Source organism: Balaenoptera ricei, chromosome 13 (assembly GCF_028023285.1).
Source record: "Balaenoptera ricei isolate mBalRic1 chromosome 13, mBalRic1.hap2, whole genome shotgun sequence".
NCBI classification, from domain to species: domain Eukaryota; kingdom Metazoa; phylum Chordata; class Mammalia; order Artiodactyla; family Balaenopteridae; genus Balaenoptera; species Balaenoptera ricei.
The window spans coordinates 14709457-14853635 of record NC_082651.1 but is presented as its reverse complement, the minus strand read 5'-3'; the positions used below and the strand labels follow the sequence as shown (position 1 = coordinate 14853635).

General features: G+C 42.3%; 2 protein-coding genes across 3 annotated transcripts; one reads left to right on the top strand and one right to left on the bottom strand.

The window, feature by feature from the left end:
• The first annotated feature begins 30736 nt into the window (after nucleotides 1-30736).
• On the top strand, nucleotides 30737-91047 carry RMND5A (required for meiotic nuclear division 5 homolog A). The gene is made up of 9 exons (XM_059942396.1): nucleotides 30737-31381; nucleotides 51646-51788; nucleotides 65267-65401; nucleotides 67098-67198; nucleotides 79028-79194; nucleotides 79888-80053; nucleotides 83039-83141; nucleotides 85141-85295; nucleotides 86564-91047. Exons 1-9 carry the CDS (start codon nucleotides 31240-31242, stop codon nucleotides 86625-86627), a joined length of 1176 nt encoding a protein of 391 aa, XP_059798379.1. The 5' UTR covers nucleotides 30737-31239; the 3' UTR covers nucleotides 86628-91047.
• Nucleotides 91048-99852: 8805 nt separating this feature from the next.
• CD8A (CD8 subunit alpha) lies at nucleotides 99853-105002 on the bottom strand. 2 transcript variants are annotated; one of them, XM_059942732.1, is made up of 6 exons: nucleotides 104939-105002; nucleotides 104478-104843; nucleotides 103792-103902; nucleotides 103494-103608; nucleotides 102176-102202; nucleotides 99853-100007 (listed from the first exon to the last, which is right to left on the bottom strand). In XM_059942732.1, exons 1-6 carry the CDS (start codon nucleotides 104985-104987, stop codon nucleotides 99956-99958), a joined length of 720 nt encoding a protein of 239 aa, XP_059798715.1. In that variant the 5' UTR covers nucleotides 104988-105002; the 3' UTR covers nucleotides 99853-99955. The 2 variants fall into 2 exon arrangements, with proteins under 2 accessions (XP_059798715.1, XP_059798714.1); XM_059942731.1 differs by lacking the exon at nucleotides 103494-103608 and having other exon boundaries at nucleotides 102176-102206; nucleotides 104939-104987.
• Nucleotides 105003-144179: the final 39177 nt, after the last annotated feature.

Here is a 144179-nt window from a genome sequence, read left to right as displayed (position 1 = left end):
ACATTGTAAAACTACGGTAGTCTAGACAATATGGAATTGGTATCAAGATAGACAAACAGGGGCTTCCCTGGTGGCACAGTGGTTAAGAATCCGCCTGCCAATGCAGGGGACAAGGGTTCAAGTCCTGGTCCGGGAAGATCCCACATGCCGCGGAGCAACTAAGCCCATGCACCACAACTACTGAGCCTGCACTCCAGAGCCCGTGAGCCACAACTACTGAAGCCCATGCATCACACCTACTGAAGCCCATGCGCCTAGAGCCTGTGCTCTGCAACAAGAGAAGCCACTGCAATGAGAAGCCCGTGCACCGCAATGAAGAGTAGCCCCCGCTCACTGCAACTAGAGAAAGCCCGCGCGCAGCAACGAAGACCCAATGCAGCCAAAAATAAATAAATAAAATAAATTTTAAAAAATGCTTTTAAAAAAAAGATAGACAAACAGATGAATGGAAAGAACACAGAGGCCAAAAATAGACCCACACATATACAGACAACTGAGTTTTCACAAACATCCAAAGAAATTACATTTCTTTTCAACAAATTCTGCTGGAACAATTGGATATCCATATGCCAAAAAAAGAAAGAAAGAAAGAAAGAAAAGAACTTTGATCCATATCTCACACTACACAGAAAAATTAACTCATGCTAGTTCATAGAACTAAATGCAGAACCTAAAATTATAAATCTTCTAGAAGAATATATGGAAGAAAATCTTATGTTTTGGGGTTAGGCAAAGATTTCATGGAAACAACACCAAAAGCACAATCCATAAAAGAAAAAAAAATTGATTTTACCACAATCAAGAACTTCTGCACTTTGAAAAACAGTGGTAAGAGAGTGAAAAGACAAGGCACAGTCTTGGAGAAGTATTTGTAAGTTACATATCTGATAAAGGACTTGTGTCCAGGATATATAAATACTCTCAAGATTACTAAAAAATTTTTTAAAACCTGACAACCGATAAAAAATGGGCAAAAGAAGATACTTCACTAAAGAAGATACACAGATGGCAAATAAGCATATGAAAAGATGCTTAAAAATCATTAGCATTAGGGAAATGCAAATTTAAAATCACGAGATATCGCTATGCCTCAATTAGAATGTCTAATTTAAAAGACTGTCCATACCAAGTGTTGGCAAGGATGTGGAGGAGCTATAACTCCTACATTCTGCTGGTAGGAAAGAAAAATGGTACTAGCGCTTTGAAAAACAGTTTGTCAGTTTCTTAAAACTTAAGCATACACTTACCATATAACCTAGTCATTCAATTCCTAGGCATTTACCTAAGAGAAATTAAACTGTATGTCCATACAGTGACTGGTGCACAAATATTCGTACCAGCTTTATTTGTAATAGCCTCAAACTGGAAACAACCCAAATGTCCATCAACAGGTGAATGGATAAACAAATTGTGGTATATCCATACAGTAGAAAACTACTGAGCAATAAAAATGAATGAATTGATCATACAAGTTATAACATGGATGAATCTCAAAATAATTATGCTGAGTAAGAGGCCAGGCAAAAAGAGTACATACTGTATAATTCCATCTATATAAAACTCTAGAAAATGTGAAGTAATTTATAGTGACAGAAAGTAGACCATGTGGATGGGCAGGAGGCAGGGAAGTGCAGGAGAGATTGTGGAGGGGCACAAGGAACATTTTGGGGGTGATGGGTGTGCTCATTGTGTGGATTGTGGTGATGTGTTCATGGGTGTATACATATGTCAAAACTTGTCAAATTGTACACTTTAAATACGTGCAGTTTATTGTATGTTAACTATACCTCAATACAGCTAATTTAAAATTCCATTATTATAGTCTGTATTTCTTCTTTTTTCATAAGTTTTTTAAAAAAATTTATTTGTTTTATCTATTTATTTTTGGCTGCATTGGATCTTTGTTGCTGCGTGCGGGCTTTCTCTAGTTGCAGCGAGCGGGGGCTACTCTGTTGCAGCGCACAGGCTTCTCATTTCAGGGGCTTGTCTTGTTGCAGAGCATGGGTTCTAGGCATGCGGGCTCAGCAGTTGTGGCTCACAAGCTCTAGAGCGCAGGCTCGGTAGTTGTGGCACATGGGCTTAGCTGCTCCGCGGCATGTGGGATCTTCCCGGACCAGGGATCGAACCCGTGTCCCCTGCATTGGCAGGCAGATTCTTAACCACTGCGCCACCAGGGAAGTCCCTGTATTTCTTCTTTGAAGAGAACCTTTGTAAAAATAATGTTTTACTATTTTCCCTTATGGTTAGGTACTTAAAAAAATTATTTGAAACTGTGTAAAGTCATTTATAGAATTGATACTCTTTATGCTTATCGTGTAGTTCTTATAAAAGATTCATTTGAATCTTTTCATCTGAAAGGAAGTACATTTATAGATTTTTTTCAATCAGTTACATTTTATTCATTGTATTGTTCAAATCTACTGTACCTTTGTTAAATTTATTATAATCTTTTGAAAATGCAGAGTTCATATCTTTTATTATAATTAGACTTTCATTTATTGCTTAATTTATGATCAATTATTCTTTCAAATATGCTTGACTGGGGGTGGGAGAATGGTGGGAATGAGTTTTTCTTTGATCATTATTCTTTGGAGGCAGCTTGAACTTTCTTGACCTTTAAGTTGTTTGTTTGTTTGATTCAGAAGTTTTTTCTTCAGTTATTTCCTTAAAGTGTGTATTTTGTTTGCCTTTTCTTTATTGTCTCGTATACTTCTATGTCTTGCCAATTAGAGCTTAGACACACAAAGCTACATCATTTTAAGAAGAGATTTCTGGTACCATGATCTTCTAATCTCCTCAATTTATAGTTCAGGAAACAAAGTCACAGGGAAGTAAGTGTCCTACCTAAGGCCAAACAACTGGAAGAACTGGGCTGGAAGGCCAAACTTCTGATCCCATGTTCCATGCCCTTTGTACTTCATCATCTTCCTCTTTCTACTATGGACTGTCAATTTCAATTTAATGGCTCTCTGCTTAATCTGCCCCATGATTTGACACTGATGCTTTCATTAGTCTTTTTTCCCATTTATTAATTATTTGCTATGTTGCTGCATTTCTCTGGGAGGAGCAAACCTGTGCTGTCTGAAAAAGTTTTTATAGCCTTTCTTCTGACCAAGAAACCAGCAGCTGAAAAGAAGCCTGCTAAAAAGAAGCCCACAGAAAAGAAACCCACCACAGAGGAAAAGAAGGCTGCTGCATAAACTTAAATTTGTTTATTTGGTAAAGGTCAAATCATTTTGGACAGCTAATTTTGAATAAAGACCTGATCAAAGAGGCAAAAAAAAAAAAAAAATCAGAAGTTAATTGAAATGACAATGAAACACATGATACATTCTGATTAAATGCAATGTTCATGTAAAATAAAATGTGCTCACTTTTTTGCAATTTTATATATAATTATATAAATTTATAAAAATAGATGACTCATTTATATATAAATATACATATACATATGTATATATAAATGAGTCATCTATTTTTAAGACCCTAAGCTAGAACCACCCAGCTAAGCCACTCCTGGATTCCTGAACCTCAGAAATTAAATGAGGCAATTAATGTTTGTTGTTTTAAGCTCTTAAGTTTTGGGATAATTTGTTATGTAGCAAGAGATAACTAATAGAGCAACTCTATCATGACATTTCCTCTCAACTCCTTCTGGGTCCAGAGGCTGGGTAACAGGAGAAGAAGACCAGCCCAGGAAATTGTTCCAGAATTTTCATTCTTGGGAGTTGTTGGATCAAGGCTTTATCACTTCTTCTCCAACAGTATTGAATCTTGAATTTTGGACGCTCCCTTAATTCTAAAGAGAGAACCAGGACTCTGATCGCAGCGAGAACATGGAGTCTCTTATGGAGAGCACTTTTCACTTGTTGTGTGTGGATAAGGGCAACATGCTGAGAAATTTAGCAGCTTCACTGTTGTAAACTCTCATCAACAAATATTAAATGTAATTTGTTAAATTGCTAATTATTTATTAGTCTTAAAAATTAAAATTTCATTTCCAACAAACGCAATTTATAATACTGTGGTAATATTAATGGTAGGGTAGGAGGTCTAGAACTTTTTGTAGCAGTTAGTGCCCTGACATATTCTAATTTTTGAATTTTAAACAGAATTTTAATTTAGGACTACATACTATACTACTTAAACACTTGCGCTAAGTTGGGAGAGGTGCAGGAAAGAGAAAATTTTTTAAAAAATCTATAGGGACTTCCCTGGTGGCGCAGTGGTTAAGAATCCGCCTGCCAATGCAGGGGACACGGGTTCGAGCCCTGGTCTGGGAAGATCCCACATGCCGCGGAGCAACTAAGCCTGTGAGCCACAACTACTGAGCCCGTGTGCCACAACTACTGAGCCCGTGTGCCACAACTACTGAAGCCCGAGCACCTAGAGCCCGTGCTCCACTACAAGAGAAGCCACAGCAATTAGAAGCCCGTGCACCGCAACAAACAGTAGCCCCCACTCGCAACTACAGAAAAGCCCGTGCGCAGCAACAAAGACCCAACGCAGCCAAAAATATAATAAATAAATTTATTTTTAAAAAAACCTGGGGCTTCCCTGGTGGCGCAGTGGTTGAGAGTCTGCCTGCCAATGCGGGGGACACGGGTTCGAGCCCTGGTCCGGGAAGATCCCACATGCCGCGGAGCCACTAAGCCCGTGAGCCACAACTACTGAGCCTGCGCATCTGGAGCCTGCGCTCCGCAACAAGAGAGGCCGCGACGGTGAGAGGCCCGCGCACCACGATGAAGAGTGGCCCCCGCTCGCTGCAACTGGATAAAGCCCTCGCATGGAAACGAAGACCCAACACAGCCATAAATAAATATAAATAAATAAATAAATTTATTAAAAAAAAAAAAGGCAAACTAAAAAAAAAAAACAAAAAACCTATAATTTAGTTATGGAGTATGATGAAACCAGCTATTTTTCTGTCTCCCAAAAGGGATACTGTCACTTTAAATGTAATATGAAGAAACCACTGAAATCACACACACACACACACACACACACACACACACACACACACTATAATTTGCCAAGGGAAAAAGTTGTTAAATTGGTAACTTAGGTTAGTAAATAAAAAATGCCTAAAGGACTCCCTGCCTGAGATGGCCATGAGAGAGGGTAAAATTAAGATGAATTTTCCTAAGTGGCTGAGTATTATCTTCTGTTTGGTGGAAAATATATAACAATTTTTGGCTGCTGACTATAAAACAGTGTCTTGTGTATTTTGTACTGAGAAATGACTGGAGAGCAAGTGAGAGACAGGTTGGAAAATTCTGTGAGAAGGTACCCAAGAAGGGTGAATAAAACCTGTCACCATTATTACAATTTAGTTCAGAAGTTTGTAGATGTTTTACTTCTGAGCCCAGCAGTAGTCACGATAAAACTCTTGCCAGAAAAGGTAGTAAACTTGACAAACTGCCCACAAAATGACTTAGTTTAAGTAAAAATTCAGGAAAATTTCAAAATTATAGTTTCAGAAATAATTAAGAAACCACGAGGAAAGGAATCCACATGTATCATAGAATACAGACATACAAATGTGTGCACATGCAGATACACCATATAACATTTTTAGTAAGATACTCTAAAGAAATACCAGCTTTACATGTTTAATTTGAAGTTGTTTTAGTTTATTTCTGTACTGTGATTTGGAAGTCTAATTTCAATGTTTCAGGCAGAAACCTACCATTTAATTCAGTCAAGACACATTCTTCTGTTTCTGCACCCGTCAATCTCAAGAATATGCAGCACTGTTCACCACCACCTGGTAGTGTTGTACAGCATCTGCAGGACAAACTCCCACTTTACAACCTATTAATCTCCACAGGTCTTTTTTTTTTTTTTTTTAGTATTTATTTATTTAGGCTGTGCTAGGTGTTAGTTGTGGCATGCGGGATCTTTAGTTGCAGCAATGTGGGATCTTTAGTTGTGGCATGTGGACTCTTAGTTGCGGCATGCATGTGGGATCTAGTTCTCCAACCAGGGATCGAACCCAGGCTCGCTGCATTGGGAGCGTGGAGTCTTACCCACTGGACCACCAGGGAAGTCCCTCCACAGGTCTTTGAAAATTGAAAACAAATATCATGACATGACAGCTTTGTGATGGACACTCACTCATGAAAAGGTTATATGATAACTAAAGAAAGAATATTTGGTTAAGAGCCAAAATAAGCAGTGACAAATTTTATCTGCAAGAGTAATCCACAGGAGGCAGAGATCCAGGAGGGCTCCCATGGTGTGGGGAGGCTTCAAGGAAAAACTGTAATATAAGCTGGGCTCTGAGGGTTAGGATCAGACTTCAGAGGCTTGAGAAAAGGGCATTAGATTAGCAGAGGGGTGTGGACAGAAGCAAGGACAGTGTGAGCAGAGAAAATGAGGAGATTGATTTAGATCAGAACTGAAGGTTCATGCTGGGAAGAAGTTTCGAAAACAAATGGGTCAGTAGCAAGCAGGACAGGAACGTTACTGGATTTAGTAAGTAGGCATTGCTCAGAGATTCCTAGAAGTGCTATTTCAGGAGACTGGCGGTCCACAGACAGAACTATTTACTATTTATAATACACCATTTGATTTTTTATGAATTATAGCCTTCATAGCTTCTCAGGAAAAATAAAACTACTATCCTGAAGATCCCTACAGGTTTTTAGCCCTGATAGATGAAGTAGCTTGAAAATCTCCCTTTATATTGATAATTTAAATCTAAAAACTTAAGTTTGTCTTAAAATCCCAAAGTTTTAAAACAGAAAAAAAAGTTTTCTGGACTGGGAACAAGAAAAATAGATTTTAATTATTGTGCCATCAATACATACCCCTTGAGGAGACCTGTCGGCTTCAAGTTCAACTCCTCTGGTTTGTCTCAAGGCACTGAACTCAGCTCTTCATAAGGAGAAATCCCCTTCCCTCTGCCCTTTCTCCAACACCCTCTCCAACAGCTATTACACATCCAACCAGAGGCTCCATGGCAAAGCAGATGGCTTTTGCTTATGCCTTGGGAAAATATGTCTCATGGATAGAAAGCAAGGTATGTCATATACCTACTCTGTGTCTCTTTCATATCACAGGTGAATGAATGCACCTATAGCTAGAGATTGGAGAAATGCCCTGGAGATGGCTAGATGAGAAGAGTTCTATTTGAATACAATGCTGTGTTTTAGTTGGTTGTACCTTCTTGGACAACCATGATCAGGAGTTGTTTTGGAAAAAGGAGTTTAAATTATCCACATTCCTTGGCATTATGAAACCAACTATAAATAGACGAGATAAATATTACATGGATGAGCTTATTGAAATTTAAGATGTAAAATTAAGTTTTACCTCCTGATCTCTTGGAATATCTTCACACCCAAACCAAACATGGAAATGAAATCAAATGATGAATGTTTAAAATTTGTGTAGTTATTAAATTCTCCAAAAGATTTCAGGGCATCCAAAATAAGTGCTAAGAGTAAATCAAATATACTCCAATAAAATTAAAAAAAAATAACGGCTAAAAAAAATCTTGTTCTTTAATACATTTTTTGTTTATAGAATTTTGTTCACATAGCTTAAGTTTTGGTGACAAGAGGTTCTATACTTTTCCTTCAAAACAAAGAAGAATGTTACTGTTTTCCCTTTGTTCAAACCCATAAGAAAAGGTAGCTGTAGTTACAGTCTCTGCCTATAATGAGATGAGACTTTGGGGGACTTTGGGAGGCAATGAGTGTACTTTGCACGTGGGAGGAGGGAGGCAGCCCCTAAGATGGGTTCTGGGAAGCCCTGCCTCCTCTTATTCTTGCTCTTGTGTAATTCCCTCACCTTGAATGTGGGCTGGACCTGGTAACGTGCTTCTCACAAATAGAATGCAGGAAAGGTGAGGGATGTCACTTCTGAGATTAGGGTATAAAATTAGGGTGACATCTCTTGCTCAGCCTCTCTTGCTTGTTTGTTCAATGGAAGCCAGCTGCCACGTTGTGAGCTGCCCAGTCGAAAGGAACCAGGGGTGGCCAACAGGTAGTGAGGAACTGAGAACTCGGTCCAGCAATCCATGAGGAATTTAATCCTGCCAAAACCCACGTGATCCTCCCCTAGTCGAGCCTTCAGATAACTGCCAACCTAGCCAACACCTTGACTGCAGCCTCGTGAGAAACCCTGCACCAGAGGACCCACCTAAGTGTTCCCAGATTTCTGACCCACAAAACCATGAGATAATGTTTGTTGTTTTAATCGTTAAGTTTTAGAGTAATTTGAATATAGCAATAGATAACTTACACTGCCCTCAAGTAGTTTATGGTCTGATTAAGTGAAATAAATATATACATAAAGACAATAGCTAACACTTAATATAGTGCTTATTACATGCCAGGTACTTTTCTAAGGATTTTATATATATTGATTAATTTCATCTTATAACAACTCTATGAGGTAAATATTATTACTATCACCATTTTATAGATGAGGAAATTGAGGCAACAAGAGGTTAAATAACTTGGTCATGGTCATACAGATAGTGGAACTAAGATTCAAACTCAGTTTGGTGCCGGAGTTCAAGTTCTTAATCACTGTATTGCACTGCTTCTTTCCATTTTATATGTCACAGTATAAGTATGTATTCTTTGTAGGAGTAGTACAGCACATGGAATGATTATATCTGTAGGATAAAGAAAGGGGTCAGAAGGATTCAGACACCTAAGCAGGATTTGAAAGATGGAAGGAAGGCATTCCAGGCAGATGGAATAGCATATGCTGAGGTACGGGGGCATACTTGCCAAGGACATGTTACTATTCCTTTCAAATGTTTGTAATCAGTTATGTGGTCTTCCTTATATCCTGACCTTTATTTCTACTGGTAAACATTACCCTCTTGGAATTCTAGTAAGCTGTTACTCTTTTCCAAAAAGAGTAATGCCTGATTCTCAACCAAGGGTAAAGGCAGGAGCTCAGAATGAGTTGAGCAGAAAACAATCCCCTCACTTGTGTCAACACACAAGATGATTTAGAGGATTAGTAATGGAGGCATTTCTTTGGTAGCAACAGAAACTCACTGTTTACATACTTCTCACGTGCTGTCCACTAGAGAGCACAACACTCTCCTTATTGCCCTTGGGACAGTAAGGAACATCAGTCAAAAGTTTGAGAACTATGATCATAGTTTCTATATTTAAATATAACTTTAAATAATCTTGCATCAGGCCCAAAAAACCTATTGATTATTTGACAGGAAAAATGGAGAAGATAGAAGAAGGGCGATTAAACATAACTCAGAATTAATCACTGGAAAAAAGGAACCAGGTAAACCTAAAAACAAAGAGAAGAGGATGTAGATATAATAAGTAGGAACATAAAGAGTGGTTGCCTTTCCCCTTCATTATCATAATTATTCTCAAAAGGCCAGGTAAAAAAAATTTTTTGAGTTAATTGTAGATTCCTACGCAGTTAGAATAATGCAGAGAGATCCTACATAGGCCTATATCACAACCAGGATACTAACACTGGTACAACCCATCAAATTTATTTATTTTACATGCACGTGTGTGTGTGTGTGTATATGCTGAAGCTTACTTCTATGCAATTTTATCACATAGGTAGAATCGTGTGGCCATCAGAACCAAGATGCAGAAGAGCTCCATCACAAAGATCCCTCGTTACTCTTATGTAGCCACAGCCACCCCTGCCCCTCCTACTTTCCCCAATCCCTGACAAACTCCAATATGTTCTCTATCGCTGTAATTTTGTCACTCAAGAATGCTGCATAAAAATACCTTCTGAGATTGGCTTTTTTTTCACTCAGCATAATTCCCTGAGATTTATCCATGCCGTCATGTGTTATCAACAGTTCACTCCTCTTAACTGCTGAGTAATAGTCCACGGTATGGATGTACCACAGTTTGTTTAACCAGTCACCTGTTGAAGGGCATTTGGGTTGTTTCCTGCTTGGAGCTATCACAAATAAAACTTTTGTAAACAACTGCTGGGTTACATGGTAAGTGCAAGTTTAGTTTTGTAAGAAACTGCCATACTCTTCTCCAGAATGGCTGTATCTTTTTTTTTTTTTATAAATTTACTTATTTATTTATATATATATTTTTTATTTTTGGCTGCGTTGGGTCTTTGTTGCTGCACGCAGGCTTTCTCTAGTTGCGGCGAGCGGGGGCTACTCTTTGTTGTGGTGCGTGGGCTTCTCATTGTGGTGGTTTCTCTTGTTGAGGAGCATGGGCTTTAGGTGCACAGGCTTCAGTAGTTGTGGCTCGCGGGCTTCAGTAGTTGTGGCTCGTGGGCTCTAGAGCGCAGGCTCAGTAGTTGTGGCGCACGGGCTTAGTTGCTCCGTGGCATGTGGGATCTTCCCGGACCAGGGCTCGAACCCATGTCCCCTGAATTGGCAGGCGAATTCTTAACCACTGCACCACCAGGGAAGTCCTGGCTGTATCTTTTTACATTCCCATCTGCAATGTGTGAGTGATCTAGTTTCTCTGCATCCTCACCCTCATTTGGCATATTGCTACATTTTATTTTAGCCATCCTGATAGTGATATAGTGATATCTCATTGTGGTTTAAATTTGCATTTTGCTAATTGCTAATTTTTTTCCTTTTTTTTCCCCTTTTTCTTGTTTTTAAAAAATTTTTATTTTATATTGGAGTACAGTTGATTACTAACAATGTTGTGTTAGTTCCAGGTGTACAGCTAAGTGCTCCATACTCTGTAATAACCTAAATGGGAAAAGAATTTGAAATAGATACATGTATATGTATAATTGCTATTTATTTTTGAACAGCTTTTTTTTTTTTTTTTAATAAATTTATTTATTTATTTATTCTTGGCTGTGTTGGGTCTTCGTTTCTGTGCGAGGGCTCTCTCTAGCTGTGGCAAGTGGGGGCCACTCTTCATCGCGGTGTGCGGGCCTCCCACCGTCGCGGCCTCTCCCGTTGCGGAGCACAGGACCCAGACGCGCAGGCCCAGCAGTTGTGGCCCACGGGCCCAGCCGCTCCGCGGCACGTGGGATCCTCCCGGACCGGGGCACGAACCCGTGTTCCCTGCATTGGCAGGCGGACTCCCAACCACTGTGCCACCAGGGAAGCCCTTGAACAGCTTTTTATGTGCTTATTTGCCATCTGTAAATCCTCTTCAGTGCTACGTATGTTCATGTCCTTCCTCGTTTTCTTTCCTGTGTTTTTTAAAAATAATTTATTTATTTCTGGCTGCATTGGGTCTCTGTTGCTGTGCATGGGCTTTCTCTAGTTGAGATGAGTGGGGGCTGCTCTTCGTTGCGGTGTGCAGGCTTCTTATTGCGATGGCTTCTCTTGTTGTGGAGCATGGGCTCTAGGTGGGCAGGCTTTGGTAGTTGTGGCATGCGGGCTCGGTAGTTGTGGCTCATGGCCTCTAGAGTGCAGGCTCAGTAGTTGTGGCACACAGGCTTAGTTGCTCCTTGGCATGTGGGATCGTCCCGGACCAGGGCTCGAACCCATGTCCCCTGCACTGGCTGGCGGATTAACCACTGCACCACCAGGGAAGTCCCCTTTGCCCGTTTTCTAATTGGACTGTTTTTTTTTAAACTGTTCAGTTTTGAGAGTTCTTTATGTATTCCAGAAATAAGTTCTTTGTCAGATATGTGGTTTGCAATTATACTCTCTCAGTCTATAGTTTGTCTTTTTCATCCTCTTCACAGGATCTTTCACAGAGCAAAAAGGTTTTAATTTTGATGAGGTTCATGAACAAGTTTTTCATTTTATGGATACTGTTTTTGGTGTCATATATAAAAATTCTTTGTTTATCCCTATGCACCAAAGATTTTTGGCCGTTTTTTTTTTTTTAAGTTTTACATGACCTGTTTTACATTTAAGTCCATAATCCATTTTGAGATAATTTTTGTAAAAAGTGTTTGACTTAGGTTGAGGTTCACTTCTGTTTGGCCTATGAATGCCCGATAACTCCAGCCCTATTTGCTGAAAAGGCTATCCTTCTTCTACTGAATTTCTCCTGAACCTTTGCTAAAAATCACTTGGCCATATTTGTGTGGGCCTATTTCTGTGTTCTCTATTCTATTCCATTGATCTATCAGTCTATCACTGTGCCAATACCATACAGTCTTGGTTACTGTAGCTATATATTAAGACTTTCCATTAGATAGAGTGATTCCTCCTATTTCATTCTTTTTTTTTCAAAATTATTATAACTATTCTAGGTCCTGCACCTTCACCTATAAATTTTACAGCAAGCTTGTCTATGTTATAAAATACCTTGCTGAGATATTGACCAGAATTGCATTAAATCTATAGCAATCAGTTTGGGGAGAATTCATATCTTTATTCTACTGAGTAAAGTATGAACACAATGTGTTTATCCATTTGTTTAGGTCTTCTCTTATTTCTTTCATCAGCATTTTGTAATTTTCAGAATACAGATGTTGTATATGTTTTATTAGATTTATATGTAAGTATTTTTCTTTGGAGCAATTGTAAATGGCATTGTGTTTTTAATTTCAGTTTCCACATGTTGTTAATGTCAATACATAGAAATGCAATTGGGTTTTGTGCATCGACCTTGTATCTTGAGATCTTGCTGAACTCACTAAATAGTTCTGGGATTGTGTGTGTGTGTGTGTGTAAATTCTTTGGAATTTTCTATGTAGACACTAACATCATTGGCAATAGGGACAGTATTATTTCCTCCTTTCTAATATGTATGTCATGTCTTTTATTTCTTTTTCTTGCTTTATTGAACGGGCTAGAACTTCTAGCCACTTCACTATAGTGGTGAAAATGGACATCCAAGGACATCTTAGGGGAAAAGCATTCAGCCTTACGCCAGTAACTATGTTAGCTGTAGGTTTTTGTAGATGTTCTTTAACAAGTTGAGAAGGTTCCCCTTTATTCCTAGCTTACTGAGGCCTTTTTTTTTTTTTTTTTTTTTTTTTTTTTTTTGCCACACCACTTGGCCTGCAGGATCTTAGTTTCCCGACCAGGGATTGAACCCATCCTGGCAGTGAAACCACCAAGTCCTAACCACTGGATCACCAGGGAATTCCCATTACTGAGTCTTTTTATCACAAACAGATGTTGGATGTTGTCAAATGCCTTTTCTGCATCAATTGATATGATTATATGCTTTTTCTTCTTTAGCCTGTTGATTTGGTGGATTTATGAGTTGATACTTGAACACTGAACCAGCCTTGTATTCCTTGTACATTATGGTATATAAATCTTTTTACACATTGCTGGAATGAATTTACTATTTCATGGGTATTACTGCAACTAAGTTCATGAGATATATTGGTTTATAGTTTTCTTTTGGCTTACTGTCTTTACCTGGTTTTGGTACCAGGGTAACACTAGCTTCATAGAATGAATTAGGTATTCTCTGTAGAGATTGTATAGAATTGGTGTTAATTCTTCTTTAAAGTTTTGGCAGAATTCTCCAGAGACACCATGTAAGCCTAGAGATTTCTTTTCTGAGAGTTAAAAAATTATGCACTCAATTTCCTTAATAGCTGTAGGGTTATTCAAATGATCTGTTTCAGGGAATTCTCTGGTGGTTCAGTGGTTAGGACTCCACACTTTCACTGCCAAGCCCAGGTTCAATTCCTGATTGGGGAACTAAGATCCCACAAGCCGCACGTGACCAAAAAAACAAAACAAAACAAAAAACAAACAAAAAAACGACAAAAAAATACAAATGATGTTTCATATTGAGCAAGTTGTGGTAGTCTGTGTTTTTGAGTAACTGGCTCATTTCATCTAAGTTGTTAAATTTATATGTATAGAGTTGTAGTATTTCCTTATCTTTTTGATGTCAGCAGAGTCTGTAGTGATATCCCATTTAATTCCTGATATTGATAATTAGTGTCTTCTTTTATTCACTGTCAATCTTGCTGGAGGTTTGTTAATTTTCTTTCACTGATTTTCTCTATTGTTTTCCTATTTTCAATTTTATTCATATCTCTCTTTATATTTATTATTTTCTTCCTTCTCCTTGCTTTCAGTTTATCTTGCACTTCTTTTCCTAGTTTCTTGAGGTGAGACTTTTCTTTGACCCATGTATTATTCAGAAGTGTGTTGTTTAGTTTCCAAGTGTTTGGAGATTTTCCTGTTATCGTTATTATCCTGTTATTTTCCTGTTATTGTTCTGTTATTCATTTTTAGTTTGATTCCATTGTGTTTGGATAACATATGCAGTATGATTTCAAATTCTTTTAAATTTACTGAGAATTGTTTTATGGCCCAGGATATGATCTATCTTGATATATATTCCATGGACACCTCATAAGAATGCATATTTTGGAACTTCCCTGGTGGTCCAGTGGGTAAGACTCCGAGCTCCCAATGCAGAGGGCTCAGGTTTGATCCCTGGTCAGGGAACTAGATCCTGCATGCATGCCTCAACTAAGAGTTCGCATGCTGCAACTAAGAAGCCCGCATGCCGCAACTAAGAAGTTTGCGTGCCGCAACTAAAAAAGATCCCGCATGCCGCAACAAAGATCCTGTGTGCCGCAACTAACCCCAGTGCAGCCAAAATAAATAAATAAATAATAAATTAAAAAAAGAAAAGAATGCATATTTTGCTGTTATTGGGTTGGTATCTATAAATGTCGATCAGATCCTACTGGTTGTTGGTGGTGTTAAGTTCTTTTATATCTTTGTTTATTTTCTGTCTAGCTGTTCTATCAACTATTGAAAGAAGGGTGTTGAAGTCTCCAACTATTATTGTGAATCTGCCTATTTCTTCTAGCTCTGTCAGTTTTTGTTCCACATAATTTGCAGCTCTGTTGTCTGGTGCACACATATTTTTAATTGGTATGTCTTCTTGGTGGATTGACCCTTTCACTATGATATAATGGCCACCTCTATCTCTGGTAGTTTTCTGTGCTCTGAAGTTGTCTTTATGTGATATTAACATAGCTACTCCTACTTTCTTTTGATTAATGTTTGTATGATATCTTTTAAAATTCTTTTACATTCAGTCTACTTATATGATTATATTTGACATGAGCTTACTGTAGACATAATATAGTTAGGTCATGTTTTTTAATCTACTCTGCCAATCTTGTCCTCTAATCGGTGTATTTAGATCATTTACATTTAATGTAATTAATGATATGTTAGAGCTTAAGTCTGCCATTCTATTTTTCGCTTTCTGTGTCTTCTCTTTGTTTTCTGTTTCTCTGGTTTCTTTCTCCCAGACATACTGTGGATTACTTGAACTTTTTTTTATACATTTATTTATTTATTTATTTATGGCTGCATTGGGTCTTTGTTGCTGTGTGCGGGTTTTTCTCCAGTTGTGGCAAGCGGGGGCTACTCTTCGTTGCAGTGAGCGGGCTTCTCATTGCGGTGGCTTCTCTTGTTGTGGAGCATGGGATCTAGGTACGTGGGCTTCAGTAGTTGTGGAATGTGGGCTCAGTAGTTGTGGCTCGCGGGCTCTAGAGCACAGGCTCAGTAGTTGTGGCGCACGGGCTTAGCTGCTCTGCGGCATGTGGGATCTTCCCTGACCAGGGCTCAAACCTGTGTCCGCTGCACTGGCAGGTGGATTGTTAACCACTGTGCCACCAGGGAAGTTCCTACTTGAACATTTTTGAAGAATTACGTTTTGATTTATCTATAGTGTTTTTCCCCAACTTTACAGAGATATAATTGATATATAACATTCTGTAAGTTTAAGATGTACAACATGTTGATTTGATACACTTATATATTGCAAAATGATTACCACTGCTATGTTTTTTTAAATTAACTATTTTAATTACCTATGCTTAAAATTTTGGCAAAATATACATAACATAAAATTTACCATATTTAATCATTTTAAATATGAAACTCAGTACATTCACTGTGTCGTACAGCCATCACCACTATTCATTTCGGTAACTTTTTCATCATCCCAAACAGAAACTCTGTACCCCTTAAACAGTAACTCCCCATTTTCCCCTTATCTATAGTATTTTTAATTTTACTCTGTAAATTTTTTTTTTTAGTGGTTGCTCTAGGTATAACATTATACATACATATCACAGTCTACTAGTGTCCTTTTACCAATTCAAGTTAAGTATAGAAACCTTATCTCCCTTTATGTGTTGCCCTCCCTCTTAATATAATTGTCTTAAATACTTACTCTACATACATTTAGAACCACGTCAAACAGTGTTATAATTTTTGCTTGCGCTGTAAATTTAGAAATTTAGAAAACCCAAGAGGAGAAGGAAAGTCTATAGTACATACCAATATTTTTGCTTATTATGTTCTTTCTTTCTTCCTGATGTTACAATTTTCTTTTTTGTTTTCTTTGTTTGGAAAATATTCTTTTTGGTATGGCTGCGGGTGACAAATTCTCTTCGTTTTCCTTCAACAAGAATGTCAAGATTTCCCTTTCATTACTGAAAAATATTTTCACTGGACATAGAATTCTGGGTTGACAATCCTTTCCTTTTAGTACTTGAAAAATGTTGTGCCGAGATTGGTTCAAGATGGCAGAGTAGAAGGATGTGCGCTCAGTCCCTCTTGTGAGAGCACCGGAATCACAACTAACTGCTGAACAGTCATCGACAGGAAGACACTGGAACTCACCAGAAAAGATACCCCACATCCAAAGACAAAGGAGAAGCCACAGTGAGATGGTAGGAGGTGCGCAATCACAATAAAATCAAATCCCATAACTGCTGGGTGTGTGACTCACAAACTAGAGAACACTTATACCACAGAAGTCCGCCCACTGGAGTGAGGGTTCTGAGCCCCACGTCAGGCTTCCCAACCTGGGGGTCTGGCAATGGGAGGAGGAATTCCTAGAGAATCTGACTTTGAAGTCTAGTGGGATTTGATTGCAAGACTCCAACAGGACTGGGGGAAACAGAGACTCCACTCTTGGAGGGCACACACAAAGTAGTGTTCACATCTGGGCCCAGGGAAAGGAGCAGTGACCCCATAGGAGACTGAACCAGACCTACCTGCTAGTGTTGGAGGGTCTCCTGCAGAGGCAGGGGGTGGCAGTGGCTCAATGTGAGGACAAGGACACTGGCAGCAGAAGTTCTGGGAAGTACTCCTTGGCGGGAGCTCTCCCAGAGTCCGCCATTAGCCCCACCAAAGAGCCGAGTAGGCTCCAGTGTTGGGTCGCCTCAGGCCAAACAACCAACAGGGAGGGAACCCAGCCCCACCCATCAGCAGACAAGTGGATTAAAGTTTTACTGAGCTCTGCCCACCAGAGCAACACCCAGCTCTACCCACCACCAGTCCCTCCCATCAGGAAACTTGCACAAGCCTCTTAGATAGCCTCATCCACCAGAGGGCAGACAGCAGAAGCAAGAAGACTACAATCCTGCCTGTGGAACAAAAAATTCATTCACAGAAAGACACACAAGATGAAAAGGCAGAAGGCTATGTACCAGATGAAGGAACAAGATAAAACCCCAGAAAAACAACTAAATGAAGTAAAGATAGGAAACCTTCCAGAAAAAGAATTCAGAGTAATTATAGTGAAGATGATCCAGGACCGCAGAAAAAGAAAAGAGGCAAAGATTGAGAAGATGCAAGAAATGTTTAACAAAGACCTAGAAGAATTAAAGAAAAAACACCTGGAAGAATTAAAGAACAAACAAACAGAGATGAATAATGAATGAATAATACAATAACTGAAATGAAAAATACACTAGAAGGAATCAATAACAGAATAATTGAGGCAGAAGAACAGATAAGTGACCTGGAAGACAGAATGGTGGAAATCACTGCCACAGAACAGAATAAAGAAAAAAGAATGAAAAGAAATGAAGACAGCCTAAGAGACCTCTGGGACAACATTAAACGCAACAACATTCGCATTATAGGGGTCCCAGAAGGAGAAGAGAGAGAGAAAGGACCCAAGAAAATACTTGAAGAGATTATAGTTGAAAACTTTCCTAACACGGGTAAGGAAACAGCCACCCAAGTCCAGGAAGCACAGAGAGTCCCAGGCAGGATAAACCCAAGGAGAAACACACTGAGACACATAGTAATCAAATTGACAAAAATTAAAGACAAAGAAAAATTATTGAAAGCAGCAAGGGAAAAATGACAAATAACATACAAGGCAACTCCCATAAGGTTAACACCTGATTTCTCAGTAGAAACTCTACAAGCCAGAAGGGAGTGGCATGATATATTTAAAGTGATGAAAGGGAAGAACCTACAACCAAGATTACTCTACCTGGCAAAGCTCTCATTCAGACTCGATGGAGAAAACAAAAGCTTTGCAGACAAGCAAAGGCTAAGAGAATTCAGCACCACCAAACCAGCTCTACAACAAATGCTAAAGGAACTTCTTTAAGTGGGAAACACAAGAGAAGAAAAGGACCTACAAAAACAAACCCATAACAATTAAGAAAATGGTAATAGGAACATACATATCGATAAATACCTTAAACGTGAATGGATTAAATGCTCCAACCAAAAGACACAGGCTCGCTGAATGGATACAAAAATAAGACCCATATGCTGTCTACAAGAGACCCACTTCAGACCTAGGGACACATACAGACTGAAAGTGAGGGGATGGAAAAAGATATTCCATGTAAATGGAAATCAAAAGAAAGCTGGAGTAGCAATACTCATATCAGATAAAATAGACTTTAAAATAAAGAATTTTACAAGAGATAAGGAAGGACACTACAAAATGATCAAGGGATCAATCCAAGAAAAAGATATAACAATTATAAATATATATGCAACCAACACGGGAGCACCTCAATACATAAGGCAACTGTTAACAGCTATAAAAGAGAAAATCAACAGTAACACAATAGTGGGGGACTTAACACCTCACTTACACCAATGGACAGATCATCTAGACAGAAAATTAATAAGGAAACACAAGCTTTAAATGACACAATAGACCAGATAGATTTAATTGATATTGATAGGACATTCCATCCAAAAAGAGCAGCTTACATTTTCTTCTCACATGCACACGGAACATTCTCCAGGATAGATCACATCTTGGGTCACAAATCAAACCTCAGTAAATTTAAGAAAACTGAAATCATATCAAGCATCTTTTCTGACCACAACACTATGAGATTAGAAATCAATGACAGGGGAAAAATTTTAAAAACACAAACCCATGGAGGTTAAACAATACATTACTAAATAACCAAGAGATCACTGAAGAAATCAAAGAGGAAATAAAAAAATACCTTTAGACAAATGACAACGAAAACACGACGATCCAAAACCTATGGGATGCAGCAAAAGCAGTTCTAAGTGGGAAGTTTATAGCAGTAAAAGCCTACCTCAAGAACAAGAAAAATCTCAAAGAAACAATCTAAACTTACACCTAAAGGAACTAGAGAGAGAACAAACAAAACCCAAAGGTAGTAGAAGGAAAGAAATCATAAAGATCAGAGTAGAAATAAATGAAATAGAAACAAAGAAAACAGTAGCAAAGATCCATAAAACTAAAAGCTGGTTCTTTCAGAAGATAAACAAAATTGATAAACCATTAGCCAGACTCATCAAGAGAAAGAAGGAGAGGACTCAAATCAATAAAATTAGAAATGAAAAAGGAGAAGTTACAACAGACACTGCAGAAATACAAAGCATCCTAAGAGACTACTACAAACAACTCTATGCCAATGAAATGGACAACCTGGAAGAAATGGACAAATTCTTAGAAAGGTATAACCTTCTAAGACTGAACCAGGAAGAAATAGAAAATATGAACAGACCAATCACAAGTAATGAAATTGAAACTGTGATTAAAAATCTTCCAACAAAAAAAGTCCAGGACCAGATGGCTTCACAGGTGAATTCTATCAAACATTTAGAGAAGAGCTAACACCCATCCTTCTCAAACTCTTCCAAAAAATTGCAGAGGAAGGAAAACTCCCAAATTCATTCTATGAGGCCACCATCACCCTGATACCAAAACCAGACAAAGACACTACAAAAAAAGAAAATGACAGACCAATATCACTGATGAATATAGATGCAAAAATCCTCAACAAAATACTAGCAAACAGAATCTAACACACATTAGAAGGATCATACACCATGACCAAGTGGGATTTATCCCAGGGATGCAAGACTTCTTCTATATATGCAAATCAATCAATGTGATATACCATATTAACAAACTGAAGAATTAAAACCATATGATCATCTCAACAGATGCAGGAAGAGCTTTTGACAAAATTCAACACCCATTTATGATAAAAACTCTCCAGAAAGTGGGCATAGAGGGAACCTACCTCAACATAATAAAGGCCATATATGACAAACTCACAGCAAACATTATTCTTAATGGTGAAAAACTGAAAGCAGTTCCTCTAAGATCAGGAACAAGATAAGGGTGTCCACTCTTGCCACTATTATTCAACATAGTTTTGGAAGTGCTAGCCACAGTAACCAGAGAAGAAAAAGAAATAAAAGGAATACAAATTGGAAAAGAAGAAGTAAAACTGTCACTGTTTGCAGATGACATGATACTATACATAGAGAATCCTAAAGATGCCACCAGAAAACTACTAGAGCTAATCAATGAATTTGGTAAAGTTGTAGGATACAAAATTAATGCACAGAAATCTCTTGCTTTCCTATACACTAATGATGAAAAATATGAAAGAGAAATTAAGGAAACACTCCCATTTACCACTGCAACAAAAAGAATAAAATACCTAGGAATAAACCTACCTAGGGAGACAAAAGACCTGTATGCAGAAAACTATAAGACACTGATGAAAGAAATTAAAGATGATACAAACAGATGGAGAGATATACCATGTTCTTGGATTGGAAGAATCAATATTGTGAAAATGACTATACTACCCAAAGCAATCTACAGATTCAATGCAATCCCTATCAAATCACCAGTGGCATTCTTTACAGAACTAGAACAAAAAATCTTAAAATCTGTATGGAGACACAAAAGACCCCGAACAGCCAAAGCAATCTTGAGGGAAGGAAACGGAGCTGGAGGAATCAGACTCCTTGACTTCAGACTATACTACAAAGCTACAGTAATCAAGACAATATGGTACTGGCACAAAAACAGAAATATAGATCAATGGAACAGGATAGAAAGCCCAGAGATAAACCCACGCCCCTATGGTCAACTAATCTATGACAAAGGAGGCAAGGATATACAATGGAGAAAAGACAGTCTCTTCAATAAGTGGTGCTGTGAAAACTGGACAGCTACATGTAAAAGTGTGAAATTAGAACACTCCCTAACACCATACACAAAAATGAACTCAAAATGGATTAAAAACCTAAGTGTAAGATTGGACACTATAAAACTCTTAGAGGAAAACATAGGAAGAACACTCTTTGACATAAATCACAGCAAGATCCTTTTTGACCCACCTCCCAGAGTAATGGAAATAAAAACAAAAATAAACAAATGGGACCTAATGAAACTTAAAAGCTTTTGCACAGCAAAGGAAACCATAAACAAGACAAAAAGACAACCCTCAGAATGGGAGAAAACATTTGCAAACGAATCAACAGACAAAGGATTTATCTCCAAAATATATAAACAGCTCATGCAGCTCAATATTAAAAAAACAAACAACCCAATCAAAAAATGGGCTGAAGATCTAAATAGACTTTTCTCCGAAGAAGACATACAGATGGCCAAGAAGCACATGAAAAGCTGCTCAACATCACTAATTATTAGAGAAATGCAAATCAAAACTACAATGAGGTATCACCTCACACCAGTTAGAATGGGCATCATCAGAAAATCTACAAACAACAAATGCTGGAGAGGGTGTGGAGAAAAGGGAACCCTCTTGTACTGTTGGTGGGAATGTAAACTGATACAGCCACTATGGAGAACAGTATGGAGGTTTCTTAAAAACCTAAAAATAGAATTACCATGTGACCCAGCAATCCCACTACTGGGCATATACCCAGGGAAAACCATAATTCAAAAAGACACATGCAACCCAATGTTCATTGCAGCACTATTTACAATAGCCAGGTCATGGAAGCAACCTAAATGCCCATCGACAGACAAATGGATAAAGAAGATGTGGCACATATATACAATGGAATATTACTCAGCAATAAAAAGGAATGAAATCGGGTCATTTGTAGAGGTGTGGATGGATCTATGTCATACAGAGAGAAGTAAGTCAGAAAAACAAATATCATATTAATGCATATATGTGGAACCTAGAAAAATGGTACAGATGAACCTGTTTGCAGGGTAGAAATAGGGACACAGAGGTAGGGAACAAATGTATGGACACCAAGGGGAGAAAGTGGCGGGGGGAGTGGTGGTGGTGGTGTGATGAATTGGGAGATTCGGATTGACATATATACACTAATATGTATAAAATGGATAACTAATAAGAACCTGCTGTATAAAAAAATAAATAAAATTCTAAAATTCAAAATAAAAAAGAAAAATGTTGTGCCACTTCCTTCTGGCCTCTGTGGTTCAGGTGAGAAATCTGCTGCAATTTGTTTTGGTTTTCCCCTACACAAAATGGTGTCATTTCTTTCTGGCTGTTTTCAAGATATTTTCTTTTTCTTATTTTTCAGAAGTTTAATTGTCATATGTCTTGAAGTAGAATTCTTTGGGTTTATCTAACAGTATTTGGTATTTGTTCAACTTGAATTCGTAGGTTTATATCTTTTGCCAAGTTAGGGAAGTTTTCAGCTATTATTTCTTTGAATACTTTTTAAGTCTTCCTCTCATTCTCCTCTCCTTCTGTGACTTTACTTTACTTTACTTTAAAAAACAAAACACCCTACAGTCACTGAGACTCTGTTCATTTTATTCCAGACTATTTTCTCTCTGTTGTTCAGAGTGGGTAAATTCTACTGGTCTGTTCCTCAAGTTCACTGATCCTATCCTCTGCTATCTTCACTCTATTATTGAGTCCAAACAGCAAGTTTTTAATTTTACTTATGTATTTTTCAGTTCTATCATTTCCATTCCATTCTTTTAATAATTTCTATATCTTTGCTGAATTATTTGTCTTTGTTTCAAGAAAGTTTGTAAATGATTGTTTTTTTGATAGCTTTAACATAATTATCAGATAATTCCAACATTTGATTCATCTCATTGTTGGCATCTATTGATTGTCTTTTCTCATTCATGTTGTGATTTTCCTGGTTGTTGGATGAGTAATTTTTTAAAAAATCGGATAGTGGACATTCTTGATAGCATATTAACAAAGCTCTGGATCACATTTCATCTTCGTCTTCTTTTTCCTTTTTCTTTAGCAGGCAGTCCCCTGTTGAGATTTAGCACATGGGCGGCTGGGTATGTATGTTTAGCTTCTAAGCCCTGCCAACACCACCTTGGCAAAAGTGGAGCACTGACTCACGCTGCCTTGTTGCAAATAGGTGGGGTGGAAGTTCAACACTCCCCTTGCTCCACTGACAACTTCCCAGTGAAATCGGGGCACCAACTCCCACTGTCTTGTTGCCTCTTAATGGGGCTGTAAGCTCAGCTCCCTGCTCAACGTGTTTGATACCACTTGCTGGGGGAATTGGAGCACCACCTGCTTTTGCCAGGCAGGAGATGGAAGATCAGCTCCCTGACTCAGCCCTGCCAAAACCATCCTGCAGAGGAATTGGAGTGCTGCCTCCACGTCCATGGATTAAAGGGGGTTGAGTGGAAAATTAAGTCCCTGCTCAGCTCTGCTGATACCATGCTAGGGGGAGAGGATGCAGTTTTTTGTGTGTTTGGCTGGAGTAGGACAGATATTGTCAACAAAGTTTTCATCGTTAGGCCACTCTTTTTTCCATTCGTTGGTTAGGGCTTTTCTTGGAGCTTTTGTCTGTGCCTGTTTGTGGTGCTGGGCTGAAGGTTTCTGCAGTGCCCCATCTGAGATATGAGAGGAAACCTGTGAATTTACCACCATGGCATTTCTCAAGTCCCAAGACCCCTATGCAGCCCAACTTCTTCCTACCTTTCAAAACATTCCTATGTTTGTTCCTATGTATGTTCTTCCTACCTTTCAAAACATTCCTATGTTTGTTTTCTGTGCTATGTCCAGAGTTTTTTAGGAACAGCCTGGAGGAATGGGATTACTTCATGTTTGTGGAACTGGAAGTCTCAAAAGGCCATTTTTAAGCACTTGCTTAGTTTACTATCTGGAGTCTCCCCCAGGTTGTCAAAAGTCATGAAACTTGTACTTCAACAATTTACAACCTAGACTCTGCCCTGAAGAGATGCATAGTAAGATACATAAACAGATGAATCAAATGCATACATAATAAGAGGAAATAACGGCACCCCAAATTTTTATAGGGCTTCATGGTTTACAGAGTACTTTCTATATATCTACATATACATATATATTCTTATACATTTACTAATTATATGTATACATTTACTATTGAAAACATATTTATATTACTTTATAAATAAATATATATAACTCAGTGATGTTGCAAGGTGGGTGAAGTAGATATTGTTATTTAAAAAAAAAAAAAAAGGCTGTTTGGTTAAGATTCTTACCAAAGAATCTTAAGTAGAAGTGTTACAATTTTTGTTAATTTTAGCCCTAGACTCCTATTACCTAACCACACTACTTAGGATAAATGATCTTTTGTTTTATTAGAAACCCCATGTTAACAAGTAATCATGGAGCATAATTTTGCTTTTTTGAGGTACACTGCTTATGGGTTTTGGAGTCAGACAGATTCAAATTCAAATTCCAGCTCCACTGTGTATTAGCTGTGTAATCTTCGAGAAATTACTTAACCCCTCTCTGCCTCAGTTTCTTCATCTGTAAAATACAGATAAAAATAATATTTACTTGAAAAGATTGCTTTGGATAATCACACATTTAAAGCAAAGTGCCTGGCATATTGTAAGCACTCAATAAATGGCAGTTATTATTATTACTAGGATAAATAAACAAAGCCAAGGTGGGGGGAACCCATTGCATTTCCACAATGAGGAAGTAATGATTCAGAATCAAAGCTTTCAAAAGCAGGGAGGGTGCATCTACCCATTCCTGTTCGGCTGTGCAGTACCTCACATGTTGCTTAATAAACACTGACATCTCTGTAGTTCTAGAACTGGAAGGGACTTAAAGGTCATCTATTTCAAGCTTCTCATTTTATATATAAGGAAACTGAGCCTGAGAGGGGCTGAATGAATTACTTGAGGGTTACAGTGCTAGCACCCTTCTGGCTACACCTGACCTGGTAAACCACACAAAAGAGTGAGCAGGAAACAAAGTACAGAAAGACACCAGGATTCCAAAAAGAAAAAGATTCAGACCAATAAAACTTGAGGGAGCAGGTCCAAAAGGTGTAAATACCTCCCTACGGGACGTCATATACGAGGGCAATGTCTACATATCATCCTCGTAGAGATCTATAAAGGGGTATCTAAACTAGAAGGCAACCAGTGAGTGGCTTACAGAAGGGGTGAAGGCTACATTGGGGTGGGCTTTGCCGGTGAGAGAGGCTGTCTTCTACAAACATTAGTGATGCTGAAAGAAGGTGGTAATGGATACAGAAGGAAAGGCATTATTGTCAACACTGCCTGTCCAATCCCTAACAGTAGGTCATTATGGCAGGCAAGTATCATCCATGTCGGCAAACAGGCATGTAAGTGGCAATATACCCCAAACCACAGAGGAGATATAAAAGAAGTGAAAAACATTCAGATCAAAATTTTTTGCTAGTAGTTATGCTTTCACCCATTTCTTTTTTTAAATTTTATTTTTGACTGCGTTGGATGTTCGTTGCTGCTCACGGGCTTTCTCCAGTTGAGGCGAGTTGGGGCTACTCTTCCTTGCGGTGCACGGGCTTCTCATTGCTGTGGCTTCTCTTGTTGCGGTGCATGAGCTATAAGCGCACGGGCTTCAGTAGTTGTGGCTTGCGGGCTCTAGAGCACAGGCTCAGTAGTTGTAGCGCACGGGCTTAGTTGCTCTGGGGCATGTGGGATCTTCCCGGACCAGGGCTCGAACCCGTGTCTCCTGCACTGGCAGGCAGATTCTTAACCACTGCGCTACCAGGGAAGTCCACCCATTTCTTAAATTATTCTTAGTAGCAATTTCCAGATATGTCCGTGTGGAGATTATTTTTTTGGCTTAAAAATGATGAAAATCGATTTTTAAAGAAATGATGAAAAGGAATGTTATTTTTTGTAATCCAGTATTTCATAATAATGCATTTTGTCAATTTAACCTTACTTTCATATTGGCTGTCAGCTAGAACAGTCAGTAAATGAGCAAGGTCTCTTTCACATGGTCTGTTTTTTACAATTATAAACATAGTCTTTCTTACTCATATCTGAAAGTGCATTTTGTATAAAAGCATATTTTTAAAGCAGTTTTTTAATAGATTCTCAAATCTGAAAGATGAAATTTTGACTTTTTCTATCTTGCCTCTGTCTAGTTTCAAGCTAAGAATAAGTCAAAATGAAAAGAATACGTATGAGAATAAGGGTGAATGTTAAGTTATAGTTAACTATTAAACATTTCAAAAAGATGGCACAAGCAGTTCTAGAAACTTCCTTTTGTTAGAGAAATGTTAAGTGGACAGTAAAAGTGGTTTACAAAATAGTTACATATAAAGAGAGCTACCCTTCACATATGGGTCTATGTGTATATGCAGGAAAAACTCTGGAAATTCACCCCAGATGTTAAAACTGATTTTTCTTTTTTTCTGGGTCTTGGGATTTCACGGGTTGATTATTTCTGTTTACCTATTTGTACTTTCTGATTTTCTTACAATGAACATGTATTTTGGTCATAAGACAAAGGGTTTTTCTTTCTCTCGTCTTTCTTTCTTTGGATTGTTTTCTTAAATGTTACAGAGAAAGGAATCTGGAGTGGAGGGGAGGACCAATGCAAAGACCAGAATAATTGCAAATGAAAGGTTCTCTAGATTGAACAAAATATGGGGCAGGACTCCATTTGATACTGGCTGGGGTTTTTGTTTGTTGGCTGGTTGGTGTTCGTGTGTGAGTGAATTATTTTTTGTTGTGTGGTAAAAATACAATCATAGAAAAATAATTTGCAGTTGTTCTGAAAATGGAATTTTTCGGTTGTTGCTTCTAGAGACCCTTCTCTGAGAAATCAAGGTTTAGGCTTAAAGCAATTGTGCACTGGGTAGGAAGGGCCAATACAAAGTAAGGAGAGAACATAAAGATCTCTGCCCTTAAAAGCACTATTTTTCTCTCCTCAGTTAAATTTGAGGCCTCTTCTCCTCTGGTTTATTTTCTTTCCTTTAACAAATACCTAGAGTGCTTTTTCTGTGTTGATTAAATCATGGGAGAGGAAAGAAAAGTCAGCCCTGACCTAGGTGTTAACAATCTAGTTGAGAAAACAAGGTACACATTGGAAAAGTTAACTAAAAATACAGGGGCAGTACGTATTTAAGCATTAAATGACTGAACAGCGAAGTCCTCCAGCAGTTAAAGGAGTGGCTGGTAACTTTACTATGGTCATGGTCTAGATCAGTACTGTTCAACTGAACTTTCTACAGCAATGAAAATGTTCATACTGTGCTGATTAACACAGTAGCTACTAGCCACGTGTGGTTACTGAGTAGTTGAAATGTGGTTAGTACAATTGAGAAAATGAATTTTAAAAATTTTTAATTAAAATTTTAAATAGCTACATATGGCTGATGACTACCATACTGGGGAGTGGTAGACCAAGATCTGGAAGGTATCAATAGTGAAAGGTGTCAATAGTAATAGGATTTGTCCTGTTACTTGAAGAAAGGGGAGGATCTGAGTAGCTGAGAATAAAGAAAAGCATTCTAGAAGAAGAAAAAGCATGAAGGAGCTGTACTCAATTCACCTTGAAAGTGTGCAAGTGCCCAGTGTTTGGATGGGGGACTGTGATGTGTCACTATGCTGGGCAGACCATGCAGCTGAGAATTAGGATTTGAAGCTGTAAGTAATGGGGAGTCGTGACTACTTCTGATCAGTGGATAATAATAGCTCTTACCATGTGCCAGGCATTATATTGAGTGCCTTACATGGATTGTCTGATTTAATTCTTATAACAACCTTTCGAGGGGAATGAAGATTCACCTGGTGGGACTGTAGAGGTAAGAGATATAAAGGCAGGTAAGAGAAGCAACTATAACCTTGGAAACATGTCAAAAGTACTAAGCAAGGTGAAGGATGTAGAAACTAAAAAGCCTCATTTAAGACATTAGGAAGTTAGACTCAATAGAACATGTGGAGGGTGAATGGAAAAGGGAGTGAGACAATCTTTATCCTTAGGGATACTGATGAGGACAAAATCCTGGGAAGCACCAATAATTCTGGGGTGACTGAAAGCAGCTGACTTAGTAAACGGATCTTCAGAAGGATGTAGTTGGCAATGGAAACAGGTTAGTGGAGTCAAGAAATCTGATGGGGAAAAGGTTTTCAAGAATCCTAGAGGTAAGTTAATGATGAGGATGGTGAAGTGGCAGAGGAACATGGGAGAGTTAGGGTAATGCGGACAAAAACTGAGGAGTCAAGAGGAGGAAAGTCTGTTGTAGAAGGGAAATACGGATTCTGTTTCTGACATGTTGACTGGAGGTAATGAGTCCTCTGGATGATGATGTCTTGCTAGTTGGGGGGAATGTGAAGCTGGTTTATGAGACAGATCAAGGCTGGAGAGGGGCAATTTTAATGTGTTCTCACAGTACAGCAGGTAAAGGGAAAAGAAAAGGTTGAGGATAGAACCTGGGACGAATGCTCATCCACATAGGTGACTAAATGAGAAAGAAGAGCCAGCAAGGGAGAAGGGGTGACTGACCCATACCATGGCAATGCCCTGAAGGTGAAGGAAGAATTTTAAAAGTGATGGTGAGTCACAATTTTCATGTGTTGCAGTGAGGTCAAGGAAAAAAAGAGTGAGAAAAGGGTGACTGAGCTTATCAAGGAAATCCTTGGAGAAACAGGAGGAACAAGTGCAGAGGATTTGTTTGGGCAGTTTGGCCATGAAAGGACTGAGAGGAAAAGGGAAACAGCTTGAGAAGGGTTACATGAAGGTTTCCCCCATGTCCCCAGGTCAGCTGGCAGCTTAGGAAGGGAGAAGGGACTCTTCTTCCTTTAGGTATTTGACAACAGTTAACAAAATGGATGGTATAGGTAGACATACTTTGAGAAGAGTGGCAGAGGGTGCTGGAGTTGGATGTTTTTCACTTTCTCAGTGAAGCCGGAATCAGGGCCACCTGCCAAGAAAGGAGAAAGGAAATCGGGTTAGGTGGGGAAGAGAAAGAAGATATGTAACAGCAACAGTTGGGGCTGCCCTTGAGAATTACCAAGAAATATATTAAAGGATTGGGTGCTAGACCAACATGATTCCATGACTTTCAACTGCCATCTCAGATTTACTCCTGGGAACTGACAACAATAGTAACAACCACCATCACTATTTATCATGTGGTTATCATGTGCTTCTGGGTGTTTACATAAATTATCTCACTTAATTTTCCTAACAATGACGTGAAGTATTATTAATTCTGATTATTTCCAAATTATAAAAAAAGGAAATTGAAGCTCAAAGAGGTTTTACCTTAATTAAAAAAAAAAAAAAAAAGATTTCATACTATGTTGCCAGGCACTGTTCCAGGCACAGAAAAGACAGGCAAGGGGGCTGCCTTCGTGGAACTTTATTGAAGAGGTGCAGACAGAAAAGTAAACGAATAATTTAATCCGATCATTTCAGATTTTAATAGGTACAGCGAAAAGAATAAAACTGGTAGTATAATAGGTATTATAATAAATGATATAACAATGGAGGAGGGAGCGCGGGAGGGTAGAAGATACATTAGTGTGGTCAGGGGAGGACCCTCTGTGGGACAAGTGAGCTAATGACAAGGTGGATGACAAGGTGGAAGAGCTTTCCAAGGCCAAAGAAAAGCTAAGTACAGAGGCCCTGAAGCAAGAACCAGCTTGGCTCCTCGTGCAGCTGCAGCTTAGTGAGCAAGTAGGTATAGGCCAAGGTTGGAGGCGCCACGGCAAGTCAAGGAAAGGATTTACGCAAAGGGCGTAACTCCATCCGATTCAAAGGAGTAAGGCGCCGAAGAGGCAGGCGCCAGGCCGTCAGGATGTCCGACGCGAGTTTGCATTCCGCGAAGCTGCCCGTATTAGACGCGGGGTGAGGCAACCGGTCAGGAGAGGCTCCAGGCCCAGGGGCCAAAGGGCCGAGGCCTGCGGGGGTGGTGGTGTGAGGCGTGTGACCTTCCGGTGTCGCAAGAGTCGAGCCAGCGCTGGGGACCGCGCCCGGCCAGCAGGCAGCCCCCCTCTACCGCCTCAGAATCACCCCCGCCTTTCATTCTCGTTAGCGACCCTCGCCTGCAGCACCACCCACCACGCCTGGCCAGGCTTGATTTTTCCTCCGGGGCGGAGAGTCCGTCTTCCAAAACTTCGGAACGACAGTACCCCCAGGAGTGATGGGGAGATGAAATAACTCAGGGCTAGAGCGAAGTCCTACGGAAAATAGACCTTTTTATTTCTGCCTTGTTTTCCCTCTTGGCTTTCTAGAAACGACTTGCTTCCCGGGATGCTCTCCAAGTCACCCCCTCCAACAGCGAGTCTATTGGTTTGGCCCTTAGTCTCGGATTGGCTGAAGGGTTACGCCTCGGCCAGGGATTGGAGGACGTTTGTTCCTTACGTATTCCCGGCGCCCATTGGTTCGTTTTCCCCGTTTCTGGGCGGAGTGGTTCGGAACGGTTTCCACCCTCTTGTTTACGGAGCGCGTAGTTGTAGCGCTCTCGGATCGCTGGGGCTGTCTCCAAAGTTCCCTATTTAGCTCTTCGGACCAATTGGGTCCTTGCTCCACCCTCTCCCGCTCCCTTGCACGCCTCCCGCGTGGTACGGTCCACAGCTTTAGAGCGGCGGCGCGAGCGGGCGCTCTTCGCGTTCCTCCGCCCGCGCTCGCCGGGTTGCCTCCCCCTCGAGGGTGCGATTGGTACGGCCCGCGCCTCCTCCTTCTCTAGCTGGGGTGGTTTCCTCCCCCTCGGGTCGGCGGCGCTTGGTGCCGCCCGGGAGAACCAGGTCATCGGTCGGTTCCCGTGAAAACAAAAACAATCGGCGGCGCCTCGGCTGGCAGCCGAACGCGGGGAGCGGGGGCGCGGGGCCGGGTGGGACTAGCGAGCGGGAGCAGCGGCGACGCGCCGGGGTCGGGGCGCCATGGGGCAGGCGGGCGCGGGCTTCGCCGGGGTTCCCCGGCGCCGGGGCTAGCGCGTCCGCCGCCTCGGCCGCCCGCGCCGCCCGCCTGGGGGACGAGGAGCAGGACGCGGCCTCGGCCGGGCCCGGGCCGAACGGCTGCGGACACCCGGGCGCCGGGGAGCCGAACGCTGCTGCCGCCGCCTCCGGGATGGATCAGTGCGTGACGGTGGAGCGCGAGCTGGAGAAGGTGCTGCACAAGTTCTCAGGCTACGGGCAGCTGTGCGAGCGCGGCCTGGAGGAGCTCATCGACTACACGGGCGGCCTCAAGCACGAGATCCTGCAGAGCCACGGTAGGGCGGCCCGGGTGGGCGCGCGGGGCCGGGCCCACCCGCCCGCGTCCCTCAGGCCCCGGCGGGCTAGGAGGGTGCCCTCATGGGGGCCCGGTCCCGCCTTCCCCGGGGCGCGGAGACCCACCAGGCCCCTGTGACTTTTTCTCCTTCTCTCGCCCGATTTGTCTCGAACCTGCCCCGATCTCGTTGTTTATTACGAGTCAGCGCGAACCCACCCGGAAACCCATTCCGGAGCCACGGGCTCCAGCCCGGGTTAAACGGGGATGGGGGCCGCTCCTTCGCACCTGCAAACTGCCACTCTCCCGTGGTGGGCGCTCCTCGTCAATTGCCTTGGGCCCAAGGATCTGGGCCATAAGAGGGTCAGTGCAGCAAGCCCCCTCCTCCTCCCCTGCTCCGAACACTTAGCCCGGGGACTTACTTTCCTCGCCTTTCTTCTGTTTTTTCTTCTTCTTTTTCTTAAATTAGAAACTCGAGTGTTATTCTTAGCTGTGGATTAACGGAACAGCCGCTCCTGCAAGTCCATAATTTGACTCTGTGTAGAAGTAGCTTTTCTTCAACTGCGCAGCGGCACCGACACGATTCCTAGGAAACTAGCTAAATCAAACTGTTCAGCTCTCCTGAGGTAGCCTGCGAAGAGAGAGGCAACTCTCCGGAAACACATTGTAACATAAGTTGTTAGTTACTTGCGTTACCTGGTCAAGTTTTTACTTGATTTCCTTTCAGCAAACAGCTTTTCTCTGGAAGGTGTTTCCCCTGTATTATTACTGCCCTGGGCCCTGGGGGCAGATACTTTGCCAGAGTTAACTTGTGGAAGCTGGTTGGGAAGGGTTTTGGGTTTTGGTTTTGTTAAAGAACATTAAAGGTCTGGTGTCCTTAGATTAAAATATCCATAGTGTTGATTCCTTCTGAGCAAGAAGTAAAGGACTATTAATGGATTTATTGAAGAGGTTGGGAGGGCCTTCTCAACTCAGAGGCTGAACAGAAGTTTCTGACGAGGGAGGTTTGGTAGCTGGGGTGATGTCGATACTGTGGTAGGGGCGATTGAGGACAGTGGCGGTGGCCGAGCTTCTCTCCATCTCTCCTTCCTTCTTGTACGCCTTCCTTTCCCAGACTGCTTGCAGTTGAGAGTTAGTGCTCATCCATGGTGAGGGATGTCTTAACAGCATCTCATCTTGGACACCGGCAGTCACGTTTGAACTCTGGGGAAGAAGCAAACCAGAGACCGTAGTGGGAGTAGGACTTGGAATGTGAATATGGAAAAATGAGCAGACCTAGACAGCTGCCTGTGATGGGGAAGGAGAGGTGGAGTGGGGTGGGACTCCTGGCAAGGCTCTGGTGAACTTGGTTTTAGACAAAGTTGGCCTTGAAAGGCCAATGAAGATAGCCAAGGGCGTAATGTCTACTGGCGGCTGACAATGTATAGATGGAGTTTGGGAGGAAAGTAAGGTTTAAGATGGTTTCCTGGTGTCATTCCTACAGAGGAGAGTGAAGGAGATTACTTAGGCTGCAGGGAGGAAAGACTCTAGGATCTAACCACAGCCTTGAACTCCTCTTGAAGAGCGGAGGGCCAGGAGGTGCCCCCAGAAACAGAAAGGACAGGCTTAGAAAAAGAGAGGTTGGTCAACTGGTATTTGACTATTGGGAGTCAGTGACCCTCTTTGCTTGCAGTTTCATAGAATTGTTAAACTAAGTGACTGGGAGTTAAGAAAAATAATGCAGATTGAGGGGTGAGGGGCTGCTTAAGTAATGGGGCTGAAGGTGTGCCCCCTCTGCCTTCAACTGGAGAGGAGATCTTTGTTTTGTTAAAGACTGAAAGGGAAGGAGTGGGTGCAGGGTGCAGACTTGGAGCGGTGGAAGGAACATTTCATTTTTAGGGACCAGGTCAGAGATTGAGGGCTTGGATAGGCAGAGCTTGAGAGGCGGAAGATGGAAAGTAAAATCCCTTTCTTCCATGAGAAGACAGAGAGCATATTAAGTGAAGGGGAATGTGATTGTGAGCCTCATTTTGGGGGATTTGGGGCCCATCCCAGATGGATAAAATAATTTTGAGAACTTGCTGAAGCAGGAATGTGTTCTAGCCCTCTTTGCTTGGGAACTTTTCAAGGAACTTACGGTCAGTGGGGTATTAGCCACAGAGTTTGCTGTGCTATTCCAACAGTCTGATGTGATGAATTGTGCGTGTTCCCTCTTCAGCCTCCTATTTTTTACCTTCTTGTCTACCAAATTGCAGTCTTATATTAATAATCTCTTTGATTTTTAAAAAATTCTTTAGTAATAGGATTAAGTGACTAAAGGCAGCTATAAAACATGAAAGAAAAATAAGTACCACAAGTGCCAGGTCTAGTTTTCAAAATAAGGTCTACTTTCTTATGGTGTTCTTATGTATGAAAACAACAAACATCATGCTTTGCTATCTGGGTTATGGTATTTTTCAAAGCAGATAATTTCTAAAGTTCTCTGCAGGGTATTACATTGAATCTTAGATATACCCTTCTCAAAGTTATATCGACTGAAATCTGAATTTGGAACTCCATTTTCAAGTTTAAAGGGACGTTTTCAAGGCTCTGAATGTACCTGTCTGGGCAAGTGATCTGGTGGCCTCTGGTGACCTGAGGGAGGGGCTCCAATTGGGACCCTCCATTAGGGCTTTGGATCTCATTCTCAGGGCTCATTTGTGGTGATATTCTTGTAAGAATGTGGTATGAATAAAGTAGAATCTTGGGGACTTCATAGATCCCCTACTTTGCATCATACTGTTGGTGAGTGACTGCCTGATTTAGAAGTGTCCATTAGCGAGGGTCAGGGGATCAGGTCAGTTTGGGAGGTTGAATTACCCTTTCTTATGTTTAAATTTCTTTTTTCTAAAGTTGTGAGCAGACAGCTATACCAAGTGAGGACAGTTAGGATGGTTTGTGGTAGAAACTGATCAAACATCAGTGGAGTTTAATTTGTAAGCCCATTGACAACTCAGGTCCACTCTCACCACTCTGATTCCAGATCGTAAACACTGCCCAAAGGGTGCTTGCCGGGCCTGCCCTAAGATCTCTCATTTGCTCTAAATTGCCCCATGTGGCATTTCCCCAACTCTGAGGGAAGAGGAGAGCACTGTTGTCATTTAGTTGTATCAGCCTTTCAGTGAGAGTTTCCCTGTGAGTGTGAAGTTTGGTCTAATTTAAGATTCAGTATAGTTGATGCCGGTGATGCTGTTTGGCAATTGTTCACAGAGTGCCCTTGATCTAATTTGGATGATGTGCTGGTTCTTCCCAAACTTCCCTCACACATGTGCACTCTTATTTTTCAAATGGATTCACAGTTTCACTTAAGTAGATTTATCCTCATTTTAGGCAATGATATTTGTGAAATCATAGATTTGGTGTGTTAGGTATAATCAACTACGTATTAAAATAAATTTGTAACTATTAAAATATTATTTCACATACAACTAAAGTCACCATTCACATCAGTGGTATTGGAACCACACTTTGGACAGCCCTTGATTAACAGATAAATGGTATAGATACATCTTGGTGATTTGACTTACCTTAGGTGATTATTTATTACCTTTTTTTGGCAAGTATATTTATATTTTGTTTCTCATTAGTACTTCTGTGGTGAAAGGGAGAGCATAAAAGAACTATATATCATGTATTGCTGATATTCTAAATTCATATTTCGTGATAGAAAATTAGGCTGAAACAATTGGGTAACAGTTTTATGACATGTATGTGGTATACTTGAAAAAAATTATAATCTTTGTAAGTGTAAAGGATGTACAGTATTTTTTAAAATTAGTTTTAGGCTGTTATTAAAGGGAGTTCTAATATAGTTTCTGAAACTGATTCTCAAGGAATTTTCTAAATTTAAAATTGTATTTATTTTGAGTAGATAATACATGTAAATGGTATAAATTCAAATGATAAAAAAGGATACCCAGTAAAAAAATCTCCACCTCAGTCTTTCTTATTCTTGGACCACTTCACAGCCAGAGATGCTAGTTTCCAGAAAAAATTTTTTAAGAGGATTCAGGGAAATGATAATTTATCAGTGTTTATTTTTTCTTTGAGGCATTGGACATGTGGTTCTACTTACTGTGATTTAGGCTTAGTATTATCTCAATTTGCAAGGTGGTAAAGACAACTTCATTTGTGGGTGTGATCAATACATATTATCATCTAAATCTCCTTTTGTGTGTGTGTGTGTGTGTGTGTGTGTGTGTGGTCTGACGCTTAGCAATAAAACTCTTTTAAAGTATCATCCTCTATATTTATCTCTTTGGTGAATCAAAGAGAATTTAGTTACTACCTGCAGAATTGCTTCCTTTTTTTTTTTTTTTTAAATTTGAAGGTGACAAATGAGAAGTAGGCAGTTGAACATGAAAGAAAAAACAAAATAGATGATCATGTTTTAAACTAGTTTTTGTGGTATTGTGTCAGTAGACAAAAACCAGAGGTCAGTGGTCGCATGTTAGGCATAACTTTCCATTCTAGAATTTGGGTTGTATATACTATATACATATTGAAAAGTATGTTTATTTATATATGTAAATTCTCTGCTTTTCAGAGCCTACCAGTGTTGAGTGTACTGTGTTGAATGAGTTGTAAAAGGATCAGGGTTTGGTGGACCGGTGCTTTGTCTATTTATTCACCCTTATTCTTTGGTGTACTTCAAGTAGACTACATAGCTTGGTCTTCCATTTGTTAATCAAACTTTTTGCTAGACAGGACACTCTTGAGAGAATAATGCCTTTAAAGTTCTGAATTGAATAAAATTTGACATCTACGTTGAACATCTAGTCTGGAAGGTAGCAGACAAGTACGTCAGAAAAGTTTGCGTGGATTAACAGTAGCCATCGTTCAAATACTCAAGGAAGGGAATAGACCAGTCACCAAGCTACTTGGGCCTATTTTACAGATGGTGAGAATAATAATAATAGGTTAGTGTTGGTGTTTCCAGTTGGGTTTAGAAGCAGATTTAACTGTCAGCCATTCCTTTTCAGGCCCATGTAGGAGATAATCCTTTGTCCTTTGGCACCTTACTCATTCAGACTAGTATGTTACTCAGGATCCTTTTGGTTGCAGGTGGCAGAATAGTTTTAACTAAGATGGAATTTGTTGACTCATAACTAAAAAGGCTGAGGTTAGGTCAGCGGCTCCAGGGGCACAGAGGGTGTCGCGAGGACTGGTTTTGTCCTCTTCCTCTCTCAGCTGTGCTTTCCATGGTTGGCTTCATTCTCAGCAGAGCTTTTTCCACATGGAAGTAAAGATGGCCAGCGGACTCATGTCATCCTTGTACTGCTTGTGATTCCAGATACAGGAACATGCCTGTTTTCTGTATTTCCGACAAAATTACCAGGGAATATCCTTATTGTCTTGGTTCAGGTCATAAGCTTTTCCTGAATCAGTAACGGGGCCCGGTGGGTGGAGCCCATTAGCCACCTTGGGCTGTGCTTAGCAAATGTCAGATGTATGGCCATGTGATCCACTGTTGCTCAGAGGAGAGAGTTCTAGAAAGGAAGACTTGCACCCAGACAGAAGTGATAGATATCTGTGATAGTTGAGCAGCTACAAGTTACATTTGATAACAGTGTCCTTTGAGATGGTTTCTTTATTTCTCAGCTTTTGCCTTGGCTCCTAACTGTAATGTTCATGTAATTCAAATACTGAGTTGCTGGTATGACTTAATCTGTAGACTAGAGAATACAACTCAATTCATGTTACCTCTGGGAACTTACTTGAAATTGCTTTAATGATTGGTATAATAAAATCATTTTCCTAGGGTTATCTTATCGCTTAAGTAGTTGCTAACTCTGGATAATAACATTGGTAAGGGAGAAACTTGCCAACACTTCTGTGATACTGTCATACTAGAGTTAGTAGAGAAATTTTCCATTGTTTTCATGTCGTAATCTTAGTAGTTAGAATAGTGAGAGTGGCGTTTTAGGCAAACTACTATTCACTTGGGATATTAAAACTGTCTTGTTTTTATTTTGGGCCCTGCTTCTTGATCTGTAAAATCTTTGAAAATGACCCCAAAATGCAGTTGAGGGGAGAACTGTGGGGGGGGGGGGGGCTGGCCCTGAGCTGTGTACGTGGCGGCCTGTGGTACTCCATGTAACTCCCAGAAGTTGATAGGTACCAGGGAGGTGATGCTCTCAACAGGGCATTTCGTCTGGCCTTCCTCTCAGATTACGTGCAGTCTAACGCCTCAAAGAGCAGAGACTAGAATCTCTGGCAGAACTGAGGCTTTTAGAAATAAGCTTTCACCTTATTTGGGAACATTGTTCAGAGAGTCCATAAGGCTTATGTTGCCAAGTCTTTCTCCACGTAAGAGGCCTGGGGCACAGTGTGTTACCTTTGATGAGTTTGTTGTATCTGTGGAATCCATATAGATTTAATATCTTATTATTGGTATATGAAGACATTTGGGAGGAGATAAAGAGAGACTTCTTTAAAAAGAAACATTGTATACACGGCCTCAGTCCTCCAGGAAGATGGAGGCTAGTTCAGGAGATGAGAGGATGAGTCTGAGCTTGTGGAGAAGAACATAAAAGTTTGTCTGTCCTTGAGCTCAGGAGATCTGGATTTGAGTCCTTGTTCTACCACTTCACTGGTTCTACAATCTTGCTTAGCCTCTTTCCTCTTCAGTAGACTGGTAAGTTATATTACGGAGTTATGGGAATTAAATAGATGATATGAACTAGCTTTGAAATCTGTAAAACAAGGTTTACTTGTTATTTTTAAGGTCTGTACCTTTAAGCAGTGTTAAGCAGTGTTTTAATTGAGACACTCTGACTATTTAGATATCTTTATTACTGGTGTTTGTTAACTACCATTCTGTGTCCAGTGGTCTGCTTAACACTGTAAGGCAGGGGTCCCCAACCCCTGGGCCAGGACGTGGCCGGTTAGGAACCGGGGCACACAGCAGGAGGTAAGTGGCGGGCCAGCGATCGAAGCTTCATCTGTATTTACAGCCGCTCCCCATCGCTCACATCACCGCCTCAGCTCCACCTCCAATCATTAGGCATTAGGTTCTTTTTTTTTTTTTTTAACATCTTTATTGGAGTATAATTGCTTTACAATGGTGTGTTAGTTTCTGCTTTATAACAAAGTGAGTCAGTTATACATATACATATGTTCCCATATTTCTTCCCTCTTGCGTCTCTCTCCCTCCCACCCTCCCTATCCCACCCCTCTAGGTGGTCACAAAGCACCGAGCTGATCTCCCTGTGCTATGCGGCTGCTTCCCACTAGCTATCTATTTTACGTTTGGTAGTGTATATATGTCCATGCCACTCTCTCACTTTGTCCCAGCTTACCCTTCCCCCTCCCCATATCCTCAAGTCCATTCTCTAGTAGGTCTGCATCTTTATTCCCGTCTTGCCCCTAGGTTCTTCATGACCTTTTTTTTTTCTTAGATTCCATATATATGTGTTAGCATATGGTATTTGTTTTTCTCTTTCTGACTTACTTCACTCTGTATGACAGACTCTAGGTCCATCCACCTCCCTACAAATATCTCAATTTCGTTTCTTTTTAATGGCTGAGTAATATTCCATTGTATATATGTGCCACATCTTCTTTATCCATTCATCCGATGATGGACACTTAGGTTGCTTCCATGTCCTGGCTATTGTAAATAGAGCTGCAATGAACATTTTGGTACATGACTCTTTGAATTACGGTTTTCTCAGGGTATATGCTTAGTAGTGGGATTGCTGGGTCGTATGGTAGTTCTATTTTTAGCTTTTTAAGGAACCTCCATACTGTTCTCCATAGTGGCTGTATCAATTTACATTCCCACCAGCAGTGCAAGAGTGTTCCCTTTTCTCCACACCCTCTCCAGCATTTATTGTTTCTAGATTTTTTGATGACGGCCATTCTGACCGGTATGAGATGATATTGGATTGTTGTAGGAGCTCAAACCCTACTGTGAACTGCGCATGCAAGGGATCTAGGTTGCGCGCTCCTTATGAGAATCTAATGCCTGGTGATCTGAGGTGGAGCTGAGGCAGTGATGCTAGCGCTGGGGAGTGGCTGCAAATACAGATTATCATTAGCAGAGAGGTCTGACCGCACAGAGACCATAATAAATCAACTTCTTGCAGACTCATATCAAAACCCTATCAGTGGGGCTTCCCTGGTGGCACAGTGGTTGAGAATCTGCCTGCCGATGCAGGGGACACGGGTTCGAACCCTGGTACGGGAAGATCCCACATGCCGCGGAGCAACTAGGCCCGTGAGCCACAACTACTGAGCCTGCGCGTCTGGAGCCTGTGCTCCGCAACAAGAGAGGCTGCGATAGTGAGAGGCCCGCGCACCACGATGAAGAGTGGCCCCGGCTCGCCGCAACTAGAGAAAGCCTTCGCACAGAAACGAAGACCCAACACACCCAAAAATCAATCAATCAATCAATAAATTAAAAAAAAACCCTATCAGTGAGTGGCAAGTGACAATTAAGGTGCATCTTACGGAGTAGACTGGACATAAGCAACACACTTCAGGTGTCACCGTCTCCATCACCCCCAGACGGGACCATCTAGTTGCAGGAAAACAAGCTCAGGGCTCCCACTGATTCTGCATTATGGTGAGTCGTATAATTATTTCATTATATATTACAAAGTAATAATAACAGAAATAAAGCGCACAATAAATGTAGTGCACGATAAATGTGATGCGCTTGAATCATCCCGAAACCAACCCCACCCCCCGGTCCGTGGAAAAATTGTCTTCCACGAAACTGGTCCCTGGTGCCAAAAAGGTTGGGGACCACTGCTATAAGGAATATTCAAAAGGTATACAAAACAGAGTCTTCAAGGGGCTCTATTTGGATAATGAGGCCAGACTTTTACATTGGAGAGGGGAAAAAACCATGGCCATAGCACAGTACACTATAATAGATAACAGTGTTTCTGCTTGGTATAAATACTAGCAGTTCAGAGAAATGGGAAGAGAGGACCCCTTAGAAGGAGCTGCTTGGAGGTGGGCTATTTCAGTTGAACTGCAGAGCACTTGATTGGTAGTTATTAATCACCAAGTATATGTGGAACTAGGCTAAATCTTGTGGGAGTTACAGAGGACAAGCAATCGTCCTCATCATGCTGTAAGAACTTCCTGAGTAGTTGGGGAGAGCCCAGTATGAGCCCAGTATGTTTTTACATACTGAGCCCAGTATGTTTTTACAATGCAAGGCCGTGTGTACAGGATAGGCCAAATGCTGATTGAATGGTGGCAACAATAGGGTAGGGTTTGGGACAGGGACAGACTCTTCTAACCTGTGGGAAGTTTCAGTAACAGACTGAATGTGGAGAGTGGGAATATAGGGCAGGGTGCCAGGAGAGGAGGTTGGCGAGAACAAAGGTGTGGAGGAGTGAGAGTACAAGAGGCTTCCTGGGAACAGTGAAGGACCAGAGTGGGGAGATAAGAGTAAAAAGAAGGAAAATTAAATTGGAATCAGGTTTTATAGAGTCATGGCTATCAGGGAAGGTGGTAGACTGGGAAGATACTGAATGACTTGGGGCAGGGGCGGGGGGTGCATTTTGAACAGGGAAGGGACACGGACATGATCTGAGACCAGTTAGCATTTAAGTTGATTGGAGTTGGGAGTGAGGTTTGACTAGAGGCAAGAAGCCTAGTTAAGGTTTACTGTCAACCTCGATCTGATGAAATAGGCACCTGTTTTGGGGTAGTGGTGGTAGAGATGGAGACCCATGCGTGGGCTCTCCTGAGGGAAGGAATTACCAGGACTTTGTGCAGAGTAGGAGAGAAGGGCTGGAAAAATCAACAGTTAATCTAAGGTCTGAGCATGAATGACAGGTAGACAATTATAGAACCAGGAGGAAAATGGGAAGTTTAGGAGAGGGAAAGGTAGAAATTTGGGTTTGATTTTTAAATGTGAAACCCACATTCAAATGCTAAAAGAAGTGCTAACTGGTTCCCCTATTCATTTCAGAGAGAAATGGATGTCTAGAGATTAATTCTCTATATTTCTAATGTGAACAGAGCGAACAGGCTCTCTAAAAATATCTAGGAGACATTTAAAAACTTGTGCCTGCATCCTCTTCCTCTTCTTCTCTGGGTAGTTCTTGCCTTGCAGGCTACTGTAGAGCGTCACCTTTCAAACTTGTGCCCGTTATGTTGGTCTTGCTCTCTGCTCCAGGAGCGCTGTTAGTCTGTACAATGTCACTTAGCTCTTAAAGATAAATTTGTGTGTTTTTGTTTTCGCTCGTGGTTGGTTTTGCAGCCCACTAGGCTGTGATTTGGTGCAGTGGATCAGAACACCTATCTGTGAATCTACCTTTCTGTTCAGAAAGGTCAGAGGTTGACCAACAAATGCTATCCTTTACTTTGTACATTTGCCAGCTATTAATATACCAAAAAGTTTGTTTTGTTTTCAGGATGTACTGCCTCTAGAAAAAAAAAAATGAGTGTTTTCTCTTTGTGCCTTTTCCTTTTCCTCTGAGTAAATCTCTGTTGAGCAGCTGCTGTGTTCTAGGTGCTGAGGTAGCTCATAAGAAGCTCAGAACATCAACAGGCCACAGTTTGGTTTGCTACTCACAGTATGAAGTAGCCCTTTTATTATTATTTTTAATACCAGCCTTACCTTTCAGAGTTTCAAGTTTTTCTATTTTAATATCTTGCGAGCACATCCATGTTCACCTTGTCAACAACTTCTTTAGAATCAGTCTTGGACTCTTATCTTTCATCTCCTTTTATTCCAATCCTAAATTTCTTTTCTTTTTTTTTTAAGCTTTTTTGTTTTTAGTCATGCTTACTGAGATAATATTTCATTTTATTTTAATTTGGTTTGGTTCGGTTTGGGCTTGTGGGATCTTAGTTCCCTGACCAGGGATCGAACCCGGGCCCCGGCAGTGAAAGTGCCGAGTCCTAACCACTGGACTGCCTGGGAATTCCTTCCCATCCTAAATTTCTTAATCTGTATAGAACACTTAATCTGTACCCTCAACGCTGCTGACAAGGCATTCAGCACTCAACTGTTCATTGACTCTTAATGTGATTTCTCCCTCCCCGTTTTTAAAAAAAAATAAATTTATTTTATTTATTTGTTTTTGGCTGTGTTAGATCTTCGTTGCTGTGCGCAGGCTTTCTCTAGTTGCAGCAAGCAGGGGCTACTCTGCATTGCAGTGCACGTGCTTCTCATTGTGGTGGCTTCTCTTGTTGTGGAGCACGGGCCGTAGGTGTGCGGGCTTCAGTAGTTGTGGAACGCGGGCTCAGTAGTTGGGGCTCGCGGGCTGTAGAGCACAGGCTGAGTAGTTGTGGCGCACGGGCTTAGTTGCTCCTCGGCATGTGGGATCTTCCCGGACCAGGGCTCAAACCCGTTTCCCCTGCATTGGCAGGCGGATTCTTAACCACTGCGCCGGCAGGGAAGCCCCTCTTTAATTATTTTTTAAAGGAACTAATCTAGAATGAATTCTGGAGTATAGTTCTGTGAGGTCTGAGTTTTCACTTAGGTACAGTTAGGATTATGTTTAGTAAATGGATTTCTTTCTGTTTATCTGTATTAAAACTTGTGTGCCATTTTGCATTCCCCTTAATTCCAAATTTAAAATCTCTGTCCATTTTATGAAAGCAGAGTTAACTTTTAATAACTCAGAAGAGCTCAAATGCCATATATGTATTATTTATAAACTTGGATATTTAAACTTTTTCCTGCCTCCACAATATTCATAAAAACGTTAAGTCTTAGTGATTTCTGGGGAGTCTTATTTATTTCTACCAAAATGTCCTAATCCTAGGTGGTGAGGTTTTCAGCTTTTTTGGGAAATGTTAATAATTGTCATCATAGCAATACCTTTCTATGTTGTGCCTCACCATCTTTTATAGCGTGGTCTCAATTATCATGAGTCTCATCTCTCATGTGTTTGACTCTTAGGCAGCATGTACTTTGTGGTGTAATTGATACCTCTAAACTGCCTTTTATGGACCAAATTAGAACTTTTCATTATCTACTGATGAGCAGACATATCAACTGATGGCGTTTGTAGAGCTACCTACCAACCAGCTGTTCAGTTCTAACAACACTTTCTTAACTGTGTGGGTGTAATTTTTTGAGGTTTTTTCCCTGGGCTACCATAAAAATAAGTGGCAAACAAAATTGAAAATGCAAACACTGAGTAGGGATGCAAACTTAGTTTTCAGTCTTAATGATATCATTGTCTTGCTTGTATTATTAGGTGGCCCAAAATGATGAGTAAATCACGTCACAAAGTTGTTCACATGGCTGTTTTAAGCCATGTGATTAGTAATGAAGGAAAATAATGGAACAAATATATGAGCAAAATGATCAAACTGTATTAAAAGTTATTTGTAAAACCAAGTTAAATTAGGAATTTTATAATTTTTTGCTTTGTGGGAACCAAATACCCTTTTTAATGTGTAATTTGTTCTACCTTCCTACATACTGACTTTGAGTACACTTTTATAGGAACACATTACGTACTAAAGTTGAGAAGTATTTCATTTCCTTGGCAAGCTTTGGGATAATTTTCTTTTACAAACAAGGAAACTGTGGCTCAAAACACAAGCCTGTGAGTTCTTATTCCAAGTCTTCACCTACATGTTTAAGGGTTTTTTTTGGGGGGGTGTCGTTCTTTGGAAAAGAGAAGGAACTTATAACTGGGGGGACTCTACTTTGTGAATGTGTTTTATTTGAAAATTGGTGTGTGTATTGACTGGTGTATTTATTTGGTGTTTGGAAAATTTAGGGTGCAGTGCTCTTGGGAGTAGTACAGCTGAAGCATCCTGGGAGAGAGCAGAGGTACAGCGAGCAGCTAGACGTGAAAGGTTGGCAGCTGAGAGGGCGTTGGTAGTGCCAGAGTCTCCAGTGCTGGGCTTGAAATTGAGACTGTGTAATACACGATCTATTATTTTTCTGTTCATTCAGTAAATAGTTATTGAACACCTGATATGTGCTGGTTGCCATGCTAAACGCTGGAGATTAAACACTCATATTTTCTACCTTCAACTAATTTCGTGGGGGTGATAGACAAATAAATATTTACAATGTAGTGTGAAAGCCTGATAGAGAAGTACAGGAAGCTATGCAAACAAATATTTTTCTAATTTACAGTTTCCGTGAAACTAATGGACGTAAATCCTGAAATGGCTAGGCAGTGAAGCTGAAGGGCAGAGCTTGAAGTCTTAGCTGGGCTCTATAAAAACAATTTAGGAGTTAACTCAAATATGTTTAATTTAGTTTGGCAGATGTCTGATTTTGGAGGAGACCATGCCTATTCCAATTTCTGAGAATATCACGCTTAAAATTTGTTTATAAAAGGTACTATTCTATTGCACTAAAAGAAAAATTATCTTTAACTTAGACCAACCATGTGTGTTGGTCCTTTGTTTGGATTTAAAATCTCTTACTGACATGCTAATTATTTTGCCTGTTGAATCAAGTCTAATAATAAAAGTGACCTTAAAAAAAAAAGTACTTTTCTGGTACAGCCACTTTGGAGGACAGTTTGGTGGTTTCTTGCAAAACTAAACATTACTCTTACCATAAGATGCGGCAATCAGGGCTCCTTGGTATTTACCCAAAGGAGTTGAAACTTAGGTCCACACAAAAACCTGCACATGGATGTTTATAGCAGCTTTATTCGTAATTGCCAGAACTTGGAAACAACCAAGATGTCCTTCAGTAGGTGTATGGATAAGGAAAGTGTGCTTATATCCAGACAGTGGACTAAATAAAAAGGAATGAACCATTAAGCTGTACATGTATAGGGGCAACGTATATATGGGAAATCTCAGTGCCTCCTCTCAATTTTGTTGTAAACATAAAACTGCTCTCAAAAAATAAAGTATTAGAAAAAAATAGTACTCGTGGTGACTAAGTGGTGAGCACTATCTCAGAACGATTTCTTTCATGTTTGTGTATGGGTTCTGAGTACAGGGAGGTTTATCGCATTGCCAGACACAGTTGGCACGCGACTTCATCCTGGGTATAAAGTGAACACTCCAGTGGCAAACCTGGAATCCAGCGTTTACCTTCATATCTGGTTTAGTTATGGTAAAGATGGCTGTCACAGTAATTGCCCAGCTTTCCTCCTAGGAACTGAATCCAGTTAGATTTCTTTCACAGAATGGTTCTCCTTGAAGCAGGTTTTGTTTTCAGACAAATAAATCAGAAGAACATTAGGACACTCCCTTTAGGACTTAGAAGTTTGGTCTCAGTCAGTTTGTTATTATAGTGATTTTCAAACCTGTTTTTACCTTTGGCTGCTTTCCACTGAATCCATTTGAAAATGCTTTAGTGGAATCCTTCTCTCTGAACAGGGCTTTCCCAGGGTTCTCTTTCAGATTATTCCATTATACTTTTCTTGTGCTTCCAAATAGTTTGTAGAAATTATTTTTCCTTGGGGCATACTGAAAACTCTCTCAGTGTTAATTAATTGACCTTATATTACTAGTATCTATCATTTATAAACTTAGCAAACTAAGTTGCTAAGGTTCGAAAATACCGATGGATTTCAAGGGTGGGGCATAGAAGTTCAGCTGGTAAATTCCAAATGCCCTCTCTCCAGCTTGGGCTCTGCTTTTCTGTTCCTTAACCTTTTGCTTACGTTGTTGTCTACTGACTGTAGAAACAAACATGTCTGGATGGATAGGAGTTATGGTTTGCATTTTTTAGGTTTTAAAAAAAATTGAGTTAAAGTTCTCATACCATAAAAATCACCCTTTTAAAGTGTGTATTTCACTAGCTTTTAGTACATTCAGAGTTGTGCAGCCATAACCATTATCTAATTCTAGAACATTTTCATCACTCCCAGAAGAAACCTCATATCACTAACCGTCACTCTCTACTCCGCCCTTCCCCCACCCCCTGGCAACCATGAATCTCCTTGCCTATTCTGGACATTTCATAGAAGTAGAATTAAACAATTTGTGGCCTTTTGTGTCTGGCTTATCTCACTTAATGTTCTCAAGGTTCCTCCATGTTGTAGCCTGTATCAGCATTCCGTTTTATAGCTGAATAATACTCTGTCATATGGATTTGCCACATTTTGTTTATCCATTCATCATTTGGACATTTGGATTGCTTCCATTTTGGGGCTATTAAATGCTGCTATGAACATGTGTAAGTTCGTGTATGGACATACGTTTTCATTTCTCTTGGGTGTGTACCTAGGAGTGGAATTCTTGGGTCATGTGGTAACTTTAACTTTCTGAGAAATGTTTTCTACCGCTTTTGCACCATTTTACATTCCATCAGCAATGGATATGGGTCTGAGTCTCTATATTCTTGCCAACACTTGTTGTTGCCCATCTTTTTTGTTATAGCTATCCCAGTGGGTGTGAAGTAGTTTCTCACTGTATTTTTTTTTTCTTAATAAATTTTATTTATTTATTTATTTATTTTTGGCTGCGCTGGGTCTTCGTTGCTGCGCACAGGCTTTCTCTAGTTGTGGCGAGCGGGGGCTACTCTTCCTTGGGGTGCCGGCTTCTCATTGCGGTGGCTTCTCTTGTTGAGGAGCATGGGTTCTAGGCGCGCAGGCTTCAATATCTGTGGCACTTGGGCTCAGTTGTGGCTCATGGTATTAGCTGCTCCGCAGCATGTGGGATCTTCCCGGACCAGGGGTCGAACCTGCGCCCCCTGCATTGGCAGGCGGATTCTTAACCACTGTGCCACGAGGGAAGTCCCTCTCACTGTAGTTTTGGTTTGCATTTCCCTGTTGATTAAAGATGTTGAGCACCTTTTCCTGTGCTTATTGATTATTTGTATATCTTTTTTTTTTTTTTTTGACTGCACTACACAGCTTGTGGGATGTTAGTTCCCTGACCAGGGATTGAACCCGGGCCACGACAGTGAAAGCGCCAAGTTCTAGCTGCTGGACCAGCAGGGAATTCCCAGTATATCTTATTTGGAAAAAATGTCTATTCAGATTCTTTGCCCATTTTTTAATTGGGTTATTCACCTTGATATTGATAAGTTGTAAGGGTTCTTTGTGTATTCTAGATACTAGACCCTTATCTGATATATGATTTGCAAGTATTTTCTCCCATTCTGTGGGTTCTCTTTTCATTTTCTTGGTAGCGTTTGAAGCACAAAAGTTTAGTTTTGATGAAGTCCAATTTAATTATTTTTTCTTTGGTTGCTTTTGCTTTTGGTGTCATATCTCAGGAACCATTGCCCAATCCAGGGTCAAGAATACACCCCCTTTCTTCCAAGAATTCGATGGTTTCAGCTCTTACATTTCAGTCTTCATTCCATTTTGATTTAATTTTTCTCTATGGTATGATTCTTTTGCATATGGATAGCTCGTTATCCCAGCACCGTTTGTTCAATATGACTTTCTTTTTAACTTTTTCCCCCTTGCTTTATTTACCATCAATCCAAATACTTATATTAATAGTGCCTGCAGATGTGCAAGGCATATGATAAGACTGTGAAGTATACAGTTTACAATAAGAACTTGTCTTCCCTTTGGGTCTTACATCTAGTTGAGATTGATGGTGGCATATATACATGAAATCGTTAAATAGTGTATGATTCTGTGCCAGAGGAGTGGTGGAGAGAACAGAATTCATTAGGAACTGAGAAGACTGAGTAAGTCTGTGGGCAGAGAAGTTCATAGAGAAGATAAAGCCATTGACCTTAGATAAGGTTTAGATACAGAAAGACCAGAAATGGTCAGAGCAGAGCTTACTGAAGCAATTAGATTCTTTTGCCCCCAAGTATGTATGGGACACCTTTTAGACAGATTTTAAAATTTTCCTGGATTGCCAGGTATTCTCTTAGCCTAAACTGTGTTATTAGAAATTGGAAGCACCTGATATATACTTTGTGCAGTTGTATTTAGAAGTAAGGGTAGTTTCTATTTTGGCCACCCCACATTGGATTGGGTACCTTATGGGCACTATCTCCAGTTTACTTATCTTTTTACTTCTCTCAGTGGTTGTCATTGAGCCAGACTTACTATATTCCCTCTTCACAGTCCCTACAATCTTCTAGATTTCTTTTCTTAAAACTCTGGAAAAACTATTCTTGTCATGGTCACTGATTACTTCTGTATTGTAGGTCAGTGGTCAGCTCTCAGCCCACATCTTACTTGATACATAGCAGCACATTTAACGCAGTTGGTTACTCCCTCCTCCTTGGCACATTTTCTTCACTTGGCTTTCTGAACACCGTATTTCCTTGATTTTCCTCTCACACCAGAGTTAGTGTTTCAGTAGTCTTTGTTAGTCCCCTTTTCCAGTTCTACTTTGTCTTGGTCTCATAAACTTGGAGTTTCCAGGACTCCCTCCTTTTATCACTTCTGTGTGTCTGCCCCAACTCTCTCTTGCTGATTTCGTTTAGTATCATATGTATGCCAGTAACTCACAAATTTGTATCCAACCTTGACCTTAGTCTTGAACTCCAGGTTTATATATCCAACTCACTCTTACACATATGCACTGGGGTGACTACTCAACATCTCAGCTTTCACAAGCCCCAAACTGAACTCTTTATGTCTCCCTCCCCCCTCATAACTGCTCAGCCTTTAATCTTTTTCATCTGAATTGGAGACAGCTCTGTCTTTCTGGTTGACTCGGGTTGAAAACCTTGGAGTAATCTGTGAGTCCTTTTCTTCCCTCATAGCCGGTCAAAATCCTGTCGGCTTTGCCCTCAGAATATGTCCGGAATCCGACCACTTCTCACCACCTCCACGCCTAACACCCTGGGCTGAGCCACTGTTCTCATCTGGATTGCTGCCAGCCTCCTGACTCATCGCCCTGCTTCTGTCTTGTACTCCTATCATCAGCCAGAATGACTGTATTAAAATGTTACGTCAGTTTATGTAGCTGTTCTGCTCAAAACTTTGCAATGGGCATTCCTGTTACTCAAAGAAAGTAAAAGGCAAAGACTTTACAGTACCAGAAAGGCCCTACAAGATCAGGACCCCCCCCTGGTCTCCTGGGCTTCCTCTCCTACTGATTTCCTTTGCCAGAAATCTACTTTAGCCACGCTGGCCTCTTTGCTATTTCTTGAGTAATCTAGGTATATTTCTGCAATAGGGCTTTGTCCCCCTCAGTCTGGAATGCTTTCCTCTGTAGGGGAGGAAGAATAATTTTCTTTCTACCCTTGCAAGTTCTTGGCTGAGAATACTATATTAAAAGACAGATTAACCAGTGAAAAACAGACAGTTTGTTAACACGTATACCTCATGTGTATGTGGGAGATTCTCAGGGAAAAATGAGTAACTCAAAGAGGTGGCTTAGAATTCAGGCTTAAATACCATCTTCAGCTAAAGACAAAAGAAAAGTTGGTATGGGGAGGCCAGTAATGGAGAGGTTACCAGGAAAAGCACAGTAAACAAGAATAAGGTTTGTTATACAGATCTAAGTCTGAGCTGTCAACATGATAAAAAACTTCTTTAGAGGTTTAGAGTCATTCTTCTCTGCCTGGTACAGAGAGGGAGAAACCCTTACAAACGGAGATTTATTTTATAAATTTAAATTTCCTTTACCAAAGGGTGACTTCTACTCTGTTTTCAGAGCTTCTGTGTCTGCTGTTTCTCAGAATAATCAGCTCAAAATCATTCTTACGCCAAAGAAGCTATTTGGGGGTGGCATATTCTGCTACCCTTCACCCCCCGAGGTAGCCACATGGCTAATTCCCTCGCTTCTTTCAAGTCTTCGCCCAAATGTCACTTTCTCAGTGAGGCCTACGATGTCCACCTGTTTAAGATTACAATTGCTCAAGCCACATACACTCCCCATTTGTTTTACTCTGCTTCCCCCCACCCCTGCCAGTGGCACGTATCCTTTTTTGTCATACTGTATAATTGACTTACTTTGTGTTTATCTTCCTCACCAGAAGGTAAGTTTTAGGGCAGAGATTTTTGCCTGGACACTTCTATACCTGTCACATAATTGAGTGCTCAATAAATAGCTGTTGAATGAATAAACATCCTAAGGCTACTGTACTTTCGGGCTTTTTTTTTTTTTTAATTTGACTGTGCTGGGTCTTAGCGCAGCCAAATTTCTGATGTAAATTAAAGTTTAAGAACCACCGCTATGAACAAGATTTCAGGAGCCAGGTCTGTTGCTTACAGGTGTGGATGTGTAGATCTATGAGGTAACTGACAAGTATAACTGAACTTGTTCTCTCTTGGTTCTTCTCTTTCTCTTCCTCCTCCCTATTTCCTGAGGAAGTAGCACAGGGAAAGAGGATATAAACTGTAGTAACGTCCAGTTGATTAATTGTGTGTGTCAGGGTCCCCAAGACTACCTTTAGGTTCTAGTGATTACCAGCAGGATGAACTGGACTCAGCAGGTGGTCATACCCATACTTATGGCTAACATTTATTACAGCAAAAAGATACAAGGCAAAAATCAGCCAAGGGAAAAGTCACATGGGGCATAGTCCAGAGGAAACCAGGAGAAAGCTTCCAAGAGTCCTCTCCCAGTGGAGTCACACAGGGCACGCTTAATTCCTCTAACATCAAATCCTAACAAGTGTGAAGTGTTACCTACCAGGGAAGCTCATTTAGAGACACAGTATTCAGGTGTTTACTGGGTACTTGTCATTACAGGCACCCTCTGTCTAGCAGATACCGAAGAAGAAAAGTAGTTCAGCACAAACCACGTTATACAAAGAGCTTAGGCACAGTGAGCCATTCTTAACCAGTTAGGGTGGTAGGAACCCTCCGGTTCCAGGCCTGCTTGCAAGGTTGACCCTTGGCTGGCATCTGGGAACTTGGCTTTCAGGAGGGTTCCTACCCCCTAACTGGTTAAGACTGGCTCACTATTGCTTACAGGTGGGGATATGTTAACTCTTTTTCTGCCGTGTTTCTCTTTTCACTGTTTTCATCATGGTATCCAAAGAAGTTTGTTTTTTCTTCTTTATGTAGAACATAAAGCATTTAGATTTATCTCTCTTTAGGAAATTTAGTAATAATTGAAATGTGAGAATGACTTGGACAGTTTAAGTGGATTGAATAAGTGAGTTTATTCATGTAGGCATATTTTCTGAAAAATGCCTTCACAGTATGATTGTCTCCTGATTTCAGTAATTACAAAAGTGATTTATTTCATAGTAAAATTTTAAAATTTATTCCAAACAATAAAAAGTTAAAATAGCTTTCTTAGTATGCACTTGAAAAATATTATCTATGAATGTGACCATCTGTTCAAAGCAGACACTGATTTTTCTTCACTTTACTTCCATCTTTCATGTTCCAAAGGGCCAATTTGTAACTTGCCATCTTTGGATTTGCTTTTGTGAGTAACCAATCTTCTTCCTTTTCTTCTTTTTTATAGGTCAAGATGCTGAATTATCAGGGACGCTTTCACTTGTTTTGACACAGTGCTGTAAGAGGATAAAGGATACTGTTCAAAAATTAGCCTCAGACCACAAAGACATCCACAGCAGTGTTTCTCGGGTCGGAAAAGCCATTGATAAGGTATGGTGTTGAAGGGAGTGTCTGGTGTGCTTTAGCATCGTCCTTCATCTCCTGTCACTGCTTCAATAACATTAGCTTTCTCAGATTATTTTCTCTTGTTTCTTTTATCGTTGCTTTTAATAAACTTTTGCAGATCTCGTTTTACTGTGTTATTCTGAAAGTTCCCTGTTGCTGTTATTTAAAAAAACAAAAAGAAAACAAACCGAAAACCTTCTCTTTTTACAGCCTTGTTTTTCACCCATTTGCTTAAATGATTACCGTTCCTAGTGTCATGGTGAGTAAATTTCCAAGCAATTTTAACTTACTAGGAGGGAGTTTGTTTGTAGAAGTAACTTTTCCTACTTCCTGAGTAATTCCGAGGCCATGACTCTGCCTCTTTTATGGGATGATTAGGGTAACACGCTTGCATCTGTCTCCCCCGCATCATCCTACCTCCTGCTGTTTTCCTGTGAGCATGCTAGTCACTTGTCTCCAGTGTTGCTTTCTGTGTGAGTGGGTTGGTTGCCAGCTAGCAAGGCCTGTCACTTGTATTGGGTGATTTTTCTTTTTTAATTTTTATTGGAATATGGTTGCTCTTGTGACATCTCTTAAATCTTTAACTTGGTGGTTTACTTTTAAGCAGTTTTCACTTTTAGCCCTGGGCCAGTTTTGCCCTCGGAGTTCATAGTCCTAGTGGTGACTAAGAGAAATGGCCTAATAAGGTTACTGTGTGATACCCCTGACTATTTCAGAGGAGTTTGAAATAGTCAATCACTGGGGAGTTTGTGACTGCTTATGGACATTTTTGTTCACACATTGTAAACTTCCGGGAGGGTAGGAAGAACTTTTGGGGACAGCTGTTTGTAGCAAAACCAGTCTCACGAGCTGCTCCATCTGTATACATGAGGACAGTAGCTGTAACGTAGAAACTTGTGGAATCCAGAGAGTGGCTCTAACTCGTGCGTAAGTCTGTTAGAAATAATCCTACAGAGCAGTAGGATTGAGAAGCTAGGCTCGAGGCAGCCTCAGTGAGCACTAGATGCTCGTAAGGAGACGTGGTTACCTGGTAGGTACGGTGGGACAGGACTGTGAGAGGCGGGGCTCTGGGGACTGTTTGGGTAGCTGTGCCCTTAGAAGTGTTAGTGACCTTTCGGAGAGCTCTCACCACTCCCACAGCGCTGCGGGCTTCGCCGCAGCCAAAGAGGCAGAGGAGTGGTGTTGGCGGCGGCAGCCTCATTTTGGGGTCAGTGATGGCCGTTGCCAGCAGAGGCTGGGAAGGCAGCAAGTGTTCTCTGAAATAGCTTTGAGGTTGTGCTGCCTGTTTGTTAACTGCAGGGGAGTGAACACAGCTTTGGAAGTGGCTTCAGCCTCAGACTTCTGGGGGCTGTGGCGTTGGATGCGGTCAGCTGGTACCTGAAGTGAGTGTTGACGTGTACTACTTAAAGACCTCCTGGAATGGTGATGGGGGCACTTTAGAGGTGGTCTTTAATCACTGTGGGTGAGGAACCCTCTGTTTCTTTAGGGTGAGGTAACTACTGGTGGTGGTGAGGAAGCTTCGGATTTTGGCGGCTGACAGCGACCAAGGCGTTCTAATGATGGTTCAGACCCCAGGAGGCTCCTGGAGGCATTGACCACCAGGCTGCCTGCAGTTAGGCCAGTGTCGGGGGGCAGCAGGACCAGAACATGCCATGACAGTGAGAATAGCTGAAGCTTCCAAAGCAGCCAATCAGAGAAAGCATCTGAGAAAAGATCCCAGATTCTGGGAGTAGGTAGGGACGGCCTCAGCAGTCGTACCTCAAGTGTGCGGACTACTGGCCACCAAGATTTGGAACATTTGGGGAAATAATTCAAGAGCTTTGCATTCTGCCACTGGTAGGATGACCATATGTCCTCATTTCCTAGCTTACGTCTTGTCCTGTCATAATTATCATCAGAACCCTCTTTTACTCCTGTCCCCCAGCTACTGGTGACTTGCTAAACATGTCTTCCTCCTGATCTGGCAGGTCTTTATAGATATTCATAAGGGTTATCATATTTTGGCTAATCTTTGAGACAAAGCATTTAAATGTATTTGGTGCTAGAAATGGAAGTATCTTTTTGAGATTGGATAACCAGGGAACACATAGTGAGTAATCTGTATTCTGACTTTTTTATGGGGGATGTGTTTGAGGTGAATGTTGCTAATTAAATATTTCAATTTACTCATTTCTCTTTTGAGGACATTTTTCAGGTACTTGGAAGTTATAAGGGCTTTTTCAAGTAATTTCTTTTTTTTTGGTAGGTTTTATGTTCCTGTGAAAGTAGTTTAGGTTCTAGGTGACCTGGATTCTGGATTCTTCTGATCTATCATATGAAATAAGATCATTAAGTTGATACTGGTGATATTTGTTGAATTATAGTCCTGGGGCACAGCAGAGAGCTTGGATCTCTTAGCCCAGTTCGCTAACATTTTCCAGTGCATTCTCTCCCCTCTTTTGGGGTGGGGGGGGGCATCTACTTAGCCTCAGCTGTAAACGAAGCTGTTACCCTGCTAGAACTACCTAGACCTTGTACATGAGCTTCCCATGCATATGAGGAACTCTGTGTTGGCTGTTGTTGTCTAAGACTCCATTGCCTTGTAAAGTCTTCCTGCTCTTCTAGTTTGCACCTGGTAAATTTGCGCAAGCTTCTGGGGCCGCCTGCTATAAAGGCTGGGTGGACTTGTGTAGACTGGTAAACAAACAGGGTGAAGCTGAAGCCATTGTGGCTCAAGCCTTTACACACCAAACAGCCTTGAGTAATCAACTGGAATGTCATCCAGCGGCCTGTGAGCACCATGTTATGGACACATGTTCCCACCCTGCTGAGAGGAGGACAGTCAAGAAGCCGGTGACTCCTTTGTGAGCAGGTTGGCTGTTGAGTGAGGAACTTCAGTAAATTTTTGTCATGCTTAAATGATTTATTTTTTCCTTTTAATGTTTCAGGGCTCCTTTTAAAGCTCTTTAGTCATCACTTGGCTGAAAATGTACACAGAAGAGAAGTTTATGATGTTAACCAAGACATTTTTTGCCTTTTAATTATTGCCAACATAAAAAGTTATTGAAGATTTCTGCTTTAACGTGTTGACTATTTCCAGATGCTTGTCGTATAATCATAGTTTATAATATATAATAACAACAATCGTTGGTTTTGTAAAAATTTTTTTAATGTGTTTTTAATTTTTATTTTATAATTTTTTAATTCCTTCTCTATTTTAAGAAAATCTAGAATTCTCTCCTGTTTAGTGTATTTTATTTAGTGTTTTACTTAGTCTTTTGACTTTTTTAAAGTTTAATTCCTAAGAAAAGTCAATAAAAACAATTATTGCTTTAGACTCCTGTGTGTGTGTGTGTGTGTGTGTGTGAGTGTGAGAAATAGTGCTAAGATTTTAAAGTGTCTAAAATTTGCTGTGGGACAGTGGAAAGTGAAACATACAGTTCTTTAGAAGATTGTGGTCTAGTTTGTTCATGTAAGGGTGCTTTTTGTACGCATAAAAGAACTGGAAAGATTCCGAGGCAACATAAAGTAAGTTTGCATAGGATGGACTCTGCTTACTATAAAAAGGAAAGGGAAGATCATTATGCTCTTGATTAATCAAAGGTTTCTGGAGTTGATATTTTAAATTTGATTTGGAAGAATGGGTAAGATTTAGAGCAGCAGAGCAGTGAGGTGTGGTTCTTCTGTGGCACCCAGAAAGGAGCTGAACAGCTGAGAAAATGCGTGACTCCTGTTAAAGACTCTCAGGGACTGACTGGATTGGAGCAGCCGCCCTTGTCAGGACTAGGACAAGATCAGGCTGGGGACAGGCCAGTGATGGAAGGCCTCAGGATTTGTTCCAAGGAGATTAGGGGGAAAGGGAGGGAACGATGAAAGCATCTGAGGGTTTGCTTGCCTTCGTTAGATAGGATGAAATTAGACTAAGGAGAAGTCAGGAGTAGGAAAATATAGCTCTCACTTAATGGAGTGTTGACCATGTTCCAGATACTGAGCTGAGAGCTTTACATACATTTATAGCCCATGATGCAGGTACATTATTCCCATTTCACATATGAGGAAACTAAGATTCAGAAATGTTAAGTAACATACCCCAGGTGTACAGCTTGGAAGTGGTGAATCGATGTTTGGGGAAAGGTATCACTCAAGAGTTTGTTCTTAAACACTGTGCTGTGCTAGGAAATCAGTTAGGCCGTTGCAGGGCTGGTAGTGTTTTAAGGGGGAAAATCTTCTGCCACCAGATGGAGCATCTACACTGGTGAGGCAACATGATGATTGTTAAAAAGTGGAGTAAGGCTATAAAAAGTGAAATAGAGAATATTTTAAGATAGTTCTGGGTGAGCCGTTTGGAACTGCCTTTTATGTAGGTATGACTGGGGTATGAGAGGAGAAGAAGATACTGGCAGGAGAAAATTTGGGGGGTTTAGCCTTAAAAAGTCGTTTGGTTAGAGTGGGTGAGGTCAGATAAGTACTGGCTCTAAAGTTCTTACTATGTAATAGATAAATCCTTGTAGTCGAGAGACGTTAACGAAGGAAGGAGATTAAGGAAGGAAATGAAGGAAATTAAAAAGGCCAGAAAATTTAGTCTAAGGTGAAAAAGCTAAGTTTTGAGTTCTGAAATATAGGCAGATAATTTGATTTATGTTTTGGGTGGAATTTTTAGAATTATTGAAAAGGAATGGTGAACAAAGTTATAAAAAGACAATAGTGATGAGAAGCTGGGAACAAATTCCCTAAAAATAAAACATGTCAAACTAACCGCCTTCCCCAACCCCCCCCACCGCCACCAATTACTAGCAAGGCATTTAATAAAAATCTCATATTTTTGTGGTCAAGATGGAAGGTGTTCCTTTTTAAATTATGTGGTTTGAATAGGAGCAGCGTGTTCTCGATACCCTGTCCACTTTGGCCACAGTGCTGCATGGTGTGAGGATGGGCCTGAGCCATCCAGGCTTGGCCACCTTCGTTTGCTCCCGGGTGGGTACCTCACCGTCCTTCCCTAGGATCTTTCTCATTAGAGCCCTTATGGAAAGAAGCGCTGAAAATACGTGAGCCCTGGAGTGATGAGTAGCCCTTGAAAGAATCTGGTCTCTTGTGGGAAGCAAAACCTACATGTCGCGAGAATGAGGGAGGGGAAATCTTTTGAGACTCATTTATCCTCCTGTCTACCCCTGGTTACCTGTGCCTCTTTTTAAATACAACTTGCTTGGGCAAAAGAGATTTCTGTTTGTAGGAACCAAGAGTCCTGACTTAAGCAGCTAGTTGCTCTCTGGGTCTCTTCACTTGTACTGGGCTTCAGTTTCTGTGAAACAATATTGGTTTTGCCCTTTTCAGTCTGAAGATCATTCTCAGAAGAGAAGATGAGTTGAGTTCCGCTTTCTCTGCCATGTGTCCCATTACATTTTTAGTTTTAGGCTCTGAGCAGAATGAAACTACATTATTTACTTGGTAATGATAATTATTTGTTGAATTATAGTCTAGTCCACAGAGGAAAGCCTGGACCTTTGCAGTCAAGTCTCAGATTAGGATACAGGATCAGAGAGCCCCACTGGATCTGGAGGGGGTACAAACCCACTTTTGCCTGAGTCTAGATGAAACAGCTTGCTTGGTCTAGCATCCAAGTTAGGTTGGGTTGAGAGGGGAAACAGACCCTATACCTATTAAGCTGTGCCAACTAATCCAGTCTGTAATTGTATTCAAGTGATTTTAAATTAATGAATTCATTATTAATGCCTCTGTTAAAGTGCTTTTGTGTTTTTATTTTTATTTACGTTTTCTAAAATGAAGCTCTTTTAAATGTAGAATTAGAAGATTTGGTGGCAAGACCTGGCCCTACAGATTCAGCATCTGTGTTATTGAAGGCTTACCATGGGATAGGTACTGATAGTAGTAGATATCTTCATGTACGTTATTTAATTTAGTCCTTAGCAGCACCTTGTGAGGTAGAGATTGTGGTCGGCATACACAGATGTGAGAACTAAGACTTTGGTTAGGTAACCTGCCTGAGATCACAGAACTAGGAAGCAAATGGAAGAGCTGGGATAAAAGCCCAGATTTTAAGACTTTGAAGAGCCTTTCCCAACTGGAGTTCTTTGAAAGAATTAATTCCTAGTACCCTGAGGGCACCCACTGTATGTATGAATTTCTGTCCTGTGCTTCTACAGTGGTAAGAGGTATGTGCCTTCTTTGGGAGAATTAGTAAAATAGTCGCTCAGATTTCTGTAGTTGGTTCAGATAAGGAGGAAGTTGGGGAAGCAGATTGACCAGAGCAGAAAGGTATGTGAAATAGCATGTAAGATAATTGTGAGGGACAGGGATGCAAATGTGACAGGTGGTTAGACTGTGGGGCATTTTAAGGATCTTAAAAGCCCAGCGGAGTAGTTTGGCACATGTCTGGCCACGCCACATGACTCCCCTTTGTTTATAAAGAAATAACTTACCAGTGTGCACCCCCTAACCGCCCCCCACACCTTCCTTGACCTGGTTAATCTACCTATCTCTTAACTTTGAAAACTAAAGGAGAGGTATGAATATCATGCAGAGGAGAGACTGGAGTGTCTAAAAGGAGCAGCATTTATAAATGCTCATTATGAGACGCTACTAAATTTATTTTCCAACCCATAGTTGGCAAAGCACTGCTGTCTGGTATATACCTACATACGGATTATTTTATTACAGGGCGTATACCTCCTCATCACCTTTACTAAGTTTACTAGTAAAAATTTAGCAATTTTTCCCTAAAGGGTTTGTAACAATTTATAGTCCTACTGAACATATATAACAGTTTCTGTTTCCTCAATTCTTACTTACACTTGGTATTATCAGACTTTTAAAAAATTTAAATCAATCAGATGGATGTGAAATAGTATCTATTTGTACTAATTTGCATTTCCTTCATCATCTTTGAAGTTGAGCCTCTTTTCATATGTTTGACCATGTGAATTTTCTCCTTTGTGAATTTCTTGGTTATTTGTCTATTGTTTTCTATTGGGTTATTTGTCTTTTTTATTGATTGGTAGGAATTTTTTTTAAAAAAAACCTCTTTTGGATACTAATCTTTTTGGGGTTATAGTCAAGTAGGTATCTTTTCCCAGCCTGCATGGAACCAGAATCCAGGTCTTTTTGTTCTCTGTTAAATATTCTTTGCAGTTTACCTCTCACTGCTAAATCAGATTAACTGGGTGCTTAGAAGGGAAGTTGATTCCTGGTGGGTGCAACAATAGCACATAGTTAGGTTCACAGGCCAATTTTTCTTCAAAAGTAGATGGAGAAGTTTAAAACAAATTAACAGTATTAAAGAATTGGCACTTAGGAATTAAAACAAATACTGAGTTTTATCGTGTATGGTTATCACTACCTGCTCAATAATTATAATTTCATAAAATGTATTTCAGAAATGGATTTGTTTCGGATGGTGAGCAATGAAAGCCAGTCCTTAAATCTAACCAATTTGTAAGCATGTTCATGATACGGCAGAGAGGTAGGGTGGTTTTAGATTTCATGGTTTCATAGCGATGGTCTGTTAAAGTTATTTACTCCTCCTCTGCCTAGCTTCCAGATTTTAAAACTTTTAATCCATCAAAAATGTGAATGATACTAAAAGTACATGAGGTGATGTACGAATTTATGTGTCCTGATTTCTCTTTTTAAGCCGTAATATCTTTTCTAGGCGGACACACCCTTGAATGTGTGCTTTTTTGCTTTTGATTCTTTTTTGAATCCTGCCTTCACATTTAGGAACATCTTTCCACTTTTTTTTTTTTCTTTTCCTTTAAAAATATGAAAGGAAAAAGTATAGTAAAACAGAAGTGGTAATAGACAGATGTTTCTCTTCACTAGCCACTTCTTGGCTGGTTTGCGGTGCTGCTGATTTCCTGGGCAGCCATGCAAATGAGTTTGGTCACCTAGCAACAGGGGCTGGAACTGATCCTTGCTCTGATGCAACGGTAAGAACATGCAGTTAAAACAAAAGGAGTTCTGATACTATATTGCATTTCCTCAACCTTTTTTTTTTTTTTTTTTATAATTTTAGCTTTAATTTTTACTGCATGTGAGCAGAAAATAAGCTATGAAAAAAATTTACTTATCGACCTCAGTGGTTTAAACTGGAAAATCAGAACGGTAGAAGGGAGCTCAGAAATTTTCATCGAATGCATTGCGTATTCATGCTTAGTTGTATTTTCCAAGACTAGCAAATAAGTTCTAGAACTTGAATGTAGTAGAGGTATCCTGAGTGCAAGGGTATTCAATTTTTCTTACCACCTGTGTAGTACTGACCATGGTATATACATTATAGGAATAAAGTTACGTGAAGAGCATCATTGTAAAACCGTCTAAATTTGTTTAAATGTTAGACTCTTTCATTTTAAAGTCATCTAGTTTTCTAGATGAACATTTACCTTTGGTATGTATATTAAGGAAAGATTTAAAGGAATTGTTTTGCTTGATTGGAGCAGTTACTGTCTGGTGGTAGCTATTAAAATCCTAAGTATATACTACCAAAAAAATTGTCTCTTTTAATGTGGTCTGTGCTTTGAGCTGACCATTGTGTCTTCCAAAGCTTTTTTCTTTCTTTCCTGCAGAATAATAGACACCTGATAAATTTGTTGGGGGTTGATGCAGTTGGGGGAGTAATCATTAAATGGATAAGTAGAAATCTGAAGGTTGTATTTGGATTGAATGAGGTTGAAAGATCAGTGAGGAATCTTAATTAGTCTCAATGATTCTTGCTTATAGGGTGCATTCAGACAGTTATACAATTATAGGCAGATTTCTGAGTTCACAATAAATTCTGTCATCTTCTGATACCCATTCCTTTGGTCACTTGAATGGGCATGTGTCAGGGGAAATAAAATATGGGAGACTGTACATCAGTCACCCTTCTAGGCCTGTACCGTAGTCCAGAAGAGGAACAAGATAGCACCATCTTCACTTCTAGTATTCTAGTTGTCATAGACAGCATAAAGATATAATAATTTGCTTAAAAGTATTGATGAACTGTTACGAAATCATCTCTCAACAGGCGGAATCTGATAAGCAGATGGGAAATTAGAGAACCTTATCCAAACAATTCTGGCTTTTCTTCAGTGCTAGATAGTCTATTCAGTGTGGGCATGGAGACTATTGCTGTAGCATCTAGATACCCTATGTTATTTCCATTCTTTAGATTAAGTACCAGGCCAAGAAAGAGGTCTATAAAAAGAAAATGAATAAAAATGAAGACTCAGAGTAATTTTGCTTTTTTGTTTTTGTCTGAGTAATTCCAAATGTTAATGTGCATATTTAGTTTTAGGCTACTGACTTGACATCTAAGAATAGATAGCTCTTTAAAGAAAAATGGGCTTACTTTTGGAGAGGAGTTCTCTCCTGCATTGTAGTGATCGTAAATGGTAGGTGGTTTGCAGTTCTATTACTACCTGTTCGTGTACGTACTGTAAAATAATCCTGTGTCGTGTGGACTGTATTTAAGCAATGATTGACTTAGATTGTAATTTCAGTAAATCTAAATGATCTCGTCTAATTAAATTCATGTGCTTCAAAAAAAAAAAAGAAAGAAATGCAAGAGGTTTACCAGCGGGTAATGCCTATGAAAGATAAGGCGGTGGAAGTAAAATTGGGCAGGGAAAGCTTTCAGAGGTATCTTTGTTTTTCCTTCACTCTTGATGTTCCGAGTTGTCTTCTACTAGTATAATATCCCTTCTATCAGGAGAACTTTTAGCGATTCTTTCGGAGCAGGTCTTCTGCCAACAAATTCAGCTTTCCTTCATCTGAGAATGTCTTTATTTCACCTTCATTCCTGAAGGATATTTTCACTTGGTACAAAATTTGGGGATGACAGTTCTTTTCTTTTAGTACTTGAAAAGTGTACCACTTTCTTCTGGTCTCCATGGTTTCTATTGAGAAATCTGTAGTCATTTGAATCATAGTTCCCCTATAAGTAGTGCATCACTTTTCTTGATAACTATTTCAAGATTTTTTTCTTTGTCTTAAGTTTTTAACAGTTTGATTACGAAGTGTCTAAGTGTGGATTTCTTTGAATTTATCCTTTTAGGAGTCTGCTGAGCTTCTTGAATCTCTAGATTTATGTCTTTTGCCAGGTTTGGGAAATATTAAAAACATTTTTTTCTACACTATACTCTTCTGTTGTTCTAGCACTCCATTGACATGACTGTTAGATCTTTTGTTATTGTCATGCAGGGCCCTGAGGCTCTGTTCGATTTTTTTTCAATCTTTGGTTATTCAGATTAGATAATTTCTGTTGATCTTCACTGACTTTTGCGCTGTCGCCTCTGTTCTGCTGTTGCGTCCATGCAACAGCTTCTTAATTTTGATTACTATATCTTGTTTCTTGCTGAGACTTTCTGTCTTTTGTTTCAAAGTGTTTGCCCTTCCTTCTTGAAGCAATTTTATAATTGTTCTAACGTCTTTGATGATACCAACATCTGTCATCTTTGCATTGTTGTCTGTTGAACATCTTATGTGAATTTAGATTTTCCTAGTTCTTCGTATGACAAATAATTTTGGATTGTATTTTGGACATTTTTAATATTATGTTTTGAGCCTCTGGGTCTTATTTAAGTTCTATGGAGAACATTGATGTTTTTGTTTTAGCGGACTTGACCTGGTTGGGTTCAGGCTACTGAGTATTCTCTGAGTTGTAAAATAATTTCAATGTCAGCTTCGTTTCTAAAGCCATTACAGAGCTCTTCAGGTATGTTCTGTTTGTGTGCCAACCAGTGGCCATTCTGGGACCTGGAAACTAGGGCTGTCTCTTAGTCCAGTTTTCAAAGTCTGTGGTATGCTGCTGAGGGTCAGACCCATCCTGTATAACTTGAGGGTGAGCCCAGGAGTTCATAAACAACTTGGTGGGGGGATCACTTTCCTGCATTCCTTCCTCTCTGTGATCTCCCTGCTACTTTATGGTTCTCTGGGGCTGCCTTTTTAGTCATCCAGCCAGAAATCTGGGGCTTTACTTACCCTGCTCTCCTGTATATTTACCATAACTCTGCCTATATCTGGGGCTACAAGGTAGAAGGACAGAGAGAAAAGATGCAAGAGGGGTTTTTGCCCCTCGCTCTTGGGACCATAGCTTCTCTGACTGGAGAGGAAGGATCCCTTTCTAAAGGTGCCTCAGAGTCTTAGGTTGCCTGCTGTGGTAGACAGAGTTCTAAAGGTCTCCCAAGATTCTTGTCCCATGGCTATTCAGTCAAACATAATCTAGGTACTGCTGTGAAGGGTAGAAATAGAAACTGATTTAACTACAGACTGCCTTGAGCTACAGGTACAAGAAAAGGGAGGGAAAAAAGCATGCGATTTCCCCCACTCTCTGTGTGGTAGGAGAGTACACTCCTGTTCCCCATGCCAGAACCGAAGGGCTTCTCCTGGAGTGCTCTGTCCACATCCTGGGTGCCCAGTTGTGGGTTTTGGCTGCATTGCATCCAGGTTAAGATATATTGGAGGGAGAAAAGTAGTAAACTCACTGCCAGTTCTTTGCCTTCCTCCCCAGTCCACTTACTACCATTCACTTTTCTGTTTCCTCAAGTAGCTACTCCATTCAGTCCTGATTTTGTAACTGCATTCAGTGGGAGAGGTTGGGTTTTTAAGGATTCTTTTTTTTTTTTTTTAACAAATGGAGTCATAATTTTGTAGTTTTGTAGAAGTCGCTTTTTTTAAAAAAATTATTTAATTATTTATTTATTTATTCTTGGCTGTGTTGGGTCTTCGTTTCTGTGCGAGGGCTCTCTCCAGTTGCGGCGAGCGGGGGCCCCTTTTCATCGCGGTGCGCGGTCCTCTCACCATCGTGGCCTCTCTTGTTGCGGAGCACAGGCTCCAGACGCACAGGCTCAGTAGTTGTGACTTAAGGGGCTAGTTGCTCCGCGGCATGTGGAATCTTCCCAGACCAGGGCTCGAACCCGTTTCCCCTGCATCGGCAGGCAGATTCTCAACCACTGCGCCACCAGGGAAGCCCAAAGTTGCTTTTTTTCACTTAAGGTGTTATGGACATTTTTCCATGTTAGTAGATACAGAACAATGAACCTCACTTTTTAATTATAAATAGTAATACTAGCAATAGCAACTACCATTTCATTGAACCAATAAAGAAGTATATTAATTTATGAGGGCTGCTATAACAAAGTACCACAGACTGGGTGGCTTACACAGACATTTATTTTCCCACAGTTCTGGAGACTGGAAGTTCCGTATCAAGGTGTGGTAGGGTTGGTTTCTTCTGAGACCTTTCTCCCTGACTTGTAGATAGCCATCTTCTTCCTGTGTCATCATGTGGTGTCTTCGTCTGCTTGGGCTACCATAACAAAATTCCATAGACTGGGTGGTTTAAACAACAGAAATGTGTTTTCTCATAGTTCTAGAGACTGAGAAGTCCAAGATCAAGGTGCTGGCCAATTCATTGCCTGTTGAAGGCAGACAACCTCCTTCCTGGCTTGCAGATGACCACCTTCTCACTGTGTCCTCATGTGGTGGAGAGTGAGCGAGCAAGCAAGCGAGCCCTGGTGTTTGTTCCTTGTCTTTACAAGAGCACCAGGCCTACCGGATTAGGGCCCCACCCTTAGGACTTCATTTACCCTTTACCACTTTCTCCCAGACTCTGTCTGCAAATACAGTCACACTGGTTGCTGGGGTTTCCATGTAGGAATTTGGGAGGGACACAGACGTTCGGTCTGTACCACATGGTCTTCACTCTATACCTGTCTGTGTCCTGATTTCCTCTTTTTATAAGGATACCAGTCCTATTGGATTAGGGCTGTCCTTAATGACCTCATTTTAACTTTATAAAGTATTGGGAGTTAGGACTTCAACACAGGAATTGTGAAGGATGCAGTTCAGCCCATAAAAGTATTTTTCTCTGCTTAAGATAAGGAAACTGAGGCTCACAGACCTTGAGTAATTTTGGCCAAGGTCACACAGCTAGTAAGATAGAACCAGGATTCACACCCAGGTAGATTGGCCCCAGAGCCTGTTCTTTGAACTATCTGGCCGTTCTCCTATCCCCAGTCTCCACCTTGGCACGGCAGTTGTTGGGATGTGCCATGGATTATTGAATAATCCTATGCTGGACATAATGGGTTTTCTTTCTTTTTTTTTTTTTTTTCTGTTAGACAATGCTGCATTGAACATGCTTTTACAGGTATCACTGCACACCTCTGAAAATATTGCTATTGTATAATGCCTAGAAATCAATTTCTTCACAGAAGTCATTGTTAAATTTATGTATTTCCCCAAAATACCCTCAAAAAGTGTGCTTGTTTATTACCCTTCCAGCGATAATGAATGAGAGTGGCAAGTTTTAGAAAAGAGCAATGGAAAAGCTACTTCCTGTCATAGGCTACAGATGAATTGGAATTGGGTACTTATTTGAGGTGTCTCAGAGTGAAACAAAGGCCATTGTTTCTGTTAAGTTAGGTGGGGTGAAAACATATCAAGTGATGTATCCTGGTCAATTCATGATTTGCTTTCTTGTTTTTCAGAATTTTGATTCTGACATTAGCAGTGTGGGAATAGATGGCTGCTGGCAGGCAGACAGCCAAAGGCTTCTCAATGAGGTGATGGTGGAGCACTTCTTTCGACAAGGAATGCTGGATGTAGCCGAGGAGCTCTGCCAGGTAACAGTGTGCCACCTGCGAGAGGATGAAACAGAAACAAGGGAAGTCCTTGCAGTTTTTAAGTCTTCTAAGCCATAGGGAGATTTTTACGTTTTAATCATCTGGGCTGACTTCAGTTTACTAGGAAGTTTTTGTTTGTTTTTTTCTTAAGTTGGTGAAAATTATAATCCTAGAACTTGTTATTCAGATTATTTCCTTATTCCTGCCCCAGAATGTTGGTCCCAGGTCATCAATCAAGGGTCAGAAGTGATGCTACTTTTTCAAACATCTCCTCTTTTGTTTTTTTGTTTGTTTGTTTTTTTGGAATAAGCCAGGGCATTTTATTTATTTTTTTAATTAATTTTTTTATTGGAGTGTAGTTGATTTACAATGTTGTGATAGTTTCTGCTGCACAGCAAAGTGAATCAGCCATACATACACATATACACACTTTCTTCTAGACTCCGTTCCCATATAGGTCCTTACAGAGCACTGAATAGAGTTCCCTGTGCTATACAGTAGGTTCTTATTAGTTATCTTCTATATACAGTAGTATGTATAAAACATCTCTTTTAAGAGGGAAGGTTAGTATAGCAGAGAAGAAAAGGACAAAGAAGTTTATATTTGCTTTTCTCATCTAGCCCAGCTTAAAGAACTTTGTTTATCAAATGAATTTCAAGCTAAAATTTACTTCAGGTGAGCAACATTTGTCTTTTATTCCTATTAGACATGAACTTAGGGGTCTCAGAACAGTTTACCAATACCACATAGTCATAATATTAGCAGCTGCCCTGTATTGAGTATTTACCACCCGCCAAGCCCTGCCTTTAACCTCACTGCAACCCTGTGAGGAAGAAATGACTGCTTCCATTCTACAGATGTGGAATCTGAGGTCTGGAGAAGTAACCAGCCCAAGGCCATACAGGTTCTTAGTGGAGGAACTTGGATTCAGTTCCAACTCGTGTGTCTTCAGACTCTGTTCTGTGGCTTACATTCTGTGCTGTTGTATTTTCCATTTAGAAAAACGAAGGACCGTAAGGATTAAATAATTTAAAGCCAGTCTGTAAACCAGACCTCTAATGTAAGCCTTTTCTGTTAAACACTTCAGATAAGCAATAACTCAAGTCTTTCTCTGTATGTTATGGGATTTTGTGTGTGTGTCCATATAAATTTCCTAAAATAAATTGTGTCATTTAGGATTAAGTTTTGTTTACAAGTAACAGAGACCCAAAATACCAATGGCTTAAACAAGAATGAAGTTTACTTCTCTTACACAGAAATAGGAGGTAGTAAGCCATATGTGGTAGCCATGTGCCATGAAGCTCTTAGGGACCTTGGCTGCTTGTAGCTCTGCTGTTTCTAAGGTGTCCCTTGTCCCCATGGTCCAGGATAGCCCGAACCCCAGCTAGACATTTTGTATTACAGGAAGGGACAAAGAGTATATACTTATGTTTCATTGGCTAGAACTTACATTTTGCAAAGCCATGCCCAGCTTTATTCCGTATGGTTATGTGCCCAGCTAAAATCTGGGGTTTTACTATTATAGAAATGGAGGAAGAATGATACTGGGGCTCAGTCATCAGTCTCTGCCAGAGAAATGCATGGTAAAAAGAAATTATCTTTAGTGATTTGCCTCACATTTTATAATGTAGAATATGCTTTTACCATATCTCTTTATTCTGATTACTGCTAATGAAAGTTCTTTCATTTTTTTCAGGAATCTGGTCTTTCTGTAGACCCAAGCCAGAAAGAACCATTTGTGGAGTTAAACCGAATATTAGAAGCGTTAAAAGTCCGAGTTCTGAGACCTGCTCTGGAGTGAGTTACTGAGTTTGTTTTCTTTTGAGTACTTTGAGAGAACTCTATAAGAAAATGGAATCAGAAAACACATTAGAGATTTTGAGATTATATATATAATCTCACCTGGGGTAGACTTCAGAGGCATCAGGGGAGAATTATTTTATTTCTTTTAGCGATGTGAGTTTGGGGGATATGCAATATGAGAAAATGTTTAGGGCTCATTTCACTTATCAGTTGGTCTGAATTCCCATGAGAGAAGAGGGTTTCCTCTAGCTAGGCTACACCACCGCTTTAGACTAGCTTTATAACTGAAGGACTGTTGTTCAGATGGTCTGAGTTTGATATTTGAACTTCCATAATGTTCTGGGTTTGGTGCTAGCATTCTAAAAAAAAAAAAAAAAAAGCAATTTAATTGGTTATTGGAACCAAGTGGTATACGTAAAGAGAACAAATATTGTTATGGAGTTTTACTCTAATTACCGTCGTAAAATAATTCACTGTGAACTTGTCATTGATATGAATTATATGAAATTACTGGGTTAGCTCTGATAAGTATTATCCTAGTACAGAATCAGCAGAGTTTTTCATAAAGGGCCAGGTAGTAAATATTTTAGGCTTAGCAGGCCACATAAGGTCTCTGTTGCATATTTTTCTTTATTTTATTTTACAACCCTTTAACAATGTAAAAAAACCGTCTTGACCATCTGGCATACAAAACAGGCAGCAAGTCCTATTTGGCCCGTGGCCATAGTTTGCTGACCCCTGTCCTAGAATTTTTTAATGTGAGAATTATCAGGTTATTTGTTTTAAAAAGGAAGAAAGGGAAGGAGGAAGGAAGGAAAGTTATAAAATAAAAGGAAGAAACTGGGTGATAGAAGCAGTGATAATGATTTTGAGGTCATAGCCTTAGAATCCTGGGATTTTAAAACTGGAAGTATTTGGTATCGTTGTTATCAGGGAAAAAAATAGTTGGGAAGATCCTTCATGAGTTTTAAAAAATACACTTTCTTTTCCTTCTACTAACCCATTTAATTCTTCATAGGTTAGTTTTCCGTTTCTCATCATTTCTCAGTTCTTAGAAAATTTCGCAGAGTTCTAAAACCAGCCTAGGTGAACAGACAAGAGGTAGAGTCCTGTGTAAATTTATAAATATCAAATTTCTGTATAAATTATAAATATGAGGTAGCTCATTTATTTTCGTTGCTGCATGCGGGCTTTCTCTATTTGTGGCGAGCAGGGGCTACTCTTCGTTGTGGTGCGGTGGCTTCTCGTTGCGGAGCATGGCTTCAGTAGCTGCAGCATGTGGGCTCTAGGGCACACAGGCTTCAGTAGTTATGGCATGCGGGCTCAGTAGTTGTGGCTCACAGGCTCTAGAGTGCAGGCTCAGTAGTTGTGGCGCACGGGCTTAGTTGCTATGCAGCATGTGGGATCTTCATGGACCAGGGATCGAACCCGTGTGCCCTGCATTGGCAGGCGGATTCTTAACCACTGCGCCACCAGGGACGTCCCTCATTTATTTTAATTCTTTAAAGATGTAAACGTCACTTAAGCAGCACCAGTGTGTACTATGCATATTACCTTTATAGTTTGATTTTTTTTTAGCAGATTTTATTGTGACATCCCTGTGAGATTAAATTTAATCAAGTGCCTCTAATAACACCTCTTAAACAAAATATGGCAGCCACTCTTCTGCCTACTTTTATATTCCACCTAAATGATTAAACAATTATAAAGGAGAGTGAGGGAGCCTAAATATAAAAATGTAATGGGTTTCCCAGTTGTCTTACAGTGATTTAGAAATAATATATGAGTTGTTATTTGAGGTAATAGTCATTTATCCATTAATTTCTCAGGTTTGTCATCAAACTTTTATTGAGTGCTTATTATGTACCAGAGACTGTGCTGAGTATTTGGACTGCCTTAGCCCTCAAAATTCTCAAGGCTTGTTCCTTTTGGAATAAAGAAAATTCATAAGACCCTTTTACCTTTGGGCTTTTTCTGTAAGATCTAAGTTTCTGACTGATAACTATGGCATATATAACTATGGCATATATATCAATGATTTCTGTAAATGTTTTCTGTTATTTGTAGCCTCAAGCAGTGCCTCTCAGGCAAAGGGAGGACTCATCCAATCCACTTGGCACTAACAGTGGAAACTACAGTAGTCCCTCGGTATCCATGGGAGATTGGTTCTAGGGACTCCTGTGGATACCAAAATTCATGGATGCTCAAGTCCGTTATGTAAAACGGCCTGGTATCCTTGGCCCTCCGTATCCACGGCTGCGGAACCTGTGGAGGCCCTCCACATCCGCACGTTCCGCAACCGTGGATTCGGAGGGCCAACTGTACAGTAGAAATTTTCTCGTTTTGCTTTTCTGGGAATATTGCCATGTTAAATATCTGCATATGGGGATGTAGTCATAATTATAGTTGTCTCTTTTGGAGTGCTTACTACATGCCTAGCATTGTTCTAAGCATTTTATTTGTATTAGCTTATTCAATCCTCATAAATAACCCCATGAAGTAAGTACTGGGTTTACAGAGGAGGAATTGAGCCTGGAAGTTGCTCCATGAAAAAAAGGATATGGAGTCAAAAGGTCAGTCGAGGAAAGCTTCACATGATATTCCCTAATATTCTCCTCTAAGAGAGTCACTTTAGAAGTAAGGGAGAAAGAGAAAAACAAATATCGTATTAATATCGCTTACATGTGGAATCTAGGAAAATGATACAGATGAACTTAGTTGCAAAGCAGAAATGGAGACACAGATGTAGAGAACAAACATATGGACACCAAGGGGGGAAGGGGGAGGTGGGATGAATCGGGAGATTGGGATGGACATATATACACTATTGATACTATGTGTAAAATAGATAACTAATGAGAACCTGCTGCATAGCACAGGGAACTCTACTCAGTGCTCTGTGGTGACCCAAGTGGGAAGGAAATCCAAAAAAGAGGGGATACATTTATACATGTAGCTGATTCACTTTGCTGTACAGTAGATACTAACACAACATTGTAAAGCAACTATACTCCAATAAAAGTTAATTAAAAGAAATGAGAGATTCACTTTAGCATATTAAGGGGCCATCAACAGTCCTACGGTAAAGAAACTCATTTAACTTTGTAAAACCCAGTGTTTCCCATGCGTATTTAACCGAAGACTCCCTGTCTCCTAACACCTATTAAAACTCACAAAATTGGTGATCTGTAGAACATAAGTTTGGAAAATGTTATTTTAACAGAAATCTCCATTACAGAAACTCAGACTTCTCCCAATTCTTGCCTGTTATTGGTGGATGCAAAGCAAATACTTACTCAACATATTTTATGGGCAAGGTATGGAAAATTCACTGTACTCAACTTGTACCAAAAATTAAAAAATGTGGGACATGAGTGTCGGGGATTTTGGTTCAGATACACAGTGGAAAATCTTTCATATTTCACCTGTGGCATCTCCTCTTTGTACCTGCTGAGAGGTACAGGAACCACCGTGGAACCACCCGAGGGAGAAAGAGAAAAGTGAAAGCCTGCAGCAGTTCCAGTTCTCGAGGCAGCCTAGGCAGTTGAGGCAGAGGCCAACCAAAAAGATTAATATGGATAGAGGTCACGGAAGGACGAGATGAGGAGGAAGTCTGGTGAGCATTACCTATTAATCGCAACTCATAAAAGGCAGTGGAAAAGAAGGCAGTAAGGAAGGTGACATGGCAGAGAGAAGCGGCAGAAGAACAGCTAATTATACTTACAGATCTAGTCAGGACCCTGCCTACTCTTTTGTTCCTGCCCCTATATTTCTGAGTTTGCGTACAGATTTTTCTCCTCATCCAGATCGCTTTGTCTGTTTTTTGAGTTCCTCTTGGCACCTAGCATAGTGCTTTATTTCGTAGCAGGCACTCAATAAAAGATGGAATAATTTGAAGGAGAACTTTGAACAAACATGACCTCCTCCTTCATGTGGCAGATAGAAGCAAAGCCAAAAATAACTAGTGTCAACAAAAGAATAACAGTAACTTAATTTGAGGAGATGGAGAAAATTAGAAAAATAGAAACTGTCTGTAACTCTGTGCCAGTTACTGACATTTTGAAAGTGCTGTCTCGAGGGGAAGCTGGTTGGTTGCCTTCGTAAAGGTGTTTCCAAGAGTAATCCTGCCTTGGTGGATTTGCCGCAGTCTAGAATCTGACTCTCAACCTTGCAGACTTGGGAACCTGTTGTTTTTCAGTACCCAGAGCAGGCCCAGGGGCCTCATAGCCCTTGTTTAGAGGAATTTGCAGTTCTATTTGCAAAGTCTCAGTAGAATGCCATTAAGAGAACAGAAACTAACTGAATGATTATAAGAAAGAGAGATGTTATAGAATTTTTCACAGAAGAAGAGAGAAAAACTATTTCATTAGTCTAGATCACTGCAGAGTTTTCGATTAGACAGGCCATGAACAGTATCAGGCAAGCTGTTGAAGTATGAGAGGACTCCATCTCTACGCCTAGTGATTAGGTGAGGCTAGAAATAAAAACCACAGAGGAATCTGAGGTGAGCTTGCCATTGTGGTTTCTTGGTGGTGTGTGTGAACGGTGGGTCTGAGGAGAAGAAAATGGTTGCTGGACTTAGAGAAATTGTGGTATCAGTGCATAAAACACAGTTTATAAGCAGAGAAGGGTTTTAGAAAGTGAAAATGAAGGAAGCAAGCCAAGGTGCCTGGTCATAGAGCCTTGGCTGCCACCGGCAAAGAGGGTGACCCGGATTACGCTGTTTCTGGTGTCTGTTTTCTCGTTGTTAGTTTTGTCTTCCTGTAGGCAGGCAGTCTTGCTGATTCAGGCATTTTTAATAGCTACAGAGAACCGCAGAATAAAGACTCTGATAGATGTACTATTGGAGAAGAGGAATCAAGGTTTGAACAAGTTGGGTTCCCCCCCCCCCCCCGCCAAGTCTGAGGAGGTTCTGTTTTGTTTTGTTTCTTTTTTTGTTTTGTTGTGTCCCAGGGGTTGTTAATTCTGAAAGGGCAGAAGAGCTGAGTTGAGGGATACTGTTTTAATTCACGGGGCCCATGCACTAAGTCTGGTGGAGAGAGAGCGACTCTATTAAAAAGAAGCTAATTGAAAATGGAAAGAGGTGCCCGGTGGCAAGAACACAGAAGAGAAAAAAGCACAATGGAATATAAAGGCCAAAGGGGAAAAAATATCTGGGGTGAGGACATCATTTTTTGTTGTCTGTTCTATGTTTGTTGCTGGCAAAAGTCTGTATGAGGTTCCAAGACAGTAGGTACTCCTCAGGAAGAAAAAGAGACATGGCCATCTCTTATCTGGATCCATCTTCACCAAGGGCTTGAGCATTACTGGAAATGAGTGGGCAAGCTATGACTATAGAGAGATTAAGCATCTTCTTTTACAAAAAGGGAAAACTGAAAGAAACTGTCACTGAGATTAAGTGTTTAAAAGAATAAGGAGTTGAACTAGGCCAGGAGGGGGAACTAAAGGGGACTCTGGAATTTGTTCTTATAAAATGCTGAACTGTTATTAATTTAAGCCTATCAAACACTTGGTTTTGTGGTGGGAAACTAGCAGTAAACAAGGCAAAGTCATATTTAAGTACTTTATTAAAAAATCACTAATCTATAGAACTGTGCTGTCCAATGTGGTGCCCACTTGTCACAGGTAGCTATTGGGTATGCCCACCAAGCCCTGTGTTACTAAGAACCTCATGTAAAGTTGAAGTACGATTCAAATGTGAAACACGGTAGTTTGTGTGGTTTCTTAAATAGCATGGAAGAAGGACAGAGATTCACACCAACTCTGAGATGAGTAAAATGTTAGTAGTTCCAGTGATGGACTCAACTCATAGCTGAGTTGCCATTTGAAAATGTCTCAGAAATGAAATGCTAGCTGTCCTAAAGCAAAGTGATAGGGTTCTTCACTTTTTTGGCTGAATTCCAGTTTCTCGATTTTTTAAGCACTTGATTCGGTCACCAGCAACATTCAGCCAGTCGGCACCTGTGGAGTAAACGCGTGTCACTCATTCCCCTGAGCTTCAGCTTTTACCCCCAAGAAGATAGCCCCGAGATAGACTAGAAGAAGAAGGTATTTGTAAGCCTTTTAAAAACGCTGTGAAAGGTTGTAGTGGAATGTGCCGTAGGAACTGGAGAGAGGCATTTTTATTCACTATTATCAGAAACAGAGCCCAACCCAGGCTGGCAGAATGGTGAGAGGAGAGATAAACAGACCAGTGCTGTCAGTTAGGTTTCTGGGAAAGAACAGCTAGCTCTGAAGGTAGAATCTCGTTTTAATTATTTTTGGATTAATACGGAAATTCTAAACATGGAGCTCACAATGGGCCAAGTCTTTTCGGAGGCCTGACGATGAAGATAATTAACGCTTTGTGTTTCTGTGGGATAATTGCATCGATGGGGGTTGCTTCTGACTTAGTCACCTAAGTAAGTAGTATTGTTTGGGGGTCTTTTAATGGAAGAGGCCCAGAAGGTCTCTCTGCTGGCCACTGCAGTGGCAGTGAACCAGAGAGAACTGTGACATAGGTGACCTTATTGGGTGTCATTTTTTTGGTCTACAGTGTTTCTCTAAACAAGGAATGGTTCCAAAGCTGGCAGTGCTCTTGTGGCACACATTGGAGATGTGGGAGCAGAATTTATTTTAGAAACCACAGTAAAGCTAATAATTTACCTGAATGTTTACATTTAGCTTGCTGGTTGTAGTATAGTGATCGTTAGTTTTTTAAAAATTAAAAATCAAAAGTTTTCTGCTAGAAATGCCATTAGCCAGAATACAGCACCCTGTTCCCTTATTAACTGTTTTTTTGTCTTTCTGTCGTATGTCTTCTAGTGCTTTGTAGACAAGTGGATTCAGTTTTTGGTGCCGATTGTAGTTTTGTGCTTTTGCAGTCTCGTGTGCTTTGTTGGTTTGGGATTTGTTGTTATCAGGTTAATTAAGGCTGTTCTGCCTCTTATTCCTGCTCAGTAAATCAAACAGCCCAATATTCAGTGTGAACTTCTAGCGAAGACAACTTCAAAAAATTCTGAAGGGGATTAACTGGTACATGCTGATTCCCACAGAGTTGGTTCTATAAAAATCAAAGCAGCACTGAGTATTACATGGAAATGCCCAAGTAACTCTTGTAAATGTAATTTTCTTACTAATGACTTTGGAGAACGTTAGGCCTATCCCCTCAGTAAACACATGTTAAGTAGCTTATTATTGTCTGTTTGTGCCAGTCTCCGGGCTCAGTGCTTCTACGAGCCCCCTCATTTAATGCCCATAACCCTCTGAGTTGCCCCCGCTTTACAGTAAGGAAACAGACTTGAGAGCATTAAGTAACAGACTGCCCCGATTCACACCACAGAGCCAGGGTTTAAAGGTCCATGTATGTTTGGCTCTATTAACCTGTTCCCTCTATCACTGTATCCCATGCAGAGTAGAAGGGGTGCCAAGCTGAGCAAGGCAGAGCCCCTGCTTTAAGAGACCAGAAACTGTCCTACCAAGTAGACTGTGTGTGAAGAGCTGAGACAGGTTCAAGTAAAGAACCTCTTGAGTTCTGTGGATGGAGAGATGAGTGGGCAACTTGTAGAAAATATGGTCACTGAGCCTGGGCCTTGGATTTTTCAATTCTATTCTCAGCTACTCAATTTGTTTGATTGTACTTTTGTAAAAATATAACTAGCACCTACACTGGGAGATAGGACCATGGCTTCTAATTTCACAGAAGGAACAAGTCCTGTATCTGGACCAGCTTTCATTCACCTGGACACATCACTGTTGCTGGTGATGCATATTGCTGCATCCGGTTATCTGAATCTGTTTGCATGTTTTTCTTGGCCTGCACCTCTCTCTGCCTCCGTTCTGTTCTCAAGAGGCCTCTTATTTTCCTCCTTTAATTCTTTATACCGTCTGACAGATGCCTCTAATTCACCCTGTTGGCCAGCCACCGTGTTCTTCACCTTCCCTGTGCTGCCTCTCAGCATCAGGCTCTTGGTTTTCCAGTCTTCCCTCTTCTCAGAAAGAAGAGTGGAGGGGCAGAGATGTCGGTGATGCTAGGCCCAGTTCCCAAACTTCTTTCTCCGTTGTGTCACTCTGGGCTGTCTTTGCCTTTATAAAGTAACCTCCTGCCTCTGAGATCCTTATGTTTTTCCTCTCCTATTTCTTTTCTCTGTTGAAGCGATGGGCAGTTCTCTCTGCACAATTCCAGTATGCCCAAATTTCATTTACTACAGTTTAGTTAAATAACACCAATTCCCCAACAGCACAGTTCAGATTTCAGTCACCATGAAGTACTGTGAGTAATTGCATAAAATAAAAACTTCTCTGCCAGCTCTTCAGTCCACAGATCACTACATAATAACACATGTGCCTCATGATCATGACCGGTCACCTCACTGCTTTTTCAGTCTGTTTGTGATTGGTCACAGTGCAATTCGTTTCCCCCTCAGACAGCAAATGTGTGGTTGTATTGCTTCCTTGCCTCTGCTGATAAGCCCACATGACACATTACAGAAATGGATCATTGAAAGAGGGACTTGGTCAACAAAGATGAATTGCTAGAAGTGAAACTGAATGCATTGAGGAAGATTTGAAAATGATGACAGCAAAGGGAAGCTAGGACCAGACCTAGGCCTACATGAAGCTATGGTACACTGCATATTGAAAAGTCCTATGAATGTAAACACCAAGGTTAAAGTCGCTTTAACACCTTTTAATTTAAATCGCACTGGGAACAGAAAGCTGCTTGTCGTTTAAATGATGGAGCATTTACTTCTACTTTGTTTGTAAAAACAAACCAAAACACCTGCCATCAGTTTGGCTAACATTCAGGCCAAAGTGCTTAAGTTATTAGTTGCCTCATTGAAAGAAAACAGTTATAAAAGGAGATTGAGGAAGGACTTTACTGCCAGTAAAGGGGATGGTTTCATCATCTCAGAAATCATCATGAATAGACTAACGTTAAACTGTCTAGGGAGGCTGCTAGCGTGGATAAGAAAGCTGCTGTGAAATTCGTACCCAGATTCCAAAGATTAGGTAAGGCAGGTGTTACGATGATTGTCGAGAGAGACAACCCCATCAAGAACTTACACAGCTAGAGATGTAGGACCATGAAGTGATCATGAAGGAGATCAAAATAGATGAAGTCTCATGTTAGGAGGCAACACAGAGTGTTAAACCGATACTTACCTGGCTGGTTAACTGTGGCCCAGGAATTAGGGTCAAGAAAATACAAACCTGAGGGCCCGGGTACAATCCTGGGGATGAGGGAGAGGCCCTATCAGCAAGGGTTTCACCCTAATGCTTAAGCGTGCTTACATGTTTGCGGGGCTAAAAATGGGGTATATCATCCTTAGCTTAGAAAATGACATTTTGCCAGAGAGGGAGAAACTTAGAAATGTTTATTCTAATCCCTTGCCTTGTGAGATTTAAGCTTAATATAATATTTAGAAGTTAAATGAAGATAATACAGTGTTGCAGAATAGAATGACAAGAAATATGGCTCTTAAGAAATACGTGAAAACTTGTATTCTATGAATTTAGGTTTTGCATTCTCTCTACACTCTCTCCGCAGCTCCTTTTTGTAATCGGTATCTACTTTTCTAAGAATCTTGTAGGGGGACAGCAATTAGCAATGCTAGTTTTTCCTGACTATTTTGTAGCCCTGTCTATAGCAAAATTTGAAAGTGTGTCAAAATAAATTCAAGTAGTAAATAAGGAATTACATTGTCTAAATGCCTCTCCAAGTTTAAAAACAAGGTCCATATATTTATAGCTTGAAAAGCTTGAATTTCTAATGCATAGCCTGAATTACTTTTAACAAAAGTAATTTGCAATTACCGTTAGCTCTTTGATGAAAAAAGAAAGTTAAGGAATTTTGTTTAGTTTTGCATTAGCTACAAAAGTTAAGTATAAAAATAAGTGATATATGTTCATTATAGAAAACTTGGAAAACGAGCCTATCTTAAAAATCACTGTCCTCTGGACTGCCGTTAGCTGCTGTTCATCCGTGTGTCCTCCTGGATGTGTTGAGCCCCCTGGGGCTGCTCTCATAGTTGGTGCCCTATTCCGATGAGTCATAGCCCACACTGCAGCAGCTGATGCGTGAATCCAGCTTTCCTAGAGTCATTCCTGTTAAAAATTTTGGCGAGTAAGATTTATTTTTTTCCTATATATCACAACTTTCCCCCCCCTTTAACATTGTATCATGAACATTTGCCTCTAAAAATAGAGTTTTTCCTCCTCTGTGAGTTGCCCACTTAAGGACTTTGCCCTTTTCTGTTGGTCTTCATCGTTCACTAAAATTTGTAGTTACTCTCTGTTAGTTCCCTTCTTTGACTCTTGCAAACGCTTGGATATATACCTCATATCAGAAACTGAAAAAAAGAAAAGGCTCACTGCCTCTCTTCACTTGGTAGGAGGAAAACATACTCATGCTTTTATGAGTTAGAAGGGAGTAGGAAAAACTTTGGTAAGTGATCTGATTTAAATACGCTTGCTTGGACCTGGAAGTCAGGAAGGTGCCCGACAGACTGGAGACGGGCAGATGCGCAGTGCTTCCGGTACTGACAGCTGGTGTTGGGCATTCATAAAAGAGAGCTGCTGGCTGTACCCAGTTGGTGTCACCAAGTCACCAGACTGCATTAACCTTAGTGCCACGTCAGGATCCAAGGCTTACTTAAATAAATGTAAGCAAATATTTCCAAGGTCCAAGTGATTAGTATTTTTAAAAATCACATTGATTTTGAGGTCAGAGAAGCTTCATGATTTGACTCTAAGACGTGGATGTATCAGCAAGTTGATGAGAATATGCATGTGCGTGTGCCGACCTTTTTGGGGAGGACAGGACCCAGTGAAAGTGCTGCTGCGTGACATCTAATCCCAGTCAGCTGATTCATTATGAATAACTTGAAGCGTTTTGCTCTTGTAGTTTGTAGAGTAACTCAGTGTTTATATTCCTCCCCAGTAGTTCAGATTCTGAGGGTCCTTAGTGAATTGGGTTAGGTGGGGAATATCTGTCCAACTAAAGATCAGATTAAAGAAGAACGATACCAACATCTTCTACGTGTTAATATGTTTAAAGAAATGAAGCAGTGCTTCTTACCGCTTGCTTGCAAATCTGATTTTAACAGCTGGCTGATAATGCTCTTCTGCTTTAGTGCTTACCTTTTACTGGTAGTCCCAGCTCAAGATGGGTTATTCCAACTGTCTGTACTCTAGAGGCTGGCGTCACTGTACTTCGGATCATTCAGAACTGCGTGTTGTTCTTTCCCTCATTAGCACTGTTTGTACAAATCTTTTTGGCGCTGTGTGTTGACACTATATGTTACTTACACAGCTTTATCTGCCTGATTAGACTGAAAGCATCTTGAGGGTAAATACTTACGATTACTGTTTTTAATCTCAAAGCACGTATAGCACAAAAGCTTGCACCAGTGAAAGTTTAAACATAGATGTTCCCCTTCAGAATCTTGTGTTTCATTTATAAACATGCCAGTTGAACAGGAAAAGAGTAGTGGATCTAGGCAGTCAGTAGTCAATCTCATGGCTAACACCTGCTTCAAAGTGTGGCCTTGTACAGTTCCAAATATGTCAGAGACAGTCTTGTCTTGGTGTTAAACCTTATTAAATATGTAATTGTCATCTAACTTAATATTTTTTCTTTCTTTCACTGGCTGCAGAGCATCTTTAGGTGTAGTTTGTTTACTTTCTTTACGAAAGTCTCTGGGCCTAGGGATTGATGTTACCACTGACTTCCACAAGATGGCAGACTAAACCCATTATTTGGTGTTAGGTTTCAAACCATTTTTGACAGACATGCCTGTGCTCTTAATTACTGTTAAAAATCTTTTTTTGCTTTTTCTTTAGATGGGCGGTATCAAACCGAGAAATGCTCATAGCCCAGAACAGCTCCTTGGAATTTAAGCTACACAGACTCTATTTTATTAGCTTGTTAATGGGTGGAACTACAAATCAACGAGAGGCATTACAATATGCGAAAAATTTTCAGCCGTTTGCCCTAAATCATCAAAAAGGTGAGTCTAGAGTCAGCTGTTTTTAATGGTTGGAACAGGACCATGGCCGCCACTGGAATTTAAGTTTATCTTAACTAGATCTAATATACATTTGCTAATAAACTGAAACAATTGTAGATGATAAATCACTTACTAAAAAAAGCTTCTTGGCTGGCTCTAGAACAAAAGTAAAGCATTAACGCCTCTTAATTGAAAAGTCAGAGAGAGACATTGCATTTTGGGGGATTCTGCATTAACCTAAGAGGAGACAGAGAAAACGTAAAGTATGCACTTGCCCCTGGCATCCCCCACCGTACTGCTGTTACGGCCACGACAGAGTGTCTGAAGGTGCGACAGGGTAGCAGCAGTTACCCCCAAGTGTCAGTGTAGAGGGACTGACTAGTTTTACAGCCAAAGAGATGTGATGACCCCATTTATGACATTAGTGTTACTTCTCTAGATAATGGTAATTATACTATGCTGTGTATAAATTATAAGTTCAATATTTAGTGCTTCCCTTTTCTTCTTCTTTTTCTCTGTGCTGTTTCTTTAATAGAAACCAAGCTTAAGTACCAGAATTTTAAAAGATATTGTCAGTAAGTTATTTTATGCCATGTCAGCTGGGGGAATTCTTGCCTTTTTCAGTGTGTTACTTGCAAGCTCTGTTTCAGATGTGATCATTCACACCTCCAAATTGTTGCTGCTTTTGTTTAGACATTCAGGTTTTGATGGGAAGCCTCGTGTACCTGAGACAAGGGATTGAGAACTCACCATATGTTCACCTGCTTGACGCAAACCAGTGGGCTGACATCTGTGACATCTTTACACGGGATGCCTGTGCCCTCCTGGGGCTCTCTGTGGAGTCCCCACTCAGTGTCAGGTATGGAAATTGTCCTATTATTGAAATGTGCATTGCATTGGTTAGTTCTGCTTAATTTGTTGTCTAGTTCTTGATGTTTAAAGCTGAGAGAACATGTGTCTTTCTGAAGAAGAGTGCAGTTGGTATTTCAAGAGATCGTCACAATTGGTAGTGACCTAGTTCTAGGTGTGGTCTGTGATCCTTTGGGGGGTCTCTGAGAGCCTTTTCCACTGTGTTCACGTTGGGTTAAACTGCTCCAGCCTTAGCACAGATCGGGGCAGTGGTCCCAAACCCCACAAGGACTTGCTGTATTCCTCATCCACCACACACTTGCAGATATTTTAGTTTTACTTAAGAATGTTCTTGACAAAACGTTAAAAATCACCACTTTATTAAATTTCGACCTTTGAGTATACATCTTTTTAATATTCTGTGTGCCCAAATGGGAAGCTCAGATAAAGCACTTCAGCTCATGCCAAATCATGAGACAGTATGATGATTGTCTCAAGAAAAAGCATCTGTATAATGTTTGAGTTATGAGCTAAAAACTGGTTGCTTTTTTCCTGGAACACAGTTTTTACTTGAACACAGTTTTTACTTTTACTGTCTTAAAAGACAGACTATAGTTACTCACACTCAGGTTTTTGGCAGATATTTATTCAGATTAATGAAGTAAGCCTGTCTTGTCAGGGAAAGCAACTGGTGGTATCTTTTGCTACAGTGGTAAAATTCAAGATTGTAAGCTAAAATAGAAAGTTGGGAAAACTTGAACCAACCACTGTAAGCTTGACAGTTCCCCAATGCTTAAAGACATTTCTGATGAGATTGGTGGTAATAATAATGAATTTGAATTTTTTGATATTACATAATGAAATGTGCTAACACTTGGAAGATCAGTAAGATCTCACAAAATCATGCATGAGTAAAAGATTCATTCAGAGTACAAGACCATTGGATTTTAGTGGAGCAGGGTATAAAAAGTACAATGGCAAGGATTCAGATTCCACTTTCCAAGTAACCTTTAAAAATCTAGTACTTGTTGGGACTTCCCTGGTGGTCCAGCGGTTAAGACTCCATGCTCTCAATGCGGGGGTGGGGGCGGGGGCGGGCCTGGGTTCGATCCCTGGTCAGGGAACTAGTGCCACAGCTAAAGATTCCACATGCTACAACTGAAGATCCTGCGTGCTGCAACCAAAGACCCGGGGCAGCCAAATTAAAAACAAAACAAAACTACTATTTGTTGAGTTTTGGTGTGGCATTAAAGAAGAATATCCACAGTTATCTGAAAAGGTGGTTTAAGTACTACATATCTGTGTGAGGCTAGATTTTTTTCACTTACTTCAACCAAAAGAATACATTGCAACAGATTGAATGCAGAGGAAGTTGTAAGAATCCAGCTGTCTTCTGTTAAGCCAGATATTAGAAAGATTTGTAAAAACGTAAAACAATGCTGCTCTTCTCACAGGTTTATTTTTGGTTTGGAAAATATAGTTATTTTTTGTGAGACTGTTATTTATAACGTGTTTATTATTTTTAGGTGAATTAATCAATATTTTAATTCTCAGCTTTAATTTCTAATACAATAAATAATGATAGATATAACCCACAAAACTAAATGCTCTTTGAGATCCTTAATGTTTAAGCCTGTAAAGGGGTCCTGAGATCCAAAAGGTTTAAGAACCAGTTTTAAGAAATAACTTTTTGGGGACTTCCCTGGCGGTCCAGTGGTTAGGACTCTGCTTCCACTGCAGGGGGCGCGGGTTCGATCCCTGTTCGGGGAGCTAAGATCCTACATATGCCTCGCGGCGCAGCCAAAAAAAAAAAAAAAAAGAACGTTTTTAGCTCTTCTATTTATTTGGCTCCTCCAGTGTTTTGAACCCCTGCTACGTGCCAGGCATTGTGTGGGACACAGAGGTGAATAAGGCGCAGCCGCGTTCCATAGGGGCTCCACCTGAGCGTAGGGGACAGACTCGTGCAGTTCACTGTAAGGTGTGGTGGGGCTGCAGGTCTGGTTGTCTGGGGCGGACTCTGAAATGAGCGGAGACCCACGTGCAGGAAGTTTACTGGGATCAGATCCTGTGGGGAATGAAAACAGCAGGACCAGGCAGAGGGAGAAGCCGGACTGGGAGACAGTCTCACCAGAGGCCTCAGTCCACCCCTGCGGAGCTCTGGAGCTGCAGCGGCCTGTGGGGTTGTCCCAAATTGGTACAACTTTTGTATCCTCAGGTGGAGCGGTCATCGAACGTGTCCCTGGTCAGGTCGCTTTCTCCAAATGAGGACAGTCCTGAAGAGGGACTCAGTGGAGAGCTGACCGCCAGCACTTCTAGATGAGAAAGGTGCTTCTGCCCCGTACAGGGGTGATCTGGGTCTGGAAGGAACTGTGCAAGAAAATGTTTCAGGGTGTCATTAATGTTAAGAATGCCATTAATGGACTTCCCTGGTGGCGCAGTGGTTGAAAATCCGCCTGCCAATGCAGGGGACACGGGTTCGAGCCCTGGTCCAGGAAGATCCCACGTGCCGCGGAGCACCTAAGCCTGTGTGCCACAACTACTGAGCCCACGCTCCAGAGTTCGCGAGCCACAACTACTGAGCCCACGTGCCACAACTACTGAAGCCCGCGTGCCTAGAGCCCATGCTCCGCAACAAGAGAAGCCACTGCAGTGAGAAGCCCGGCCACTGCAATGAAGAGTAACCCCTGCTCACCCCAACTAGAGAAAGCCAGCACGCAGCAACAAAGACCCAATGCAGCCAAAAATAAAATAAAATTATTTTTAAAAAAATGCTATTAATGACTGGTAGGCAGAGCTTATTAAATCTGGTGGTTTTGTAAACTGTAAGACTGTGTGTGTGCGTGCGTGCACGCAAAATAGAGGGCTTTGTAATGCTTTGAATCCAATGGCCGGGGCCCTCTGCACACAGTACAGAGTCTGGAGGAGTTGGCGTTTCCTAGGACCAAGCTTTCTGACACCTGGCCTGGCATTAACATTTCCTCTTCTGCCCTCCCAGTTTCTCAGCAGGTTGTGTGGCACTGCCAGCTTTAATTAATATCAAAGCTGTGATCGAACAGAGGCAGTGCACTGGAGTTTGGAACCAGAAGGATGAATTACCTGTGAGTGCCATTTTCTGTTAGTTATTACCTCTCCTGTCATTAGAAGAACGTGGATGTTAAGGATTTTAAATGCCTGTCTTGCCTTTTAATCAGGGAACATTATTGTAGCCTTTTGACAGGGGTTCTTTTATGTGTATGTAGACATGATTAAACAGTAGAAGTGGGGAGCTGGTACATTTTGGAGGCGCTGGAGGAGCTTTCTTACCATTTTGACTTAGAGTGGCAGTGACAGCTAATGAAGGAAAGCATCAGAAGTGGGGAGGGTGGATATACTGTAGCATGTGGTGTGTTCTAAGTGCAGTTGCTAAACCACTCGTACTGTGAACTTTTTAAAATATGAAAGCAGTGAGTCAACTTGATTTAGTTTTGTCTGAAACATTGATATTTCTGAGATCATGAGCTTGTGCTGGTTATATTTTTCTAATACCAATTAAAATAAGTGTATAGCTGTTAAAGGTCGTCGCAGCGACACCTGCGGTCATCAGTGGCCCTCCCGTGCTGTGTGTCCACTGTTGTCACGGACTGGGCTGTGGTTTTAGACATCTGCTCCAGTCACTTGCCAACTCTCTAACTTCTCAAAGCAGTAGTTTGTCCATCTCTGAAATGGGGACCATCCTTCTCTTTATGGGGCTATTAAAGGCTGGAGGTAACAGAGGGGTGCTTAGAATAATATAGGACACATAGTAGGCAGTCAGGTTTTGTTGCCGTAGTAGTTATGACATGGAGCAATAACAAAGGCCATCGTGTGTGTATGTTTCCACCAGGCCTCTGACAGTAGGCGCTGAAACTTTGACGGGAATTATCATTCCTGTCATGACTTGGTCACAGACCCTAAAGGGCTAAAATATGCATTGGGCTTTTTGCTTTTTCTCTGCCACCCCTGTGCGCAGGTTTATCTGCAATTACCCTGTTCTTCCAGCTGGTAACTGTCGGTTGGTTGCCCCAGCTTCTCAGAGATCTGTCCTGATGAAAGGCGCAGGTGCACTGCCAGTCCTGAGTGTGGTCGGGACACGAGCAGTACCCTGCATTGTGGCTGCTCATTTGAGCAAGTGTAAAGAACTTGAGCCTTCACTTGCTTTGCTGAGGCAGGTGCCTGCAAGAACCTGCCAGTTTCCCAGGTGTATTGTCAGTATCTTTTGACACTTGCGCACTAGAACAAAGCACACTGAAATCTGAATTCACCCAAAGCCTGTGTGTCAGGGTAATAAAACAGTTGCGGGGCGGTGGGGGGGGGGGGGAGGATGATCTGGTCATTTTTTCTCAGGATTATTGTTACACTTTGCCACCTTTCTTGAAAGAATCTGAGCAATAGACTTTTATGTAGATATAGCCATTTTAGATTTAAAAGGAAAGAAAACAGAAAGAGCTGATGTTTGTGGAGCCTCTGTCCTGTGCGAACCACTATGCTAAGGTGATTTCATAGCTTTTGTTTTGTTTACTGCAAAGAGAGATAGCTGACACAAGTGCTGTGAGCTCAGATGGATGGGTTGTGTATTCTCCTGCTGAACTTTCGTTTAAAGCCCTTGTTTCAGGTAGTTTCTCTGGACAATTACACATAAAACATGGAAAAGATCTGGATCTGAAGCCCACACAGCAGTAAACAATGTTTAGTCTACCTTTAAAGGAATTATCGCACTGAATTGTATCACCTAGCTAAGGGTGCTGTAAAAACAGTCAGGATTTCGGGTGGGTTTACTCTTCGATATATCCTGATGAATTTTCAAGAGTATTTGACTTGTAGAGTGTTGCCTTGCCTTTGACTCTTGCTCTCAGGCATCAGAATTTGGTTTGATACATAGTGTTAAAAATAATTTAGAATTGTGAGGTAATACTTTGAACCCCAAAGACTGTCCATCTTTGGTTAGTTTAGAAGAGTGCTGTAAAAAGTTACCTTCAGATGAGTAGGTTTGATACATGTTCTTTGCTGCAGAGTACGTATTGATAATGTGGATGGTTTTCTGTAATATAACGTGAGCCTTTTACCTTTTTTTAAAAACAGATTGAAGTGGACCTTGGTAAAAAGTGCTGGTATCACTCAATATTTGCCTGTCCTATTCTTCGTCAGCAAACAACAGATAACAATCCACCCATGAAATTGGTCTGTGGTCATATTATATCAAGAGATGCCCTGAATAAAATGTTTAATGGTAGCAAGTAAGTGTCTGACTTTTTTAGTGGCAGTAAAAAAAAAAAAGAAACAAATACTCTTTTGGAACTTAGTGGGAAGATAAGTAACAAGGATAAATAAATGTAGCTAGAATTTAGAAATAAACAGATTTCTTAACTACTTATTTAGTTTAGTGGGTGGTATCTTTTCTCAGTCTTTAGTCTTTGTTCGTGAATTTATTGATTAGATTTATAAGCATGATCTTTAACTCCTAACTTTTTGGGTGGGTGGTACATTGTCATCTCAGCCCTTCCCCTCCCTTTTACACAAATGGTAGCATGCTATATACACTGTTCTGAACTTTGCTTTTTTTCACTTAGTGATACATCTTGGAGATTTTTTTATGGTATAGAAAGAGCCCTCATTCTTTTTTAAAGCTGTAGATTATTCTGTCATATGGAAATGTGATAATTTATTTAACCAGCTCCCTAACGATGAGCATGTAACTTTTGTTACTATAAAGTGAATTACCGTATCTATATGTGATTTATAAATTTGTAGAATTGTAATTCAACAGGTATATACATTTATAATTTCTATACATAATGAACCCAAATTTAAAAATACAGTCTCAAAACCCTATTTCTAGCTAAGGCAGCTAGAAAATTTCTCATTGGGGTTCATTTCAGACCCATTATGGTGAAGTCTTTCTTTTAAGAGAAGGCCCTGAAGCTGTTCACGTTCTTCCCAGAAACCCTGGGAGTGCAGATAGGTGGTGACTTGAAGCCAGAGCTTGATCTTGGTTCAGACCATGCTGGTTTCATGTGCCACTACAGGGTATTGTGTGCCACGACGGGGCATGTAGGCTGCTCTGGGTAGGCGGAGCGGCTGGCATCAGATTTGCTGCATGTGAGTGGATTGTGACACCAGTACCTCTGAAAGTCATTTTGAGATAGGTATGAGCTAAACCTTGGAGAAGAAAGATTGGATTTACTTCTGAAACCCCAAAAGTAATTTTCAGAACAGTTGTCTTTGTTTTCAAAATAGTTTTCACTGATTTCCACTGAAGAAGAGCCTTGAAGTTTAGCATCTGGCTTGGATGGTGTTTATTTGTGACCCTTCAAAGCTTGGCTGTTAACATTAAGGGAAAGCACAGTTAATCCTCAAAGCAAAAAACAGACGTGTGCGTGTGTGTGTGTGTGTGTGTGTGTGTGTGTGTATGTGTGTAATTGTTAAAGACTCTATAACTAGATAAAAATTGAATGCTCGGTACTGATCCTGTTCCTTGATTTAATGTTTTCTTTCTTGTCTTTAGATTAAAATGTCCATATTGTCCAATGGAACAAAGTCCAGGGGATGCCAAACAGATATTTTTCTGAAGAAATAACTTTAGTTTGCAATTTGTAAGTGAAACTGAATCGAGAGTGCATTTCAGAAGAGAACGTTCCATTTAATGCAGCTAACCAAGGACTCCCGTGTTTATATAAGCTAATGCTCCGGAAACTTTGCCAACATTTTAGTGTATACACACTGAGGGGAGTGCTCCAGATGAATATTATCATAGGGCTTTATTATATTCTTGGTCTTCATTTCTGATCAAGTAAATACACCAGCAGTTGTCATTCAATGCAGGTTTTTGTACTTAATTATATGGTGATTTTTTTACTTTTTAAGAGCAGAAACAGAAATTTACCTTCCTGCCATGTGTTTAATATTTCTCCTGCTTTTACTTTTGTCATTCTCCTGATAACTGTAAGCCTTGAGAATGTGTGTGAAAAAGTTTTATTTCCTATTATGTATACATAATTAAATGAAAATTCTTCAGAAAAAGTTTGAAAAACTGAATTGTGGTTATGAAACTAATCTGCAGGGGTTTTTTTGCTTAAGGAAGAGAGCTGTGATAGATTCCAAATTTGCTTTTTGTGATGTTTTCCTCTGCTCCAGCTCTCACCAAGAAGTCAGCAGACCTGCATCTGAGCTCTGCTTGTAGCCCCAGCAGGCTGCCTGTTATAAAATTCCATCACCAATTTATTAGCAAGTTGGTGTGAGCAGTCTTCCACTAGAACAGAGTGGAAGCAGTACTATTGTTTCTTTGCTTTTATTGCCAAGAGGTGCTTGTTTTAAAAGAGTGTTCAATAAAACAAAATCGTGAAGTTAGAAGTGTTCTTAAGTTGATATTTGCTCTCTTGGTCTTGGTAGCCCTCTTCTCTAAAATCTGCTTTCAGGACTTGGCTGTTTATATTGCATTTGTATATCATTGCAGGCACAGTGTTGCGTGTATGTGTATATATATATGTGTATATATATATATATGTGCACCGGCATTAAACATTGTGTATCTGGAGGGGAAGAAGCATGTTCCAGTCCTAAAGTGCAGTTACCAGACTCATCACTTTCAACCCTTAAAGTTAGAAGCTAGCAAATTTTCTGTAGCGCAGAATATGTTTATTGCTGTTTTTGTATTTGAATAGTATACTGTTCAATGCCTCTCTTCTGCAAAGCATATCATCTCATTGACTGTGAATCTGTATATTATTCGAATGGATACAGATAACGATCTTTTCTCTTGTGAGGTATCTTCATTTAATGCACTGTCCAGAAATAGCCATGTGTAAGAGTCTTTCTCTGTATGCTGAACTACATGGAAAAGACTTCTGTGGACATAATTCTGACTTAAACCCATGAAGTTACTTCATTTTGAGAAGAATGTCATATGGAAATCACCAAATACTTTGCAACTCTGTGTCGTCTGACACGGAACTGAATATCAATAGAGGAAAACTTTCATGAGAAAATGAAGAAAGAAGAATACACAGAAGCAAAGACAAATGTGACGCTTCACATTTTAAACTGCAGATTGACTTCGTTTGCGGGGGAGGGAGATACCAGATCTGGTGCTAAGTTAATTGGAAACGGGCAGCATTTGCTGTAGTGTATCCTAGCCTGGATGGTTTATCCTGAAATGTTCACGTGAGGGAACGGGGATTTGTTTGTAAAGGAAAGGGGTACTGCTTGATTGCTGTGTGTGATCAGGCTGATGGCAGGAGTTACTGTGTGCTGGGGGGCTTGGCCAGGGATCGACTGGCCTGCTGAGCCGCTCGCTTTGCCCAGCCTCCGGCTCAGCCTCACGGCTTTCCTGTCGGCACCCTCTGTCCACTAACACAGTGAAGGAAGGGAGCAGAGAGAAGCTCCTTGGACTCCAAGAGAAGGTAGAGAACTCCAGGCGACACTCTGGCCGAGGATGTAAAATTGCTTTATTATGTATTTTTTCCTTTGAATGAAACCCAGAGTGTCTTTTTTTTTTTTTTTTTTTTTTTACCTTTTTCTCACTAGGCCAGATGTAGTTTTAGTTTTAGTTACAACTTACTCTCACCTTTCCACCTCAAATACCTGCACAACATTTAGGCTTTACATAAGGTTGGAACAATACAGACATTGCTCCAGAGGCTGGTGGTAAATGTCTGTTGGCGGCCAGACACTTCACACAGCTGGCTCAGGCCAGTTTCAAGGAGAAAATCAGGAGAGAGCTCTGCTTTGTCCCTCTCCCCGTGTTGGAAATCCTGTTGACAGTTTTCTGTGCAGCTCATGAAACTTGAGAAAGAATATGCTTTAATGGAAGCATTTGATTTTACAGCTTCCTGTGCAAGGTCCTTGTGGTCCCACTGGGCAGGGTTAGGGCCAAAAATTTGAAACTCTATTGATCTGACAGTTTAACGTGCAAATGATGTCTTGTAACCTTCTTTAATTAAATGCATGGACTTAAAATTCACTGGTGACTAAATGTGAAGGAGAGAGGTGGATTTGAAGAGGCCAGACCTTAACCAAAGATGCTGAAATAAAACGTGCTGTCCTTTCTACTCTAGAAACACCTTCACCAATGGTGTCAGGACCATGTCATTACTGAGGCTGTCAGTCAGCAGCGCGGGCGGACGCGCTTCGTCGCTCTCTGCTTCCTCTTGCAAAAGGTCGTGAAAAAGAGCCAAGGTTTTTACAGTCAGACTAATTATGTCCATTGAAAACAGAATTTCAGAGTGGTTTCCTAAATTTCTTTAGGAAACCATTTCCATTTACCAGTCATGGACAAAGGCCATGGGACTATGCTAAACCAGTAAAACCTTATCAGATTCTTAGATTCTGATTTAGAGCATCTGTGCTTTCAAGTACAGTCTGAAGTGCAGTGGCTAAGGTTGTCTTTTGATCTTTTTTTCTCCTTTGTGCGATCATCACAAATGCCATTTCTGTCGTTTTAGTGGTGATTATATTGATACTTCTAATACATAAATGAACGGGTATTGGTGCCTCTTGATTTTTAAAATTTCGAAGAAAAGAGCCACCTCATATTCATAGGGTGTGTGAGTATTTTGTGGGTGTATGAGCATTTGATTGAAACTAAGGAAATTATGAAGTAAATCTTTTGTTTTGATTTTTCTGTAGCAGCTGATGATGTATACAGAGACACTAAAACCCACGCCACATTTTGTGGGGCAGTGAGGATCCTTTTTTCTCTCCAGGTAGTCCCACAGGTTATGCAGTTTAAAGTTCAGTAAATTTTACGCTGTGAGTTATTTTCCACCTCGGTGGTTTCAGCCTTTGGGACAGTAGATACTGCAAAAACCAAGAACTCTTGGTTTATCTGCACAAGACAAGCTGCTGGTAGACATTAGCCCTCTGGTTTTCCAGCTCAACCTCTGATTAAGTGGATTGACAGGCTGGCCAGTCTGCTTAGTCAGCTGACTCAGGTTATTTTCAGGGAAGGCATGGAGGCATGTTTGGTTAATTTCATCACTAGGATGTGTAAGGTGAAGACACAAACCAAATACCTTTAATTACTTAACTCTTCGTACATTATCTTTGGTAACACTAGAATGCTCTGGTCTTAGGGGAGTGTTAGCAGGGAACACAACAGAAGGTTTGGTGCTTCATAAGCCTGTCCGGCTACGGCAGGTTTTATGTAGTACGGTGGTGTTTACCATAAGCAGGTACAAACTTCACGAACTCTTCTTACTCAACGATAATTGAATAGATACCAAAAATGGAATGACAAATGTATTTTAATAGCAGATGAGGCAATTAGTTTTAGGGCGAGTTTTTCCGCTGTTGATTTTACTTCAAGATGTAGGGAGAGAAAACAGTTTAGTTTTCAAGACATTTCCCTCTACAGTTTGAAACTGTAGTGAGCATATGCTTCATTTACTTCCAAAGAGGCAGAAGCAGCTGGAACTGGCTTATAGCACATGCTTTGTTTCATGTTATGGGTGATGACCTACACTCTTACTTTAATGTTCTCCAGCAAGGCAGATGTGGGGTTCACGAGGACTTAGTGCCTGATCTTTTCTTTTGGGAAGGGGTGGGAGTGAATGTATCGGGGATGGGAGGGAAGCTAGGAGAAGAAAATGGGAGCGTGAATGAGTGTGCATGTGTCTGAAATTCACCATTACCCCCACCTGTGTCTAGCAAGGAACAGGTATTTAATGTATTTTGCTCCTGACTGCAGTGTGCATGTATTTTTTTTGCCCTCCTCCATGTTTTCTAGACTTATACTAAAAGGATTCATCAAATCATCTTGTTCAGATGGCTCAGGATTGTATTTCTTTTGCTTACCCTGTGCTCTTGGGTTCTATAGTATTTCTATAATTATGTAACAATAGTGTTGCACTGTAATCTATCATATAGAGCTATATGTATGGAAAATTTTGATCAGTTTTTTTAAGAAATGTATCCTGTTTGCAAAGGCACAATAAAGTTGCATCTTATAGACTATAGGCAATAAAGCTAACAATAAACCTTATTTAACACAAACCATATTCACATTCTCTGTTCATTTGATCTTGAGAAAAGTCTAGCATATCCAGTAGTTTCAGGGATATCATTTTAACTTAAAAGGTTCTGATCTATTTAATTTATAAATCTCAGACTGATATAATAGAGTTTTGGAAAACTATAAGAAATGCTTTGTTAATGTGTGTATTCCTATGTAAAACACATGGCTTCTCCTGTGTATATTTTTAAAAATTAAAGAAATGCACATTTGAAAAGTGTTTTGTGGAACCAGTCTGTATAAATGTGACAGGTGCCAGAGGTAGGAGGGAGGGAGTATGGAGGTAAGAGAACATCGCTGTCTGTATTTGCTGAGGGTCTGCACGTAAAGAATTTAAGGAAATATCTTTGTCACCATCTCATCCTGTTTCTGGGCCACCAGCAGTGTGAGAAGAGGAGGTGGCTGGGCACTGTCCCCAGTTTCTAAGGGGGGAATTGGGTTAATGTTTACAGGTTCCTGCCCCTCATGCTCATCCTGTGGATGCCTGGGATCCTCTGACCAAGTGAATAGTGTGTGACTGGGAAGAGGGGCCCGGAAACAGCTCTGCCCAGGCTGCTGGTGGAGTGGGGCGTGAACACCCAGCTTTGCCAAGGAGGAACAGAGGGCGAATTGTCATACACCGTGACACACTAAGGTGGTAGAGACCAAGGATCTATTTGTGCTGCTTCTGTATATTTTCTAAGAAAGACTCATTCTCATCTGAAATTTTAGAATGTTTCTACCTAGGGGAATCAGGGTGGGTTCTACCCCGTCGCATTTGGAGCTAGTGGTCCAGGGGGTATAGATGCGGCCTGGCATCACTACCTATCCCTGCATTTGGGGCTCTCCAGACTCAAAGTGTGGTCGGTCTCTAGCAGCATTGGCATCACCTGAGAGCTTGTGAGAAATGCAGAATCCCAGGCCTCAGCCCAGACCTGATGAATCCACATCTGCATGCTTGTGAGAAAACTGGCTTCCCTCACAAGGAGCTTCTTGGATGCTCCCTTATTTTATGAAGTATCCTTCCTCTTAAATGTGGCAGGTAAGGATCACATGTACTGAACAAAATTTACCCTGATGACTAAGTCCAGAGTCATCAAGAAAAGTTAAATTGAGTGTGCTTTGAACTCTGTTTTAGTATGGTTATTTTAGAAATCAGTGTATTTCTTTAGGCATCCAGGTAATTGAGGGAGTGTTTGTTGTATTCACAGCATGGCAAAATGCATTTTCCACCCCTCTCCAAATGGGGAAGGTTGAGCACCAAAGATGTAAAATAATAGATTTTTGTCATGGCAGAATAAAGACTGAAAATGCACCTTCAGATGAACAGCTTGATGCTTCTCACCCTCAACTGCCAGTAGAGAAGCTTGATGATAAACAATATCCCAGCAAACACAAACGTCACTTCCCAGAGGACACTCTTTCCTAACTTTTTTTCTGGCACTCAGTAAGAAATTAATATAACCCTGTATACACATAAAAGTTTACAACCATGAAACAAGTTTTACAGAACTATATATTTAATGCTTATGTGTGGTGCGCTCTGATATTTTTTATTATTTGGTTAATGCTCATCAAGACAATTGATTTCATGACTCTCTAATGGGTCGGGATCCACTGTTTAAAAAAGCCTTGCATTGGGAATTCCCTGGCGGTCCAGTGGTTAGGATTCTGCGCTTTCAATGCTGAGGGCCAAGAAGCCACGAGGCCCGGCACGAATGGATGCATGCTTGGATGGATGGATGGATGGATGGATGGGTGGTTAGGCAAGCCAGCCAGCCTCGCATTAAGGGACGATAGTGTAATGATCTGTTCACAAAGCTTCATTGAAATCTCCTGTCAATGTGTATGATAGAAAGTATTTTTTCTTTTTCCAAAAAACCTTTTCCTTGCAGCGGGGTGTTATGCTCCCGTGAGTCTTCCATGCTAGCAAATGTACCATTCCTGAACATTAGAAGCACTGCCTAAGCAAGGGCTCATGTGTGTCAGCGAATTTTGTATCTCCTTAGCTATGCTTCCTTCCAGCTTAGAAAAGTGCAAAGTGCTTCAAGCTAAATACTGGCTTGGGCAATAGAATCCATTAGTTAGTAACTTAAGCAGTTGTGTGCCTGTTAAATGCAGAAAGTACTTAACATATCATGGAATGACACCTTCAGTCAGTCAACACGGAATTTTTTTTTTAAGCGCCAGGCACTGGGAGGAAACAAGTTCCTGGGCCTCCAGGAGCTTATGGATGGCTGGTAAGTGCAGAAAAGTACGAAGACCCTGTAGTGAGGTTAATTCCCACCAGTGACCTAACTACTGGATGATGATGGGAGAGAAGAGAAAGGAGAGATGTAATGATTTGTGTGTGTGGTTTTTTTTTTTTTTTTTGGCTGCACCCCGCAGCTTGCGGGAATCTTAGTTCCCCAACCAGGGATCGAACCCGCGTCCTCGGCAGTGAAAGCGTGAAGTCCTAACCACTGGACCGCCAGGAAATTTCCTGATTTGTGTGTCTTTAAGGTCCACTCTGCCCACAGTGGTCTGAAAGGTGGTTGGGGAGAGGAGGAGGTTAGACCCTGGGAGGCCAGTACAGTAGGTAATGAAGCTGAGAGTGAGTTTTTCTTAAGCACTCTAGGTTCCGGGAGGAGAGTGGTGAACAAGACAGACTTGGTCTCTACTCTCAGTGAGGGTAATCTGAGAGAAGTGTAATGAAAATGCAGCAAGGTGATGCTTTTGTCACACACAGTGCTCCAAAATCTTTTGTAATATATAAAGGCATTGAAGCGTTCTTGTCTCTCAAAGCGATGGGGCTCCTTGCTCTGGTGTTCTAGAAGATATTCCCATTTCTTTCTATTGTCTCCAGTTTCTAGGTGAGTTTCTAACTTCTCCACACTCTGCTTACTTATACTGGTCCCCTACACTATGGGGGTTGTGTAATGATATGCCAATCTCCCGTTGGGACTGGTCTTTTTACTCCGTTTGAAGACTGCATTCAGCCACAGAGCAAGTGCTGCCCTTCAAATGAACGGCTTTGGTGTCCTTTCCCCTCTGAAGCAAAGATGTGCCTTAAAAGGAAACACGTTATTTGTTAGCGTTCAAGACTGTTTCGGGAGCTTTCCCCTTTTGATCAGGTTAGAAATGCATTTTAGGTTTCCTTTCATTCTTAACACAAGACTGTTGCTTTTAGTTATTTTAGATTAGTGAGCTAATCAGCCCTACAGAGGAATTTCACAGGAAATTATTATATTGTTGTGAAAGCTTTGAGAGGTGGTTCTGGAAATTTGGGCTGAGGGCCCGTGTCTGGGCTAGTGTGTATCAGTTAGCACCATGTGTGCTGCAGGCAGTCTGGGGTATGTGTGGTGGCTTCATGCTGTTAACTTCATATGTTAAGCCTGGGGACCCAGGCTCCTGTCATTCTGCTCCACAGCCTTGACGTGTGGCCTCAGTTTCACCTCTGATCATATCTGTGTTCCAGGCAGGAAGGAGGAGGAAAGGAGTGGGGAAAGAACAAGATTCCAGCTGAGTTAGCCCCTTTGAAGTCTTCCCCGGAAGCTCTACCGAGTGACTTACGAGCCACGTTTGGCTGCAAGGAAGTCTGGGAAATGTAGTCTTTGAGCCTGGCACATCGCCGCCTATAATAAAATGAAAGTTCTGTTGGGAAGGAAGAAGGGGAGAATGGTTGTTAGGAAAGCAACCTGCAGTCTCTGCCACACTTAACCATGTATTTCAGCCAGGAAACAGGTGAAATTTGATTCACAGAATGGAATTAAGTCATCAGCACCAGTAGTCAATGCTTTCACCTGCCCTGAGCTACTGGACAAATGAGGAGTTATCTGTCAGCGCTTTTCACTGACAGTATGTCTCCTCGAGCTGCATTTCTTGGCCCCTGGTGGTATTCAGAAGCAGCAACCTCGCCCTAACTTCCAACAGAACCCCTGTTCTACGCTTGTTCTAGAACATTCTTCCCATTTGTTGAATTTCAGAGCAGGTGGTGACCTTTGTTCTCTACCTTGGGCTGCATAGGTAAAAAGAGTACATTTGGTTTTGAGATGCTTTTAGACTTTTAGAGAATTTTTAAGTGCTCTACAGGCAGACCTTGTTTTATTGCACTTCAATTTATTGTGCTTCACAGAGATCGTGTTTTTTACAAATTGAAGGTTTGTGACAACTCTGCGTTGAGCAAATCTATTGGTGCTATTTTGCCAACAACATTTGCTTACTTCATGTCTCTGTCACATTTTGGTAACGCTAGCAATATTTCAAACTTTTTCACTATTTTATGTGTTATGGTGATCTGTGATCAGTAATCTTTGATGTTACTGCTACGACTTGCTGAAGGCTCAGATGATGGTTAATACTTTTTAGCCATAAAGTTTTTACAATTAAGGTATGTGCATTTTTTTAGACATAAAGCTATTGTACACTTAATAGACTACAGTATAGTATAAACATAACTTTTATATGCACTGGGAAACCAGAAAATTCGAGTGATTTGCTTTATTGTGATACTTGCTTTATTGCAGTGGTCTAGAACCGAACCCACAATATTTCTGAGGTTTGCCTGTATTTGCCTAATTTTAAAATTAAAAACAGACTGTAAAATATTCAATATAGCAAAGCAGTTAAGAGTTTGGACTATGGGATTAGACCTGAGTTCAAATCCCAATCCCACCAGATTCTAGTTGTAGAATCTTGGGCAAGTGATAGAAACTTCCTATCTATGCCTTAGTTTACTCCTCTGTAAAGTAGAATAATAGTTCCTACCTCATGGTTTTGATGAGGCCTAAATGAGATACCTGGCCCGTGGTGAGTGCTGAGTAACTGGTAGCTATTATTTCGTTAAGTCAATGAAACATAAGACTGATGACATATGCGGGTCACAGCCAGCTCAGAGAGAGCAGACAAGGGGAATTTGTAACTGGCATGCAAAGGTGAGATAGGCCTGCAGGGATGGGGCCTTCAGTAGGTGCTGAGATGACCAACGGTCGGGCACATCCTTTTCCCACTCTGCTGGCCTCAGCCAACTGTTCTAAGGATGGTAAGACTCTCCTGTGCAGTGGACAGGCACAGCCCCCACCAGCACAGGGAGGGTGGTGGCACTCAGGATGCCAGGCTGAAGGGAGCTTCACATCACACCGTGCAGAGGCCACGTCCGTCTGGGACTGAGCTCTTGTGAGATGTGTATGAAGGGCTGTCTTCCGCACACAGGGGTGGAGATCCCTGGGTATACTAGCGCGTGGATCCATCAGGAATGACTACTGTGTACCCCTTTTCACAATAGAATTTGGAAGAATCAGACACGAGTGGCTGCATTCAGAGTGTAATTGGTACAACGGTAGTTTTGAGAAATTCGGTACAAGTTCATTTTTTCAGTATACGTTTGTTACTATGTTCCAGGAGCTGTTCTAGGCACTTGGAAAATACATATAAGCGTGTGTATTCTTGCCAAGAACCTTTTGAGGTGGGGACTATTGTTACCCTCATTTTACAAGTGGGGAAACTGAGGTATTGAGACGTTGTCATTTGCTGGAGAACACACAGTTAATAAGTAGCAGAGCCAGGGAGCTGCTTTCAGAGCCTCTGCATGTAACCTAATTTAAGGTTATCGTGGCCTCCTGCAGCTCCCTTTGGTGGAGAGGCATTGGTCAAACCTGCCTTTCAGAGCAGGTTAAGGGGTGCCTGTCCCTACCTGTTGTAAAATCATGTGCAGGAAGGATTTGTATACAGGCCCAGGGCAGAAGGGAGGGGCAACTTCTTGCTGGTTAAAGAAAAAAAAAAAAAAAGAAAAGAGCCTTCTCCCTGACCCACTTGTTGAAGAGTCATGGGGGATTTCCAAGCGTATGGTGGGCTCTCTTAAAAACAGTTTAAAAGCTGGAGAAAGAAACCACCAATTTCTCTGTTTTTTTCTTCCACAAATAGGATACATTTTGTTAAGAATACGCATGTTTGCTTAATGAACCACACTGAGGCTGGATTCTGGCCAGCTGATAAGCAAGTGTACTGCCTAGTACAGAAGTCACTTCTCTAGTTCCTGTTTTTCAGGGTCCAAAAATGTGTTGTGGGCATCTTTCACATGGGAGAATTTGTAAAACCAGAGCTTCAGGCTAGAGATTGGCAAGTAAGATACGACTGTTGGACCTGAGGCCTTCGGCTTTGAACTGTGGGTGTTCCTCCCGCACGTGTAGAACAGGCAGGCTGGATGTCTGTGGTCTCCGGAGAGCCCTGAGCCTAGATTCGCAGCCCCCTGCTAGCATGCTTTAGGCCTCGTGGTCTGCAGACTGGCATTCTATTTTCTTCCTGGTCTCGAGGGCCAACTCTAATGAATGCTTTTTCCTATGTTGATGTTTTTAATCTCCAAGTTGTTGTTTACCATATTATTTGTGGTAAGTGAAACCCTTTTGTAGGGGGTATGAAAAAGATCAGTAAGTATTATATTTAACCCTCTCTGGGGCCTCCCTAGCATAGCTCCCCGGCTGCTTACACCTGAGCTGCAGGTTGGAGAGCAAATGCTCTTTTCCTGTCCCTTCGCCCTGGCTCAGATTCTCTGACATTGGTGCTCCACGGCCATCCTCTCCACTTAGTCCCATGAGGACAGCCATCCTTACAAGTTTCTCCCGTGAGGAGAGGAGTGCCCTTTGTGGGATGCTTCTCTCCTCACCTCTTTCAGGGAACCCAGAGACAGCCCCAGAGCCTGGCACCCACTCCAAGCTGGGCCTCAGTCCCTGGGGTGTCTCCCCCCAACCCTGGTCTGGTTAGCTTGATATGTTCGTGAGGAGGGGTCAAGAACCAGATTTTGTCTCAAAGGAACTTTCTCAGCTTTCATTTCTGCTTTCCCACACTCGGGATACTTTTTCCTCTAGAATTTTGTTCTCTAAAAGTAGACTGTTTTTAAAAATTAAGGCTGTGGAAGGCAGTTTCTGGGAGGCAGGGAAAGCTCTATTTCTGCCCTGGTGCTGGGTATGCGAGTGTTCATTTAATAGCGACTTGGAGCTGTATGCTTACGACTTGTGCACTTTTCAGTATGTATATTTTACCTGAACAACAGACATGAAGATTTTGTGATTTATTATGAGAGGAGTATCAGCTCATCTGTTGCCAAGAAAGAACAAAAGGAAGGAAGATGATACAAGAAGAGATGAATCCATTTCAATTGATGTGAAAATGGGGGGGATCCAAGGTGAAAGTGGGCAGTGACCCAATAATTTTAGGTATTCCTCCTAAAGATGTGTGCAACATTTTAGTAGTGTTTGTTATTATAGTAGTGGAAAACTGAAAACAATTAAATGTCAAGTCAGTTAAATGATGGCACAACCAAAAATGGAATGAGATTTTGCTATTATGAAGTATGCCATAGGACTTCCCTGGTGGTCCAGTGCTTAAGAATCCGCCTTCCAATGCAGGGGATGTGGGTTCAATCCCTGGTCGGGGAACTAACATTCCGCATGCCATGGGGCAGCTAAGCCTGTGCACCACAACTACTGAGCCCGCACGCTCTAGAGCCCTCGTGCTGCAACTAGAGAGAAGCCCGCACGCCGCAACGAAAGATCCTGCATGCCGCAACGAAGATCTCATGTGCCGCAACTAAGACCCGATGCAACCAAGTAATAAAAAAAGAGTTTGCCATAAATGTTTGTTTATTAAAGCCACTTATAAAAGCATAGTGCAATCCCATTTTTTAAAAGTATATATTTTATATATATGCATAGAAAATAATCAGGAAGAATGTACACCGTAATATTAACAATGGATTATTCCTGAGGTAAAGAATTATGGGTGATTCTTATTACCTTATCTTTTAAGTTTTTTCTTCCAATGAGCATGCATTTCTTCTACAACACGGTAAGAGAGGAAATGCGTGTGTAGGGCTGCAGTTTGGGCTCTTAGCTTCCTCACCAGAGTCTGTCTGCTACGTTCCCACATCTGCTGGTCTGGGGGAGGCCAGGGCCTGTACCAGCTGCTGTCACAGTTCTGCCTTTACAAACTGTAAAAACTCACCGACGATCCCAGGAGCATGTTCAAATGCAAAATCTCAAGTTCAGAGAGAGCTGACTTCCCTTCAGCTTTCCTGATGCTCAAATCTTGTTTGCAAAGGGCAGCCTCTCCTCTTTCATGGGTCCCTCTGCAACGCAAGGGCTGGGAGAACCATCCTGCCTCCACTTCAGGATTTCACAGAGGTTTTCTTCAGAGGTCTAGTTCTTCATTTTCCAGGATTCAGTTCACCCCTTCCACTTTATTTGAGGAATTCCTGTTACCTGTATTGTTTCACGCTTGATTATTAAAAAGTCTGATCCTGTTCAGCTACATCATAGAACTCTGTCAAGTCCTCTTGTCTTATTTCATTACCTCCTTGGGGCTCTGGGCGCAGTAATGGGTCTATCACAGGTGCTCAAAAAATCACTCGTTCTCTTGAGGCTTGAGACACAGCTCCCCATGCTGAGACAGAGGCCTCCAGAAGAGAGATCTGAACCGTGTGGAGGTTGAGCCCTGAGCCCTGCTGGGACTCTGGTCCAGCTGTCCCCCATCTCTGGGCTTCAGCCTCCTCCTTTGTAAATGGCTGGGGAAGAGGTTGGGGCTGAGTGGGTGCCGAGGCCCCCGCCAGCCCTCACAGCCTGGTTCTGAGAACACAGCTTGCGGTATAGCTCTGGCCTACCTCCCCTTTACCCCAATATGGGAGCGCAACGGTATTATAACCCTTGCGGTGTACCGTAGACATGGTAGAGTCTCGTTTTGTGTCAATTAAAGTAAACACGTAAAGAAAAAGTTAACCCTTCCCACCCCACCCCCAGGAAAACAATAATAATGAGAATGAATACATGTGGAAGGAAGGAAGGCTGGAGAAACCGAAAGGGAAGGACTCTTGCTCTCCCCGTCAGGAGAGTTCTCAGTTTGAAGTCTTGTAGTGGCTGTCACGCGGGGCCCATCGCCATGCTAGGTGCATCTCTCTGAAGGGCTGGGCTTGCCTCCCTGTCTGACCACAGGCCTGGAAGAGAGGCAGGTGACCATCACTGCAGCAAGAGCCCCTGCAATGCGATGCAGCATTCACCCGTGTCTACCCACCCCTCACCAACCTCCCAGCCTTCATGGGGGTCTGAGGACTTGTCCCTGCGGCACCAGCACGGCACTGGGTGAATGACCTCAGCAACCCTGCCAAGAGCTTTCCTTGTGCCATCTTGTTTAATCCTCATGGCAACCTGAGGGGTAGCCACTGGGGATGAGAAGTTAGAGAACTTGCCCAAGGTCACATAACTAGGAGGTGGTGGAGCCAGGATCTGAAGCCAGTTAGCCTAGCTTCTTAGAGACTTTGTCAAGGTCCCCATGGAGGGGAGAGAAGCAGGCTGATAACCAAGCCATCATCTGACTTGATTCTCAGCCCTCAGGAGGATCACAGTGACAGGGGAGGATGTGAAAGAACCACCACCATCAACCAAGCAGAGCTACTTTACCTGAAAGTCCCTTTGACAACCCAAATTTGATGCTGCACTAAAAATGTGTTAATTCAGTACTGGGCTGGCACCTTCTAAATGGGCTGATTCATCGTGAGTGTCATGTCTACACACACCATCCTCCAAAACCTCTGTGTTGAAGCTGAGCTGCCCTTGGTCATCACTGAGTTTATTAACTCATGTGTGAGTTCCTCATATTTTTAATCTGCATAGCTTTGTATTTCAGGGCAGAGTTTTATTCTCAGTTGCTCATTTCAAAATGAGAATTTTCAGAAAAGATAGAGATAAGGGACGATTCTCCTCCAAAAGCTCCCAACTGTACCCTGAATATTGAAATTGCTAAAAATCCTTCTCTGCTTTTAAAGAGTCTTTATCCCCTTGGTATATCACCTCTAGTATATGCATTGGAAATTCATTACATTTCCACTGTTAAAAATAATGATGTATAAGACAGTGAACTTGGGTTCCTGAAGAGAAATATCAAGGAGTGTGAAATGTGAACCCCAGGTATAAAACCTGAAACATTTTCACCTACCGAAAGGAACTGGTGAATATAGTTGGTTATTGTTAACGCCCTCTGCCCCGGCCCCCAGCCACAGAGAGGAGCCTGGGCTTTGAATAGCAGTTGCAGCTCTGCTACTTGCTAGCAGTATGGCCTTGGACAAGTCACTAAATGTCCTAAGCCTCAGTCTCCTCGTCTGTAAAATGGTGGTCACAGTAACTATTTTAAAGGTTGTTATGAAACTTGAAACTTTTTATATATATATATACATATATATATATATATATGGCACTGGTACACTTTAGGCTTTCATCAAATGGTTGTTATTATTCAATATTATTGATAATTGGAGTGTAAGCATATCTCTGCCACCTTGGGTAGGTTTCCTGATCTCTGAGCCAGTGATCTGTGAGATGGCACCGCGCTGTTTCCCCCATGGGGTTGCTGTGAGGGTAAGGAAGACCCTGGGTATAACTCCCACCACAGAGCTGGGCTAGAGTGGGCGCTTGCAGGATGTTAGCACAGGGCTGTCTGGCCGAAGCTCGAAGAAGAGAGGAGACTGAGGCCTCTCTTCCAGACACTGTTTTTGGTTTTTGTTTTTTCCTAATCGCTTCAGAAAGATCATGGGCTGGAACTGGATAAGGGAGTCGAACTGCCAGATAGCTAATTGCCCCTACCCCTGGTCCTCCTTTCTTCCTGCTCCAGTCCTTGGCAGCAAATCAAGGCCCCGAATTGCCACAGGGAAATTAGGAACTGAGGCCATTCTTTATTTGGTTCAGGTGATAAAACTGGCTGTCTCTCAAAAAAAGTCTAGACCAAGCCAATAGGAAAAAATAAGTTTTCTTAAGAAAACTACAAGACCCAGCTGGAATCATCCAGATAAATAGACCACAGGTCTTCAGAGGAGCTAGGATTAATTGGGGGAATTCTTCAGATGGGCTTTTTGATACTAGGCCAAATAAGACAGACATTTCCTGAAGTCACACTTCTCTCCCCCTAAGCCCAACCTGGGCCTCCATTTTCTCCCCAATGTCAGCCTTCTGCCTCTCTTTGTTCAGGCACTATGCTGACTCCCTGGTCCCCAGGACTCCACTGCCATGGCCTCTTTCTGGGAAAGGTTCCCACCATCTGCTGCTTGGGGAGCCAGGACCTGTGTCCAGGGCTACCTGGGGTTAGCAGGCCCAGAGGTTATAAGAGACTCACCTGGGACATTTGCAGACACGTCTTCGGCTCCCTGGATAAGGAAAAAGAAGGGATAAAGTGACTGCCCCATCACGACGAATAGTTCCCAAATATGGTTTCTCCTTCACTTTTCCTATTTATTTAGGATTATAACTCTTTTTTTTTTTTCTAGTGTGGCTATGACTATTTTATTTAAAGCAAACAATAACTACATCGACATTATAAAAAAGACATAATAAACTTGTAAAATGACATTAGTGCATAATGATGATTGACACTGTGAAGATTAATTTATATTATAAAGAAATAAGCTGTAAAGAAAGCATGATATAATATTTATATTTTATGGTTTTAATAGTTATTATTAAAATTTTTAAAAATTGTAGACAGTTTACAATATGGTGTTAGTTTCAGCTGTACGGCAAAGTGATTCAGATATACAAATAATATGTATATATTTTTTCAGATTCTTTTCCATTATAGGTTATTACAAAATATTGAACATAGTTCCCTGTGCTATACAGTAAGTAAGATTATAACTCATGAGAGTCCAGGTGAGGGCTTCGTTCCTATCCCTCTTTGTATCAATTTAAAAAACATTGCATATACACACTACCAAATGTAAAATCGATAGCTAGTGGGAAGCAGCCACATAGCCCAGGGAGATCAGCTCGGTGCTTTGTGACCACCTAGAGGGGTGGGATAGGGAGGGTGGGAGGGAGACGCAAGAGGGAGGAGATATGGGGATATATGTATATGTATAGCTAATTCACTTTGTTATACAGCAGAAACTAACACACCATTGTAAAGCAATTATACTCCAAAAAAGATGTTAAATAAAAAACATTGCAAATACAGATGTGGGTGAACGTGGGTTAGTAACAATCACCTGCGTGGGATCCAAGACGGGGCGGGGGGCTCGCAAGGTGGGGGACCAAGAATAAACCATTGCCTGTCGTGGTTCTGACCCAGCCCTCCCGGGCACAGGTCCCAGGGGCACAGAGCCCCCCCCTGCCGCGCCCCCCGCCCCCTGTCCCAGGCGTTTGTAATAAGCCCAGACCTGTGCGCTTGCTACAGGCTTTGCCCAGGGAACACCCCACCCCTGCTGCTGCCGCTCCGGGGCACTGTCTTCCTAAAAACCTCCCGGAGAGTGGAAAGAGCAGCGCGAAGGGGTCTTCCCGCGTTCTCTCTCCAGGAAAGACAAAGGCTGCGCCTGGCCCTGCGGAGCAGCTCGGGGTCCCAGGAATTCCAACTCCGACTCCCGGCAAGGGCTGCCTAGAGCGAAGCCGCGCAAAGGGCGGGAGTCGGGCGGACTCTCCCCGCCGCGATTCCCTAGGACTTACGACGGTGGCAGATGACCGTGATGACCAATAACAGGAGAAGGATGGCGCAGGTCCCGGCCAGGGGCGCCCAGATGTAGATATCGCAGGAGAAATCCAGCCCCCTTGTGTCTACTGACGACACAGAAGACGCCGACATTTAGGAGCGGGCCCGGGATCCCTCACCCCACCCCGCCAGCCGGGACACTTCCTTCTCCCGGCTCCGTCTCTCGGCTTCCCCACCACTCGGGCTGCCCTCGGCTCTACCTGCAGGATCAGGGCTGCCCCTGGCGAGGGCTCTCCCCGCGCCCGCCTCACCTGCGCTGCCCGCCGAGGGCCGGCACACCTCTGGGCGCGGAGACACAGTCTGCAACGCTTTGGTGGGCGCCCGCGTGGATGGTGGCGTCGCCGGCGTCGTGGTGGGCTTCGCTGCGGGAGCAACAGAGAGTGGTTAGGGGCCGGGCTGGAGCTGTGCACGCGAACCCTCCCCACTGCTCCGCGCGCCTTTGCCAAGTGGGCGCCTCCTCCCGATTTTCCGCTGGAAGAGCCGTAGACCGCCGCCCGCGCGGAGCTCTGCGCTCAGGGCAGGGGAGATGGGGTGGGACCTCCTGGTCCGCGAACCGCACCCGGCGCCTCGGACGTGAATGCAGGGCCCGCTCCCCTCCGCCCGGCCTCTCTCCAGGGCCCCACCAGAAGCCTCGTGGGCTTGGCGGTGATACCCGCATTTTACTGACCAGCAAAGGGAGGCTCAGAGAATTTAAGTACAACTTGCCCAGGATCACACAAGCCCGGAACTCGAGCCCAGATCAACCGGACCTAAAAAGCCATCTTCAGTTCCTATCCAGTCGCACTCTAGCCCCTAGCCTCAGTTTCCTCAACTGTGAAATGGGAACAGTATCTAAGTAGCCCCCAGGGGCGCTAAGAGGCTCGAGGCGTGTGAAAAACGGACTCAGACTGAGCCCCAAACCCCACACCGAGGGGTGCCACGCCCCGGGCGCCCGGACCTGGCAAGAAGACAGGCACGAAATTGCTGAAGTACATAACCGAGTTGCTCATGAACGAGCAAAAATAGTAGCCTTGGTCCTCCTCGCGGAAGCGGTGCAGAGTGAGGTGGAAGTTGGCGCCCTCGGCCTTGGCGCCGGAGATGTAATTGGTGTCCAGCCCCTCGGCCGGCTTGGACCGCGTGCTGGAGAGGTACACTAGGAAGATGGGTCTGGAGGGGGCCCCGGGCTTCTGGTAGAGCCAGGAGCAGCCCGACGTCATGCTGGACTGCAGCACCTCGCAGTGCAGCTTCACCTTCTCGCCCAGGCGAGCCTGCACCTGCACCGGCGACATCCGGAACGAGAATGACTCGAGGACCGCGGCGGCATCTGCGGGGCACAGGCAGTGAGGCTGAGCCGGGAGCCCCGCGCCCCGCGCCCCCCGCCAGCCCCGGCCCCGTCTTCCCCAGGGGTCGCCAACTCACGGAGCACCAGGGCCAGCGGCAGGAGCAGGGCGGTCACCGGCGAGGCCATGGCGCGCTCCCCGCGGCGCCGCTCCGCTCGCGGCTCGAAGCTCGGAGGAGCGCAGGAGCCAGTGGGACGCCGACCGAGGAAGTTGCGCCCTTCGGCCGGCCGCGGAGCCGATTTCGCGTTCGGAGGATGTGATGTCACGTGAAGTCCCGCGGAGGAGAGAGTCGCCCTCCTTTTCGCGGTTGTCACCTTCCAGCCCAGAGAGGGGGCTGGTGTCCGTGAATGGGGGCCGTCGAGGCAGCCTTGACGGGAAGCTGGGAATGGTTGAGAACCGCGGGTTTGAGGACAAGGAAAAGGGCTTGAAAGTGGCCCTTGGAATGGCTCTCCTGTGGGTGTGACAGCGGCAGAGGATAGAGATGAGAGATTTCAAGAAGGGAGGGTGAGTGAGCAGGAAGGAGAGAGAAGTGTCCACTTCCTTTGCCCTCACTCAAAGTGGCCCTAGCACCGGCACCTTGGGGCTTTGGGGCCGTAAAATGGGCCCTGAGGGCTGAAGAGGAGTTCGTGACTGGCCCACTCCTCCGGAGCTCCAAGGGGCAGCAGCCGCTCAAGCCTTGTGTGACCTCTGCTGACCACACCCTTCAGGCTTTCCCCAGCAGCTGCACCTGGCCACACAGCCTCACTCCTTCCGGCGCCCACTCAGCAGCCTCCACACCAGCCCCTCTTCTGGCCAGTCCCCCAGCCACCCTGCTGTGAACATTATTCTCCGAAAGGGCATCTGATGGTGTCACTCCCGCAACCTTCCATGACTTGCAGGACCGCGTGGCAGCTCAGCCCTGGCTTGGCTCCGAGCCTTTGGGTTCTGGCTGCTCCCAAGCCTCTGCCCTGGTCTTTCCCATCCACCTACCGCTGCATTCCCACAGGGCTTGAGATTATCTGAACTGTGGGCTCCTCTTGCCTTTGCTGTTCCCTGTGCCTGGAATGCTGTTCTGTTTCCGCCCCGGGCCCAGCTCCCGTGCTAGGGGACTTGGACCTCACTCCTCTGTACCTCTGGCTATGGGTGCTTGGTGGGGACAAGTGTGCAGCCTGGGTGAATGCTTGGGTGGAGACAGTTCTCCCTGTCTGAACCTGACACACACTTGGCCACTTCCTTTATGTCTTCTGCTGTCTGGAAACCTTCTGCCCCATAGTGGGTGCCCTCTCTCATTTCTTCAGGGTCTTCCCACTTTGCATCCCATAGTGGGTGCACTTCATGCTGCTGCTGCCTGATTCAAAGCCACCTGGCATTATCTGTTCCATGTGTCTGCCCCACCCGTGAGTTCTGCCCCGCGGCAGTGGCGAGAACTATTTTCCAGACACACACCCCGGCCCCCCCCCGCCACCCCCCCCCCCGCGAGGTTGCATGTCACATCACAGCTTGGGCTGAGCTGTGTTTGCAGAACTGTACTCCCCTCGTGCGGTCTGAACTTAAGTGTTGGGTGGGCTTCTTTTTTTACTTTGATTTCAACCCCCTCCGCCCAGCCCTCCGCCCAAAGCATCAAAGGTGCTTACTCTAACGTGGACCATTTATATTTAGACATGTTTTTTACAGTGTCTTTTAAATTACAAAAGTTATGTATTCTTGAAAAACTTCAGACAATACAAAAAAGAGTATGGGGAAATTTCCCTGTCTCAGCTCTCCTCACCATCATCCATTCTCCGGAGAAAACCACTGTTAACAGTTAAGTGTGCTCCTCAGATATAATCTATGCATAAACAGCTGCTTACACACCATTTTTGACACATGGTTGTACTATGCACATATTTTTTGCAACTTGCCTTTCTTGTCTAACAGCAGAAGAAAGCTTTCTGTGTCAGCACCTGTAGATCTACTCCATATTTCTAAAGAGGCGCATTTTATATGGGTGTTCCCTAACTTAGTTTTCCTATTAATAGACATTTAAGCAGTTTCTCAATTTTTGCAATTACTAGTAAGGCTGTAGTAGATACAATATATCTGTATCATTGAGGAGTCACTCATGCACATGTAACATTTTCAGATGGAAGACAGGCAGGTGGGGGAAGGAAAACCCTTTGTAACTGTAAATATGACTGTGGCACACAGCAGTGGGTCCCCTGGCATATCGATATATGTGTGTGTGTGTGTTCCTGGCTGTGTAGACACAGTGCTGTGCCTTAACTTACATCAATGAGGGTGACAAGGAAACAGCCAAGTCCAGATAGGCCACTGACAAGGCAATCCTCTTTTTAGATAGTTTCCCATTTTGCTTCGTCTCTGTTCCCACTGCAGGAATGTTCAATGGCCCTTCTGGCCAAAAGATGCAATCAGGAGGGTGGTGAAGAGGATGGCCAGCCACAGAGGCATACCTTGCTGGTGGAGGAAGCATTGGAGGGGAGCCAGAGTCAACCTGCAGATATTTGGATCTTGGGAACCAGGTCCCTGAGTACGATGATGGCCAGATTCTGGGGTACAAGACTTGAAAATAGAATCGTCCTATCCCAGTCTCCTGAAAGTGAATTGCAGCTGGTTTGGAGGTCTTCCAGCCTTGCAGTTAAGAAAAGTGTCAGCCGTGTGTGTGGCAGCCCCTTTTGTGCAGAGCATGACAGAGGATGGGGGGATGTCAGGGCAACATGTCAAACCCACCAAGGAGGCTTTGCGACCCCAATGATATTTTTCACAGAACTGGTAGATTCTCAATGAAACCACAGTGACATCCGCCCTGCAAAAGACAGGAGAACAGATGCAATTGTGCAAGTTCTGGGGATGCTTGTTTGCTGCAGGGCCAGGTGTGCAGAGGGCTGGGTGGGGCCTGCCAGGTAAGCTTCCACATCCCACACTGTGTGGCACTCACATGGGGTGGATGAAGAAAGGGGAACAGCAGTACTCTGTCAAATAAACTCCTTATTTTTAAAGATATCCAGAGAGAGAGAGAGAGAGAGAGAGAGAGAGAGAGAGGGTAAGAGAGTAACCAGTTTCTATGCTGAATTTAAACAGGTCTTTGTTTTTCCTCAAGGTGTATGTTCTTAAGCCATGCAAATACTTTTTTACATTAATTAAAGACTATTCAGAACACATAACTGCGCAGGGCAGTGGTAGGAAATTAATCAGCTCCTAAGACGCTGACTCAGGGCCAACCTGGAATCATGGTGTTGGAAGTTGCCTGCTGTCTCCCCTTGCCGGTCCAAGAGATGTTACCATCTCCTTGGAAAGAGTTAGCTTGTTTGGGCCTAGAAAGGCCTTTGAACTCTAGAATTATCAGAGCCTTGCTTTATCTCAATCACAAATACCTGTTAATTCTACCTCACTTCTGCCATTTCCACTTTTCCACACCCCAGGCTCCCAAGTTCAACGAGGCTACTGTTGTCTCTTGTCTGGACTTTTGCAGTGGTCTCCTAACTGGCCACCCCACTTCTACTCTGGTCTCTTCCCGTGCTTCTGGTCCCTTTCAGTGAAAATCTTGTCCTGCCAACCCTGTGCTCCATCCTGCAAGGGCTTCCCATGGTCCCTAGGAGAACACTGGGGGATCCCGGATGTTGTCTGAGGCCCTGCACACTCGGCTCTGCAGCCCATCTTCATCCCCTCCCGCTTGCCTCCTTCACACCTCCTAGGCTTGGTGCCTCTCTGTCTCTCAAAGGAGACCTGCTCCTTTCCACCTCAGCGCCATTGCCTCCATGCTATTCTTTTAGCCTGGCTTGTTCTCAGCTCTGCTCTCTGCTTAGTAAACTCCTCTTCCTTAAGACCCAGTTCAAGCATCTCCTCCTCATGGGCTCAGCCCCTTGCCCCCTTCCTGTGCTCCCAGGCAGTATAGACCATATGCTTCTCAGTGTCACCTGGACCTTGGGCGTCCCTGGACAGAAGCACTTATTTTGCATAGCAATGGTTTGTTTGCTCATCCAGCTTGATGACCAGACCCTTGGTGTCTTGAGGAAGAGACCTTGTATTGTTCATGTTTATATTGTGGTGCCTAATAGGCCATGGCACACACTTGGTCTTCAAGAAACCCTTGTTTTGTAAAAGCTAAATGCAGCATAGAGCAGATCAGAGGAGGTAGAGATTGCTCATTTCAGGTAAGAGTGCTCAGGAAAGGCTTTACAAAGTGGCTGGTTTGTAGATAAGGTAAGAATTAGGAGAGAGGTTGCTTAGAATGAGGCACTTGACTTCTAATCAAGATGGTGCTGATACCATGTTTTAATACATAGTAATGGTATGGTTGAAGGTAAAAGAAGGAGACGGAGGACGGGGAGAAGATAGATGCATTCAAAAGCAAGGTGAGTATCATCCTGGATGTAGGGGTGGAACCAGGGCTGAAATCTGGGGCCAGCTTGTTGGGGTCTGTTCCTGAGTCTGTGTCTTGGGTCAGGATTTCTCTTGGTGAAAGTCTGGAGAAAGCTGTGCGCTTCTCCATAGTCGTGGCTCACATAGGGCTGCTCCCCTATAGTGTCGGGAGGGCAGGCCAGAGACTGGAGCTGTGGCAGTGTCACTACTGGACAGGAGCCCAGAGCCATCAGAATAAGGCCTGGTTCTGGCTGTGGGCCCTGAAAAAAACCAGGAGGATGCAGTATAAAGAGAGAGAGATTTTTAAAGTTCCCATTCAAGATGAGATTATGTAGACACTCAAAATTCAAAATATATGTAAAGATATTTAACTAAAATTGGGATGGGAGTTCACTCCAGAAGAGATGCAAATTATAGAACAATCTGAAAAGAGTTTGAAACAGAGAACAAGAAGGTGTAGAAAATGCAGAAATTAAACAAGAACAACTGAATAAATACTGATAAATACTGAGCATCCTGGAAATGAAATCTATATATTGTTTAGATATAAACTAGGATACACTCTAGATTAGACATAGTTGAAGGGACAATTAGTGAAATGGAAACTAGCATTGAGGAATTCACAGAGACTGCAATGCAGGGAGATAAAGACAGAAGCAGTTTGAAAAGCTATTGAGATGTGAATCAGTACTGTGAAATGTTTAATGGGATTTCAGAAAGAAGAGAATAAAGGGAGTGTGGAGAAGGAAAAATGGAAGAGATCATTGCTTATGATTTTCTACAATTAAAGACACAAGTGATCAGATCAAAAGTGCTCCCAGAATGCCAAATAGGATAAGTAAAACTATGTCCATCTCTGAACATATCAAGATGAACCACAAGACTTCAAAAGCAAAGAGAGGAAGGCATCCCAGGAGGCCAGAAGAAGTTGAGATGATGTTTAAAATATGCTTGGGGGAGGCTTAGTCACAGTTTGGACGGGGTGAAGAGAGTAAGAAACTGATCTGTGATGGGAAAAACCCACATATCGGCTGACAACTTGTATTCACGCTGTGTCATTCTCCTCTCTTGGTGCAGACACACGTTTGCTGTAAAGTTGCGTCAACTTGCTACAGATCTTTAATGTCAAGAACATTCAAACAGAAGCATCCTGAATGCAATTGGAGAGCCAGGATTTGAATTCAAGAGAGGGGCCAGGGCTGGGGAGGCAGCCTCTGCAAGGGGGTAATAATTTAAGTTGTGAGAGTGGGTCTGATTGCAAAGAGAGGTAGAGTGGAGGGGAGGAGCAGAAGAAGATATTGAACCTTTAGGGAAGGCGCATATTTAAGGAGAGAGAAGAAGACATTGGCATTAATTCAGGTGGTGTAGGAACTTCAGGATGGGGCTTGAGAAGGTGGCAAGCCTTTATGGAGAGGTGGCTGCTGCAGGTTTGGGCTATAAAGGAGCTTTGGGAGGGCATTCAAGCTTGGGACAGCTTGAATACAGCCCATAGCAGGAAGAGATTGTAAGCCTGTGTTCAGTGCCTGGTCCACTTTAAGGACATGCTTATCAGAGGAAGACTCACAGGTAGGGAGGGAGGCGGGGGAGGGAGGGTAGGCTGGGGAGGGTAGGGAGTTGGAGTAATGTTGGATGAGGTGACATTGATGTCTGCACCTCATTTATTGTTCATTCACTTAAATGTTTCTTCCATTCACTTTTTTTTTTTTAAGTTACGAAAGCATTTGGACACCGAAAAAATAGAGCAAATAATATAAAACACTCATATGCTCCTCGGAAAACACCCCTCAAAACTAATGTGTTAGCATTTTGTCATATTTGCTCAGATAAATGTTACAGATACAATTGCAGCATCCTCAAATAACTTGCCTCCTCCCCAGAAGCAAAAATTGGGTTTTTGTCTATCAGTTGTGAAAGAAGGATGTTACATTTCCAACTACGATCCTGGATTTGTCTATTTCTCCCTTTAACTCTGTCCACTTTTTGCCTTGTATATTTTGAAGCTTTGTTGTTGGATACATACACATTTAAGATTGTTCTGTTTTCTTATCAGATTGACCCTTTTATCATTACAAATTGTCCCTCTTTATCTCTGTTGATACCTTGTTTTGAAGTCTAGTTTGATATTCATATGGCCACTCTAGCTCTCTTATGTTTTCTGTTTGAATGGTATCTTTTTCCATCCTATTACTTTCAACTTGCCCCTCTCTGTTTTAATACTTTTACTGTATATATACATATATATATATATATGTATTAGCTGTATATAATTTTTGAGAATGTTTCAATATACAGAAATATTATCATATTGAATGTCTTTGAGTTTGAGTTATGCTGAGACGTAAATTTAGTTCATTTAACATAAATGCTGTATAGTAGTATTATCTGGTGAATATACCACAGTTCAGTAGTTCTCAATCAGGGTCTTCATACCTTTGGGGGGACGTGAAGACTGTCCTTAAGGATACACATAACTTTTAAAAAATTTATTCCGTTGAAGTATAGTTGATTTATAATGTGTTAATTTCTGCTGTACAGCAAAGTGATTCAGTTATACATATACATATACATACATTCTTTTTCATATTCTTTTCCATTATGGTTTATCACAGGATATTGAATATTGTTCCATGTGCTATACAGCAGGATCTTGTTGTTTATCCATTCTATATGTAAGAGTTTGCATCTGTTAATCCCAAACTCCCAATCCATCCCTCCCCCACACGCCTTCCCCCTTGGCAATCACAAGTCTGTTTTCTATGTCTGTGAGTTTGTTTCTGTTTCATAGATAAGTTCATTTGTGTCATATTTTAGATTCCACATATAAGTGATATCATATGGTATTTGTCTTTCTCTTTCTGACTTCACTTCGTATGATAATCTCAAGTTGCATCTATGTTGCTGCAAATGGCATTATTTCATTCCTTTTTATGGCTGAGTAGTATTCCATTGTATATATGTATTTATACCACATCTTCTGTATCGATTCATCTGTCGATGGACATTTAGGTTGTTTCCATGTTTTGGCTATTGTGAATAGTGCTGTTATGAATATAGGGGTGCATGTATCTTTTTGAATTACAGTTTGTCTGGCTATATGCCCGGGAGTGAGATTGCTGGATCATATGGTAATTCTATTTTTAGTTTTTTGAGGAACCTGCATACTGTTTTCCATAGTGGCTGCACCAATTTACATTCCCACCAACAGAGGATACACATAATTTTAAGGGGTTTGTTTTCCAGATCCCAAAAGCCTGTTTATCCTTTTTCCTGAGACAGATCTGCCCAAGAACAAATGCCTTTGTCTAGTTTTCACACAGATTCTCCTTCCCCACCCCGCATTTCATAATTGTTCTTTTCCTGCTTTAAAACAAAACAGCAGACTTCCCATCCTCCTGTACCTTACTGTGGTGCAATCAAAGAGAAACACCCAAATATTTTTCATTTAGTATCCATCTGCTTAGGAGTTGCCAAAGAATGCATTTCTCCTGAGTAGAGTCCTCGAGATGCTGGAAAACAGGGCATCCGGGAGAATACTAGAGGCAGAGCTCCTCAGGGCGGACTCCTGAGCCGCATCGCTCTACCTGCCTCTCCACTGTAGAGCTGGAATTCAGAAGCGAGACAGTTATTATGGGAGGCACGTTAACATGTTCATTAGAATTGCAAAAGGAATCAGACTTCTTTTTTTTAACAGAACGGAAGCCTGATTTGCTAGTTGGTTTGACATTGAAGCCTTTGCCAGTGAGGTTAGTTGGCAGTATTTTTATTTTCCGTGAATCACATGAGGGAAACCTTTAGCTCCAAAGTTGTAGTGAAAACAAAGTGTAAAGCCTTTGATAAGATAAAAATATTTTATCAAAATATTGTTTTGGTAAATTTGTATGGTAATTAAAAATATTTCTATTTCCCCAACCCTTTCTAAGTTCATCAGGGTAGGCAACTGCTTTTGGTGAGAGAGGAACAATGCAGTTGATAGCTACTTGATAGGCTGTAGTATAAAGCCTATTTTGGTGGATTCCAGAAACTGAGAAGTGAATAACTCTAAAGATCATGACCAATCCACATGCAGGTCAGTGATTCCTGAGTCTTTCCTTCCAACATAATTGGAAGAAGACCTACTAGAGCTGGCAACTGTTATAGATTGAAATGAGTCTCCCCCCACCCCCCCAACAAATTTACATATGCTGAAGTCCTAATCCCCAGTATCTCTGAATGTGACCTTATTTGGAGATAAGGTTTTTACAGAGGTAAACGAGTTAATATGAGTTCATCAGGTCCTAATCCAATATAATTGGTGTCCTTAAAAAAGGGGAAATCTGGTTATAGACACATAGCCAGGGAGAACATCAAGTGAAAATGTTGCCAGATCTCAGCTTCTCTGTGCACCGATGCCGAACAGAAATACCGAGACAGAGATTTTGGAGGATGAGAGAGATGGCTTTATTTTTCTTTGCCAGGCAAAGGGAAGACACAGTAGGCTAGTGCCTCAAGAACTGTGCCCGCCCCCCCTTGGGGAATTGGAGAAGATTTTATATGTGGGGCTCACAGGCGGGGTATGTGATAAGGGTCAAAACAGTGAAGGTCTTGCATTCTTTTTCCTTTGCATTATTTCAAAACAGTCATAGCTGGCGTCAGGCAGCCTGGTAATTGGGGTCCAGCATTCTGGTAATTGGGACCGTTTGTTTCTGGTTTATCCGCCAGAGACCCTTCTGAAATGCAGAAGCTACAGGGGGTGATTTGTTACCAGAGGGCATAGGGAATGTATGCCCGAGGATGTGATAAGGTTAGGCAGTGATAGGCACAGGATGTAACTCACACAGAGTCAGGGGTGATAGGTGCAGAATGTAATTTACATAGTGTGAGGGAGTGAGGTTAGCTTTGAGAAGTATAAATCTAGTTACAGATACTACAGATTAGTAACAGTTAAAATAAAACTAGGAGTGATTAACTCTTTCAGGCCAGGTTATGTTTCTTCTCTGTCCTGTTCACTGTTCCCTTTGTTTTCCTTGCTCTCGAAGGAAAACTTCATTTCTATTTTTGCTGCAACAAAAATAAAGACAGAGATAGGGGTGATGCTTCTACAATTCAAGGAACACCAAAGACAGCCAGCAACCCACTAGAAGCTATGAGAGAGGCATGGAACAGATCTTCCTTTCAGCCCTCAGAAGGAACTAATGTAGTCAACACCTTGATCCCGAATTTCTAGCTTCCAGAACTGTGAGACAACACGTTCCTGTGGTTTAAGCTACTTAGTTTGTGGTACTTTGTTAGTTGCAAAATAACAAAGCAACTAATAGATCATTAAAATTACCTTCTGGGCTTCCCTGGTGGCGCAGTGGTTGAGAATCTGCCTGCCAATGCAGGGCACACGGGTTCGAGTCCTGGTCTGGGAAGATCCCACGTGCCACGGAGCAACTGGGCCCGTGAGCCACAACTACTGAGCCTGCGCGTCTGGAGCCTGTGCTCCGCAACAAGAGAGGCCGCGACAGTGAGAGGCCCGCGCACCGCGATGAAGAGTGGCCCCCACTCGCCGCAACTAGAGAAAGCCCTCGCACAGAAACGAAGACCCAACACAGCCATAAATAAAATAAATAAATAAAATTTAAAAAAAAAATAAATAAAATAAAATTACCTTCTGATGATGGGTCACTATTGTGGGGTTATTGGGGGTTTTTATGGCTGAAAAAATTTTGGAAAAAGTTAAAAGATTTAGTGACTCTGCTGTAACAAAACCAATTGTTTATTTATGGAAACAAGATTTTTCAGTGCTTCCTTGTTATGAACAAAACAAAAACAAACAAACAAACAAAAAGTAAAATAATTGATGCTGAGCTCTGTCTCATTCTAACGATAGGTAATATTATCCTGTGGGTTCATTAACTAATTGGACTCTATTCATCTCATTAAGAGCTGAATTTCCCCTTGTCGACTTAAAAAAAATGCACAGCACGAGAGGAGCGAGTTAAGTTTTATTTGGGGCAAAATGAGGACGGCAGCCCGGGAGACAGCATCCCAGATAGCTCTGAGAAACTGCTCCAAAGAGGCAGGCGGGAAGATCAGTATATATGTGATTTTGGTGAAGGGGGAATACATGCAACCAAGCACATATTTTTTACAGAAGGTTGCTGCTAGTCTCGTGCAGGTTACTGCTAGCCAAGAGGAGCAGACGTCAGTCACCATGAAGGATTTTAGCGCTTTTCTAGATATGAGGGGATACAAGAATTGGGCTCATAAAATGGGCTCCTGAAAATATCTAACTATCTGAAGGCCTGTTCTGCCAGTTTTTCCCAGAGCACAGAGTGCCTCATTTCTGCTCTCCACCGTGAACTCCTTTCAGGGAAAGTCAGCAGCTGTAGCAGCACATGATTTAATCCTTGTAGAGGTAGATGGCAAGTGCCAATGGAAAATGCCAATTCGTAGCTGACACCCTCAAAGTTACTTTTTTATGAAACTTCTTATTTTGAGATGATTACAGATTGACACTGCAATTATAAGAAATAATATAGACAGATTCCATGTATCCTTCATCTAGTTTCCCCCAATGGTAACATTTTGCATAACTGTAGTACATTAGAACCAAGGGTTACTTTTTATGTTTAATAATTACTTTTTAATAATTTAAAATTGATTTTATTTTAAATTTGTTATTTTTGAACAATTGTGTACTACTGATAGTTGCAATGATGGCATAATCTAAACTTTTAATACTTAGAAATTTATGATTGTAGGAAATTAAAACTTCAGTTTGTATGCTTTTTTTTTTTTGGCAGAGAAGTATGATCAATAAAAGATCTTCAAGCATAAGAATGTATTATATTAGAATAAATGTCTATGGAGGAAGTGGGATAGAATTCATAAGTTTGAAGAAAAAAAGGAATGATGGAGAATTTCCAAAAGTTAAAGAACTTGTTGTTGTATTTTTAAAATGGGTGATGGTGTTGCAGGAAAAAATAGAAATGAGAATTTTCTTTTCTGATAAACAAGGAAAATAAGGAAACAATGAACAGGCTGGGGAAACAGCCCATAAAGAGTTAAGCAATCTTGGTTATTCTTTAGCTGTTACTACTAACAAACACTTGTAGCTAGACTTGTCCTTCACAAAGCTAATTACTCTCTGACTCCATATGAATTACCCTTTGCACCTGGCATTTCTTCTCCCCCTACACTCCCCTGTAGCACTCTTCATTTCAGAAAGAAGTTTATGGGCCTATAACTTCAGGGACACCACACGAGGTTGCTGCGCTGCCTGATGCCAGCTTTGGCCATGAATTTGCAGAAGAAAAGAAATGCAAGACCTTATTTACTTTGAGTGTTATCACCTACCCCAGACCACAAGCCCTGGGCTATAAAAACCTTTCCCTATTCCCCAGGGAGGGGGGCACAGTTCTTGAGGTGCTAGCCCACTGTGTTCCCTCTTTGCGTGGCAAATAATAAAGCTACTCTTTCTCGTTCCTCCAAAACTCTGTCTCCGTATTTCTTTTTGGCATCGGTGCACAGAGAGCCAAGATTTTTGGCATCAATGGTTGAAATAAAATTGATACATCATCTGTTTATATTCTATTAGAAATAAAAAGACTGATGTAAAGCTTTATTTTAAAATACCAATATTTACAACACATTGGAAATTATATACTTTACAAGTATACTATGATGAAAAGTGTTTGATGTCAAGTTAAAACTGAGTGAAGAGGTACACCACATTCATAGCAGCATTATTCACAGTAGCTAGAACGTGGAAGCAACCCAGATGTCCATTGATGGGTGGCTGGATAAGCATAATGTGGCATATACATACAATAGAATATTATGCAACCTTAAAAAGGAAGGAAATGTTGACATATACTGTAGTCATGGATGAACTTTGAGGATGTTATGCTATGTGAAATAAGGCCGTCACAAAAAGACAAATACTGTATGCTTCACTTACACGAGGTACATAGAGTAGTCAAAATCAGAGACGGAAAGTAGAATGGTGGTTGTCAGGGGCTGGAGGGGAGGGGGAATAGGGAGTTGTTTAACGGGTATAGAGTTTCAGTTTTGCAAAATGAAAAGTTCTGAAGATGGATGGTGGTGATAGTTGGGCAACAATGTGACTGTACTTCATACCACTCAATTGTGCACTTAAAAATGGTTAGGATGGTAAACATTATGTGTATTTTACCACAATAAAAATTTTTTAAATGAGTGGAGCACATAGTCTTTCATATTTGGGGGGTGATACAAGAGAAGTAAGATTTGATGGCAAATACCACTGTTTACTTCTCTAGTCCTCTGTTGATGGACCTTTTGGCTGTTTCCAGTTTTTGCCATTATAAACAATGCTACGGTGAACATCCTTGTACATATACTTCCTAGAGTCCATGTACAAGATTTTCTCTAGGGTATCAACCTGGAAGAGGAATGACTTAAGGAGGACACTGACCTTGAGAGGAATGATGACTTGAAGCATCTTCTTCTCTTACCCCCATAGCTACTGGCAAAGTTCTCTCCAAAGTGATGGTACCCACTTACACTCACACCAGCTATGGATGAATTTCCATTTACCCACATGCTTTCTAATTCTTGGTTTTGCCAGTGTTTTCAATTCGGCCAATCTGATAGGTGTGAGTTGGTATCTTATTGTTGTTTAAACCTGCATCTCCCTAAACAAGGATGGGATTGAGCGTTTTGTCAGATGTTGGCCATTCAGCCTCTTCTGCAAAGCACTTGTTTGCTTTCTTTGCCTTCTTTGAGTGTCAACAATGTTAGTAACTTCCACACACCAGGTGCTGTCCCTATCTTCCAGAACTCACATCACTTAAAATACAAATTTCATTGGTGCTTAAAGAACATGCTTTCTTTCCAGTCAGTTGTTCACTACTAATTTCAACAACCAAATGAGGCTTCAGCTCTTTTCTCTGTTCAGACTGTCCTGAGTCTTGCTGCATTCACAGTTCAGGCTCTGCCAAAAAACTCTGTGAGGCAAAATAAACTATCAAAAGGCCAAGGCTCCTTTCTTTCCCCTCCCCTTCTCCCTCCTCCCCTCCTTCTCCTCTTTCACCTCCTCCTCCTCCTTCTTTTTTGGTGAGACAATTTGTCGTCTTGAAACCGTTTACCCAAAACAGAAACTTTAAAAAGTCAGTGGAAATTTTTCTTTTTACACAAGAGGGTTAATTTTTTAATTTGGCCGCTGGTGGAGCATCCATGAAGTAACCTCAACTCAACCGTGTAAAGCTTTTCATGCTCACATTTTACAAACTATGACCAGCCCCTCATGCAACTTTCCGAGGGGACCTGAGTTGTTGTCTCCGGTTACCTGCGGGGTGAGCTGTGGAAGCCGGAGGACGCAAGAGGGAAGAACGACTGTTTCCACAGCTAACCACCAGAGCCAGAGGGCGGGCCCTTTAAAAGGGCCCAGCAACTCCTGTAGGACGGTGACCCATTTATCAGTCTTCTCTGGGAAGAGGAGGAAGGAGGTGTGGATCCTGGGAGAGGGAGGAGGGCAGAAAAGGCGGAGCTAGGGAAGGAAAGAATAGATGAGGGAGACCAAAGGCTTTTCCCTCCCTTCTCGTCTCGTCCTCCGGCTCCTCCCACCCACCGCCTTTGGCGGGGGCGGAATGATGGGGGTTAGAGGATTTCTCAGGGTGGTTTGCACCTTCTCAGTTTAGCAGGAAGGAGAGAAATGAGCTGCTTCTTTCACACCCCAGACACTAAGGTAAACTGCCCTTCAGGAATGTTCCTGCCTGTGCTCAGAGGCAGAGGCATGAAATAGGATCTCCACGCAGAGACCCCTAAGCCATTGCGCAGTGGAGAGGAGCTACAGGGAGCTGGGGTACGGGTCTGTGTGTGTGTGGGGGGGGCGTGCGGTTGCCGTGGGTGTCTCTTGCCGTCCTGGGCACCGGCTAAGCAATGGGGACAGACAAGGGAACACGTGGTACCACGATGAGGGTGCCAGGATGTGGTGGGTGCCGCCGCGGACAGGCGCACGAGGAGCCCAGCCTCCCGCCGCCCTCAGCCGGTGGGGTGGGGACTGGGGAGGGCGATCAAAGCGACTAGAGCCAGCTGGGTCCGGATTCGGTCTTCCTGGAGGCGAAGAAGCAGGCGTGATGGGAGTGGGGGGGTCGCGTGGCGAGCCAGGCTGAAGGCAGTCGGTGCTGCAGAGGTACGGTGGCCCGAGGCGGGGCTGTGGAGGCAGAGTTGATGCCGGAGAGGGGCTGGGGGTCGGTTGACACTCCTTCCCTTCTCAGTTACTCCTTCTGCACAATTCTCTGGGCCAGACTTGGGCAGAGGTCTCAAATATCCACCCCGGTTGATCTAAGGCCTGGATTCTCCTCCACCGTTTCTCACAGAAATTTTTTCTGGGGACAGTCAGCCCTGATCGGAGGGGGCAGCACATTTCCCACTCTTACCCCAGGAAAACAGGGGCCCCAAACGAGGGGCAGGTGCTGGCCTTCTGCAGCTGCACGCTTAGGGCACAGAGCTCAGCCCGCAGCACTGGGGTAGAAATTGGGGTGCCACAGCTGGTGGGCAGGACCTTGCGGGTGGCGGGGCGGGGCGGGGGGGGAGGCAGGTGAAGAAGCGCCTGCGGGCCCCTGGCTGGGGGCGGGGGGAGGAGAAAGGAGAGTTCTAGAATCCGGACCTGGAAGTGAGCTCAGAGAAGATGCGACCCAACACATTTATTTTATAGAGGAAGAAAATCGGAGGCCCAGGGAGGGTGAGCCATATCCTAGAGTAACTCAGGAGGCTAGAACTGAGCCGGGACCAAGTACCATGGGACGCTCCTTCCCGCTCCCGAGCTCGGCCTGCCTTGAATAAAATCTAATGCCCCGCTCAGTCCAGCAGGGGGCGATGTTGCTCTAGTTTGGGCCTGGTTGGGGGCGGGGCGGGGAGGGAGGAATTGCGAATTCAGTCCGCGTGTGCCCCCAAGCAAAACTGAAGCCGGTTTACGCTCCCTCCCAGCCCGCCGGTGCCCAGCCCTCTTCAAAGACCCCACCTAGCTGTTCCCCGGCGGTGGCTTTGGCCTCGCCCTTCTCAGGATTCCCACCCCGACTTCCAAGAGTCCTATTACAGACACTTAAGAGTTCTACTTTTCTTCGGCGACCGAGGGTACCTTGGGGGATGGAGTGGAGTGGGGTGGAGGGCAGGAATTGCATTTGACTGGGGATCAAAAGACTGGTTGAAGACGGAATTTCTGGCCTAAGATAGGGCGGGGAGATATCTCGCGTAGACTCCTAACCTCCCCCAATCCCTCAGTATCTACCAATGAATCCTAAACCATCTGTGCGATGCATCGTCCGTAGAAATAAAATGTCAACCCTTTAATGGTGGAGAGGAGTCCCCAGTTTGAGAACCTCTCTTCTTTGTGCCAGGCTGTGAGTTCTCCCAGCTCTCCTTCCCTCACTTGTCAAAAATGAAAAGGGACCGGACTGGAGATCCTGGGCCGTCGCAAGCTCCGGGAGCCCCGCCCGGGGCTGACCCAGCAGCTGTCTGCTGGTCCCTGGCGCGAACGGCGGGACCCAGGCGCGGAGGGGAGGCGGACAGGTTCCTCCAGCTTGCTCATCCAGACCAGCAGCCCCGAGAGGGGGCCTTGGGCCCGGAGGGAGGGCAGGAGGGGTGCACCAGGCAGGAAGCGGACTGGGTCGGGGGGCTTGGGATGTCCTGGGGTCAGGTGGAGCGGCCGGTCCCTGGTTTCTCTCGTGCAGGGCGCAGTGGTCACTGTGCAGGGTAAGGTCCAGGCGGCGGGTCGGGTCTCGTCCGCACTGGGCACGGGCGGGTCTGGGAGAAGGGAAAGCCTCGGAGCACTAGGTGGGAGGTTACAGGGGCCAGGGCCTCTCTGAGGTTCCTTGGCCTATTCACCGATTTCGCTCCACTCTTGGTTTTAGTTTATGTGGAAGGCTCAGCCCCGCACTGGCCCAGGACGTGCTAGGAACCAGAGCCTCTTGGTCAAAATTTTTGAAAAATAGAAAAGAAAAAATAATCGCTCATAGTGCTAGTATGGAACTACAATCTCTCAACATTTTGGTGTATTTATTTTGTTTTTGTTTGTTTGTTGTTTTTTGCGGGGGGGTTGGTTTAAGACTTTTTTTGTTCAAATCCTTTACTTATATATTAAACAATTTTTTCCATCACTGTCATCATATCTCCTATTTAGGTTTCCAGGCTGCTTTTTACAATTCTTGTATCGTACACAGTTCTCTTCTAACATATTCTTCATGAGTCTCACCTGATATCTGCATAATACTCTGTTTATATTTTGACCAATTAGTCCCCAGTTAGTTGGACATTTAGGGTGTGTACTTTTTCATTATGATACAGTGGTTTCTAAATAGTATGTAATTTCAATTTTTGTGTTTTAATTATCCTAAGCATTCTTTAAAAATGTTACAATTTTTAAAGTGGATAGATTTTTTTTCCCCATTTGTTTTTAATTTTATTGTCCTGTGGTCTGAGAATGTGGCTTGTGTTTATGCTTTTGGAATTTATTGAGCTTTTGATAGATGGTCGATTTTTAAAATAACTTTAGGCATAGTTTTGAATGAATGAATACAAAATTGTATATATTAAATCAAGCTTAGTAAATATATATTATCCATATTTGCTATGTTCTTTATTGTATCTACTTGATGGGTTAATTTTTGAAAGAACTGTAATTTTTCAAAATATGTTTGTAGATTTGCCATTTCCTTTTTATATTTCTAACAGATTTTGCTTTACATATTTATTTAAAAAATTTTTGTTCAAGTTTTATTGAGATATGATTGACGTGTAACATTGTATACGTTTAAGCTGCACAACATGATGGTTTGATATATGCATACATTTCGAAATTATCACAATAAAGTTAGTTAACACATTTATCACTTCATATAGTTACATTTTTTTCTGTGTGTGTGAGTTGAGAACATTTAAGATCTACTCTCTTAGCCACTTTCAAAAGTGCAATGCAGTAGTGTTAGCTATAGTCACCATGCTGTACATTACTTCCCCAGAATTTACTCATCTTACAGCTGGAAATTTGTACCCTTTGATGGTTTTATTTCCGTATTTTAAAGTTAACATTATAAGGTGTAAAAACCACGTGGCTGTTGAGATGATAAACAAATACACTTATTGGCATATATATCTTTTTATGCATTTTGAATTATTTTCTTGACCTGGATTTTCAGAAGAAAACGGCCTTGAAAGCCAAATTGGCCTCTTAAGGATTTGACAAATGCACATTGTTGGCTTCCGCATGGTCAGCAAAAGGTATAAAAAGAACACAATCAAACAAGACGGTAAGAAATGGGGATACTTTAAAAACTTTGCTTTGATTTTTATTGAGGTTGACTTTTTTTTTTTTTCTGTAGGTCCAATCAGTTGAATTTTCTTTTTTGTGTGTGTGGATTGTCTGTTCTCATCTTTTTGTGTTTCTGTTTTCTAACTTTTAATTTGTGGAGATTAATCTCTTCCAGCTCTTATATTCTAGGAATTATGTTTTTGTTTATTCTACCACAAAACACCTTATTGAAAAAGAAAAAATCCTTCCCTTCAAACCAGATACCTTGAATTCACCCTGACTGCCTCTCTCCCTGCTACCTGAGCAGATCTTTCAATGTAGCACACAAAGCAGATAGGGGTCCTGTGGGACCTAAAGCTTATACGGTTGGGGGGGAGGGGCTTCTTTAGCTCTTTTTTTATAGTGGTGAGATTTTAGGGTAACTGGGCTGAAATATGGGGAAAAGTGACGTCTAATGAGATTACATGATTTTCCCGGGATCGATAGGTTCCTGTTCCAGTGTCCCTCAGATAAAGGGGGTGCGGTGAGAGGGAGGGTAGGATAAGGTGTGGGGAGCTGGAGTCCTTTGCTTTTTTTTTCAGGACTAAGAAAGAGGAGGAATGGCCCAGCTTGTCATACACAAGTAGCTCCATCGATTTACAGTATTCCTTCAGTATAACTTTAATGTCCACACTATCAGTAGATATGACCCTACTTTCATTTCTCTATTAGTAATTTCTGTTTGCTCTCTTTTTTTCTTGGTTGGCCTGGCTAGAGATTTATCAATTTTATTGATCTTTTCTTAGAACCAACTTTTAATTTCATTGATTTTTCTCTATTGTTTCCCTGTTTCCAATTTCACTGATTTCTGCTCTAATTTTTATTTCTTTTCTTCTACTTGCTTTAGGCTTAAATTGTTCTTCTTTCTCTCATTTCCCAAGGTGAAAGCTTAGGTTATTCATTTTAGACCTTCCTTACTTTTTAATACGTGCATTTAATGTTACAAATTTATGTGCAGGGCCTCTAAGCACTGCCTTTGTTGCATCCCACACATTTTGATAAGTTGTGTTTTCATTTTCATTTGGTTCAAAATATTCTTAAATTTCCACTGAGACTTATTCTTTGGCCCATGCGTTATTTAGAAGTATGTTGTTTAATCTCCAAATATTTGGGGATTGTCCAGATATCTTTCTGTTATCTGATTGCTAGTTTAATTTCATTGTGTTCTGAGAACATACTTTGTATGGTTTTTATTTTTTAAATGTTGTTAAGATGTGAGTTATGGCCCAGAATCTGGTCTATTTCGGTGAACGTCCCATGTGAGCTTGGGTAGGATGTATATTTTGCTGTAGTTTGATGGAGTATTCTATAAATGTCAATTAAATCAAGTTATTTGATAGTGCTGTTCAGGTCAATTAACTCATTACTATTTTCTGCCTGCTGGCTCTATCAATTACTTACAGAAGAGCATTGAAATATCCAACTATAATAGTGGATTTGTCTATTTCTCCTTGTAGCCTCAGTTTTCGTCTCATATATTTTGATGCTCTGTTATTAGGCGCATCCACATTAAGGATTGTTAAGTCTTGGAGAATTGATCCCTTTAACATTATGTAATGCCCCTTTTCAACCCTGATAATTTTCTTTGTTCTGAAGTCTGTTCTGTCTGATTATTCCAGCTTTCTTTTGATTAGTGTTAGCATGATATAGCTTTCTCCATCCCTTTACAACTTACCTGAGTCTTTACATTTAAAGTAGGTTTCTTATAGACAACATAGGGTTGGGTCTTGGATTTTTATACTCTGACAATCTCTGGGCAGTAGTGGAGGAAGGAATGAGGGTGAAGTAAGTATGAACATTTATTTCTTGAAATAAAAAACTGAAGCAAACTGGAAAAATGTTAAATTTTCTAGATCTGACAGGGGTCCCTGGGCATTTATGATATGACTTTCAGTACTTTTATTTGACATATTATGCAATTTAAAACAAAAATTCAAAAACTCTGTTCTCTTTAGAAGTTTTTTATAGAATAATTACATATAAGTACCTGTTGTGTCCCAGGCACTGTCTGAAGTACTGGAATTCCCAAGGTTAATGAAACATCTGTTTCCTGGCCTTAAGTCGGGGTGGGATTTAGGCCGTTCAAAAATAGCCGGGGGGGGTGGGGGGGGAATAGCCAGGGAAATCATATATCTGAGAAGGGGTTAATATCCAAAATATATAAACAACTCATACAACTCAATAGCAAAAAATTGAACAATCCTATTAAAAATTAGGCAGAGGAACTGAACAGACACTTTTCCAAAGAAGACATACAAATGGCCAATCGGTACATGAAAAGGTGCTCAACATTACTATTCATCAGGGAAATGTACATCAAAACCACAATGAGATATCACCTCACATCTGTTAGAATGGCTATTATCAAAAAGACAGGAGAGGGGCTTCCCTGGTGGCGCAGTGGTTGAGAATCTGCCTGCTAATGCAGGGGACATGGGTTCGAGCCCTGGTCTGGGAAGATCCCACATGCCGCGGAGCAACTGGGCCCGTGAGCCACAACTACTGAGCCTGCGCGTCTGGAGCCTGTGCCCCGCAACGGGAGGGGCCGCGATAGTGAAAGGCCCGCGCACCGCGATGAAGAGTGTCTCCCGCTTGCCGCAACTAGAGAAAGCCCTCGCACGAAACGAAGACCCAACACAGCCAAAAATAAATAAATAAATAAAGTAGCTATTAATTAAAAAAAAAAAAAAAAAAGACAGGCGATAACAAATGTTGTGGAGGGTGTATGGAGAAAAAGGAACCTTTGTGCACTGTTGGTGAGAATGTAAAGAATTAAAAATAGAATTAAAAATAGGACTATCATATGATCCGGCAATTCCACTTCTGAGTATTGATCCAAAGGAAATGAAATCACTGTCTTGAGGAGATATCGGCATCCCCATGTTCATTGCAGCATTACTGACAATAGTCAAGATATGGAAACAAGTTAAATGTCCGTAGATGGATGGATGGATAAGGAAAATGTGGTGCATATAAACAATGGAATATTGTTCAGCCACAGAGAACAAGGAAATCCTGCCATTTGCAACAACATGGATGGACCTTGAAGGCATTCACTGAGTGCAATGAGTCAGATGGAGAAAGATAAATGCTGTATGATCTCGCTTATATGTGGAATCTAAAAAAACTGAACACAGAGAAACAGAGAAAAGATGGAGGGGCGGGGATGGGTGATGGGGATCAAAAGGTATAAACGTCCAGTTATAAGATAAATGAGTTCCGGGCATGTAATGTACAGCATGGCGACTGTAGTTAGCCACACTGTATTGTATATTTGAAAGGTGTTAAGAAAGTAGGTCTTAAAAGTTCTTATAATGAGAAAAAAAATTGTAACTATGTGAAATGAGAGACATTAACTAGACATTGTGGTAGTCATTTCACAATATGTATATATCAAATCATTATACTGTACACTGTAAACTGATACAGTATTTTGTCAATTATCTCTCAATAAAACTGGGGGAAAAATAACCAGGATCACTTGTCCATGGTCACACAGCAGCCCAAGTCTGCCAGACGCCGGCCTCTGTCCTAACCACTGAGACCTTCTGTCTGCCCCAAGAGCTCTGACCACCCCTCCTCCAGCCTCACCTCTTTTCCTGAACCACGCTGTGTAGCTGGAGTTAGTTGATTTGAAAAGACCAACTTTATTCTCAAATAATCCAATAACTCAGACTTTTATCAGGTTACACAGGCTTCTCACAAGTTTTTCTCCAAACTCACCTGCTTGCTGCTCCTGAAAGCCTTAAGGAGCAGCTGGGCTATTTCTGGGATAAGTGGAGAGTAGGTAAGGCGTTGGAGCTAGGCCGATGGGTGTTGCATCGTAGTGCTCCAATTCATTAAATGCTGTGTGATTTCGATCATGCTGGGGAACCTCTCTGAGCCTCAGTCTCCTCACCTGTTAAAGGGGCCACTAATATCTACTTTAAATAAGGCTGTTAGGAAAGTAAAGAAGAAAAGGAACGCACAGATCCCAGCATAGTGCTGGCGCCTGGGAGGCACTCAGCAGATGGGAGCTTTATTACTCTTCTTCATCTTGTGGTGAGGAAGCAGCTGGGGTCTAGTCCTTGCGCACTTGAGCTGAGACACACTGGGGGCCCTTCACGCCCCGGCCCACGCTGAGATGCAGGGTGATTTGGGGTCACTGCCGTAGGGCTTGGTAACCGAAAGCTGGAGGACTGTTTTTAAGCCAGTGTGGACCCCCAAGTGGAACATCTTCCTTGCCAGGGCAAACCCCTTCAGAACCCTTGGAAAATCCCAGTTTCACTTTTAGCAAGACCCTGCCGCAGCAGGGGAAAGCCCCCACTGTAACCAATCTTCTCCGAAGGCAGAGTCCCCTTGTGGGGGGATGCACTCCTTCTATGCCCCTTGCTTCCTGCACCCTTCTCTTCCCACTGCTAATGCCTTAGCTCCATCCCATCTTGCCTTCTTTATCCTTTTGCCTTTTCCAGCTCTGCTTCTCTCTCATTTTGGACAGCTACTGCACTGCTTTCAGGTTCTGGATTGTCCATCTGCCCTCTGCCTGGATGAGGAATCTCTGCCCAAGGACCTCAGTGAAGCCTCTCTTGCTGTCTCCTCAAGCAACTCAGTGTAACCCTGTACTTAGGTTACCGCTTCCAAATAATCCTGCCCTAATTTGCCTCCAGGCGCAGGGTGGAGTAAACCAGGTACCCTCCCTAGGGCTTTGAGTTCCTGCAGTGTTTCTAGCATAAGCTCCTATGCTTCAGGTCTATAAACACAGCAGGAAGGTCTGTGTACTACAAGGAAAGCTGTTCCACTTGGGAAACACAGAGTTTTAAAATGCTGCATTTTTCTAAGTCACGATCCATGAAAGAAGTAACTGATAAGATGGACTTCATTAAAGTTAAAAACTTCAGCTCTGGTAAGACAATGTCAAGAGAGTGATGAGACAAGCCACAGACCGGAAGAAATATTTGCAAAAGATACATCTGATAAAGGACTGTTATCTGAATTATACAAAGTACTTTTAAAACTCAACAATAAGAAAAGAAACAACCTGATTAAACTAAGGGCCACAATCTTAACAGACACCTCATCAAAGAATATATGAAAATAGCAATTTAGCATAAGAAAAGATGCTCCACATCATATGTTATTAGGGAAATGCAAATTAAAACAACGAGTTACCACCAAACACCTATTAGAATGACCCAAATCCAAAACACTGGCAACATCAAATGCTGGCAAGGATGTGGAGGAACTCTCACTCGTTGCTGGTGGGAACGCAAAATGGTACAGCCACTTTGGAAAACTGTTTGCCAGTTTCTTTCAAAACTAAACATACTCTTATCGTATGATCCAGCAGTCGTACTCCTTGTATTTACCCAAAGGAGCTGAAAACTCACGTCCACACAAAAAACTGCACAGAGATGTGTATAGTAGCTTTATTCATAATTGCCAAATTGGAAGCAACCAAGATGTCCTTCAGTAGGTGAATGGGTAAATAAAGTGTGGTACATCCAGACAAGGGAATATATTGAGTGCTAAAAAGAAATGAGCTATCAAGCCACGGAAAGACATGGAGGAAACTTAAATGCATATTACTAAGTGAGAGAAGCCAATATGAGAAGATTCCATCTATATGACATCTGGAAAAGGCAGAACTATAGATACAGCAGAAAGACTAGTGGTTGGCAGGGGTTAAGGGGAGGGAGAGATGAACAGATGGAGCACAGAGGATTTTTAGGGCAGTGAAACTACTCTGCATGGTGTTATAATGATGGACACATGCCATTATACATTTGTCCAAACCTATAGAATGTACAACACCAAGAGTGAACCTTAATGTAAACTATGGACTTTGGATGGTAATGATGTGTTCATCAATTGTAACAAATGTACCACTCTAAAGGGGGATGTGGATAAGGGGAGAGGATATACATGTCTGGGGGCAGGGAGTATATGGGAAGTCCCTGTACCTTTTCAATTTTGCTGTGAACCTAAAATTACTCTAAAAATATAAAGTCTTTGAAAAAATGTGGCAATCTTCTAATACAAAATCATATCAACACTGAAAAAGTATTTCCCACCTATAACCCAGCAGGGGCATAAAAAAGTGATACCTTTTTTATTGTGGGTGAAAGTGGTGTAGAACTGGTACTTGCTGATGGCCTGGAAAGCAATTTGATACCAAGTATTAAAAGCTACAAAAATATTTATACCCGTATGCTCAGTAATTCCAATCTGGAAAATTTCTCCAGTGGATATAATCTTAGACTTGTCACAGTAGGGTATGAACAGAGATGTTAAAGGTTGAAAGCAGTTGAAATGTTCAGAAATAAAGAGTCATTTAAGTAAACTACGATAATCCACTCAATACAATTTTAAACATTAAAATCATGAATTGATGGGACTTCCTTGGTGGCGCAGTGGATAAGACTCCAGGCTCCCAATGCAGGGGGCCCAGGTTCGATCCCTGGTCAGGGAACTGGATCCCGCATGCATGCCGCAACTAAGAGTTCAACTAAGGAGCCCACCTGCCGCATAAGAGCCAGGTCAACCAAATAAATAAATCTTTAAAAAAAATTATGAATTATTGTAATTATGAAAACTATGTAAGAACAAGAAAAATGCTTCTAGTATACTTAATAAAAAGATACACTCAGCATGATTACAACTAAAAACGTTTTAAAAACATTAGGTGAAAATACATCAAGATGCTTTTTCCTCACTCTTTTTTCTAGTTTCTAAGTTTCTGCGATGTATATTACCACGATTATATTACTTTTACAAATGGAAGACTTAAAAATAACTCACTTCCCTTCCGGGGGAGCAGTGCTTAGTGCAGAACCGCACTCCGCCCGGAAACAGCCTTCAGAAGTGGGCTTCTTTCTTTCTGGGGCTGAATCAAGTAGTGTGTGTGTGTCGCTTTCTGCTCCATATTGTCTGTGTTGTGTATTCCTGTGTCGTCTCATAATTTTCCAGTTTAGTATATTTATGTCTTTCCCACAACTATTAAAATTTTCAAAAACTGTGGCAAAATGTATATAACAAAATTTGCCATTTGAATCATTCAGTGTACAGTTCAGTGGCATTAAGTACATTCACATTGCAATATCAGTGGCATCCATCTCCAGAACTTTCTCACATTCCCATCAAAAACTAACCCCCCCCCCCACAACATTCTACGTTCTCTCTCCTTGCATGTGACTACTCTAGGAAACTCATCTATGTGGAATCATATAATATTTATCTTTTCCACCATCATTTTTAAAGCTCTCTAAGGATAAGGACCAAGTCTCCGGTTTATTTTCATTTTAAACGTAATGTTTATTTGCTCATTTATGTCACTACTACAGGGCTAGGCAGAGGGTTCAGCAATGCTCAAGGAACGCACGGGCTGATAGTGCAGTGGCGCAGAGAGAACAAGGGAAAACAGAGAAAGAAGGACAGAGCATGAGAAGTACGCTGAGTGTGGTGACGGAGAACCGCAGGGGGCTTTCTGGAAAACCTAAGTGCTGTCGGATGAGTGGAGGAGGGGTCCTGGAGGGAGGCGAGGAGGAGCCCTGGGGGGTCCAGGCAGAGGGAGGGGAACACAGAGTATGAGGATGAAGGGGTCTTTGCGCAGGGTGAGTGTGTGTGTGTGTGTGTGTGTGTGTGTGTGTGAGCGCATGCGCATGCAGGAGTCCTGGGGGAGATGGCAGGCCCGGGGTTTGGGGGGTGCAGGAGTGTATTTTAGGGGTGGTGGTAGGTGTGGAAGCCCTGCTTCTCTTGCCCGGTTGAGAGGGAGAAGTGACCCGGGCTTGGCCAAGCGCACAGCCAAGGGCAGGAACAAACGCCAGTATCTCGTGCGGGGTGCTGACTCTACCACACTGTGTACCCGCACTACCTCCCGGGCCAGGTGCCAGGGAGCCCCGTTTCCCAGACACCAAGGCCAAGGCACAGGTCAGTGCAGCCTCTCACCCAGCACGGCCCAAGCCCGGAACCGCCACTTTGCTCCGCATCTTGGTTTACGGCTGGACGGCTCTGGGTACAGTGCCTGCGGTACGGGCAGGCAGGCGATTGTTCTCTCTAAATTTGTGGGAGTGAAAACAGGCGGAGGGACCAGAAGCCCCCTGCCCAAGGTCGAGGAGCAAGTGAGTGAAAACTGAATAAGTGATTGCATGAAAGAGTGAATGAAAAGAGAAAAAAGAAAAGTCCTACACTCCCCCCATCCCCTCCCTCATTCCCTCCCAGGGTCCTGGGGGAGGGGGGTTTCATCACTCTACTGGGCCTGGGGAAGACAGAGGGAGGCCTGTGGGGGGAGGAGGGGAGAGGAAGGGGGAGCAGGGCCCACCACAGAAGATGAAAAGTAGATTCTAGACTCTTCAGAGCACACTTGGGCGTGCTTTCTTCTGCTCCTTTCCTAAAGCCTCGTCTACACCTTACTTACTGTAAATGCAACGTTATGTCCTGTTTTTCCATTTGTTATTTGCATAAACATTCTCTGAGCCTCTTACAAAATCTTTGACAATTGTTGAGCGTTGAATAATTGTCTGCCAAGTAAATGGACCACAATTTATGAAAATTTCCTCTTACTGTCAATCACTTACATTGTTTCGATAATTTCTAAAGTCCGCAAACAATGCTGTTAAATAATTCGAATAACCTTTGGCTTTCAAAGGTCTGAGCAGTTTCTTTGGGCCCTGTCGGTTTTGACCTTCCAAGGTACCTAAGGTGTCTGTGGGCCTTCCACAGAGGACAGAACCGAGACACTGCATCTGTGCTTGTAAGTGAACTTGTTCCTCATCCCAAACAGCTGCTGGAGGGGGGCCGCCCTATATAACGTCCCCACATAAAAGGGGCAGGTGTGCAGGTGGGACTCAGGGTGGCAGCAGCTCTGCCTGACTCCCCTTGCTCGTGGGGGTCAATTGCCTGCCTCAAGCGTCTCCCCAACCCCTCCTTGGGCCATTCCCTTCAACTTCCCTTGGGAAGGAGTCCAGAGTACAGGAATTCTTGCACGTTTTAATCTAACCTCATCTGAAGGGCAGCCTCAGAGTCCCTAACTGTTGCAGGAAACCCCAGGCACGCAAAGACAGAGGCTTGTGGCTGGCTTGCGGTCGCTGTGATCAGCTGTGATCACGCTGAAGTCAGGACGGCAGCCCTGGCAGGCACCGCTCGGCACTTCTAGGAGGGAAAGCTCTGTGCTAGTGGATGGTGTCCTGAGGCTCTGGGGGAGACCCTGCCCTGGGAGCCTGGGCTCCAGCCAGCTCAGCCTCCTACTGGCTGATGCCCATGGGCCAGACACCTCTGGGAAGAAACCCATAGAAAATACAAGGGAGAAGAAAACTGCTGAGACCCGTTCTTGGTGCCACCTCCAAGTCTGAGTGCTCAGCAGACCATCACCAAGGCGTGGGAGCTTTCCAGAAAGGACCACCTCCCTCCTGATCGGCTTATCTCCTGCCCATCCACCGTCACCCTTTACTGCCCTTACCTGACTGTATCAGGCCCAGTGACTCAGCAGGTGTCTGTCAGCCACCCCCAAAGATGCACCGAGGAGAGCAGCCGTGACCGTGTCCTCAGGGAGGGGACACCATTTGGTCATGAAGGGGAGCACGTACCTGAATGTGTGGACAGCGCCGGCTGGAGCTCTTCGAGGAGAACATTCAAGACAGCTCCCCCAAACTCTGATAAATCTGTAGACCCAGCAGACTGAGGCACCCGTGTTTCTGGGTGGTTTTTTAGAAAGTCTCATTTTTCTTGTATTGTTATGCCCTTGAAACCCTGGGAGGAAGTGCGCTCTTGTGGGGAGCACTTGCTGTCGGAGGAGTCCCTCTGGGCCACGGGAGTGAAGGTCACACTGTCCCCTGCTTAACCAGCGACACCACCCGGCGGTGTGGCAGGGTGATGGAGGTATAAAGCCAGTGCGCTGCTCCCAATAAGCAAAACAAACAGCAACTCTAAAGTGGTGACTTTCTCGCAAACAATGGAATATTCAGAGAATCTGTGACGTGTGGGTTTGTAAATGAAGAGGAAATAGGAACCACTGCTCAATTCATAGTGATACCATTGAAAGTTGCTGTGGTTCTGGGCGAGGGGAACACCAACAGATGTGCTGGGAAAGCAGATGAACCCAGGAAGGGTGGCGGTACATCTGGGTGCATCGCCTGAGCCCTGTCACATGGAAAGAACCCCAACTCACCCTCTTAACCTTCTCTGTATGGGTACCTTACTGTGTCACTGCTGGGTGTGAAGAGTGGCAATTAATTAATTAATTAATTTTTTTGCTGTGTTGGGTCTTCGTTTCTATGCGAGGGCTTTCTCTAGTTGTGGCAAGTGGGGACCACTCTTCATCGCGGTGCGCGGGCCTCTCACTATCGCGGCCTCTCTTGTTGCGGAGCACAGGCTCCAGACGCGCAGGCTCAGTAGTTGTGGCTCACGGACCTAGTTGCTCCGCGGCATGTGGGATCTTCCCAGACCAGGGCTCGAACCCGTGTCCCCTGCATTGGCAGGCAGATTCTCAACCACTGCGCCACCAGGGAAGCCCAAGAGTGGCAATTAAAAATACCCACTTCCTGAAAAACAGGAGAGCGGGTTCAAGATTATTCCTGAAATATAGTGTCACTTGCATTGTAGTCGGCTTCCCTGAGTGGGCTAGAAAGGGATGAAGGGACAGCTGGCACATTGGGCATCAGCCATGGAGATGGTCACTCGCGGATATCACTGTGAATTTTATGGCAGCAAAAAGGTCAACTTGGTGCATTAGTGATTCAGAACTGCCGTCAAATATCAGTCATTGAGTAGACTTGCTTTTGAGCGGTTCTTGGAAGCTTGCAGGGACTTCCTTTGAGAAAAACATTTTCGAGTGGAATTAGTTAACTGTGAACTGGGTTGCCCAGAGAATGTGAGTTCCATATCACAGGAGGTATTTAAATGTGGGGATGAGGGTCGAGCTCTTGGCAAGGTTGTAGTAAAGGGTGTTGAAGTCTTATTTTGGAAGCTGAATTAGATAGGCTTTAAGTTCCTTTCCCAGCATAGAGATCTATAACTCTAAAGGATAGGATTTTACCAATTGCAAAGATTTTTGAATTTTAGTTGCAGTTTGCTGCTACTCCAGCCACAAGGAGAGTAGGGAAAGAGCCCACGGGACGCCTTATGTGCAGGGATCATGAACTGTGGGGTTGTGTATGGTGAGAAGACTAGGTAAGCTTGTGCAGGACCCAAGATGAAACCGCTCTTGCTCTAGTCCCCACGGGTTGGGGTGGGGAAGAGGACATCTCACCAGGTATCACTGGGTGGTGGTATTCCTGTCTCTGCCTTTTGCTTTCCAGCCTGGGGACTTGTTGGAGCTTGGGCTTAGCATCCTGCTTATAAAATAGCAAGAATGCATATGTGCCTGAGGGGTTAGTTGAGACAGTGCAGGTAAAACAGGACGGTACCAAGCACATAATAAGTGCCTAATAAGTGGAGATGGTGGCTGGCAATTGAGGTCGAATCGAATGTCAGTAAACAGTGCGTGAAGGTGTGGGTCATCTGGTTACTTTAAACGTTTAGTGAGATTGGAGGCAGGCCACCCTTCTCTGAAAACAAGTAGAAATGTGTGCACGTGTGTGGTCAGACCCACGGACAACTTTAAAAAATAGATGTGTAAAGTAGAAATTTTAGATTTTTTTTTTTTTAAAGATTTTTTTGATGTGGACCTTTTTTTTTTTTTTTTTAAGTCTTTATTGAATTTGTTACACTATTGTTTCTGTTCTATGTTTTGGTTTTTTGTCCGCGAGGCATGTGGGCTTTTAGCTCCCTGACCAGGGGTCGAACCTGCACCCCCTGCATTGGAAGGCGAAGTCTTAACCACTGGACCACCAGGGAAGTCCCTAGATTTCCTTTTATTGTTTGTTATGCGATGATGATTTTTTTCCTCTCAGAGGAGATTTTGCAGCTGCAGGGAATGCTGTTGTTGAGCTCATTTTGGAGGGTAAGATGCCTTTCTGACAGCCGTGGACTCAGAGATGTGAAATCCTCAGGGTGGCTAGAGAGGGCGGATCTGTGTTGTTCAGAGCCAACATGTGAGTGTGAAGTTCTGTATGTTTAAAACGGTTATGTTTTAAATAGTTACAGCCTGAAAAACATTATTTTCAAAGTCATATGTCTTTTTAGAGAAAATTTAGGATATAGCAAAGCAAAGAGAAGAGGAAAAGAAAATATTCATACAATTCTAACCCCACAGATATAACCGGCAACCTCTGTTAGGTCACCTTCCAGATTCTCTCTCTTAAAAGTGGAGCCGGGGGCTTCCCTGGTGGTGCAGTGGTTGAGAATCTGCCTGCCAATGCAGGGGACAGGGGTTCGAGCCCTGGTCTGGGAAGATCCCACATGCCGCATAGCAGCTGGGCCCGTGAGCCACAATTACTGAGCCTGCGCGTCTGGAGCCTGTGCTCCGCAACAAGAGAGGCCACGATAGTGAGAGGCCCGCGCACCGCGATGAAGAGTGGCCCCCGCTTGCCGCAACTGGAGAAAGCCCTCGCACAGAAACGAAGACCCAACACAGCCAAAAATTAATATAAAAATAAATAAATTAATAAGACATTGATTGACATTTAAAAAAAAAAAAAAAAAAGTGGAGCCGGGACTTCCCTGGTGGTGCAGTGGTTAAGAATCCGCCTGCCAATGCAGGGGACACGGGTTCGAGCCCTGGTCTGGGAAGATCCCACATGCTGTGGAGCAACTAAGCCCATGCGCCACAACTACTGAGGCTGTACGCCACTACTACTGAAGCCTGTGCGCCTAGAGCCCGTGCTCCGCAACAAGAGAAGCCACTGCAATGAGAAGCCGGTGCACCGAAACGAAGAGTAGTCCCCGCTCGCCGCAGCTAGAGAAAGCCCGCTCGCAGCAACAAAGACCCAACACAGCCAAAAATAAAATAAATAAAATAAATAAATTTAAAAAAATACGTTGTGGGATGTTACGTGGCAGCCTGGATGGGAGGGGAGTTTGGGGGAGAATGGATACATGTATATGTATGGCTGAGTCCCCTTGCTGTGCACCTGAAACTATCACGACATTGTTAATCGGCTATACTCCAATATAAAATAAAGAGTTAAAAAAATAAATAAATAAAACTATATTGTGGGGACTTCCCTGGCGGTCCAGTGGTGAAGACTTCGCCTTCTAACGCAGGGGGTACAGGTTTGATCCCTGGTTGGGGAGCTAAGATCCCACATGCCTCGTGGCCAAAAAACCAAAACATAAAACAAAAGCAATATTGTAACAAATTCAATAAAGACTTTAAAAATGGTCCACATCAAAAAAAATCTTAAAAAAAATACATTGTGTACATAGAAAACAAATTTATGGTTACCAAAGGGAAAGGGAGAGAGGGATAAATTTGGAATTTGGGATTAACAGATACAGACTACTACGTATAAAATAGATAAACAACAAGGACTTACTGTGTAGCACAGGGAACTATATGCAATGTCTTATAATAACCTATAATGGCAAAGAATCTGAAAAATAATATATATATGTATAACTGAATCACTTTGCTGTACACCTGAAACATTGTAGATCAACTATACTTCAATAAAAAATAAAAATTAAAAAAACAACAAACAAATGTACTGTGAATACCTTTCCAGTTATTAAGCATTCTTGCACGGCATCATTTTAGGGACTCTCTTTACATTGTATTGATGTATTTGTTTATTTCACTGGTGGATACTTGGGTTTTAACATGTTTTCAGCATGCTCGCATGTCTTTGCTGTTAATAATCCCTATGTGTAACCATAATAACCTTTCATGATAAATTCCCAGAAGTGGAATTGCTGGGTCAAAAAATATACACAACTTGATGGCTCTTGATACATGTTACCAAATTGCCCTTCACGGTAGTGGCACCAGTCTGTACTCTGAGCCATGAAATACTAATGGGCTCATTTATCAGCACTCTTATCTACCTGGAATATTATTTTCTGGTGTAATCTGGTAAAATGCATTTTAAAAATGGATTCCTTTTTTGTTTAATTTTTGTTTGAACAACTCCAATCTGTATTAGAAACAAGTTTGTCTTTCATTTTTATTACAGTTTATTATTCATTAAAATACTGATCTTCTGGTTTCTGTCTTTCAGTATATTTTTTGAAAACATTCACTGATTGAAACCACCTGGAATTTCTTTTGGTGCAAGAAAGGCTAAACCTTGCTTTTTCCCTAATCGTTACTAATTATCCCAGCACCCTTTATTATAGAATCCAGTCTCTCCCCGTGTATGTGAATGCCACTTGTAGCTTGTAATCCATATATTCTACTGGGGTCTGTTCTTGAATCACTGTATTTTAATTACTGAGATCAGTAATTGTAAACTGACCAGTATATGTCTAGTAGCTGCTAATCCCTTTGGGAGGGAGAGACTCTTACCTCTGAGAAAGCAAACCTTTCTGATTCTCAAAAGATGACTTAGTCACACATTCTTCCATCTCTGCAATTTTTCCCTCTGTTGGGGTGTAAGGATGGGAAAAACAGGCCTTCACGGTGAGGAAGAAGGAATCCAGAATTCAGAATGTGGCCGACCAGTAACAAAAGCTCGTGTGAAAACTTAAGATCCCCCAGTCCCAGAGGGTAGGGGTGGTCGCAGAAGAGACTGAAGATCAGCCTCAGGGATTCTGACACTTTGAGAAGTCAGCCTGATTCTGGGACCCTGATAAGAAATTAAAAACTAAGAGTTTGGGGAGATGAGAGGTGTTTTGTTCTCAAGCTTTTAGAAAAAAATAAAGTTTTTAAGGGATCAAAGAACAACCTCTCAGTAAGTCAATAACTTCCTTGTACCTATATGCTCGAAATGCATCTTTTTAAATGCAGGAACTATAATATGTTCAACTACTGCAATAACAAATTCTACTTCTGTGGAAAAAAGTACAGATGAGTGGAAATTGTGCTCTCTCATCTCACCATGCTTCTGAGCGACCTGAGTGTTCATACCACGAACCCACAGCCGGAGCAGTACAGGCTTTGGGGGGAGGTGAATTGTAATTTTAGATAAATTCAGAGGAGAAAATAAATTATCTGGAGTGATTGGAAAACTAAAACTGGAAAGTAAGAGGCGATATCATATCAGGATGAAGGATACAGAAACATCAAGTTTTACGTGCACCAGATTAGCCAGCTTAGAGATGCTGAAGGCCAGTGGGTGTTGGGTTGCTGTGATGCCGCCTCGGCTCCGTCCCATTGCTGGTTTGTCCTTACTGCTCCCTTTGTGCATATAGCTTTGTAAGCTGCCCCAAATCCTTTCTGGAATTGGACAGTGCCAGTATAAATAAAAATATCGATTCTTAAGTGCTTTCTGATGTGTTGTGAAACTGAATTTTAACTAACAGTCAAGTTAATCAAAATAAAAGGATTACTTTTGTTTTAATCTCTCATTACTTAAAAGACACTAGTTCCTTTTTCAGTGCTTTTTAGCACAGTGCCTCATGTTGGTAGTCAGTTAGGTGTCCTTCTACAGCGGTGTATATTGATACCTCCTCATGCAGTCATACATGCTCAGTTATATATCTATATCTATCTATCTATATATATATGTGGAGGGTTTTCTGCAGGTGATTATTTGCTTTACAGAATAGGATCATATTTTTTTTTAAATTTTTATTTATTTATTTATTTATTTTTGGCTGTGTTGGGTCTTCGTTTCTGTGCAAGGGCTTTCTCTAGTTGTGGCAAGTGGGGGCCACTCTTCATCGCGGTGCGCGGGCCTCTCACTATCGCGGTCTCTCTCGTTGCGGAGCACAGGCTCCAGACGCGCAGGCTCAGTAATTGTGGCTCACGGGCCTAGTTGCTCCGCGGCATGTGGGATCTTCCCAGACCAGGGCTCGAACCCGTGTCCCCTGCATTGGCAGGCAGATTCTCAACCACTGCGCCACCAGGGAAGCCCCAGGATCATATTTTAAATACATTCTGTTTTTGTTCTCTGAGGATCCCTGGCAATCTTGCCAAATCATTTTTTTAAGTCATTCTTTTGATGGCTGCATGATATTTTAAGGTGTGGATAGATCACAATTTATTTAGTGATTCCCTACTCATTAACTTGGGGTTGTTTCCAGTTTTTATTTTACCCAAATAAAGGAAATTGAAATAATCATCAATTATTTGTATATTATTTATTTTTATTATTTATTGTATATTTATTTATATAAATAAATATATTATATTTATTTATATTATATATTTGTATATTTATTCTTATGTAGTGGTATATTTATTTTTTATATATTTTTTTTAGGTAGCGGTGCTTTTACTTTATAGGGGACATATTTTCCGGAGTGCTGAGTTGAGTATGTGATTTATATTAGACGCTACTAGATGCTGCCAAACTGTTTTCGAGGCGTTTGCAGTGACTCATGATACCATCAACAACCCCCGTGAGGCTGTCCACATTCTCTCCAGCAGTGAGTGGTATCCTGCTTTTACATTTTCACCCAGTGACCGTTTGTATGCAAACGACAGGTTTCCATTTTCTGGAAAATGTATTCTTAACCTTGACCGAGTCGCAACTCGTTCTACGAAGATGAAATTTTGCTATAGAGGTTATGGCAGGAGATTGAGAACGTGTGAATCAACCGTCTTCTCATAAACACACAGATACACACAAAGGTCTTAATTTAGTTTGGATACTAAAAGCAGGGCAGGGAAGCCGTGGGGGAGATTTTGCGTTAACATCAGCGGAGTCTGAACAGGCTCAAGTATGGGACAGCTGTCCATTGGAAGGCCCCGTCTATCAATAATCAGGCCTCGTTTACAAGGCAAACACCCTCTACGCCCCTCACCCACAGGAGCACGCCAACTCGGATATTACCTAGATAAAACCTCAGTAGCCTCATTCCCTCTTCCGCGGATCAGCTCCTTACGCGCTGGCTGGGCTGGCAGAGTCCCGATAGAGGAAGATGTGCGAAGCCCTTGGAGGAAACGCTGGCTGCAGTCTGAGCCCCAGTGTGCTTTTCTTTGCACCTGCTTCAGCCCCCCACATGGCTGGGTGGGCCACCATAGATGGGGTTCTGGGTTTCTGGGGAGGTGGGCTTTGAGCGGGGTCCAGAGAAGGTCTTCCACAAAGGCCTGCTCCTGTCGTGGAAGTCACCTTTCTTCCCATCCCCAAATCTCCCTGGGTCCCCCAAGCTTGGCTGAGGCCCGGAGTGTGGTGAAGGCAGAGAGACAGGAGTCACATCTTCCCTTTGGCCTGGCCTGGCCCTCCCCGGCCAGCAGGCCTAGCCAAGCCGCCAGCTTTTGGCCCACAGGATGCTGAGGGGATGCAGGGGGTGAAGGAGGGTCTTCCGCCTCCCGCCAACACCTCAAATCTTCCCCTCTTTACGTTGCCCACACCCAACCACAGAGACCTCCACAAATCTGCTGTGAGAGGCTGCAGACCCTTCTGTCAGCGGGAACACAGCTTTTTTGTGAGGAAGCAGTTCATGCCTTTGCCTGTGTTCCCATCAGCTGGGTATTTACCTGGTGACTTGTTTACCATCTGTCCAGGCCTGGTTCGAGGGTGGGGCGAGTGAGGTCCCCCAAGGGCACTCACTCTGGGTGTCACCCAAGTGCCAGCTCTGTGTCCGTGTCCCCGAAGATGATGTAAGCCCAGGATTCGTGCCAAGGATACATTAGGTGCTCAATTAGCATCTAATACATTGAGCTTGTGTTCTCCAGGGGGGTTGTCGACTGTACTTGGCAGAGTAAACATTCAGCAAGTGGAGAAGTTGAGTCCTCACTGCCTTGGGATGCCCAGCAAGGTTAGGTGGGGTATCCAGGAGGAGAGGTGCTGACGGGGCGGAGAGAGAGGGCGGTGCTCCTGGCCCACTGACATCGGAGCAGCCTGCCTGTGGGCACGTGAGGCCTCCTAGGCGAGCCTTCTCGCTTGTTTGTTTATTCACGTAGACTCTGGCCTCAGGGCTTGGGAATGCTGACCATTTGTGCAAGTGGCAGGATAGGGCCAGAGGGCTCCCACAGGTCTTGGTCCCCTCACTCCAGGAAATGAGGGAATGGCTAGAAAGAAGGGAACTGCAGCCTAGAAGCCTCTTTGGTGGCAGATGTGAGTCTGGAGGGCTGGGCTCTGTCGCCCTGGCCACCTTCATCCCAGCACAGTGTGGGCTGGGCACACAGAAGTTGCCCAAGTTAATATATTTGAAGTGGCAGCAAGCAGACTAAGGAAGAGGGCCATTAACTGCAGGGAGAGGGACAGGTAATTAGTTCACATAAATGAGGGGCAGGATGGGAGATGGCCTGCAATCAATAATATATGAACCTAGAGACTGTCATACAGAGTGAAGTAAGTCAGAAAGAGAAAAACAAATATCGTATATTAACGCATATATATGGAATCTAGGAAAATGGTATAGATGATCTTATCTGCAAAGCAGAAATAGAGACACAGATGTAGAGAACAAACATGGATACCAAGGAGGAAGGGGGGTGGTGGGATGAACTGGGAGATTGGGATTGATTTATATACACTATTGATACTATGTATAAAATAGATAACTAATGAGAACCTACTGTATAGCACAGGGAGCTCTACTCAATGCTGTGTGGTGACCTAAATGGGAAGGAAATCCAAAAAAGAGGGGATATATGTATACGTATAGCTGATTCACTTTGCTGTACAGCAGAAACTAACACAACATTGTAAAGCAACTCTACTCCGATAAAAATTAATTAAAAAAATAATATATGAACAGAGAGGTAGGCAGTTTCCATTCAAATTTAGAAGCAGAAGTTAAGCTCTAAAGGTGAGGACTCGCATGTAAAAGGCTGTCAATTAATGGAAGAAAACACGACCCCGGAGAACCAATGATACTGTGCAGGAAAGGAGTGCCTTTTTCAGCACTTCTGTTTCGGCTTGATAAGAATCACACGTGTCACGCGTACTTCTGTGAATCTCAAACTGATCCAGTGCTGGGGACTATGGTTTCCTTCTGTTGGAGTTGATGCACCGAGCTTTGTAGCAGGAGGACACCAGGAGCCAGTGACTCACAGCCACTGAGAAGTGTCAGTGACGCATCTGAAGAGGTTTCCCAAGAAGTGACAGAGGAAATCTCTTTTGTCCTCCACACCTGGAAAGGCCTCTGAAGACAGGGCTCTTTCTCTCTTTCCCTTTGACTGGGTGGTAGATTCGGATCAGCTTTGTAGCCCACACGGGGCCGGGGATGACTTTCTGAAAACAAGTTGCTCACTTCCTACAGGTAGAGAGTGAGCGGCTGGGGTGAGGGGGTGGGGCTGAGTAAGGATGAAAAGGAGGGGGATGTGGGAGCCCCCTTCTTCCTTTGAACTTGGCCCCGCTGCGGCTGGGTGGGCGCCACACCTGCGAGCTGGGGCCCAGAATCCTCCACACTTGCTTCCCACTAAGAGGAAGGGAGGGGAGGAAACAAGCACTGCCCCAGACCCTCCTATCTGTGGTCATTCAAGGCCAACAGCAAGACTAAGGAGGAGATACTACTGGAGCCCCCATTTCAAAGGAAAGAACAGGCTCACAGAGGTCAAGTAGCTCCCCCAAGGTTGTGCAGCTGGTAGAGTTAAGTCCTATTGTCCAGCCGTATCAGCGTGCATCACAGTGATTTCCGTTGTACAGATTTTTAAAAATCATGATTCATGAACAAATCCTTCACTGATGGATATTTAAACTGATTCCGATTTTTTAAGATTACAATCACCAGAGCCTCTTTTAAAAGAAGTTGTTTCTTTTTTCCAAACCTCCGTTTTTTTCCCCAATTATAAAAGTAATAGGTGATTATTGTAAAAATTCACAGACCACAGAAATGTACCATGCAGAAATGGAAATTCCTCAGAGGAAATGCCATCAACAGTTTGGAGCATATCCTTCCAGACCTTTTTCTATTCATATAGGAACAAATATGTCCAGAGGTCTTGATTAGAGAAAAAAATCAAACAGTAAGATTCAATATTCTACGTTATATATCGTATATTATATTTTATAAGATTTCAATTTTCTGTTTAAAAAGTACATGCAGGAAAAATCTGGAAGAACAAGAAACTTTCGAATACCAATTTTACATATTTCTGCAATGTTCTGTACTTGGATTTTTAAAATATCTCTTTATAGAAGTATAATGTATATCTATTTCCATAGCTATATATGAAAGTCTCATGACTGTACAGCTCTACTGACGTTTCACAAATTGAACACACCCCTATGACCAGCTTTCACATGGAGAAACAGAACATGCCCACCCCAAACCTCCTGCTCCCTTCTCATGATCATCCCTGGACCAAGGGTACCCATATCCTGACTTCTAACTTATATATATTTGCCTGTTTTTATCTGTGCTTGAATTTTAACAGTGACCACGTATTACATTTAAAATGAGAATAATCAATACAGATGTTACAATAGATGCAGGTGTAGTGGTCATCATTTGATGCCAGCGTATAGGCTTCTAGCTCATTCCTTCACAGCTACGTGGAGTCCCTTGTGGCACAATTGATCTAACTGGCTCCTTCTGAGGGACATTTGGATTGGTTCCAATTTTTGGCTAATAAGCAACTCTCCAAGGAACAATTCGATGCATATTTCTTTGCACACATCCCTTTGAGATGTGTTTCTTTAAGATACGTGCTGAAGAGTGAAATTGCTAGTCAAAAAATAGCTAAATTAAGAAAAAATTTTTTGATATTTTGCCATAATGGCCCTCCAGAAAGTAGCAAATGCTCAGTTCCTTCTTCAAAACAAAAGTCAGGTGCTGAGTGCAGACCTCCTCACCGCAGCCCCTGCCGCTGGCAGCCAAGCCTGTGCCAGCTCCCCGGGCAGACGGAGCCCAGGCTGCCTCAGCAGGTGCCTGTTGCACAGAAAACAGAAAGGCACCCCCCAACCTGACCCCCAAACCTCACCCCATGCAAACGCACAAACAACTAAACACAATCACAAAGACAGCAGCTGGGAGATGCAGCTAAATAGCAGAGCCCGTAGCGGGATGGGGGGCCTTGAGATCTGTTCTTACTTCCTCTGCGGACAGGGTATGAGCCTTCCGGAAGGGTAGGCTGCATGTCTGGGCCTTAGTCTCTTATTAAATAGGGCGTCTCGGAGCAAAGTGAACCCCGGAGGAGTCTGGTCCAGGCTAACCCGGCCCTTTCCCATGACCTGTCAGCCTTGGGAGGCAGCCTGTTCTGTTGTCCTTACAGCTGATGGGCAGAAAGAGTCAGTTTCTCTTGAGCACCTCCTGCATCTACGCCCTTCTAACTCCCACCCACCACTGCTAGCCCTGCTGCGCCCCGACTCCACTGGGAGCCTCTCAGATGCTGGGCGATGGCCACACTGGCCCTTCGTCACAGTCTGCGGCTGCCAGAGGCCTCTGAAGATGGCCTGGTTTGCCATTGCCCTTCTTAAATCCCACCTCCCAGCCCTGGGCTGGCCAGGAAAAGCAGGTGGGACTCTCTCCTCCTTTGACCTGGACCATGTGCTTCTGTTAATGCAGCCCAAGTTTGAACTCTTCTTTGACTCAATAGCTCTTAAGTTGCTCAAGCCCAGGCTGGGGAACTAAGATATAAGATCCAGGGGCTTTTACAACTCCTCCACCCCAGCTCAGCATTTTCTCCTTGCATCTTTCTTCTCCGACTATTGAAGCTGAGAGACAGTAAAATATTAACGGACATGTGACAGAGACCCTGATGTGTCTCACCTTCTCTTTGGTGCAAGGTCGCTGGCCTCATGGCCAGGAGTCCCTGGGGTTCCATGCTCGGTAGGAGTGAACA

What these genes read in the sequence shown, in the direction of transcription:
- RMND5A (XM_059942396.1), top strand. Translation starts at nt 31,240, where the DNA reads ATGGATCAGTGCGTGACGGTGGAGCGCGAGCTGGAGAAGGTGCTGCAC. An exon ending in CGAGATCCTGCAGAGCCACG is followed by an intron (nt 31,382 to 51,645) that starts GTAGGGCGGCCC and finishes TCTTTTTTATAG; the next exon opens with GTCAAGATGCTGAATTATCA. An exon ending in GTTCTGAGACCTGCTCTGGA is followed by an intron (nt 67,199 to 79,027) that starts GTGAGTTACTGA and finishes CTTTTTCTTTAG; the next exon opens with ATGGGCGGTATCAAACCGAG.
- CD8A (XM_059942732.1), bottom strand. Translation starts at nt 104,987, where the DNA reads ATGGCCTCGCCGGTGACCGCCCTGCTCCTGCCGCTGGCCCTGGTGCTC. An exon ending in CGTGCCTGTCTTCTTGCCAG is followed by an intron (nt 103,903 to 104,477) that starts GTCCGGGCGCCC and finishes TTGCTCCCGCAG; the next exon opens with CGAAGCCCACCACGACGCCG. An exon ending in GCCCTCGGCGGGCAGCGCAG is followed by an intron (nt 103,609 to 103,791) that starts GTGAGGCGGGCG and finishes CTGTGTCGTCAG; the next exon opens with TAGACACAAGGGGGCTGGAT.